Source organism: Tyto alba, unplaced genomic scaffold (genome assembly GCF_018691265.1).
Source record: "Tyto alba isolate M040663 unplaced genomic scaffold, T.alba_DEE_v4.0 Super-Scaffold_8, whole genome shotgun sequence".
In the NCBI taxonomy this organism is placed as follows: Eukaryota; Metazoa; Chordata; class Aves; order Strigiformes; family Tytonidae; genus Tyto; species Tyto alba.
Genome location: NW_024881329.1, coordinates 2,229,749 through 2,373,927, shown reverse-complemented (window position 1 = coordinate 2,373,927; position 144,179 = coordinate 2,229,749). Strand labels below are relative to the sequence as shown.

The following is a 144,179-nucleotide window of genomic DNA, read 5'->3' as shown; positions in this document are numbered from 1 at the left end:
AGTAAGTGTATGGCGTGGGTGACAGGGGTCTTACATCATATAAGGGTAACAGCCATGCATGAAATGAGATGGAAAGGGCACTGCACTCTCAGGACCACTTTCACTTGCAGCATAGTTTTGATCAACCTTGAACTTCCCTATTTACACCAAAGATGGACAAGTCCCAACCAGGGCAGGGTCTTTGCCCAAGAAGCAAATTTTAGCATCTGTTTCACTTTAGGCTTAAGTTCCACTGACTTCACACAAAGGCTCATTCAAATGAGGACCAAAAAAGTGTCATTTTAGGTTTTCTTTTCTCCATTTATATTGTATTTCAGTGACTCTGCTCTTTTTGCTCTGGTTTTCCTTTGAAAAGAATGCTGCAGACCAATAGCAAGTATGGTTATCAGCTATGCTGATGCTGTTCTTGGCAGTGAACACAGGGAGACTGGAAAATGATTTTATTGATGGAATTTCCTCAATACCTTTGGCATTAGACACAATGGAGTGAACATGACTTTGACGTAACCAATTCATTGGGGTATTTGTTTAAGACCAACCCTCCATGACTCTTGAACTTACCTCAGTCAAGAGAGGATGGGCTAGAAGCTCATTAATTAACTTTTTAAGGAAAAATGTGCCTTTTTTTTTTTTTTTTTTCAGAAATATACACAACTTTAGGGTCTAAAAAGGCAATAGGTTGACAAACTAAGGATTTTTCATTTTCAGGACAGACATGGTCCAACACTCAATACTTCTGATATGGTATCAACAAAAATGTAATTAACTTCCTAGTACTGTGTGCATTTTGAAGTCACAGAACTGCATGCTGTGACCCTTTAAGAAACAGTGAAATACCTCTATAAATATAACAGGATTGATTTTTAATTTTTTTTTTTTTTTTTGCCTTAAAACTGTCTCTACCTCCTACTACTACCTCCTGTTTATTGCACTAAGCAGCAGAGGAGTGGCATCTAAAATTTTGGTTTCAAAAGAAACCGGCATAAAGAGCTATTGATTAGCAACTGGTCCAAGATGGGACTAAACAGTGGCTAAAATTTAAGGGTAACCAGTTTTCACTTAGTTTTCTGAAAATGGCTTGAGTTTGGAGCAGTGGAGTTTTCCCAAAGCAGAATAAAAATCATGAGGTGTGTGTGAGAGCTCTTATAATACTGAATGTCTGAGGATAGCGAGAGGGACAAGAGGAACTAAATTTTGGCCATGCAGAAGCTTCTTTCTGACTACAAATGCGACTAAGGTCAAATAAAATTTATTCGGAGGACAGTGAGTCAATGATTAAGAGATCAGCTGCAAATAAAAAAATCCTGTACATGCTGCAGTGGAGAGGCACAACCTTTGGTTCCCCAGGATGCCGGACTTTGATGACCCCCCCAGCAGGACTGGCCAGACTTGTCCAGGGCCACACAAGGCCCACAGTGTCCCACTACACGTGTGCCTTCTTAAACTGGAGCCGCGACTCTGCCTCTCCACTCTTCCTACTCCTCCCTCCTCACCTGTACCTGACCCACACCTCCTTAGAGAAGAGGACACCAGTTTAGAAAGGATCATTTTCCCCAATTTCCCAGTGGCCAGGAGTCCCACAAGATGTGAGCCTGAGTACAGGCAGCATGTCCACAGCTGTGGCTTCACCTGTTCCACAGCAATTTCTATCTGCGGATGCCGAGTCGGGGATATACAAAGTACACCAAAAAAAAAAAGTGGGGTAGAGGTGGGGATTCTCTGTGCAGGTGCATGCTGTGAAGTTGGTGGGCAGATGTAATTTGGTGAGGGGTAAAGACAGCCTACAGGACTGCCAGAAGGTCAGGATGCCAGGTGGTGTTTACTCCTGGAGCTGCCAGAAATTAACCCATGGCCTGGAAGAAAGTCCTTGGATAATCCTGAACAGTTTGCAGCTTCCACTCCCTTCCCTCCCTCTCCCACCCTACCAAACACTCCTACCACATGCAAACAAAGCCGCTGAGATGCAGGACTTATTCTCAGAGAGTGCTCCCAGCTGGTGAGGGAAAGGAGATCGGACAATCCATGCAGGCTTTTGCAATACCATTCAGGATGCACTCCCTCCCCCGCCACACACACCCCCCCCCCTCCCCTGCCATGTAGCTTTTTGTTCTATTTAAAGAGGAAATGTGTTGACAAGTCTTAGCAAAGTCTGACTGGGATTGCTGTAAATCCAGAGCACCCATTGGGCTGGAGATCCGGCAGAGCAGATGGTGATGCCGGGGGTGGTGATGAAAAAGGAGCACTGGAGCTCTTTCACTCCTTCTGGGAGAGAGGCTGTGCCAAGAACATGTAATTGAGGGACAAAGGGAAAAGCTGGCAGTAAAATCCCCATCTACCTGGGGAAGCTTAGAGCCAAATGGGCCCAGTGTAGGGCCCAAATGCCTCTGGTTGGAGACCATCTAGTTCTGTGATAGATGCACTCATTCAGAACACTGGGCTGCTTTTTTTTGCATCAAGTTTAAAAAAAAATAATCACAGGCAGCAGAGTGGAAAAAAAAGTGGCAACACCGGCTTTAAAAAGCTGCAGAACATGGAATAGAGAGGCTTTTCCCCTCAGATCACATGCGCTAGGAGTGTTATGCAACCTTGTTTTGTAAGTGCACCGATCTCCTGGCATTGAAAAAATAGATGTTGACCGCAAAAATGGGAGAGCCAGGAATGTATTATACAGGAACGGGTCTTGCCAAAGTAAGCGAAGTCCAAACATCCCACACTTCCCAAATTATCTTTCTTTCCTGCTTAATGCACTGTAAATGAAATTCAGTTGGACTTTGACATTATCATGGACTGGATTTAATCCCATTTATATTGTGCATATATAGGAACTGATGACAAAATGATATTATTTGAAGAAATAGCTCACTTCCTTTGCAATAATTCTTGCATTTGTTAACATATTAATAATTATAATCATGTGTTGCATTTATAAAAGAGCCTTTCTTCACCAAGAATCATAATGCTCTTATGAAATAAAGTGATTGTACTGTGTATGTGCTATCTTAACTGAAAACATATCCGACATTACAGCTCTGCGTGTAAATCATGCTTTAAAATATAAGGAGATTAACTTTCCTACCAACCCATTGCATTTTCAATGCCTTTTTTATTGTTAAATATGCCTCTACTCATTCCTCCACAGAGCTTAGAAAATGCTTTCCACCAAAATAAATGTGTAAGAAATCTGCAGCATTAGGCAATCTGTCTAGGGGGACTCTTAATTTATTTTCAGTGCTGCAGCCATTCTGGTTAATTTTGATTTCTCTTGATTTCTGGAAAAACAAGACAAAAATCAGTGGCTGAGAAAAGACTCCTTACTGAACAATATTAGTATTTCAATGGTTCCATTCAGCCATTACTGTTGAGACTCTGGTGGTGCAGAAAACATGAGGTAAGCCCTCATTGCCCAGTCTTGAGTGAAGCAGGAAGGTGCATGCTGTTTTTACTCAAGAATGGTATTGAGGTCAACCATGGGAAAAATGCTCTTAAAAGTATCTCATACTGCTTGATGTCATTACACTATACATCCTGGTAATTTAGGCTAGGTATCTCAATTAAACAGACAATCCGTACATCTTTATGTAGATGAACTGACAAATGTCCTCTTAATTCTTGATTCAGTAAACACAGAGAGTCTTGCAGGGCTCATATAGTTTTGATCAGGTCCACGGGAGTGATTGCATCAAAAACTAAAACAGAGAAGTGTTTAAGGGAACTGGTATTTCATTAAGTCCAAAAGTAAAAACTTGTCAATACAAGCTTAAAATGAATGATTCCTCTTTCTCTTACTGCCCAAAGGTCAAACATGGATTATTTGGAGGAATTTGTTAGGCACTGGACAGTGAAATGCTTTCCACCATGTACGGCACATAGCCATTGTAAATAGTGTGTCCCATCATTGCCTTCACTGCTGGAACATCTCTGATAAATGGGGATAAGAGCACAGAATCTGTGCTACTCTGAAAATGCTGGGGAACTATGAAATCTTTTTTATCTCTTGGGATCTGTGAGCATATTATTATTATCATTAGCCAATGTAGATAGCAGAAGAACTCAGTATTGTCACTTCTCACAAGCCCAGTATCAAGATATAATCAATCTCTTTTCTTCTTGGTGTAGATTTTTATTTGTAATCTTAGAGTTAGTATGCTAATTGTACCTATTGGCCCTTTTAAGCGTATCTAAAGATCAGAAAATAGGGAAAAGAGAAAGAATAGCAATTACTCATGATGAAAAAAAATGTCAGAAGAAGAAGTCAAATGCATTTCTGAAAAACAAAGTCTGGAAACTACTTTTCCTGTAAAAACAAAACAAAACCCCACATATCTTGTTGGCTAAGCATGGAAAAATACCTATTCCTTAGGTAAATGTTTGAATAGTTAGAAGAATGAGGGAAAGATGTTAGCTAAAATGTTTTGTGCATCGGTGATATAACGAACTTTCTTTACCAGACAAGATGTAATAACAGTGCAAGCTGTAGGAATGCCCTGCCCTGTGAGTCAACAGACTGACAATATGGATATTATTTACCAGTTTAGAAGAAGCAGCAGCAAATGGTTTGGCTACAGGAGCTGAAACTACAGGGCTAACATGGGTAATCAAAATGGAAGCATGCATGCTGGAATATATTCAAGATGCCAGGTTGTTAACGCTTCTACCTCTATGAAAAATACTATAAATACTATATTGCCCATGAATAAGGAAGAATTGTAAATGTTGTCCAAGATTCCAAATTACTCACAGAAGACATATGAAGACTTAACAGCAGTAACCACATGTCTTTCGTTTAACTGTTATCAGCTCTTGCGGGTTATGGAAAAAGTGACAGGTTTGTGCTTGATGCCTTACAGGGCCAGTAGCACAGCCCTTGTCTTCTAACCTTTCCTGCCTCTTTTGAGCATCTCACACTAAGACTTACACTCACTCCCTGTGTGTCCCTGTTATCCCAATACTTTGTAGGTGAAGACAAATCAGCAAAAAGATGCTTTCTGAAACTGGAAAGAGTATTTTATTCTGAATTGGTTTTGTGCACAGATCACTCTTAATTCCCAGATAAGAGCAATCACCCAGGAAGCCAATCAATGACAAGCATCGCAGTTTAAATTCATATACACACCCTTAATCCAAATCCACTTCCGTAAAGAGATAAGGTTTCAGTAAGCTTACTAATCAACCAGTATAAGTGGAAAGAACGGGAGGTGTGGTTTCACTACTTAATTTATTTTCCAGGATTTACATTTAATTTAAGTCAAAGGTAAAATGAGAGAAGTGCTCCCATACTAGTTTCCATCAGAAATGTTTCCTTTTTAACAAGCCAGTATTTGCTGATAAACTCAGCCAAAAAAAAAAAAATTAAACTGAGAATCAAGACATAAAATGGTTGCAAACCTGTAGACAACCGTGGAAAAGGACAAGCTGAATATAAAGGAAAGTAAAAAAAAAAAAAAAAAGTGAGGAACCTCGCTAGGCAGTAGCTTTTCCAAAGCCAGTTGTGTCACTGGGAGTGGTTTTATTCTATACTTGAACCATTCAGGACATTAGGTGATGTGCAATATATCTGACAAGCTTGGAGGCAAACCCTCCAGCAGCTATCCTAACATTTGGCTCTGCAGACTCACCCTTGGTGGGTCATCAAAAGAAACTGAATTCTTCTAAAAAGATAAGGGATCTTTAGTAACATCACTAAGAGATAACACAAACACCTCTAGTTTTAGCCCATTTCTTAGGAAGTTTGTTGCACAGGAACATTTTGAGATTGTGAACCTGAGTTACACTTTAAAAGGGAGGAGATGGGTCCATCGTCTTTGCAGCTAAATTGCTTTTTTAAGCCTAGGTAATTTTTACAAGGAAACATGGGTCCTTGTCTAGCAGACCTGGGTTTGTTTCATTACTGCCTTATTAGCATCTCAAATCACTTTAAAAGCCTTTTGCATCAATACCTTTTTGCAGCGTTGGACCTTGTCATCTTCCACTGTACGTGTTTTGAGTAACAGACCACAGGACTTGTCCAGATGCCATGTAGATCATCTGCTGCTCCCCAGGTAGCTCCTGTCACTTACGCTGACATTGCAAATTTACTGAACTCCTAAATTCATTCACCTTTGACGTGGAGCTCACTGGTATGTGGAGAAAAAGACTCGGAGCTGGACATGGATAGGAAGGACTAAGTCCGTAGTGCCTTAAAAGCCATCCAAAAGCACTTACTCAGCTACAGAACATAAAAGTTTTGTCTGGTAGTGCTTTGTCCTGTTTTCAGGAATGCAATGACTTTAAATTGTAACTGCTTCCTTGTAATTAACTAAGTACAAAAGCTGAACCCATAGAAATTGTACAGTAAACACTACTGCTTACTGGTATACGGCAAAGAACAATGAGGGCACAGACTCCTATGCTAAAACCTAAGAGCAACACAATAGACTGTATTTTGGGGTGATTCCATTGTGCTAGCATTTGATTTAGGGAGAAATAGTTGCTTTTGCCAACACAGAAACAAATTTTCTCCTGCCATTATGTTTGGGCCCCTTTTCACCTCTCCTGTATACAGTGTTTGCTGAAGTCTGCCTGGCCAGTTAAGCAGGAGGTTAGCTGTGCTGCAGCAGACATGTGGAAAGCAATTAAATGATTTATTACCTCTATTGAACACAGGTTTTGAAAAGCAAACATTGGCCAGTGCAAGAACACCACTGGTGACACTCAGGAATTTTCTTCACTGAACTTTTCCTTTGGGACCTCCCAAAGCATGGCAGAATACCACTGCAGTAACACCTGGTCCCATGGGATGTGCTCTTCTGAAAAGAAAGTATGGCTGAGCTAGGATGAAGGAGGTACAGTCACCTTTTCTGCAGTACAAATACCCAAGAGTGTCTGAATTTGTGACAGTGAATTTCAAACAACCCATGAATGATGAAACGGAGAGAATCTTGCAAGACTCCACGTCTACCTGTCAGGCACAGCATTAAAAGCCAGGTCACTTGGTTTAACATCAGGCTTTGAGAGCAGCACATTCATGGTGAAGAAAGGGTCACAGATAAGTTAAGGTGACATTCAGTGACATTTCCACAATTGTAATAGAAATTACAAAGCTAGTGCTAAAAATCCAGTGTGGGAGCTGGGTAAGGAATGCTAGCTTAAGACATAAACTACGTTTAATGCTTAGTCTGGCAAAGGTCCTGGACCTGCCGTTGAAGCCATGATTTATGTCAGATCAGGTACTGAAAGCACGAGGATGAAGTTTAACTTGGCTCTCTGGACAGAAATACACCAGTGGTCAGGAACATGCTGTTCAAATAGGCAATATGGACTTTAATGTGCACTGAAAGCATCGACGTGGCCCTCCTGACTTGTGCCACTAAAATTCATATCCCTGATCTACCTGTGAAATTTATTAAGAACATCAAAGTGAAAGAGAGGTCTCAGGTCACCAGATTCCCTTCTTGGAGCTAGCAGGAATCATATCAGGTAATCTCTCATAAACATATTGATCTCTAACTTAAGCCTAATAGTTTTTTTTCCTTTGCCATTCCCTGAGAAAAAGTGTTACAGGGCCTTTCATGTTTGATGGCTTACAAACTCTGTCTGATTTCAGATTAAGGAAGAAAAAGCAAATACCTCTGTAAAACCTGTTGATTATTCCACCCTTCTTGTATTGACTTTCTGGGTGCAGATGGTGTGTGCACAAAAATATGCAAATTGACTATTTATCCTTCACCTGAAAAAGCTCTGTCGGCATCAGATCTTTCTGCTTCTCAACAAACACTCATATTTGCAGACAGAAGGATTATGGTTGTAAGTAGGAATTAGGAGGACAGGATATACAAAATAGCAGGATTGGTATACAATCAAATGGATGCAGCACTAATAAATCTAATGCTTTACTGTAAACAAAAGAATAACTCTCTCTTCACACCATTTCTATATTGCCTCACTAAATTTCTGTTGACTTCAGTGAGTTCTTTCCTGGTTTATATTGGGATAAGCAAAAGCAGTAACACCTGCAATAGCAACATAGGATTGTTTCAACTGGATTTAAAGGGTAACACAATCAGCAGTATTGAATGTTTTCTCTATATATGCATATGTTATACTAAAGCCATCCATAATAAGATGTTCCATAACAGATGATGTAAATGTATTGAGAGAATGTCATTAGTAATATGCCTGCACTAGGCTCTGATGCAAGCAGAGGAAAATAAAAGGCTATCAAAATACACATTAGAAAATCATAAATTGTATCTACAAAAATGAAAGACTATTTAAGGATAATTAAGTATAGCCATAAGGATCATAAATAAAATCTTCACCATGTTAAATATACTAACATTTAATGAAACAAATGGCCATCAAGTAATATATCTCCAGAGCCCATTTAAATATAATTTTTCTCCATGTTTCCCTTAAATCCAAAAATAATTTCCAGTAAATCAAGAAAAAGCTTATATAGGATTGATACATGGTCAAACCGTGACTTTTTTTTTGCCTAAAATTTCACCTTTGTGGATGCAGATTGGTCTAATCCTCTGTTCAAATATGAGAACCCATCTTGGTACCTTTAGGTGTAACATAGGCTTTTGGCTTTCAATTTGTTCTGTTAATAGCTTAATTGTATTAATTGTGCTCTCTAGATGCTGTAAAGGAAAGATCAAGGCCTGCCAGAGTGAATGAACTGGCACTTTTAAAAGTTTCATTTCTGGAATACCTACAATACCCCTGATATAATTTAAAAACCAGGGCACAAATAGCATTATGAATATGGTACTATAGTAATCTAACTTAAGTCAAACAGTTTTAAAAAAATTCAGTTCTGGATTTTTTTCACATTGGCAATTTGTCACATTTAAAAATACTGCAAAAGATTCAGACCAAGGTTATTTTCTGACACAGTATTGCAAATCTTTGTTCAAAGAAAAGCAGAATTTATGTAAAATAAATGTCATGCTGAGTGTTTGTAGTGAGCCCAGGAGTAACAATGTCACTAAAGGGGAAAGACAGATTTGCAAGAGATTTCTGTTCCAGTGATGCCATTATGCATGAAATTTTTAAATAGCAGAAATTACGACAACTTGTGGTTGCTTTGTTTTTATGAAACAAAAGCCTGGGGTATGACTATGCAAAAAACCTGATACCAGCTGCAAGTTAAACAACTACCCAGTCATTGTGCTCTGGCAGGTTACAGACAGAGGCCCAGAGAGCAAGCAAGGAGGGATTTTTGGTGGTGGTGGGAAGTACTGAAGTGATTTACTTTGCCTAAGAGGGATGCAGAGCACCACCATGCTTTTTCACTGCTCTTTGTGTTTATTGAAAATAAAGGCCTCCAAATTAACCACTACTTATTTCCACTTCAGTGAAAGTAACTGCTGTTTGTTGCACATTCTGTTAAAGACTGTTTCTCTGTAGAGAATACTTAGGATCATAGATTCATAGAGTGATATGGGCTGGAAGGAACCTTCAAAACTCATCTAGTCCCAACCCCCCTGCAAGGGCATCTTTCACAACATCAGGTTGTTCAAAGTGCTATCCAACCTGACTTTGAACACTGCCAATGATGGGACATCCACATCTTCCCTGGACAACCTGCTCCAGTGTCCCCCTATATCATAAAAAAATTATTCCTTATATCCAATTTAAACCTACCCTCTTTCAGTTTAAAACTGTTGTCCCTTGTCATGTTACTACAGGCCCTGGTAAAAAGTCTTCATATAATTTTCTTATAAGCCCGTTTTATATATTGGAAGGCTGCCATAATGTCTCCCCGGAGCCTTCTCTTCTCCAGGCTGAACCCCCCCAACTCTCTCAGCCCGGCCCCCCAGGGGAGCTGCTCCAGCCCCCCCAGCATCTCCGTGGCCTCCTCTGGCCCCGCTCGAGCAGCTCCGTGTCCTTCTGCTGTTGGGGGCCCCCGAGCTGGCCCCAGCACTGCAGGGGGGTCTCCCCAGAGCGGAGCAGAGGGGGACAATCCCCTCCCTGGCCCTGCCGGCTGTGCTTCTTTTGGTGCAGGCCACGACATGACTGGATTTCTGGGCTGCAAGCACACATTGCCAGTTCGTGTCTAATTTCACATCCACTGGTGTCCTCAAGTCCTTCTCTGCAGGGTTACTCCCAATCAATCCATGACCCAGTCTACACTGATACTGGGGATTGCCCAGTACTTGCTGCAACCTGAAGCAGAACCTCTCAAGGAAGGGGAGACGGCTCCTTTACTGAGAGTATCTGCACGGCCTTATCTGGGAGAAGGTTTGGGAGGACAAATGGATCTAGACAGGGTGTGAAAGATATGGGATGAGCCTGCAATAGGAGTGCAGATAGGGAGAGAAGGAGAAGGGGCTTTCTGCAGCCAAGAGCAGACCCAAAGCCAAACTTGAGAGGTGAGGGAGAGAAGGAAACTTGCCAGGGACGCTGAAGAGATCTGGCAACCCCAGTGGTGCTGGCAGGGGCTGGACGGGGGGAAAGGACCCACTTTTCATGAACACAGCTGACAGGGGACCTATTTAATCAAACCTTTTAAAAACAGATTCGACCAACCGCTCTGTAGTTCCTCTGCTGAGAGTTATCCTGTTGCAGATTATTATTTTGTACTCTAGTAAAATCCAGTTGTAGGTACTGGAAGTATCTGGTATTTTTTTTTTTTTGGCATGGGAAAGCCATTTTTATTTTAAAAACATTCCACTTCAGTGAACTGGCTGGCGAGGGATCCTGTCACACCACGTTTCTGTCACATCATAACATTGCTTTGAATGTCAGCTTTTATTGAATGACAGGTTGGGTTATTTCAGAGAGAGCAAGGGCTTTCCTCACTTTCAGATTCTGCTGGTGCAAGCATATATTTCACTCTAAAGGATAGTACTGACCCGTCTCATTTCTCCAGCTTTAGTGCAGACTGAACACATAACTAATTTATATTTCCTTCAAAGCAAGCTGTGCAGATGAAACACGACCTGCCAGTCCAGTCAGAATCCATTAGCAACAAAGATTACATATTTCAATGTTTGCTCTGTTGTTTTGACTATGGGAACAAGGAGAAACAGTTCTTAATTAATAATAAACCTTTGCATGCATTACTAACAGACTATTTTGTTCAAAGAGTTGGAGCTTACAGTGTTTTACAAGCTCCATGTACAAAGTATTAATCTTTGCTGATGCTAATGAAAAACTTAGTTATTGTTTTGTTAGGAGAATCTTTCTCAGGCACGGCAGCCCACCTTATGAGGGAAAGAAAAACTAAAAATGCAGTTCCATTTTAAAGCTGAATAAAAAGCTGTGATTAAAAAAAAAAAAAAAAAGAAAGAAAAAAAAGAAGGTGATTATTTCTGAATTATCCCACATTTAGAAACTAGAAGAGAATGAGGCCCAAAGCTATTAGAAGCCAGGGAATTAAAAGTGATTCAGTACCAGTACCGGTACCAGTAACTATATTATGGAATCCCCCAGTATCTACAAGCAAGGGTGATATTACACTGTGATGTAGAACTGTCCATCAAATAAAATGACAACTAATTTCTTTAGGATTTTTACAGAACAGACAATTTTGTTATTAGAAGTGTCATGCTATCCCAGGACAAGTATCAGTCAGGTAGACCTAAGACACAGTGGTAACACTCATGTCCAGGATGCAAAGAAACTCCTTTCACTCAGTCTTACTGCAGTGAAAAAACAACATCAAAAGCAAGCAGCTTAATTCATTAGTTATTAATAAAAACATGTCAGAGAAGTCAAGCACACTCTCAAGCATTGCTCTGAAAGCAAAATATGAGACCGCTGGGAAAACTTTGATTGTTTTTTCAACTTTTTTTTTTCCTCAGATGTTTTTCAAGTCATTGAGCTTGAGGGAAAGCTGAATTAATAGGCACAGCTTCTGTTTCTGCCAGAAATCTTTGCATGACCAGGAATCGAATACCTGAATTATCCAATTATGAAAGTGTGGATGTCAGGTGAGAATGTGCTTGAGATCGCTTTTCCTTTTACAAAGTCTATAGGGATCATTACTATAATCTAGTCTGAGCAGCACAACATAGGGTACAAAAATGTCATCTAATCAACTACGTGCTGCTGGAAAGATGTCCAGTCCAATTTATTTTGTGATGGAGAAGAACAAACATCTACACTGGTGCCACACTGCTGTTCTGGTTTTCAGTAAACAGCCTCCAGACAGGCACTTCTCCATACAGAGCAAGCATTTCAGGCTCTAAAAATTCTTTGAAGGATTTCCCAAACTATTTATTTAGGAAGGGTGTGATGAATTGTAGCGGTTCCTGATAATTTTCCTGGGGTACCAGTAAAGAAAGACAGATTTGTAGCATATATCACATACCCAGGAAATCTTTTCCATGCCTAACCCGAAATGGCTACATCTGAAGAGGCCAGAGAACATCATCAAGAACAAATAGAAAGTGTAATTGGGAAAGCTAGAAGTAAATTGTGGTGCTGATACATGTGAAGGTATCTTCTGTGGTCCCTGAGAGAACTAGCCCTGGGGGAAAAGCAAATTCCAGGCCATAAAGTAGCAGCTGGTATAGCTACCTTGTACTTTGGTAGCCTTTTGTTTATAGAACAATGCTTACTGAGGATCAGATTAAACTCTGGTTTTAAGCCAGGTTTTTATGGCATTACGGGAAATGGATCAGTCAATATAGAAAAATGTCTGGATACATAAAGAAGTGAAGGCAAGATGCTGTAAAGGAGTGGCCATGTACTTGCCTCATGACCGTCTTTGAACAGCAGTGTAGAGAGAGGTGGTGACAGAAAAAAAAAAAAAAACATTTTGGAGCTGGAACACAAAAGAGTTTATGAACTTATTCAGTGGCCTTCAGAAATCCAAACTGAATCTAATTTACATATAAAACACATAGGAATGGCAGAAAACTCACGCCTGATAAATTAGACCAGTTTTAATTTGATTTGCTGGATTCAAGCTGAAGGACACTGCTGTAGGTCAAACTATGACTCTGTGTCAGGGTTGAGAATGAGATCAGTTACTAAAGGACTACATTTAAAAAAACAAAAGGGAGTAAAGGGAAAATTCACAAGACCACTACAAATGTTAAAAGCAAATGAGATGAAACCCTTACCAAAGAACCTATCAAAAATAATGAAACCATTGTCAGCATCATTCTTATTAGAAATTAGAGTGAAAGGATCTTTCAATGGAAGTCCTGAGGATGGTTGAGATATTCAAGGCAGGACATAAGTTTGGCAGAATTTGCAGTAAATATGTGGTGCTTCCTGTTACAAATATATAAAATTGGCATTTGGGATCAAATTCATAAATTGCTTTTAAAGGATTTAGATGAGATAGGGCTGTACTTACCTTAGACTGCCTATGAAGTCAAAAAAGGGAGAGGTGGGGGCATTTCCAGAAGACAGTTGAGCTTTCAGGTAAGAGGCATAGCAATTTTCAGTAACTACAGAGAAAGATTACAGTGCCACAAGTCCTAATTTATACATAGGGATTTTTAGGTAGGTGGGATGAACCAGAACCTACTCACCCAGTCCTCCTTGATTTCTTCACTCATGTCAATAGGAGACCTCACAGGACTGGATCCTCTGGAGGATCAGCAGTTAAATCACTTTCTTTACAATGAGGAGGATATTTTAAAAACGGGTCTTCACATAAAGCAAACGTTAACAAAACGGGGATATCTATAAACAGAGGCATCAACCTACAGTTACAGGAAGCCACTGGACAGATTCCTTTGAATTAAAAAAATCATTAAATTAAAGCCAGCGAGTATTTATCAAAATACTCTAGAGATTACTGATAAAAACCGGGTCTTCACACCTAGAGAGAAGGACAGCGCGTAAGATATTACAACCACTCTGTGGCTTCATGATCCAACCCTGGCCTACTTTTGACACAAAGCCAACTGCCTGGGCACACCGCCGATGGGGTTGCTTTCCTGAGAGAGGGATTATGGTTGTTAAAGAATTAAATGGATCTGAGAATGGCCTTGTACAAGGTAAACTGAGACTCCATTGTTGCCTAAAGATGCTAAATAATCAGATCCTTTGAAGTGTAAAAACCAGAAAGATTTTCACAACTGATACCTTTGTCTTGGTGTCTTTGAAAAATTGTCACAGTTCTTTCTCCTAAAGGATGTTTGGGATGCCTGACAAAAGCAAGTGTAGCTGCTTCAGGTTTGCAAATAGCATGTTATACACTACTGCAAAAAGGCTTTATGAATTTAAGTGTTACAATCACATAAAAAACCCAAAGGCCTACCCTTATCCTTATCTTAGATCAGAAAGGAAATATAAACAAGGCCAAGAACATGTATTTGAGCACAGGAATCTGTAGAAGAGTCAGGTACAGCTCTCAGACCACCCAACGTTTGGTGTCCCCCTTACCTGAAGGACAATCCATCGAATTTGTCAGATTATTTTCTTTTCTGGTTCATTACTAATCAAGATAACTTTCCTGACTGATATTTAGACAAATTTTTTCATGTTCACATTGCAACTTTTTAATTGTTAAGCTGGTACACTGAAACAAAATAGGTGCAGCATTCTTTTAAACAATCCCCTCTGTATTAGAGAGCATTTACAGTTCACAGTGTTTGTTTTCAGCTCAAGATTCTAGATACCAGAATAGATTGATATCAATACAGCACACCGTAGATAACACTGGAGGTCCAATTCCGCAGCCAGGGGATCCGCTCAGTGGAAAAGTTTGTAAAAGAACAGTGCTTCTCCCCAAATAAAAATCCAGAGCACACCTTTAATTTTCTTTTCCTCCTTGCAAACACCAATAATTGGTAACAAAAGCCAAACAAAAATTTAGCTAAACTAAGTCAAAGCAGTGTTGGGAATTGACCTTTCCAAGACACAAGCCAACAGTCAAGTCAGAGTTCATCTCAAACTGGCAACCCAGACCCAGAGCACACCAGTGAAATGATGAAGTGCCTTAGGACTTGTTCACCTGACATGAGGCTGTATCTCCAGCAAATATTTATTTTAGCGGTATGAGACAGTACTTCCTGGTGTGTTACCTCAGAACTGTGCAGTGAGTGGGAGTACCATCCTCGCATGATAAGAAAAGAATGGCTACAGGCTGAAACCAGCTGAGCCCTGGCCCAACTGGCTCAGCTGAAGGCTGGTTCTCCGGGGGTTACCCTATTGAAGTGGATGCTGGTGTAAAGAATTCACGCAAAAGGAAGAAACAGTACTTGGAGCATTGCCACTGATTTCTCTTGAGTTATGCCAGGGAAATGTTTGACTTGCAGAGATGAGTCACTAACTGGAAGAGATGTCCTGGGGCTATGGATGAGGGCTTGACTGTGCACACGTGAGAAACAGCCACACAACAGGGCCTGCAGGATCACGGTCAAGTGAAGCATTTACGGGGAGGCTTTTCATGGAAGAGCTTCCTGTGTTTAACTTTCCAGTTCTGTGGGGGGCTGTGACAACAGCCTAAAGAAGGACACACAGACTTTAGCTGCAGTCCAGCTTGCTCTCTGCAAGCGGCAACGCTGCTGCATGCAGAGGTAGAGCCACTCAGTAAGAAGGGCCAGCTTGCAAGTGAGTCATGATATCTATTTACTTCCAGTGCAACTCTTTACCAAGATCAAGCAGTTTTCAGGCTGATTTTTGTTGCTCTGTATTTGTGTGCGTGGGGACATGTTTGACCGTGAGGAAGCTAAAAGTTCTCATTAGAGAAACTTTGACTTGCTTGCTACATCTCAGCTAAACAGGACTCCACACCTGTGAACAGAGGACCAATGAGTTCACTTTAATACCTGGCCATCAGAACTGTAAATAGTATTGCAGAGGCCAGTTAGATGCTGAACTGAGTGAGTAAATGAAGTGCCAGATGTAACTGGGAATGGAGAAGGAGTATGTGAGGTTTCATATGATCCTCTGTTCAAAAGCAGTCTGGAGATGGGAATATGCCTTTACTTACAGCATTTCACTTGACTGAAAAGCAAAATGCATGCCACAAATGAACAGGAAAATATACCTTTAAGTCAATGCCATTCTTAGTTTCTGTATAAAGTTCGTCAGTATTCATTCTGTATCAAGTTCCTTTAGTCACTAAAACACACATGAGAACAGAAATCTAAGTACACCTGGTAAAATTAGATTGTGTTTTATGCCCTTCTCCCACCTGAAGGTAATGCAGAGATGGGAAACATTTCTGATTGTGTTCTTACTAAGACACACTGCTGAGAATGATTGATTTGCAGGGTTTACATGAGCGTGTATCTGACTACTTACAGAGTCTGTTGACTATTCTGATGACAAAAGCATTCAAGAATGATTTTTTCCCCTTCAGGGAAAGGCAAGGAGGAAAGAAAGGAATGTCCTTTTTTTGCTCCTGTTCTTTGGATTGTAAAAGCCTGTGTGCATTTGATTTGTATCAGTAAGAACTGTTTTCTGGGCTAATGTGAAATTTATACATGAGCCTCACTGTCAAGCAATCACAACACATGCCTTCTGAGGGAGTTGCATTGCACTGATAGTTAACTGAGATTTCTATCATTTATAATGAAGAAAACTGGTCCACTGACTAGTTCAGAGTCTGGGAACGGGAGATTTAGGTTCAATCTGATGATCCTAATATGTCCCTTCCAATTTCAGGTATTCTGTGATTCTATATAATTCATTACTACAGCACAAACACCTTGTTGGATTTTGTTGTCCATGTTTCCCACAGATACCTCCAGTGCACCTCTTTCCACTGTGAGAGTTAGGTACACCCAGCATCTCTTTTATTGTTTAAAAGGAAACAGAATAAAAACAAAGCATGAAATTCACCTCCTCTGACTTCAGCTGTCTAAGCTGGCTACCCTGTCTCTCAAAATGCCCAGTGCTGAGAAACTGGTAGCTTCCCAAGGGCTCCTATACCAGTTAGGCTGAGGCAAATCGTTCCAGAAAGGGGCTGGAGAACATTGTAGTTAAAACAGTCTGAGCTGAATCCTGCAGAGGTATAACACAGACTGCACTATCGTATCACTGTGATGACTCAATAAACATGGGACTCTCAGGTGAGAGTGGAGAAAAACACGTACCATTCAACTCCTATGCCTATTCAAAGTCAAGGATGCCCATGATCTTAAATCTTAAGATCAGTAATACCATAATAAAACAATATACATGAAAGTAACTTGATACAAGCTGAAATTATTTATCAGTAATAACATAATAAAACAGTATACATAAAAGTAACCTGATACAAGCTGAAATTATTTATTATGAAGAATAATTAAATTAAGGATTACTTGGGGCTCAATAGCTGCAGCATTTTAAAATGGAAATCGAAAAGTTAATGCACTTCATATCTACTTGGTTAGTTCAAAAGCATTCCCTTCAAAACGATTTCCAAAAGCCCACACACAGCAGGCTGCAGGACGCTACACTCTAAGAAAGTCGCAGTTCCCAGTTCTCTTTCAGGTCACCAAAGACCAGATTCCTCAAGCAGCTGAAGCATCTGCCTTCCTTGAGTACTCTGAAGGTAGTGTTGAACCATTTAGATCCCTGTCCACATAAGATACTGTCACCAGTACCATTGGACATGCTGGTTGGGAGTTTATAATGCAAATCATAGCCATGTAACCAGTAGTGAGACTGAACACCAGTCTCTCACTTGACACCCAGCTCAGAGTTTGATGTTGGCAAATAACAAAATCACCAGTGAGATAAGGACTTACATTATATATAGTATTATATAGTAATATAGCAAATAAAGTAATTTTCTACTGTATGTGTAAAACATATTTTTACACTCCTGATGTAGTGCTCACTGTGCAGAAGGAAAAAAGCAACTTGCTTTCCTCCAGTGACCCAGAGTCGCAGACAAAGTAGGTTCAGGACTGCTGGGGAGAAGATCGTAAATGTACCCCTGAGCTGAGTCCTGCCTCTCCGACAGAGCCGCAGCTGTGGAAGTGATTGCTGTTTGCCTTCTCAGGGAAATGAAGTGATGCATGTGGTTACGGTTTTACAGTGTGCACTTTCCTCCGGCAGGACTTTTGAAAGGCATCAGCTGTCTCTAGAGTGTTTTGTAATAACCTTGGTTTATAGACCACTATGGGATTAAAGACACTAGCCACCTTGCCCCGTTAGCAGCATCAGTGAAACAGGAGAACAAGTCCTCTTTGAAATGCAGTTTATTCTACAAACATTTAGAGTAAAATATTTAGTTAATTTCCATAATTGCATAGAATACCAAAAGGAAAAAGCACAAGAGAGAAGTATGGTCATTTGAAGGTTACCCACAGCTATTTTCTAAACTACTCACTTGCCAGGGAAGCATTAAATGGGAGCTGAAGTGTTTCCCTTAGTTTATGTTTGTGTTCTCCTCTTTGAGCATTTTGTTTCCACACATGCACATTCATCTACATGCACATATGTGAATTGGACTGTCTTATGCTTAGAGCAAACCAGTTCCACCTTCACTTCGTGACTCCTTTTTTCATGGCAGCAAATGCATTTGTGTTCCATTTCACTGGCCTCAAAGGAATACCTATAGAAATGAGATTTGCACATCAGTCTGCTGCCCGTTGTCTTCCCAAATTTATCCATATTTGCTGCTCCTATTTCTAAGGAGCAGGCGAAAAAAAAGTTCCTATCTATTTTTCTGCTTATTCTTAACAGTGTTTCCTCAGAACACTACTAGCCATCCAGGGCCAGATCCTCTGACACCAGTGGGGAAAATCTCAGCAACTTCAGTGAATTTTGGATTAGGCCCACCCTAGCAAGACCGAAAGGAGCAATTCAGTCAAAGATCAAAGAGCAGGAAAAAACTCCGCTAAACACTGTTCAAAACCCACATAAGGACAAGTTTAAGAACAGGTAGTGAATAAATTTAGCTGATGTCTTTTCAAAGGGACCTATTTTCCTAACTAAGATAAGGCACTCCTGTCACGCTAAAGACATTTAGTCACGTTGCTAATGACTGCTGTTCTGCATGCCCAATTTCCCAACCAGGTCCTTTAATACAGCGTGAAGGGGACAAACAGCTGCAGCCCATTGATGACAAGAACCCAGGAAGACCAGGCATGGGGGAGGACAGAGGAAGGTTTCCTACTTACACAGAATAGGTACTGCACGTTCCTTCACAGAAGGGCACTGGGACTGGAGCAGCTGACTTACAGTTGTTATGGACAATAAACTGCTCTTTCACACTGCGTTTGCATTTATGCGGCAGGTCGATACCTGTGTAGGAGAACATTTCTTCAGAAGATTTCTTCAGACTGGGGAGTCGATATTTTGAAAGGTATCTGATAGGAAACCAAGAGCAGATCATCCTACTAAAACTTTTCACAGTTCAAATGCATAACCAAAAAAGAAATGAGAGTACAAAGAGGCACTAATTCAGCAAAATTATTTCCTGATGGTCATGGCATCAAGGCACTTTCATTTGCAGATGAGCTTAAATGAAGACTTATATATAAATTCATGTAAAGATAGTGTTGAAGCAAGAACTAAAGGAGACATGAAGGATTTGGTTTTTTTTTTAATTGGTACAAATGACATTTGTGACTTCATAACAACCTATGATTTCTGGGTGGATGCTACAGAAAAAAGACCCTTTTTTCCATGCAGTTTCCAGATGGAAGAGTAGTGACCATGTTTATACAAATTTTCTTATCAGGAGTATAGTTCAAACTAACAGTATTTCAATTATTTAAAAACACAGAAAAGGAGATCAAAGAATTTCAGTGTCCCAGTTGGAAGAATGAGGCAGATTTTTAGCCTCAGCTGTTAGTGGACTTTTAGTCTCAGCTGTGAAGTACAAAATAGCTCTGCTACTAAGAACAGTCTTCCAGTCTGTGGAAACTAAAGACTCTCAGTGCATGCAGAAACAGAACTAAAAGCAGGAGAGAAGGTAACAGTACTGGAATAGGGACTTGGTGATTTAATGCACTCACATGTCTTACAACAGCCATCTGAAGTCACATCAGCTGTCCCCTGTATTGAAAGCACACATAACCAGAACAGTTCAGATGCACATATTGCTAAGCAGCTAGTAGCAATGATGAAAGTTCAGGTATATTCCCTCATCTCTAACCAACACAGATTCCTCATCAGACCCATTTCCACACCAATTATATTAAAAACTTCTTTAAAAAAGAAAAAAAGTTTAGCAAGGAAGGGAGTGAATTTTCTTAAAACTATATAACCTCTCACAAGCCAGGTAAGATGTCCTGTAACACATGCCTGACCTTATGTAGGTGCTATTGAAGCTGGCACAAAGCTCCCAGCCCCAGGGAATGACAGCTGCTCCTGGAATTGAACAGCCTGACCTGCACAGGACCTACCCCACAGCTAATTCAAATCCATGGCTGCTTTGGTTTCCCATCTGCTGCAAAGCCCCACAGGGCTTCTGGAAGTCACTGGAAACCGATAATTACTGAAAGCCAGGGCATGAAGGATACCCCTTGCTCATTCACGTACCACTTCTTTGCTTAATAATGCATCACATACCAGAAGACACCGTGTACATCAGCTCCCACAGAGGTCCACAGTGAGTTACCATTAGCTCAACTGCATTTTGTAACAGTGGTGTTTCTCAAGTAATACGGAATCCCACCTTGCTATTGCCACAATACTTTTCTCTTTCTAATTCTAGTGCTTACCCCACAATAGGTAAAATGTGTGGGTTGTTTGCAAATCATTTTGGTTTACTTCCATGGGGTACTCCATTCAGGGCTGAAAAAGCAGATTTCCTTTGAAAAAGGATGATCAGCTCAGAAAGATCAAGAAATACTAAAGTATCTCATTCAAAACAGTAGAGAAAGCTCCCAGACCAGCAGCAAGGCTCATTCTAGAAGTTTTCTGGCTCTGAAATACTTACTGGGACACAGTTTGATTCTTCAAATGGTAGGCAGACCTTTACTGTACTAGTCAAGGAAAATTGGCCTGCTGATTCAGTGCACGTGTACTGAGTACAGTTATCATATGGAACTTTATAACTCTGTCCAACCTGAGTAAAAACAGGGGAAAAAAACAAATAACACAATATAGTATAGCAATAAAAATAGAATAATACAACAGTAATACAGTCAATGAACTGGCAGAGGGACTGGATTGTTCCTATAACTGAAGGTGCTGACATGTCCGGAACTCACATCTGCAAATTACGTACCAAGCTCACTCATTGGCCTACGCAAAATCCCTTCTGTGGCCACCTAATTGGAAAGAATCAAAAGCTGGTAGCACAGTGAACAGAAATGCCAGAAGGTAGGTGTGTTAATGTAGGTAGAATAAAAATATACACAAAAGAAAACCAATTCTTCTAAAGGATTTCAACAGCTTTTTAATAGATGGAAATAAAACAAGAAGTGTGAAAGAGGAGAAAAGTCTTCATAATAGAGGTTAATGGATAAATGCAAAGGAGGAGGTAGCTTGCACAGTAAAAAGGAATAAAAGGATGAAATAGAAAAGATGCAGAACACAAGAGCTACCAGAGAATCAACAGCATGTAAGACAGTAGTCACTGGTTGAGAGAGGAGTAACAGGCTGTAATAAAGTCAAAGAGCTACCCTGAGGCTCAGCCCATGTCTACACAACGCTATGCTCAGAAGACATGATGTATTACCTAGGTGTGCTACAAAGCCACACTACACTACAGCAGCTATGCCACTTCTGATTTCTGCCTCAGCAAGCTCAGCACTGGTAGTAGTATGGCTGTATCAGCTCACTCAGACTACTTAGCCCTGTACCTCCAGGGCAAGATAAGGACGCTGTTTCCAGATCGGAGCAGTATGATGTAAAGACAGCTCACATATCTCTGCAAGAGCAGTATTACATGATGTCACCATTTCCTCCAAATTCTTTCTCTTTGTTGCATGTCAGGAGGAGGTGGGGGGTAACATGATTTTCATTCCTGCCAGAGATGAGTAGATTTTAACACAGTGGTGCCTGTGAGACACACACAACAGAGAGGAGCTGTATAAACACCTACATTTACTCTGGAAATACAGATATTTTTGAATCTCCTAGAGGTCTTCCCAGCCTGAAAACATATGACACCGTTTCAAAAAATGCTGAGGTCTTTTTGGTAATTCAGCCTTCTGAGCAGAGCAAGGGGGTGCTTACCTCAATGGTCACATTGCCAAATGGAAAATTTGCCACACATGCCACTTGCTGGCACTGGCTGCAGCATTGACCTTTCTCTTCCACATAGCGGAAACCCTGTGGGAATAAGGTTTCCATTTAGCCACGTTACCTGATGTCTTGATCATGAAGAACCTCCAGATCAAAACTGCACTGGAGATGGCAGAGAAAATGAGCCAACCTTCTAGTTTCATTTCTGTTGTTTTTAGAAACCTCTTGGAACTACTTTAAGCCTGACAATTTCTTTCCCTTATTGAATAGTAACTTCTGGGCCCTTCAGTTACCATGAAGACATTGTCACTATCTGTTCTTCTTAGGGCTGACACACAAGTCAGGCCAAATAAATTCATTCAGCAAATGATTACTTGCACAATCTACCACCAATGCTTGGTTTGATATGATTAGCCACAAGAATTGCTGCTGTCAGACATGTGAAGATCATGCATCAGTTACTTCCTCCCTTGTGTTTCAGATATCCATTCATCTTTTGGTGCGTGTGGGTGTGGCTGGCTTCAGGATAAAGGTTAATGGTTTTACCCATTTTTAGGGTTGGTGGTGGGTCTGGTCTTATCTGGGCAAGAATGGAAAAGAAACCACTCTTTGCTTACATCCAGTAATAGATTGAACAGTTTGTGTGTAGACTTTCAGCTCATGACTACTGAGAAGTGTCTGGAAACATATGAACCACTGCGCAGTTTCGCTGCAATCTTAATTTTTGAGCTGACAACAGGCAACACCAACAGAAAGGCACAAACATTGTCTTTCAGCATTTGGACATCCCTTTAACAGTTTGCAATCATTCTTCCTCAGGGTATCTTTCCAAGGGTGACCTCTTAAATTTGCTAGAGCAAAAATAACCAACACCCTAAAACGGACTTCACAAAAAATCTGATAGAAGAGTATATCCTGCTATCTTTCTGTGAGGAAGCAGTTATACTCTCCCAGTTTGACAATAAAACCCCTGAAGAGCTCTTGTTGGTGGTTGGGGAGGTTAGCTATGCAGCGCTGACCTGCTGGCAGGTGGTTTGGCATTTCACTGGAACACACTGGATGCGGTTGGTCCGTGTCAGGACATCCTGCTCATCTGTGCACACACAGTCCTCACAAGAGCTTTTAGGCACCATTGCCCCAGGCTGGAAATACAGAGGAGAGAGGAGACAGGCCATGGCAAGAATTCTATGAGTTCTAGAATAAACACACATCTCCCTGGACTATCAAAAGTGAATACTTATGTTTGAGATTTATTTTTGGAAGAACTTCCTGAAACTAATACCTCCAGATCTCTAAAAACCTCACACTGTTGGTATCACAAAACAATTACCAGGTTGATGGTCCCAAGTGCATCAATCACATTAATTGAGTTATTACATTATCTCATACATTCCATACATCAACTTTTGCTCAATTTGACTTAGCAATTAATCTTAAAACATCCAGTGAGATTTAAAATTTTTATTCAACCACGATTCTGATTTATTGACTCTAAAATACAGGTAAGATCTCATTTAGTAAGCGAACTATTGGTCTCTAGCATTATTTATTCAGTAACGTTTCCAGCAGTATGTGAGACTACTGGCAGTGAAAAATTATGGACCATTGTAATCCTGCTTTTTTTGTGAGTGCTGACAATAACAATGTCTGAAAATTCTGTCTCAGGCAGCATTAACCTGTGGAAAGAAGTGTCTGGAAGAAAACCTACCTTAAATTCAACTCCTTCAGAAACACATACACCTTTTGGTACTGTAAGAAAAAATAAAATTAAAAGGATGTGCTAGGACTGATGTAAACAGTTACTGAATGCAGCAACTCTGAATTGTGAGTGATTTAGAGGAGATAAAGAGTAGAACTAGGCTTACTCACTAGCCTTAATAGCCCACACAAAAGCGGGCAAAAGAGTAAATAATACATGGTCCTAATTGTTACTTGGAAGTCCACATGTAACATCTGCTCAGAGAGCAGCCCTACAGAGAAGAACTTGGGGGGGTTGGTGGGGGGAAAACTGCCCGTGAGGCAGCCCCGTGCGCTGGCAGCCCAGAACCCACCCGTGCCCTGGGCTGCAGCCAGAGCAGGGGGGGCAGCAGGGCCAGGGAGGGGATTCTCCCCCTCTGCTCCTCTCTGGGGAGACCCCCCTGCAGTGCTGGGGCCAGCTCGGGGGCCCCCAACAGCAGAAGGACCCGGAGCTGCTCGAGCGGGGCCAGAGGAGGCCACGGAGATGCTGGGGGGGCTGGAGCAGCTCCCCTGGGAGGCCGGGCTGAGAGAGTTGGGGGGGTTCAGCCTGGAGAAGAGAAGGCTCCTGGGAGACCTTCGAGTGGCCTCCCAGGGCTGAAAGGGGGGACAGGGACTCTGGATCGGGGGGGTGGGTATAGGATGAGGGGTGATGGTTTTAAGCTGAGAGTAGATTTAGATGAGATCTAAGGCAGAAATTGTTCCCTGTGGGGGGGGTGAGGCGCTGGCCCAGGGTACCCAGAGCAGCTGTGGCTGCCCCCTCCCTGGAAGGGTTCAAGGCCAGGTTGGACGGGGCTGGGAGCACCCTGGGCTGGGGGAAGGGGGCCCTGCCCAGGGCAGGGGGGTTGGGACTAGGTGATCTTTAGGGTCCCTTTCAACCCAAACCATTCTATGATTCTATGTTATGTGTGAAGTGGAGGATAATTCTATATCCTGTATTTTTTATACTGAAAAATCTATTTACCTCATATTTTTTTACCGATACTTGAAATTAGTTCAGATTTCTTGATTGTTAACCACCTTGTTGGTAACAGAGCCAAGGGGAAGCTGGGTCAGGTATGTCAATCTAGAAATATAATTTGGCAGCAGAGCTTCTGGATGGGTTTGATGCAACCAACATTCAGTATCAGATCAATAACTTACACTTACTGAATACTAGCTACAGAGAACCTGCACCAATAACTCCATCTCCACAGAAAAAAAAAAACCAAAACAAAACAAAACACAAACCACCAAATGTAAAGGCTGAAAGGGAAGGGGAGAAGCTACTTCTTATGATTTTGACTCATTTAGAAAAAAAACAAATAGCTCAAAGAATAAATTTAACACCTTAAGGAAACACAGCACTTACTACAGGAGAAGATAGGACAACAGCCATCCTCAGATATAGCAACCACTGGTTGGAAGCCTATATCACAAGTTGTTTTGTTGATAATGCAGGTTTTTATATCACATTCTGCAATAGACAACAGAGATAAAGTAAGCCAAGCATCCCATCCAGCAGTGTTACTGCAGACAAAGCTTGAACATCCAAGAAATCGGGTAGAAATAGGTGATTCTTGAACCACATATTTTTGGAGTCTGGGATGTGTTCAGGTGAAATATCTCTATGCTTGCTCTACTGTAAAGCTCTTCCCTGGACATATACTTCCAGGCCTTTTTCCTGTGTTGCCTCCCCACTGGTTGTCATCTCTAAAATACCTAAACACCCTCATCTCAGAGAAGTGAGAGAAACAAGTTGGGTTAAAGATAAATGACACAGAGAGTGAAAAAAATGAAGAGGTAGTGGATGAGAGCCAAAGGTATAGAGGTTGGGACATGCAAGGCAAAGCACCATGACAGTGCCCACTGCTCCCTCAAGGCATCCAAGGAGCCTAATGGATCTCTGCCTGGCAGCATGAAGGGATGAGAAACAGAAAAACATCCCACCATCACTGCCAGGATCCCCTGTCCCGCATCTTCCTATAGGTGCTGGGAATGGCCAGGGTTAGGAGCAGGTTGATGAGGAGGTCCTGTGCTGTCATGGGCATTTGGGACTGTGAGGATGCAAACGGAAAGGTAAGGGCAAACATATATCAAGAACCTCCACAGGAGGTCTTGGGGGAGCCTGGAAGAAGAGCACTTCCTCCCTCACTGGCTGGATCTCTGTGTAAGGATCACCCTCTTCTCTCAGAAGGGACAAGATCCTATGAAGCACCTGGTAGTCCCAACGACCCATGGGGGATTTTCCAATGTGAATATCTGGTTGGTTGCGGCACTAGTTTAGAATACAGGCTGGACCAGAAGAGGTCTATTCTGATAACAATAGCTCCTGATGTGTAGATGGAAGAAATGACCACTCTGGTGTGTTTAGTTGAATCTGGTTCCTGTGGGATACCAGATCTCACTTGAGGATTGCTGCTAAAGGCAAACGATGCCACATTATGACGTTTGAATTATCTACTCACCACAGACCATTTCTGTGCAGCATGGGTCATCCAGACGTGGTTTTATTTTGCGTACAAAGCCCTCTTTAGTGCAGTTGATAGGTGAAGATTTAGCACAAGGGCGGGGGAAGCAAGAGATATTCAAGGTTGTTTCATCGCAAGCACAGTATTGACAGTTGTGCTCCCAAGCCTCTCTAGGCTGTGAAAACAATAGAGATTGTTCAGAGAGCAAAAACTAGCAGCATTATATTAATGGATGCCTGCTGAAAGACAGTGTAGGGCTGGGTTGCCCTAATTTATTATGTAGGAACATCAGAGTTCAAATCCCAGAAGGAGAAGGGAACAGTAAGAAAAAAGTGCTATTATCTGCCACCTTCCTTTGCACGTGTACGTGTTGCCAGAAGGGAAGCCTGGTAGTTCTAGCAGGAAACAGTGATTCCCACAGACAGCTGTTACTGCTTCCATACCTCAGAAAGTTCTGGAGTTAATAAAATCTGCTGTTTTCTTCCCCACTGTCATTGCAGTTCACGGGTATTTAAGCTTAGAATTAAAAGAAGAAACTCATGCAGTCATTTTCACAGGAGGTCACATCACCCAGCTATAGTATAAAAGCAGTATTTTCCTTTTTCTTACCTGTTTCAGGGACCCATCTTGTGCAGTGCAACCTATAAAACAAATTACAGATTCCTTTAATGGTAGCTGAACTGGGGAAAAAAAAACAGAAGCAGGAGAACAGGAATAGAAGGAAGGTCTTGAAATCTGAGAAACAGACACAAAGGGAAAGAGATATCCAGAGTGCAAAGTCACAGGTTGTGTACCCAAAACATGTTAAAGATCCTGCTCTTTGCATCTTTTGAAAGATGCACTTTATGCATAATAGCAGGCAGAAACTGCTAATTGGAAACATTCCCAACCCGACTGGGTCTGGTATCAAGTTCTTCTCCATTTTGTCCATACCCAGAACATCTCTTAATGTGCACTTCTAGTCAAGATCTTATCCCCCCTTCCCATCCCACCATTTGCATGATTTCTTACCACAGACAGAAACACAAATGCCATCATGGTCATTCAGCAGAATTTTTCTATCAGGACAGTAGCATCCCTCAACAAACACTGGTGTGTTATTTTGGGAGGGGAGGATGTCCATAACGACTTCTCTGCACAATTAGAATATAAACAGCAACAGATGAGAGGCAGAAATGTACCCCAGGGCAATCAGACACCAGAATCCCAAGCGAATGTGAACTTCCAGCCTTCTTCAGCAATTTTTGAGTTATGGGCTTGAAAAGCACATTAGGAAATGACCCACCTGCTGAAGCAGGTGTTCCTTTTTGCTTCCCCGCACGGCTTGTAGACCTGATCCTGAGCACAGCTGGCCTCTGTGGAGCATTGCAACACACAAGTTAGAAAGCCCAGACCCACACATACCCCCCTTCAATGCGCAAGGGACGAACTGCGGACGCTGGTGTAGCTCACCCCACGGGCCCTCACAGACCAAGCTCCTGCCCAGCGAGGGGGGCCCTGCAACTCCAGCAAGAGGGGTCCCTGGGTTCAGCAAGGAGCTTGTGACTGGCAGTGTTTACCCCTGAATCACTGGGTGCCCCTGAGCAGGGCAAAGCCTGCAGAGAGAAGCTGTGTGTTGCCATCTAGTGATGAAGCTCTAGGTAACACACAGTAGGTAACTCCGCCAAGCTGCTCAGGAGAGGCTATGGGCCCATTTCCCATTTGTTTTGCACCAGTTCTGGACTGGAACAACCTCCCACTGATTTGTTCCTGCTTTTTCTCAGGTCCAGGACAGCTCAGGAAAAAATGAAGCCTGATGATGTGGAGGAACACAAATAGGCGTGAGGGTGAGGAAGGAACGGACCGGAGTTGCTTCCCCACCAGCAGGTCTTTCCCTGGCTTACCACACTGCCCATTTGCCTGCCTCCTCCAGTCCACGCAGACCCCGTGGAGCCCACACAAGGCTGCGTACATCTGCATGCTCTGGCACTCGGTGCTGGGGTGCTGCTCCGAGCACCCGCTGGCCACACACGCCTCGTAGTAGGGCTGTGGGGGGATGACGCCGTGGCACTCGGTCAGGTTCCTTTGCAAAGCAAGGAGACAGACATTTCATCTCCTTGGGCTACTCCCAAGGAAGAACTCAACTCAACCAAACCTATCCCCACCCAGAGAAAGCCTCAAGGTAAAGATACAGCTACAAACTGCTCTGATGGGCAATACACCCACAGAGCTTAATTAACAATGAGCTTTACCTTCTAATCTTTACAATGCTTTGAAAGAAAGCAATTTTATGTTGGACTAATACCTGCAAAGAAAAGTTTCCTGCACAGCTCACAGCTATAATTCTATATGCCGACGTTTTTATGTCAGCATGTTTGACAATCCTGTTTTAAACCGCAAAATCATTTTAAAAACAGACACACCTTTGCTTACTATATTCTGAGTGTGTTCCTTTTCATCCACAGCTTTCAGATACTGAATTATAGATAGTTCCTGGTTGGCTTCTCCAGAACTGACAGTCAGAGGGACTGCCAAGCAGCAGAAATTACTAAGGGAGAGCTGATTTTGATGATGCAGCTGAAAAATATCTGCCAAACTCAGGAACATTCACACATCAGTTCACTGCTCAGTTTTTCAGGGTATGCTAGACTTCATATTTTCATCATGTCCTATAAGCAGTTCACCCAAGTCATGTAGTGAAGCACAAAATTATCTTGGGGACTTATTTTTCTGGCACTTTTGGGAGCTGTCTTACCAGATGATTTTACACAGATTGGAAGGCTCACAGTGTTGATGATATTCGATCTCAGCTGGCTCCAAGACACCTGGATTACAGTATCTGTTGGTAGGATCTGGGACTTTCCAATCTAGTGCCATGTCTTTGAAGGACTCTATAACCTCACCATTCTTCTTCATAGCATCATCAGACTTCTGGTTGGTGCAGGTACCTGGTGGCAATATAAAAGCAAAGTGACAGTGTGAGGGCAGGTGATGCTGATGAAGCCACTTTTAGAGAAAACCTGGAGGGAAGTTCTCCGCCTTGGGGCAAGGTAACAACAACACAGAGGGTCCTGGGTGAGTTCACAAGAACTTTCTAGAGGAAGAGAAGGCTAGAAGAAATAGTTTGCCAGTTACTCACGAAAAACAGAGTTGACGTGTTGGTTGATGCATTTCTGCTGGTGACTAAAGCAACTGAGATGGCTCTGTCTAGCACAGGACTCTCCAGATTTCATACGTTTCCATATTGAGTAGATATGACCCAGAGGAAGGGCTTAGAAAGAGACTATCTCCATACACCAACAGTGAACAGAATGAAAGGAATTGACTTAAAACTTTGTCTCCTGACAGTCTTTCCACTAAACAGAGGTAAATTTATCAAAATTTTTGAAAAATAGAAATCAGCGTAGTTGCAAGAATTTAGAGATGTTTACAAGAGGACAAGATAAAGAAGGAGGAAAATTTAGTGCATTAATTACTGTCAGCTGATGAGGACACTCACCACACAATCCCATGGTACTGTTATAAAACTTTCCAAAAGGGAGTTTTATGTAAAATGCAAGTCGACTGTAGGAGACATAAACTTCTAATTCAGGTATTTCAACCATGACGTAAAGGCCGGAACTGGTTATCCTGATGCCATTCTTGGAGATGTCTGGAACAACTTTCTTATCATTAAACAAAATCTAAAAAGAAGAAGAGCAAAAGATCTCTGTGGAAATCCTTCTGTTGAGTAAGGTAGAGAGTTTGTGCAACCGGAAAGCAGAGCAGCACAGGCCTTAGGTGCACCAAATTAATTCTGTCAAATGCAGCCGTTTAAGCAGTTCTCCATGATTCCTTTCTAATATGTTTAAATTTATATTTGAATACTCATGTCAGGAAGAAAACCACAACTTTCAATTATGTGATAATTTCCCAAGTTTTTATAATATACAAGTTTTTGTTGACACAAAGGAAAAAAGAGATAGAGCAATGTAATTGCTTTTCCTTACACATTCAATTTTTTACAAGCTTCATCCTTTGTTGTGACAGGACATTCAGCAGTACAGTAATATAGCTACAGCAAAATAATATCGAGAACTCATTTTAACATGATACTTTACCAGGTTTGTTTCTTTTCCATGTTCCATTGCTTGTGTCAGAATAACAACAGAGTTGGCATGAAAAATTAGAAGAGACATTGAACAAATTGCTCCATCAATGGCACCGCAGTAGTAGTTGTCTATGTGAATCCAGAAGTGGTGAGAGTCAGGATGAATTGACTTCACAAGGACATAGGTGCAGTTTTCTTTAAAATGATAGTATGTTCCATCAAAAGTCACATAATGTTCATTTCCCCATCCACTACAAACACCTGGAAGACAGAGTAACAGACTTCAAGTTTAGCTTCTGAGCTACAATCTGGTTTTAACTGTTTTACTCTCTTTCAGTGAAAGGTGAAATAACCAGTTTGATAATGAAACATTAACTTAGCAAGTGCACTCTTACCCGCTTTTACCAGACAAAATTTTAGATGGGACTTCTGTTCCATTACACCCTACAGAATTAATATTAACATAACACAGTTGTTGACTACATAAACTTATGTTTCTTGAGGCCCAGATGAACATAACACAAATTTCAGGAATTCTCCTGCTGTGGTACTTACACTGGCACTCAAAGACTTCACAGCAGCCAGTTTCATCATAGTGTTTTGTGAATGGGAAACCATTGATGCAAAGTTTCAGTTGCTGAGGAGGGCAAGTCATGCTGGACAGTTTAATATTGTTTCCTTCTCCCAGGCAAGTGGCAATCTGGCAGTTTCCAAAGTTCCATGTTTCATTATACTATTGATGGATTGAAAAAGAAGAAAATCTGCAAAACCACACACAGCAACTATGCTCCATTCAGTTATTTGTCTAGCATAGTGTTATTTGCTATCTACTCTTTCTCTGTAAACCCGGCAATTTGAAACATATAGCAACCAGCAGAGCCTTGATACATAATTCTGTTCTACATTTTGTATAGGACTCAATATTAAGGTCCTGACCACTTTTGATGATGGAGCACTGCCAGATGTGGTTTCCTAGCCTTTGTTCAACTTAGGTAGCTCTGCCCACATACAATCATGTAGCTATTTCAGGTGAAGAGGATAATCTTTAACTTATTCCCTTAATTATCTAGGGGCTTCTGGTATGCTTCTAAATCATCTAATTCAACCACACCTACAGTGCAGCTGTAGTGGTGATTACCAGCATCAGAGAAGAACCCCAAATCTTGACTGCAGGCAATGCTGTAGTTGAAGAAACATATCTTCCTTCAAGTATCTCACCTTTCTGGGAGGAATGAGCCCAAGACAATCGCTCACGGGAGTCCCCGTGGAAGCAGGAACTTGGCTTGTTGCACTGGGAGCTGACATTGGTGGACAGGCTTTGGAGTCTGGATCACAAATCTTGAGGGCCTCAGCATGACCAGTTTTGCACTCTGCCCAAATTAACTCAATCTGACACGATGCATTGCAAATGGAGTAAGCACAGTGACCTGATATATTCACTGGCAAAGAAACGTTTTCTCCTGCAAGGCCAAAACCTGACTGTTAGTGCTGGACTGTGCATGAAACTGGTAACTCTCCAGGCCTATGCATCACAGATTGGCCACATACTCAGCCCTGCGCTTAACTAGCTGGGTCTGCCTGTACCCGATGGCCACGTTCAGGTGTGACTGTCTGCCTGCAACTCCTTGAATTCAGTGACTGAACCAGAGCTCTATTCATTCAAATGGGAAAGGCTGAGGGAGGGCCACAGGCGGATCATCTGAAATTCTGCTCATAAGAACATTAATGGGGATTGAAAAAAGGAGAGAATCGTGAATGCGTCACTGAATGCATCTGATCTTCACAAAGACCAGGAGACAGGTGGTTCAGGAGCTACTAAGAGATGAAGAAGAGTCTTCCTTCCTCTGTTTTGGGAATATGACTGTGGATTACAAGCCCGTGTTCAGCAGTTTGGGATTCAGGGTTTGTGCTGGAGTCCACTGAATGTAGCATCTGACATGAGCTTCCTTACACAGGGGATATCCAAACCAGGACAAAGCTATAGGGTATGGGAGAGTTGTAGTTCTGAAAGTGTTAGTTACAGTTCAAAGATGTAACCACTTGGGGTAATGTGTAACTGCAGCAGGCTGAATGAGCACTTGCTGAAACATTTTTATCTAACAGTACATCTTCCCACATCAGTGGTGCAGAAAAACATTTGCTTGATTTCTCACCCATTTGTATCAATTGTCCATTGTCATTGCAGAAGCAGGGAGTGGCTACCATTGATGACGGAGATGCAGATGTTACAGGTTGCATATGTAGTTCTACAGGAAATGGAATAAATTAATATTCAAATCCTATGCTACTCTACTTTGAAACACTATGTCATCTATTACATCCTATACAATCACAAAAAGAGGAAAAAATAATAATTTTTATTACCCCACCACATTCTGTACATGTACACACTAAACCCATCCTCTCTGTACTTATATACACTCTCTTTATTACACTATATGCTATTAGAATAATACACACACACTCCCCCTTGTAGTTAGGTTTTTTCTATACAGAATACAATAAAGTGCCCTTCTACTGTCACTTATTCATTCCAATTTAAGGTTTCTCTGAACTTTCTAATCCTGCAGGACTTCACCTGACTTTGGAGATGTGATTTCCAGTGGCACTCCATTTTGCCTTTTAATGCCTTGTTGCAAAGAAGCTGTTGGTTTAAATACAGACAGATCATTTAGACATTTTACTATCCCACCTACACTCTTCTTTCAATAGTCCTTCCTTTCCTAGCTATTACTCCATTGTACTTCTTATTCCACTTGTTAACACATTTAATAAATACCACAGGAGCTCACCATCAAGTCTTTAGCTCTTCCACTACTCATCTGAGTAGAGAAACTAACTTTTATAATTTGCTACCAGGATAATGCACAATTTTTTAGCTACTTATTTTTCTTTGCTATAATCATGTGACAAAATCCCATCTTTTCTTTATTTCTTTTTACAACATCCCCTTCACCCTGCAAACTTCTCTTTTGGAAAGGGAGTAAACCACCAGGCAGTTTTATTTTCTTGCTCCAGTGACCCATTTGAGACTGAGTTATCCAAATTCAGAAAACACTATAATAAGAACCATAGTGTGACGTAGGTGACAAGTAGGAGAAAAATAAGGTTTAGAAGTATAAAATATTGGGACTAACAACACCAGTGCCAACTGTGGTATGCCCAAAGTTATTGTAAAAGCTGTACTGAAAAATGGCCAAATCTCTCTATTCTATCTTTACCCCACTGACAGTAAGAATCTATACCAATTACACTTTTGGTCCCCAGCATGAGACCCACAAACACTGAACCCTCATTCCTGAACCTTCAATTTCCTTAAATTCTGTGCTTATCCTAGACATGCAGTAGGAGTCTTTTTCCAAGAGGGAGGAATTTTATTACCATTACAGACTTTCATAACATCACCACCAAACCTCTTATAAATCTAGTACCTTGTGCTGGTGTGGATGGTGTTCTGCAAGGGATGAGTATTTTAATGATCTGTCCATTAGGGCCACAGAAAGCATCACCACACTCGGTCCCATATACTTGGCTGTAGATGGTTTCATTTAAGGTGTAGGTCTTTCCATTGTAGCAGCAAAGGCAATCTGAGGCACCAAAAGAGCAAATGCCATAGTAACAGGGAACACTTGTAATATAAATACAAATTAAAAGAAACCAAACTCTGGATTTACCCATCTGCAAATCATCAACAAACATGAAGTACCTGGCTGAAAAACTTTCTCAATTTCTACTTGAGAAGTTGAACTGGGAGTCTACCTCATTTATTTAAAGTGGGTTGGATTTTTGTTGTTTCTGCTGTTTCTTGGAGTTTGTTTGCATAGAGGAATTATTGGCTGGTGAAAGCATTAGAACTGGCACTGTCCTCACCCAGCATAGAACACAGGTGCGTTCTCTCTTGGCAGGGAACGTGACTGGGATTACTGACTTGCTGAGTGATAAAACACTGGCTCAGAAGGTGTTGCACAGCCATTTCCATCCACTAATGAGGAGCACGCAGTGATAAACAATTTTATTTAAATATATTAGAAGCTTTCCACATTTTGGAGAATGTATGTTCAGGAACCCAAGAGAGTATATCTATTACTGCAATCAGATCAGCAAAACTGAAGATGCGTTGTCTGCTGGGTCGCCCTGCATTTTGGCATGTGGTTTCTCCCAGATATGGGAATGAACTGATACCATACCTTAAGGAGGTGTGTCCTTTAGGCACACAAAGACGTCTCATAAGCTAGCTGTCTAGGCTTCTTATGAAATTAGTAGACAGGGAATAGCACCTGTACAAGATTTGCCCTGTTCTAAAAGTCCTCATTAAAACGGGTACCACGAATGGCCTGCTTCAGACTACTTTCTGTCTGTCTTCCCTGACTACCAGGCTAGTGTAAATGTAGAGAAGTGGCATTTACCTGGGTGAGTGAATGGAAATGCGAATGAATCCCACATTTCAAGCTTCTCTCCTTCCTCCCTGTGATTGTCCTTTAGACAGTTCTTCAGGTCAAAGGCTGCGTTTTGCTTACCAAAGTATATCCTCACTGCTGTACACCCACCTATTGAACTAGCTAGCTGGAGTCCTATTACCAATATGCCTGAAGTAATATGTGTTGTTGGGTTGTTTCAGTCCTATCATCACTCAATGAAAGGTGAGGGTGGTGAAAGTTACCTCTGGAGTCTTCAGTACACAGTTTCTCTTCGGGATTGCTGAAGATAAAGAGAAAAGGAGAAGACTTGTTTTATTGACTTGAATCAGTATGTAGAATAACAAAGTCTGCAATGATATCTATTTTTATATAAAAGCCTGCTCCTGGAGGATTTGATTATAATTGCCATTGCCTATCAAGATAAACCAAACTTTGCCTAGCTTGTCCTTTCCAGTTCTGTTCTATCTCTCTCACCACCAACTGACCTACCATGAAGTGCAGTTGGGGAGGGAGACACACTCCCTGCTGTCTTCATCAAAGTATGGCTTGTCAGGGCTACACTCAGGGTAACAGCCTAGAAAGTTAAAGTAAACAAAGGATTCTTAGTCCGCTTTATATAGATCCAGGGAAAACACATAAATACCTCTATCAGATGCAGATTTGATCCCCAAGTGAATGTGATCCTTGTATGAATGTTCTTTACACCACCAATTATTTTTCCACATCCTCTTTTTCCCTCTGTCACAAAAGTTTTAATTAACTCTGTTTGTCAACAGATAATTATGCTTTGTAAATTTAGACTAAATGACCTTTTATGTCTCCCCAGATTTAAAGGCAAGTTACGTTATGAAAGGCACCATCACATGGGGAATTAGTCCAGGTGAGGAATAGTCATTGAGTTTCTGAGGCAAGTGTCCTAGCCTTTCAGCAACCTCAATGCTTAAGACATTTATGACCAAATTAATAGCTTCAACTCCCATAAACTGCATAAAAGACAAGCAAGAATTACCTTCTAAACTGTACAGCAAGTTCCCACACTTCCCATGTGGGTTCCTGCAGGTCTTTAGGCAAGGGGCTCCACAGGGTTTGTAGAACCACTCATGTTTGTCAGGTGGATTGTAATAATCACAGAACACAGCTGAAACAGAAGAATAAAAAGTCACCACTAAGTCTCAGACACTGGGCAAGGGTTATTTTCTAAATCTTGTAAACAAGAGCTTGTTAAGTCACTCATGCACTGTGATGTCAAACTCTGCTTTTCTTTATCTCCCATGTGCCTGAGCACACAGAGCACTGATTTTCTGGGTGCATTTTCTGTGCAACACTTACGGCAAATGGCAGGTGTTCTCCAGTCAATACAGACACCAGCTCTGCTACAGCTTCTTGAATAAGCAGCAACTGAAGTACAAAAGCACTCACAGTCTCCCACACTGTCACAGCCACAGAAGTCAGAAATACAAGATTCATAATATGGTATTGGGTTCACCTGTGAAAATACCAAGAGATCTATTACCACAGGTGTACCCGATGAGCTGTGTTTTAACAAGAAAGGGCTCTGAATTTCTGCCATCTCGTGGCAGCATCTTTGGCAGAAACCTGAGTCTGTGACAGACTGGGGTTGCCATGAAGGAACTATCATATTTTATAACGGGTAGTTTTCTATTTTCACCTGCTTGGTGGAATTAGACTCTAAATCTCCTCAGTCTCATGTGTCTAATACTGGCGTTTACACTTAAAGTGTCTTTCCAATGTGATTTCTGCAGGACTGAACTACCTTGGTTTGGGTTAGCACAACTACATAGTGTGTGCACTCTCTGACTGAGCGACAGTGATTAAGTGAGCATAAGAGGAAATCCTATTTCCACTGAACTTCATGTCTCTTGTGTTTCAACCTCTGCCACCATGAACTAACCAAGGAAATTAAGCCAAGTTTGCTTTTAAAATGGCTTATTAAACTGCACTGAAGCTTTGTATAGACATTCTTATTAAGAATCAGTAACCTTGTTTCTGTTTAGATTAACTCAATTTGTGTCTAAAATAAAGCAAATAATTAATCTCTTTAGGTAATTTGAATAAACTTTCCCAAGGATCCCCATACAAACAGTCCTGTGCTAACTTATCTCTAGATTTTAGAAACTGATGCCTAACTTTTTACTTCTGGTGGTCAATTATTATACTCTCTGTCTTCCGTTGCTCAAAACAGGCACTGCTGTTTCCTCAGTACTGTGCAACAGGATTCAACTGGTAGAGCTGTAGATTGACGTTTTGAGAGAGGTTGCCATTGTACTTGAGGATGTTACGTAATAGCTTTTTAATAATAAAAATTCATGTACAAATGTGCTGCATAATAGAAACAAATACCTAGTGTGAAACTACTGAGTATGAGAGAACAGGATTACCTTGCTGTGACAGGCTTCAAAGATGTTACTTTTAATGATGCTGCAGTGCTTCTGTCCCAGGGCAGACTTGAAAGGCTGATCAGCACACAGGTCCGTCATGTTTATATTTGAGCAGGTGCTTGTTATTTTCCAGCTATTTCCAAACTCCTGGATGCTCATCTCCATGGACTGCCCTCTGGTTGTGAAATCATTCCTTGAGCGGCCATCAAAGTCCCCACAAAGTCCACAAACTTTTCCCTGGGTAATTTGTGTAGGCATAGTAAATGGCTTGGTTATTTTGAGTGCAGCCCACTGTTTGACAGAAATAAACTACAGAACAGGCCAAGGCAAAATAGCTGCAAATTTCTGAACATCCATCAAAATACAGGTTAGAAAGGTCTGGACTTCAAGTTATAAGATCACTCCGTTAGTCCTTCAATACTTCAAAGTGTCTGGCTTTACTTCTAGCTCCAAATATTCTAGACTATTTCATGCTGACTAAACAATGAAATAAAACACAAGATATGGCCTGCTTACTTCCTCTTGACCACTGAACTGAACACTTTTCCAAGCCCTGCTTTTCAAACTGGGCCTCCAGTTTCGGATGCATAAGCTTGAGTTTAAAATCATAACTCTCAGTACATCCCATACCTACCTGGAAAGATGGTGCCACATGAACAACAACAGTAGTTTTCTGGTCCCACATGAAGTTCATCCCTTGATTCGTTTCAATCACAATATAACCTCCTCTGAGATCCACTTTGTAATTCTTCTCAGCTCCTGGATCAGTGGCTATCTCTTGAATTCTTCCTTCCAAGAGCCTGATTTCACTGCTCTACAAGGAACAGATACGTGGCATGGAAGGAAGTTGAATAGAAAACTTTGTGTAACAGCACTGGTATTCTGCCTCTTGTCCTTCATCTTATTTTTTCTGTAGTCTTTACACTACTTATTCTACCACCAAACATGTGAGCCACAGACAAGACCCACTGAGTTCAATGGGAAATGTCTGCCCTTGCATGACAGGTCTTACCTTGCAACCACAGAAATTGTCTGCATTCTAGATGAAATCTGTTCTGCTGGCACAGCAGCTCCTGAGAGCACGGGCAATTGGGCTTGCTAGAACACTCCTTGTCACACTGCTTTGTTTCACCATCCTCTCATCCCCATTATGGGAGAAATCGTTTTTGTGCACAGTTTGGGGAAAGGCTAAGTCTGACCTGGAGGGAAGAAACTCTTTCTCCTGTAATTACATCTGCCCTGTGCTCAAACCATGGTACAGAAACACGCTCCTCTAAAAACTTTACCATCATTCCTACATCACTAACGTCACAGATTCAAACACACACACACACATGCACATACATAGACTGCTGTTGACTCCCTGCATCTATCCCCTCACCTGCAGAAGTGTCCAGCCCTGTTAACACCAAATACCTAAACCTTTCCCAACTTGTTTGCCTCTGCTTTTGGGCTATTTGCCTTCCATAAGTACTATCTAGCAGCAACTGAGTTGGAATATAAGGGGATACTATACTAACTGCTACAAAATCAAGACTACAACTCCTCAGTTACAACCAATTCTAGACAAACCTCAAAAATCAGTGTGATCTTTAGGGAGCAGATGGAGAGTGACTTTCCACAGGCGTTGTTCTGAATTACGATTCGGAAGGTGCCAGCATTCATGTTATTTGGGCAAAAATCCTTAGAAAATTAGATAACATTACATTAGATCTTTTCAGACAACTAGATCAACATTAAACATTTCAGGATCTCTAAATAAATGATGCTCCAATCTGACTTCTGCTATCCTGTCACATCTTTTTTCATCAAAACTCTGGGCATTTTAGTGGCAGCCGACCTGATACAAGGTTCACACTTGACCAGAAATTTCAGAGAAAAGCTAAGGAAAAAACCTGAGCTTTTAATAACACCAGTCCTTAGCAACCAAAAAGGTGAAAATATTTTTTTTTTTCTTAAAATTAGCAAAATCAACTGTAATTTGGGGATGTCAGAATGTCTCACTGAGTACTGTCTTATTACATGCAATTATTATACATGATGCTCTTACATTACCCTTTGCATACTCCTGTCACAACAAAAATACTGTCAATCTTGGACGGCTGAGAGAACCACTTAGCTTTTCAACACCACACCAATTCCTTTCCCTTGCAGATGCTGGAATTACATCAGGAAAGGGCTGTCTAGTGCAGGAGTTAATAGTTTAGGATTACACAGTGCCCTCTTGTGTCACTTCTGAGGGTTAATTGCTTTTCTTTTATATGGAAAATCTTACTGTATCTGCTCTAAATACAAGTGGAGGGGAGTAGACTCTGCTCACCAGTGTTGACTATTTTGCATAGGATAGCCCTTTAATTACTCAGACTGAACCCTGTAGTGTAAGCTATGAAAAGCATATGGATAGGAAAGTGAAGAAAATTGATACCTGAGCTAGGATATAGTCACAGTCTCCCAGGAAATCAAACTTCTCCCCATCAAAGCTCATGTAATGCCCGTTTCCATACACAGTGCAGGTTCCCTTGCAGGGATTGTCTGTGCAGTTCCACTGCCTTTTGTTACAGGTGCTGGGAGTGGAAATGCAAAGAATCACAATCTTTGTATGAAGTGTGTTTTTTCCTTAACTCCAAACAGGACCAGAATACTTTAAAAGTTTGTCCTTTGCAGTACTTCAAAGAAAGCAATCACGTCTCAATCTTCCGAGCTTACCCTCTCAACTGTTCTGAGACCATGCCATGAGATGTCTTACTAATCAGAAAGTTCATGTTTACTACCAAGACACATTTGAATTGTGCCTATTTTTAATCCATTTTTTCCTTCAAATATCTTTTACATCAAGTCCTGGCAGCAGACAGTGGGGATTTAGGAGGTGAATTTGAGGTGAAGAACTGAATATTTCAGCCATCTCTGAATATTAATCTGTGAGGTACCATGTGGTCAGTTCTGCTCCTGACTACAGTGGTGTGAACCAATATTATCCCCGTCTTCCTTTGTGGATTGGGTCTGGCTGAGACGGAGTTAATTTTTCCCACAGCAGCCCTCATAGTGCCGTGCGCTGTGGTGGTGGCTGGAAGGGTGTTGATAACCCACCAGCGTGCTGGCTGCTGCTGAGCAGTGCTGGCACAGCATCAAGGCGCGCTCCCCAACATGCCCCCCGCACCAGTGGGCTGGGGGTGGGCAAGGTCCTGGGAGGAGACACAGCCAGGACGGCTGACCCAAAGGGATATTCCATACCGTATGATGTCTGCTCAGAAATAAAAGCTAAGAGAAAGGATGGTGGACGGGGGCATTCGTTATTACGACGTTTGTTTTCCAGAGCAACCGTTATGTGTACTGAAGTAGCTGGACATCACCTGCTGGTGGGAAGTAGAAGATAAATCTTTTGTTTTCCTTTGCTTCTGTGCATGGCCTTTGCTTTCATATGTGGTCTCTGCTTTTGTTTTATTAAGCTGACTTTATCTTGACCCACAAGTTTTTTCCATCTTATTTTCTGCCCCATCCCTGTCCTGCTGAGGATGGGAGAGATAGAGCAGCTTGGTGGGCACCTAGCACCCAGCCAAGGTCAGCCCACAATACCTTGACAAACTACCTCAAATTCAGGGGGACCACAGACAGAAAATTTTAGTTGATGTACCCCTGACACAGAGATTGCATTTTTTTTCCAACGCGTGTCCTGTTCTCATAGGAAAACAAAGCCCTCACTGCAATAAAACGTCTTAATGGCCTCTGTGATATCAACAACTGCTTATCAGGATTTGGCTTCACATGTTAAACTGGATTGTTGGACCAGTGGTGATCTGCCTTTTAGTTTCTGTGGATCCTCTTGACAGGACTATACAATCTCTTCCTCACTAAATAACGGGTAAGGGTTCAAAGCATTTTACCCACCATGATGAGTAATAACAGTAAAGTCTCCAGCAGAGTTATACCAGCAGTTGGAGTAACTAGAGTGTTCATTTATCTTACTCAAGAACTACATACTCAGAAGTACTGCAAGTCACTGGAAAATTGTTGTGATTCCTCCCTCCTCAAAATTCAATCTCTTTCTGGGGTTCAGCTGTGTCCAACACAGACTCAATTCCCTCCTGCAGAATGACCAACTACAGACTGGCCTGGATGAGGCTAGTATTTCCAAAGCTGGTGTGGAAGCAGTTTGCAAAAAAGTTTGGAAAACATTTGACGGAAGATCTCGGTACTTGTTCTCCCCAAGTGCAGGCTTGTGCAGTGTGTTGCAAAGAGGACTTGTTTCCCTATTTATTTTTACTATAAGCCTGATGACTCTAACGATGAAGAGGAAAGCTTCAAAATACATCCTGTTCCATGGGTGCACTAAGCACTGTCAATGTTAACAGCCTTTGTTATAAAACAAGGCTTCCTGGAATAACATACCATGTGTTGCAGTCCACTTTGATGGTTTCCCCAGGTTTATAAAAGTGTCCACCATGGACACATGGGCATTGATCTTTGGGAATACATCCTCCGCTGCCATCCAATACCAGCCCGTCGGGACACATGCAGCCAGAAACACATTCAGTGACATACTGTGTACATAAAGACACAACACAAAGCAACTTGTTAATGCACAGAAAGTGTAGGGAACCAGCAGAGATGTTAGCTCTGGATGCCAAACTTTTGGATTTTTTTTAAAAATCCCAGAACTGTAAGTTAATGACAATCAAACTGTCACAGCCACATGGGTAGCTATAGCTGCTGTGTAATCAGTAAAGTAGTTGGTCTGTGAACAGTGTAACATGTTACTGTCAGCATTTGTTAAGAACAGTCATACATGTACAATCATGTTGTCCCATGTTCCTGCTAGGAGGTGAAGTCCTTACACAGTGCATGTCCTGCGTCTTACAACTTTTCTGACACTCTGATCCAATCGCACCGAGGCCCGCAGAGCTGCAGTTGAAATAATACATAGGAGCGGGGCAGTCTGTAGGAGGGAGAAAACATTTTAGGAAGGTAATTTAGTGAAAGCAATAAGGATGCCATCAGCAATTGTAAACCAGAGTGGAGCATTTCAGAGAGCAGCATGTGTCTCTCATTTACAGTTTCTATTAACTTTTGCTTCCACCCATCAACAGTGCGGGCAGAAGGAAGCAGACACTTTCTAAGCCTTGGGAAATATCTTAATAATTTAAAGAATTCAACAACTCTGGTGACAGTTTTACAAAGACAACTATTATCAATAGCCAGCATAATTCAGGGAAAAGGCAAAAATGTGCAGAATACTAAAGTTTTACAGAAAGTGAGAGATAACACAGAAAGACATTATAAATACTGGCTGACACCACAATGCCATTATTTAACAAAACCTTACCTTTTACCAGTACAGTTTCTCCAATGCAGTCTAATCTTCCTTGAATGCATTTGCTAAAGAGATTCCATAAAATGAAACACATCAGCTCTTTGCACATTTCTCTCTCACTAGAGAGAAAGGCTCTGCAAAGCTTCACTAGTCACACAAATAACAAATTCTTATCAAAATTAATATTTGTTACAGCTATCAGGTTCACAGGCATGAGCTACCATCCCCAGAGGGAAGATTAAGACACCCTGCTCTTAAATAGTCTTCCTTCATTTGCCACTGGTTTACTGTGTGTTTTCCCTAAATTAAGATTTTCCTAAGCATCTGTTTTCCACTCCATGAGATGAAACTAATACTTTCTTAAATAAGAGACCTCTTAAATTACTAAATGAATCTGTGTTTACAACATAGTCTAGAATCCTCAGAAAAAAATATGGGATTTGGAAGAGAGAGAGAGAATATGTAGTCATCTAAAGATACAAATAAATTGTTTAAGTAAATCAGCCTTCCGCTGGTGTTTGTTTGCACTGCTGCCCTGAACTTGTTGAAAATGAGAAAATGGCAATTGTTTTTCACTGCAGATGAAAATGAATTATGTTATTTTTAGTATTTTCCCAAAAATTTCTCTCTCTTTTTTAAAAAACTCCATTTAAAAACTGAGATTTTGTTGCTTGTTTTTTTTTTTTTTTGTTTTGTTTTTTTTTTTTTGTTTTGTTTTGTTTTGTTTTGTTTCTTTTTGTTTTTTTTTCCCTAGACCATTTTTGTTTTTTAAGTAGTCTGTAAGTTGGTGTGTTGGAGGGTGTTTTTTGCTTTGCTTTTTCATTTTAAAGCCAGATACTCCCAAAATCCCTCTGTTTTCTAGAAGAGTTGCTCCCACTTTGTAAGGACATGTTTTACACAACAATGAACTCTGAGTAGAGATAGGTTGCAAACATTACTCTACTTAACATGTTTTCAGGTTCTTGTTTGCTACCAGGAACATAGGACCCTAACCTTTGCTGCGGCCACACTTTGTGCCAGCGGAATATTTGCTTTGGTACAATCTAGGAGAAATTTGTCATTATTCCTTTACGGTAAAATGACACCATTCAGGGATTAGAGCAGGGAATTCCCCAGCAAGCCCTGACGTCCCCCAAGCATGCAGCCTTTGCATCATCAGAGCAGCTTACCACATCAGTTTGTCCTCTTGGAAGGAGTTGCCCGGCTGAACAATCTTGCCTTTGTAGTAGCAGGGACAGTCATCTGGAGTTACACATTCCTCCTCGTCATTGAGGTAGGTCCCTTCAGGGCAACCACAGCCCTCCATAGGAGTGATCTGAACTTTACACAGGGGATCAGGTTCATCCAGCGAGTGGCAAGACTGGTTACAGTACTTCACACTATAGTTATAAACCATAGTCTCAGGACACTCCTCAGAGGGATCTTTGCAAGAGAAATAAAATGGATGTATGGTCTTCTCTGCTCAGTCACCGCTCATGCTGTTAATGCAGCTTTCTGCACGTTGATAGCCATAAGTGTGCTTTTTTCAAACTCATAGACCTTGTCTCCCAGCGGTCTGGGGGAGGCCTGTTCACATAGCCTAAACTGCGTGACACTGAATACTGAAATACTCAGCAGGGTATATCTTGACTGAATAAGGGAAGCAGTATAATTTTTTAATTTGTACAATTTACATTTCTATCTTATGCCAAGAACTAAAACCAGTAACTTCTGACTTGTCCTTATAGTTCAAAATTAATTTTCTGTCCTTTACTAATAATTTATTTGGTTGTGAATAATTAAATCAATTAGCATATTTTGTAAAGGGTAAATTCTGACGTTAAATGGGCAGTGCCAAGGAACTCTGCTGATCATTTGATGTTACCAAAGAAGGTGTGTTTGAATTCTCATAGCTGTCTTAAGGAAAACTCTTGTTGTCATCCTCCAGAGAAATGAGAAACAACAGTTTCTAAGACCTCTGGGTGGACCAAAGAGTTAAATATCAAAATCTAAAGACCTCTGGGTGGACCAAAGAGTTAAATACCAAAATCTAAAGAGCGCAACTGACCTTGTAAGACAGTAAAAAGCTGGTTAATTTTCACAGAATACCAAGAAACAACACCTTCAAAACTCTGCCATAAAATCTACAGTAGGATGACATCAAATATTGTCAGGAAATACCACCCACATTAAGGCTGTGGTTTTCAAGAAGGCCTGGCATCCAGATTCCTCTTAAATTCAACATGAGCTAGAGATCTAGTCATCTTGGACCCCTTTCTAACTCACACCCACAGATTCAACCCTGCAGCTGTTTTTCAGATACACACAGATGTACTAGAAGGACGAGATGTACCATGGGCTATACTGTTCCTTTTGGATTATTTCGGCACATGTTAGTTAAATTGCTCTTACTGCAATCTTAAATGCCTCCAACAAAGTACCATACTGGTTACATTGTTTATCTCTATTAAATATCCCAGCTAGCCTCTAAGTCAGGCAATTAAATACATCATAACTGCATCAAAGCTGCATTAAACTAATTGTTGTTATGTTTCCTATTCTGATGTTATTAGTCAAGAAACCCATATATCTGTTTTCATGTTGATATAAGTAAATGTCACTTGAACTATCTGATCATCAATGGAAAACCGGAAATTTTGACGTGAAATTCAGAAGCTGGGACTTGTGAGTTTTATTCTCAGCTCTGATACCATCTCACAATAAATTCTGTCAGTGTCAAAGAAAATTATATACGTATGTGGACTCTGAACCCAGGATTTAGTGACAATGTGTTTGTCCAAGAAAGCTTTATTAATTTTTTAGATAATCCTGAGCTGAAAATTACTTTAAACACTTCCACATTCCCAGGTATCACCAATATATATTTATTAAAAACCATTACCATTTTACTGTAACTTGGAAAAATGTGGTTAATAAAAATGATACCATTTGTGTTGGCAATATCTGAGACAAGAGAGCAGAGATAAAGTGCAAAAAAGGCATCAGAATTAAAATACATGGGGAGGCCCATGTGTTCAAAACTAACCTCCTTGTTGTGATGTGATTAATATACTTTATACTCTTTTGTTTCTCTGAGTACCGAAGTCACCTAGTATTTTACACAAGCAACATGTATCATAAGAGCATGAAATGGACATGAACAGGCAGAAGTTTTTTAGAGAATACAGGCTTATTCTATTTTTCAAAGACCCACTAACTTGATGACTAATCACAGAAATAACTGACTGCCACAGACTGGGCTGTCCTGAAGCCATTCCCCCATGTCCCTACCCAAGGTATTTTTGGAGGCATACCACAGATGCCGTGCCTCCAGCCCTTCAAGGACACGCCTGCTGCAGCACAGTCTCTGGAGTAAGTAGAGAGCACACTACACAGTGCAACTTCACTCTTCTCAGCATTGCAGGTGTCATACATACATTTCTAGGGATCAGAAAAGGACATGGGTATTATTATGCCCAGCTCATAGAAGAAACAGGGAAATATATCGAAATTTTAAAAATAGTCAACCAATATATATTTTTAAAAGTATTATTAACACTGAAACTTAATTTGCAATGTCTTTAAGAGAAAATGTATGCTAATGAAATACTATGCAAACCTGGGAAATAGGAAATCAATTACAGTCATGTAACTGCAATGACGTTACATCTAACACTCATGAATAGATGAATAGTAAGAATGATAAGGGCACTTACAGTTCATTAAAGCACCAAGAAATATCTATACCAGCTTCCCATGAGGATGTACAATCTAAGACATGTCAATATAGGTCATCTGAAAATATTGCACAGCAATGGCTGTCACTTGTGTACCTATCTATTGTGTAGATAAGATACACCCAAACAAATGACAAGTGCATAACAGAAGATGGTTTGATAGGGAATAGTATGTAATGACATCTAAAGAATTAGTTAGTTAAGAATAAAGGAATAAAGGGAATTTAAAGTTCAAGTTCTTTTAATTGAGTGTCTGGACAGAAGAACCCAGGTACAGCCAGTCACTCAAGTGAAGTAGGGTCATACTGCATGGATGGTGACTTATCCTGCCAGTACTGATGTCATGGAAAATGCTTCCATGGATCATGGTTTAAAATCTGATGAGATCATCAGGAGTAAGAGACATATCCATAAGAAACGGATTCTTACTTTTCCTTAATTGAAAATTGCAAGTTCCTATTTTATTTATAGTTAACATCAATTCTCAAGCAGACATATTTTCTGAGGGGAACTTGGGAGAGGTAATAAACTATAGTTTTAAAGGCATCTAAGTTTTAGGCAAAATTTCAAGCTCAGGTATTTTCTCAGGAAGTTGTATCACACACATCCCCTACATGAATTTTCTGCATTTTTGCAGAAACTTCTTTATTATTCACATAAGTGAAGCCAACTTCCTCAACAGCGTTATAGAGCTGTACACCAAGAGTACTTATCAACAGCTTTTTGCATTCTTAATATGAGGAGACTAACATGATTTCACAGTAATAAATGGGGTGCAAGCAGTGTAAATATAGTATAGATTCTCCCCCTAGATGTGACTTTTAAACCAAGTCAGAGGGAATCCATGGGGCTGAAAAAACTCCCAGTTCAATTCCACACAGAAACACTGATTGGGCTTTTGAAAAAGTGAACAGTTTTCAAGAGCAGTAAAACCATTTTTCCCTATTTTGCTTCTGGATCATGCAACAGAAATGTCAGTGATGGCAGTCACCTAACATTATGAGGGCTGCAACCTAAAAGACCCAACGTATCTTTCATGACCTCTCATTTTGTTGTTTTTCTCATCAGCATCAGTGAATTTCTTTGCAAACAGACATTACTGTAACCTATTTCACTCCCCTAGGCCAGCCTTGGCAGATCAGTCTCAAACTAGATTAAACGACCCATTTAGACCAGTGCCTTACCTTGATGTACACAGAAGTGTCTACAACAGAATGGCAGGCAGCAAACACACTGCTTGTATTAGACAGAAGAGCACACCAGTGTTGGGCAAATTTTTCTGAAATGGGAAAAAATATCATTGTCCATAGTCACTTAAACCACATTACTATCTGAATCAATATTCTTATAAGGTATCACACAGAACTAGAACGTCTTGAAATGTTCAGATAATGCCAGAAGGAAATACAGGACATTAACATATCGAGGTGATAAGCATAGCTGGATGAGTGACCAGCCATCTCCATAAAAGAAAGGTTTCACCTTCCAAGTACTAACATTATTACTGTGACTAGATTTGCAGAACTTCTGCAAAAATTCTCTATTTTCATAATTTTCCTCATTCTTTACAGTCAAGCAATAACATCAAGCATGTAATAATCAGTGAGCTGTGTAGCTCTGAGCTGCAGCTTTAATTACCTGTGTTTGAATCTTATATATATCCCAACCCAGTGTAAGTGAGAAACCAGACAGGGCACTTAGTACAGTACAATGCTTGCTGAAGTCAGTACTGTTGATAACTTATTCCTTTTGACTTTAGCACAGCTGCAACAACCTAGATTGGATGAAGATCTTGCCCAAATATTGACAACCAAATGTGCTGTCTCAAACCTAAATTGTTCTCATTGATGCTGTGTGTGCTTTTCAAGTCACCAGTGAAGAAGGTGTTGGCTCTTTCTCCAGCAGTGCAATATTTTTATTTTAAAAACAAAGCTGTCGCCTTAAAAACTTGCAAAACCCAATGTGTCCTCTTTAGTAATAGCCTCAAATGCAGTGACTTTGATGTTTATGAGATTTCTAAATCTTTTTTATTTATTCATCGTGTGAAAATTACTTAGCACTTATAATCCAGGGAAGAAAAGCCTGCTACCTTTATCCACACTGTTTGAACAAGGATCTTCAAAGCTGTCTTCAACATCAAAACAGCTGGCTCTAGTTTTCCATGAGTTACCAAAAGCAGAAGCTGAATCTTCCACAGCTCCAGTGACTGTTCTGAAGTCATCAGTTTGGATATTATTGAAATTGCCACAAAGACCTTGTGTAGGTGGCAGGGAAAAAAAAAAAAAAAAGCAAAATAAAAGAAGAAATCGCTTCATGAGTGGAAAAAAGAATGGCTTCTAGATGAACACTCTTAACACTATAATGGACCTTGCCTAAGAGAAGCTCATTTGCTGTCAGACTTCCTGATGTTCCCACAAATCAGACAGAACCCTGTCTTTAGAGTGTAATTATTATTCTTTTTGCATTACTGTAGCACTTAGTGATAGCACAGAGATTGGAAGCTGCTTAAATGTGCTTCAGTAAACACTAGCAGACAGAGAAGTACCTTCCCCAAAGGCTTATAAGCAAATGAAATTGCAAAAGCAAAACAAAATGTGTTGGAGAGACGGAATGTAATCCCATTACACAGATAGGAAACAGAAGTGCAAAAAGTTTAAATTATGTAAACAGGAGATTGGTGGCAAAATAAAGAACATATTTTACATCTTGCAAGTCTCTGATGAAGGCCTCTGTTTACGGATAGAGTCTAAAAGACCTGGATACACTAAACACCACAGGGATTATCTAATTTTCTTCAGCAAATTGAAGGCTTTGGCCAACCCTTTGTTTCAGGAAGGCTATAGATTTAACCAGGCATTCTAACATACCAGAGTCAATATAAAATCAAATAATTTGTTCGCTTAAAGTCATAGACAAACAGCTATAGCTCAGTTTAAGAGCAAACCGAAAGAGCATAACGTGTCCTACCAGATGTGCGATTCTGATAAGAATGATCAACTGTTATAGAAAGCTGCATTACAGGTTTCATTTGTATTTGAATCTGTACCCCAGTTGAGCTCAAGATTTTGATGAAAAATGTAGAGGGTCTGAAGATGGTGATGCCATCTAAAGAGGAAAAAAGAAGAAAAAGAAATGTATGCACCTGCAAATCTTTTTGAAGCTGAGTAAACAGCAACTTCTGTTTACCAGTGCCTCCAGTGTAACACAGGAATTCCCAAGGAGACCAAGACCCAGTACCCTCCTAAATCAGATGATCTAACAATGAGCAGGATTATGTCCTTTTCAGAGAGAGGAGCAGGAATCCCTCTGTAAATGGATGTAGGCTAGTCTGGGGAAGATGTGAAGAAGAACATTTACCTTTGCTTACCGGCAGCTTCACAATGAAATTGTTCATGTAGATATTTCCACAGGAACATACTTTTATAGTCTGCAAGGAAAAAGAAAATAGAAAAAGCCCACAGTATTGAATGCATATAACATGTGACAGACAATAGCAACTTGACAAGCTTCACTGAGCATTAAGAAGTAGTGTCTTCAAAACATGATCACGTCTGGGGTCGATGTAACTCAGTGTCTGGATGCCATACAGTAATGTGGAGCAAATCTCTAGGGCATGTTCATGGCCATTTTAATTTCATTTTTGTTGAAAATTAAAAACCCTCTCCGTAAGCAAAAGCTTTTATTGACTGCTCTCACATACCTAAGAGGTTTGTCATCTTTTTGAGAACAACATGTGAGATGTTACATGTAGGTTTGGAGCCATCTCATTGGAAATATACCCAAAAGGAGAGCTAACTCAAACTCCCTCAGTAGCCAATGGAAGGAGGCAGGCCCCTCTAGGAGAACACCTCATACCTTAGGTGGGCTCGCTTGTCCTTTGGAGATCCCCATCTTCCTTTACTGATTATAGAAGGAGGATAGGATGTTGGATCTCCTAACACTGTTAGGACTGCACCAGTTAAATACCAGGTGGTCAGAATGAATCCGTATAACTTTCGTAGTGCATGAATACCAGTCCTGACTTGTCTTCCACTGAATTCAGTTTGAATCATGGCATAATCTTTAGTAAGAGAAGCCTCTGGCCTTCATTTGAAAAATTCTGCTACTTCATTCATTTCATTAGGAAAAACCTCAGGACACAGAACTGTTGCGAAAGGAAGGGGATCTTTTTTTTTCAGAAGTACCAATCTTTCAAAAAGAAACAGGCAAAAAAGTTTGAAGTCATGAAAAAGAGGGGGAAAGCCAACAAAGATAATTTTTAGCCATCTACCTCTAAAGAAGATGGAAAAGCTGGAAAAACCAGAATCCAACAGAACTGGAAAGGAAATAACTTGTAGAGAAAACCAATAAACACATGCAATGCATCATATGCTGGTATTAATCTTTCAGTCTCAGAACTACAACAGATCGAAATGAGTCCACAGTGTTAGAGAAATCCCACCTTTGAACCTAAACAAAAGTGACATATTATGTGTCACTAATTAAACCAAGTTACTTACAGTTCTTCCTAGTGTGACTAATACATTCTTTAAGCAAGTCATTGTCTTTGATGTCCCACACTGGATGATCTCTCCAATCACCACAAATGTGTCATCAGTATTCTGAAAAGGTGTGAGAAAAGGGATGTGCAGACATTGTTAGCATGTTACAGGAAGGGAGCTAGAAGAAAAAAAACGTGTCTCTGAAAAGCTAAAATGTAATAATGAAAGAACTGGGGCATTTAATCTCTGACTGCAAACTGCTTTATTTCAATGCCAAAATCAGTAATGTTTGCTGCTTTTCCTCTGCACTCTGTTTCCTTGCTATCAACCTGTGTGGATTATGTATTTGCAGTCAGTCAAGTGGAATTCAAACTTTTTGCAGAAATTTTTGCTCATCCGCTTCCTTTGACAGTCATACATGAAGAAAGCATCAGGAGAAATGCTTAAATCTACACTAATGCATCCACTAAGAAAATTAATTCATTTAAGAAAAAAAGATATAAACCTATGTTGAAGCTGCAAAACTTTGATGCTAAGCATCAAGCAATTGGCTTGCAACCCATTGCAAACGGGAAAATTTATGGGGTTTAAGAGTGAGCGTGTGTTGAAGTGCTTTGCTGGATTGGTGCCATTTAATTAAATTAAGTCATATAAAATTCTAACACAGTTTAATGCCTCATGTTGCTCAAGAGATTTAGGAGTGAAATGGGAGATTGTTCATACCTTAGCTAAGACATAATGGCAGTTGCCATGAAAATTGAATCTCTTATTATCGAATGTTGTTATATGGAATCCTCCATCTATATTGCAACTTCCAGAACAGGGCAGAGAGATACAGCTCCAGTGGCCTCCTTCACAAGTACTGTACAAAGTCCAAAAAGGAGCAGTTAGAAGAAACATTTAAAGGAGCAAAGATGAGATAACACCTGTATCTGAATCTGCACAGATGACACCCTCTTTGTCTTTTTAGCTTGTTATTTGGTTGCTTATTAAATCCCTGTGGGAGGAAGACTTTAAATTGGGCCCTTAAAATGTGAAGGTTGAATGCCTCACAGGAGAGAATTAACTGCACGGGGCTTTGAACTAGCTAGAGGGGTTGTCTGCAGGAGGATGGATCTTAGAGTAGGCATCTGCTACCAACCTCTAAACCAAGATGATAAGGCCAATAAAGCAATATTTGGGTCACTTAAGCAAGCTATGGGTCAACAGGCCTGGTTCTTCTGGGTGAATTCAACTACCCAGACATTTATTGGAAGCAGCTCATACATCATCCTTCAGGTTCCTGGAATGCGTAGAGGACTGCTTCATCATATAAGTGTTAGCTGTGCCAACCAGGAATGAGGCACTGCTGGACTTGCTACACACAAACCAAGAAAACCTGCTTTGTAATATCTCAGTTAGTGATAGCCTTGGCTGCAGTGATCACAATATTGTGGAGTTTGGGATCCTACTGAGCACGCTGCAGGTTAGTGCCAAGGTTTTAGATTTTAGAAGAGCAAACTTCAGTTCACTCAGAGTTCAGTTGAGGGGTATTCCATGGGAAGTTCCCATGGAGGATAAAAGAGCTAGTGAGTGCTGGGAGTTTTTCAAAAACAGTTTATCCTCTTTAAATGTAAGGGAAGTAAGTCAGCAAGAGACCCCCTTGGCTTAACTACAAGGGCATTGCCAGGGCATGCAGAGATGTAGTTAGAAAAGCAGAAGTTCAGATCCAATTGAAACTGGCCAGAGATGTCAAAATCTACAAGAAAGGGTTCTTCAGGTATGTAAACAACAAGCAGAAACAGAAGGGAAATATTGGCCTGGTGTTAAACAGGAGAGGGGAACTAGTCACCAACAACATTGAAAAGGCAAAGGTTCTCAACACTTTCTTCACCTCTGTCTTTACCAGCACTGTTGGGCCCCAGGCTTGGGAGCAAAAATCCAGGGTGATGCAAACCCACCATCAGCAAAGGAAGAGTTGGTATATGAACTATTACAGGAGCTTGACCCCTACAAATCAATGGGCCCTGATGTTATCCACCCGAGGGTGTTAAGGGAGCTGGCTGTGGTCATTGTGAGACTGCGCAAATTAAGCACATGATAGGGAAAAGAAAGCATCGAATCATCAAGGGCAAATTGTACTTGGCAAGACTGATCATCATCTATGACAAAGTAACCTGCTCCACTGATGTGGGGTGACCAGTGGACATTTTCCACTGGAATTTCTCCAAGGCTTTTGGTACCGTTCCCCACCGCCTCCTTCTAGAGACAGTGGTGAGTTATGGTCTGGACAAGTGGTCTGTGTGGGGGGTAGGGAACTGGCTGCACCCAAGGAATGGTGGGAAATAGCTTCTTTTCAAACTGGCAACCTGTCACAAATGGGGTCCCCCAGGGATCAATATTAGGCCCAGTGCTGTTCAGTACCTTCATAAGTGATCTGGATGATGGGATCAAGTGTTCCCTGATGAATTTTGCTGATGATACCAAACCAAGTGGGGAAATGGACACTTTGGAAGGGAGAGACACCCTGCAAGAAGACCTGGATAGGCTAGAAGAGTGGACTAACAAGAACTTTATGAAGTTCAGCAAGGGCAAGTGGGAGGTCTTGCACCTGGGAAAACATAATCCGGGAGTGCAGCACAGGCTGGGATCTACCTGGGTGGAGAGCAGCTCTGTGGAAAGGGGCCTGGGGGTCCTGCTGGACAACTAGCTCAACATGAGTGAACAGTGAGCTGCTGCAGCAAAGCCAACAGGATGCTGGGTTACATCAACGAGGTCATAACCAGCAGAGGTAAAGAAGTCATTATCCCACTCTACTCAGCACTCGTCAGGCCACACCTGGAATACTGTGTTCAGTTTTGGTCCCCGCTATACAAAAAAGATATGGACATGCTGGAAAGGGTCCAGAGAGGGGCCACAAAGATGATCAAGGGACTGGGAAGCCTGTCATGAGAAAATGCTGAGAGAATTGGATTTTTTCAGCCTTGAGAAGAGAAGGCTTAGGGGAGACCTTACCACCATGATCCAATATTTAAAGGGTGGCTATGAAGAAGATGGAGACTCCATTTATACAAGGAGTCACATGGAAAAGATGAGGGGTAATGAGTACAAGTTACTCCTGGGGAGATTCTGATTGGACACAAGAGGAAAATTTTTCACACTGAGAACAATCAGCCACTAGAATAATCTCCCCAGGAAGTGGTAGATTCCCTAGCATAGGACATTTTTAAGATTCAGCTGGACAGGGCACTGGGCCATCTTGTCTAGATCACAATTTTGACAGAAAGGTTGGACCAGATGATCCTTGAGGTCCCTTCTAACCTTGTATTCCATGATTCTATTACTCAAACTAGCTCTTTCAGAGACACACTGAGTTGGTTAAGCAAGAAATATTTTTCAGGGCCTAAACTGTTTATTTGACTTTAAAAAGAAAGAAAGAACTTCTTCAAGCAGGGTCTTGCAACATTTTACTCTACCAATGTAACTGTTCAACAAGTTGCTGATGTAACCTTTCAGCAACTAATTGTGGAGGACCTAAGACAATGAGCAGTTACAATTCTTAGAGCAGTGCACACAAGAGGAGGACAGCCCAGCCACATTAGCTCAGGTTCTGTGAGGAGTAAGTAAGGGTGTGGCTAGATGGGAACCACCCAGAGCCCATCAAGTTCATTTCCTCAGAATTGCATGAAGGAAACATTCAGTCCAAAGGGATTTTCAGAACACCTGGCCTACCCCACCATGCACCACAGTATATTTAATTTCTCCCTATAGTAAAGGTTAGACCTACAGTCAAGAATGATGCTGTGTCACAGGAGCTAAAATAACACATATGACTGTTCTTTCACTAGATGGATATCATAGTAAGAAATAGAATTGTTTTGAGAATAATATACCTGAGGTCTTATCACCTTTTACTAGAGCAGAATGGAGATGTGTTCAAGCTACAGGGTTTTTTCTACATCAAATAATTCTCAAGGATCAGGACTTTTGAGATCTTGGCTTTGAAAGAGCCTTTTGTAGATCTAGAGGCGGTTGGAAATGTAACTCATTAAGTTGGTATGGATTCTTGACTCCCTTTAGTGGCCAATGCCTCTGAATTAACCAGTGGAGTCTCATTTTTCTGTATTCTGGCAATTCCAAGTGAGGGTGGTAATTATGTGAGGCTGAGGACTCCTCTAAGTTTTCATGCTGAAATTCAGACGCAGGTTTTGCATTATTTAAGACAAATGTTAGGAATGGGGAAAAAAAAAAAAAAAAAAAAAAAAAAAGGAGAAAAGAACAGAAGGCAACTCATCAACACTTCGAAATAAATGCCTCTGTCTTGTTAGTGCAATCAAGTTTACAACAGTACCAGTTTTGGCAGGGAGTGGAATAAGTCCCTCCAGATGAGTAGACTTTGCCTTGAAACATACATGGGCAGCTGTCTCTGGGGACGCATTTTTTGCCATCAAGGTCATCAAGGATAGTTCCTGTTCAGACACATTGGTTAGTTAATATTTCTTTGGTGAGTCTGGAAAACACCATGAAGGAAAACTATAGTAAGGAAAAAACTCTGGAGTATTCAGCATTTTTGTAAATGAAAAGGATATATTTTAAGGAAAACACCACACCAAGTCCTTTCAGGTGTTAATGAATGGAAAACATTTCTTACTAGAGCTCAAATGAAAGCAGTGCAAAACCCAAAGGATACCTCTGCATGTTACTGGAATTAGATACTGTAAGCTGGTTTCCATCCTTTTCTAATAGTGAATCTAACAGAAATCAGACCCTCATCTTAGCCTCTATTCATGTACCAACTTACACATGCACATATCTGGCAATGCATTTATATTACATGTGACTTAAGCTACAGCAAGGTCTAGCCTCGTAACAGGGAGGCACCTCACCAGACATTTTCACCTGCATTTTTTCTGTCTTTCTCTCCACTTTCCACATCTGTACCATTTTTTTCTCTCTAGTCCTTAGAAACCTCTCCCTTCCCTCCTTCAGTGTCAGGACCTTGAATCTTTACAGATCTGGTTCTTCCAATAATAAAGTTGTTTCATTTTGCTAGAAGAAGCAGTTTATCCATTGGTTTTAGTGCAGAATGTTAAAGGAAAAAAAAAAATGCCACTAACTGAAAGGGAACAACTTCCTTCTTTGTCCCTTGACATGTGTGACCCTTTGGAAGAAGTGTGTTGCCTTACCAGGTGGACAGAAACAGCCATCTGTACATGGGGCTTTACAAATCTTGCTCCTTTCTGGGTCAGCACATGTGTCAGCACAGGAGTTTCCACATTCCATGTACTCCATGTTGTTTGGACATTCCTGATCTGCAGGACCAAATGAAAATGGGGTACGTTAATGATGTGTTTATAAGATCTCTCAAATCATCGTATCACTACCCAAATCCTACTCCCATATCTTTTTTGCAAAACTTTCTATCCAGATGCGTCATGTTTGTTTAACCTCTAAAAGAACTCTTTATGGTCATTTTTGCTTCATTTTTGGAGAACACAGTGTTGCTGGGAAATATGTTATTTCACATTACTTTATGAGCTCAAGGTTGGCTGAAGTCATGAGACAAGCAAAGAACACTGGAACCATTTATGGAGTCATAATAGTTTATTTTTGCCTGAAGCATCAGTCATTCTGGCATTAATTTTCTATCCCAATCCACACCACCAGTTTGGGAGAACTACCTGTAGCCTTCCCTCTGGGTTTACAGTGATTTCCTGATCAGTAGCAGCAGCTACTGAGTATGAAAGCACAAGATAAGCTAAGGACAAACACATTAGACTTCTCAGGGACTTCTGACTAGATGTCAACACTTAAAACAAGGCTATTTATGAATTAATGGCATGGTAAAATTCAAAAAAGAACTGGAGAAAACTTAGCCATAAGGAGGAGGGGGATGATATTAGGATATAGTTCTAATTTAAGGAGCAAAATCAAGTTAAATTTGTAGAAGCTTTTTCATTAACAGTGTTTCTGTCAAAGTACTTCGACAGATTGATTCACAGCGGTTAACATTGCTCCTGGCTTTGTTCTGCTGGGATCAGAATACATGCATATATGTTTAATCTGAAAGAAATCTCCAGAGCAGTAGTTACTTACAACAAAGTTCTTTGGTTCTCCATTCCCCAGGGTCTCCCTTCCTGAGGACACAGTCTCGAGAGTACTGGTTTAAAGTGCTGCATATGCAGCTGGAAACCAAATCAGAGTGAGAAGAATTAACTACACAGTGGCACATGTCTTCAGTGCATGTCTCTACATAGTCATCAAATGCAACCACTTTGGGGCAGTTGCCAAAACGAGACATAAGTTTCTTGCACCTATTTTTCTGTAAAAAAATAAAAAAAGGAAAAGAAAAGCAGTATTTGACATTTTATCAACTCTCAGGTTTAAGGATGTGCATCCCAACTTTTGATGGCACAATTCCAGGGTTACAGGATAATTCAGGTTGGAAGGGACCTTGGGAGATTATCCAATCTAACTCCTGTCATGAGGTCCTTTTTCTTCGACTGAAAGCTGTCATTCGATTGCTCATTTTCCCACCATTTTCCTTTAACACTATAATAGGATATTCTTTCAGCTATAAGAGCAGCATTTTGCACAGATTCATCGGTACACTCCTGAAAAATTCTCTTCAGTGCATGCTCTGTAACTAACAATTGTTTCAACCCAGTCTCTCCAGGGCTGTCATTCAGGAGTGTTTATACTTCTTGGCCACACATACTTACGTATTTACTGCATCTATTGTCTTCCCTCCTAGGATGTCTTCCAGTATGGTCATCTGGACTCACATCAGCACACTTTTCTGATGGATCCTGTACTTTGTGGAAGTTCCCAAACTGCCTCGGATGCATTTTATACCCTGCAAAATCACCAGATGCATCTGAGTAACTGCCTGTAATTCTTTAGGTCAGTTAATGGGCTATAAAGATGCACTTAATCTTTGGGCTCTAATGCAGTATTCTCTTCACCAAATGTCCAAATTTAACCACAGCGTCTATATTGTAGGGCAGGAGAGCCTGATATAACTTCTGTTGAGCTACAGCCAGGAATCTGGCACACTCATATCAAGACCTGCAGTCAACCTGAGCATTTATAACCACATGAGACTCTTGACCTTTCTATTGCACCTCATCACTTCAAAAGACTTCTGCTTGTTATGGGTATATCTAACCTTACAGAGATTTGTGTTTGCATGTGTAGTGGTCATACATTTCAGTTTGCCTTCTATGAACACAACCTAAAGTACAGCCTTAGGTGCATATGTTTGTAATGTTACTTTTTACAGGCTAGAGAAGATGGGAAGAAGGAGCAAGACGAAGACAGGCTCACAATACATGTATGTAACGATTACACTAGATAGAGGAATGCATTTTCCCAAAGCATTGCCAGAAACTTGATCCTGGATGTGAGGAAACTTTCTGACAAAGTTTGAAATTTAGATATTTTTATGGAGATAAATTGTCATTCTCTGATTTTTATTAAAAATAAATAAATAATAAATAAATAAATAAATAAAAAGTTTAATAGACAGATTTCTGACTAGGTCTATCTTCCTATGCTATCTCAGTCCCTTAACTGAGTGCAGGCCTGAGGCAATTACTTCCACAAAGGTGTTGTTTTCAGGTGCTTTACCGCTAACTTTTCTGGAGACAGAAGTCCTTCTAAAGCCCTGAGCTCTTGGATCCATGTGATTTGCCAAGGACCTCGATTGACATTAAATAATATGAAGAATAAAGTTTCAAGAAGAGCTACTCCATGAATAAATGCGATTTTTCCTCCTGATAATTTTTTCCCTCGAGAGAAAAGAAGGTGAAAGCGAGAAGAAACGTTGGGCCTTTATGTGCAGTAGATCTTAGCCTGGGCAGGCAGGCAGACTGCTGCCTGCTCAGCCAAGGGAGGAGGAGGTGTTCAGAGCAGAAGCAGGCAAAGTGAGAGGCCACTTGGTCCCCGGGTATGGGAACCTGTTACCTGTGGAACCAGATGCATAAAAGAAGAGCCTGTTTTCCCTAGAGCATTACTTCTCAGTAGCCAACGGTTTCTTCAAAAAATTTTGAGCCAGTTTTAGTTTTTACCTATTGCACTTGAGAAGTAAAGGGCAGAAACATGACTAAGATGCATCCAAAAAGATTAATATGAAATACGAAAATGAACCCCAAATCTATCACTACAAGTGGTATTTTTCATCAAATCTCAGGATTCTTTCTGAATGGGTGAGATAGATGACAATATTTTTCTGGGTGCTAAAGCAGACCAGGTATTATATGAAGGGAAGATGTTATAACTTTGGCTTCAGTCCTGCAGCTAATATCCCAGGATGCAGGTTTCATTTCAGTTCGTACAACCTGCTGCAGGATTGTAGCCTCAGCTGTTTGCTGTGTTGGCCTCTTTCCAGTTCAGTGTAGTATCTGAAGGTGTCAGTGGATGGCACCATGGTTTCCGCAAAAATGGTCAGTGAAATCTCTCTGGCTCAGTGATGACAATTTAATTTCATTACATAGGCAAAAATTATCACACTTGATAACCAACTGTAAAATAATGAAAATGGAAGGACAGAAAATGTGCTCGTGCCTCATTTGAGACTACAAGTTCCTTAAAGTTTGATACTATCAGTGGGAAACCTGGTGAAGTTGCTGCATGATAGCCAGGCAATTAATTTTGGTTAGAGGTTTGAAACTCTTGCAAGTTTGCAAACAACGGAAGAATCCAAATCATCCCAGAATCTCTTAAAATATCTATGTCTCCTGTATATGCAAATGTTCATATATTTCTGACTGTCAGGAAATCTGAAACCCTGCTTAGAGGAAACAGATACCAAGTTTTGTGTCGTGTATTAACAGTTCTGTTCTATGTGAAATATCATGTATTCATAGCCTACCATCCAAAATCAAATCATTCTTCTCACTACCATCATAGTTCCCACATAGACCACATATTTTCTCTTTATATGTTTCTTCCAGGTCCAGCTACAAAACAAAAGGAAAGAGGAAACCCAGAGTTTAAAGGCTTTTCCCCACATCAGCAGCACGTTACAAAGCAGAAATGCTCATTACCAATTTGTAGCAGTCTCCTTTTCTGTTACAATCCTGCCATAAAACTTACCTGTGGACAGGGTGAATTAAATGAGAAGATAATCCTCTAGCATTTGTCATTCCTACCTGCTAAAGAGCTAACTGAAGCATGCTGAATACTGGACTAATTCTTGGACCGGTATCTCCCAATATAAAGACACTGTTATATAGACATGTGATTCTTGCAGGGTACAACAGCTCTACTCTGAGCAGGTTAGATAACTGTGCTCTGATGCTGGATGTGGCAAAGAAGCCACTTCTGATCAGTTGCTAGCCACATCTAAGGCTTTTTCTAGTCCATAGGCTAAATGAAAAACTTCATAACATTTCTAGGGGTGGGTCTGTTCTGAGTGACTTGTTCTGCCCATCCTCGGGGGCAATAAAGACCCAGGTTAGCACATTATTGCCTTGCTAGATAAAACTATTGCATTTAATCATTCCTACATACTTGAAGGGTAGTAGTGGCATCACTCAGGTCCACCAAAAAAAGACTGTGCTTTTCCTACAAGTGTGTCACCCTAAAATTGTGCCCAGTCTACGGGTGGTGCCTGTAATACTTCAGGTATTAAATAGTACAGGGGCAGGGGAGAAACCAGTACTTCATTAAATCAGAATTTGAATAGCACTTGGTTGCTTCCTGATTTTTTTTCCTCTCTATTCACCTTCTACACCCAAAAGTGTAAATACACTGGTGCAGAAGAGGATATTTGGGGGGTTGGGGCCATGAGGGGGGAGTGTACAGAGGGGAATTTCCAAATAGCAAGGTTTTGGAATGAGAGGGCAAGGTCTGAACTGGCCATAACAGATTAGTTTCCCACACAGGATGTGTATTGAGACAGAGGGTTAACTAACAAGTCAGAGCTGGAGGGACTAGCTGTGCTGCTGCCAGTGCCCCACGGAGGAAGCAGGTAACTACAGAGGTGCTATCTCCAGGGTTAACAGTGACAGCTTTTGTCACATCAAATTAGCTGGGAATGCTTGGGGGTTGTGACTTCATGCCCTTGCACGATGAAACAATTACCTAGTTTGGTATGTCCCTACCAGCTTACAGATACTGTGAAACCCACCCCCCCAATCTCATATCAACACGGTGCCTGCATCCAGCTCCGCTTTTCATCACCGATGAGGTTCACCAAGAGAAAAACAACTAACTGGCTGTTCATACTAGGAGAGTGTCAGCCCAGTTCCACTTGAGTGTCAGGCCCAGCTTGGAAGTGACTTGGAAGTAAGTACAGGTGTCCTCAATCAGGATGCTCTTCAAGCTGAAGGGCATGGGGATCCTGGAAATTGGAAGGAACAAAACATTGCATTGAAAAAAAGACTGATGAAATCCTTTCAGAGATATAGGAAGAAAAACTAGAGTCAAAAGGAGTTAAATAAGCTATGTGGACATTCATTTCAAGGTCAGCCTTCATCCACTCAATGCATTTAATTTAAGTATGATGGCATTGTCCACTGTGACCATTAAACAACCTTAATGCACAACACAACATATTTTGGTCATGAGTGTGTCAATACTACATTAGCCACTTGACTGATACCAATGCAGCTCTGCTTGTTTACATATCCCTAAAGGCTCTAAGTACCAAGATCACGATACTGGGAAAGTAGCCCTCCACATGAGGATACTGCAGCTTCTCATCATCCCTCCAGGCTTTCCTTGACATTCAGGTTTCAGAGGTGTGAAAAGAGCTCTGTTCTGTTACACGCGTACTGATGTGACTCAGACCTACATTACTTTTTCATCTCACTAAGACAATTACCATTTGTTTTCCCAGAGCCTGAAAAACATAGAAAATCAGAAAATGGCTAAAAGGTAGGATATTTCTTGCACCTTTGATCTAGAAGATGCATCTGGGTTTTACTACTACAATTACAACTAAGTGATGCTATTCTATATTTGGCTGTTTCTAGAAGGCTGTCAAAAGAAGACAGACCATATGCTTACAATTTTCTCTCCAACAATACTGTGAGGGTTTTTCCAAGAGTCAAAGCTCGCCTTGGCCCTTCATATCTATCTATATGCTGGGAGCAGGTCACTGCACTTCTCATGAGGGCTGCCCTTAAAATTGTGCCCAACTTTCTGCTACTGTTGCCCATGACTTTGTACTTGTGGAGTATTTTTACCCTTCTGTTTGCGGTTTGCTTTCTGGTTCATTTCAGATTGGAATTAAAGGTGGGGGGGTTGAACTCTGAAACGTCTGTCTTTTGTGTAAGAAGATCCCAAGGCAAGCTCTGATTGGCAAAGCAGTCCAATTTTCTAGACTAATTTATCTGGAAACAGAAAATATTTTCTAAAAAGACCATCTCTTCCTGAACAGTAACATACAACAGTAGGGTTAATACCACAGAAATAATGTTTTAAGAAAAAAATACAAAGTTTCTACAAATAAAGTATTGATTTCATCTCCTTCCCTCTGCCCCTCCCTCATAAATCAAAGCAACATTAAAGCATCCTACACCTTCAGTTTTTATAACATACACATAGCCTTTTGCTTAACATGATGATGTTGATCCCTGGGAGATGTAGTCTACATGCTTCTTGCTTCCTCCACTGCTATGCGGTGGACTCTTTGCAATACCCTGTTCAAAGCACTATGGATATGTCATACACGAACATTTGCAGCTCTGCAGAACAGGACCACTTTCTAGACAGACCATCGGTTGTTAATACATAACAATAAAACTACTACACAAGAAAACAACTCACTTGTTCCCATTCACTGTGATGCCTGTCTCCTTCACCTCCAAGACCACTCCATCAATGATGACAGTGAAGTAGATCAGGAAGCTATTCTTGTCACTGCGCCTGATTTGGATGTTAAAGTCCTGGTAGCTGTCATTGCAGTGTGAAGCGAAGACATATGTGCAGATTCCAGGGAAAGTGAACTTAACATGGTCAAATGTATGAAAGTGAAAATTGCCCCAGGTGGCACATTCACTCCTACTGACAGTAGAGACCTGGACTAAAGAAAGAGTCATAAGAGGGGAGCTTAGAAATTCACTGCACGAGGTGCTTTGCTTTTTTTCATTGAAAAACATTAAAGGAGAAATTTTCAAAGGCAAAAATGTTAACCCCTGGAAGATACTAGATTGTAGGAAAAAGTTTCATCTCCTTGAACTTTTGAAATCCATGCCAGAGATACCTCCAACGGCAGCTGATGAGCCCAGGACCCTTTGAAGTTAACAGCGAGAAGTAGAAGAGGATCAGCTTCCCTGCCTTACATATCTACCTAGGAAGAAGGTCCTTCAAGACTGTATATTTCTCTCCATTATCTATAAAGGTTGCTGCCTCAGCACTTACACTGTAGATACATTTACACTGTAAATATCTAAAGTGAAGTGAAGGGAATCCCATCCTGGCTGCCTAAATCTCATTTCTACTTTTGAAATCCTGTTTCTTAACATAGGCAAGACTTTGGTCCAAAGTCTTGAATAGTCCCTTCCAGGAGATGTCACAGGTAGCATGGCTCTTCAGCAAAATGGCAGCGGCTGATCTCAGCCATTGAGGCTGCCACTAGCTTCAGCAGTTGGCTCAGAGCTACTTGTTTTTCGTCTCAACCAAGATGCATGTCTTGGATCTCTGAGTTGTACCTCTGTCAAAAGTATTGATACGTACTTTAAGTGCATATAAGACTTCACTTCAGAAAGCAGTTTTCATACCACTGAGCTGCACAAAGCCAGTATGAATCACCTTGAATTAAGTAAGATATGCTTGCTACGAAATGCTTTTAGCATTTTTTCTAGGCCCATCTGAAAGAACGACAAATGAAAACAGGCAAAATTCTTTGTGTTGTTTACAAAGATGTAGCACATTTAGGAAATTCAACACAGATCAAACCCAGTCATCAATGTACTCAGTGAACCCTAAAATATTATTAAATATTCCTACCTAAGAACCAACAGGGGAACACTGAAAATTTCAGATCCTGATGCTAGAAATGTGCAACGCAAATTCAAGTGCCAAGAAGTCCTTACAGAAAGAGATTTTTAAAGGGACTGTAATTTGCCATAGGTGTTTGCAGCACTATAGTGGAATAGGGTAATTTAGCACTTTTCTACACAACAGTGAGGGGAAATGAGAAAGTTTGGCTACTCTTGGAAGTGGAGTTGCTGGAATTACTAAGACAGCAATAACTGTCACATCAACTATTTGTGTATTAAGCAACTGGGAAAAGTATAAGACATTCAAAACCAAACCAGGAGGTAACAGTGCAGCAGACCACAAATAATGTGATTACTCCTAATGCAGTATTTCATACTGGCCAATCAAGCCTAGCAGGCATTATGTTAAAATACTTCTTCTATAAAGAATACATGTGAATTGTGTTGAAAAGGGTGTCACCATTTTTTTACAATGCAAACTTCTTCCAGAGAGTCTCCTCTTTAAGATTAGTCACTTAGGGCATAAAACTAGGTAGTGGAAGAAAAAAAGTAAAATACTTAACGTCAAACAGCATCTGACATGCCTACAGGTCTTACATGAATACATTACATATTTTCATTTGACTTTATTTGTCACCTATGGAGAGCAATATGTGAGCAAATAATCTGAGAATTAGATTTTTTTTCTTACCTATCTGAACTGGTTCTTTGCCCTTGCAACAACTCCAAATTAGGCAGAAGATCCAAAATGACCTCCCCTTTTTTATTTCCATCTTGCCATGAAGCAGTAACTTGAAAATCCTTCCAGGGAAGTGTTTTTTTCCTTGGCTTCCAGGCAGATTTTTATAGTCCAGGAATTTGGCGTGAGAACAAAACATTGACGGCAGGGTCCCTGAAAGGTGGAGCTTCATTTAGTGGTTCATGATTAGCACCCAGCAACCTCCTGTCTTTCAGACAAGACAGGTATCCAGTTCTCTCGTGCTTTAAGTTGAGACAGAGAGCTGTCCTTTTCTTATTTCCCTTCTCTAATACAGGTCTCCCCACACCTACAGTGTTGCTTTTTCTTTGGCAATAATAGTTTTTCTTTTTCATAGCATCTGATTAGTAACAAGAAATCATTGCCTTCTTTCAGAGTTTTCTCTGGCTTGCACATCAGCACAGTCTCCCCACTCAAGAAAAAGTGTTGCCTCTACTAGCTTGATGGTAACTTCTAAATGTTAGAGCAAAAAATATTGTAAGGTCAGGCATAATGTATGGTTTATTTAGAGCAAAAACTTTTGGCAGGAGGGTAATGTCCTTTAAAGAAGTGTATCCAAAATACCTTACAAAAAAGGCCAGAGATTTGTTGCTTCAATAGACCAGGAATTACATTAGTGCACAAAATGCAAACTTCTCACCTTTACTGCACAAATGGGATTCAATTGCACCAGTCAGACATGGGAGGTTAATTTAATCCTTATGCACGCAGAGGTTGTTGTTCCTCGAAAAAGCATAAGGGAGCAGTGCCCCTCTCACTAAAACGTAGATCACAATTTATTCCTCCACCTCCTAAATTATGCTCCAAAAGGGGTTCCTTGTTGCTATCAGAGTGCTTTAATGCCCTATCACATACCCATAAAAAATCCAGCGGGCTCAGTCATGAGCTGATCTGCATTCCACAGTAGGACAATTCTTAGATATCCTGACACAGATGTTTGATGTCAGTAATTTCAGCGTCTCTTTTAGAGATTTACTTGCTCTGCTGGCACAAGCTGACCTAGCATTTCTTCACCTTATCCATGTTGTGGGGGAAATGCTCCTGACACAGAGGAAGCCTCTCACTTACTCCCTGCAGATCAAACACGGGTAACAATCCTGCCCATGCTTTCAACTGTTCCATACCTCTTTGGGAATACACTAATGCCAGAATGATTGCCAGTAGTAAGTGGGCACAAATACAGTTTAAAGTGGACTTAGGTTTCACCCTTGTTGCAAGGCCTCAGGTCGAGTCTGTCCTTGCACTCACTGGGGAATACTCATGCCCTTTTATCTGGCTGGCAGTCAGTAAGCTTGTCCTTGAGGACTGCATCTTGCTCACTGTTTTTACCAAGCTTTCTGGCGTTTACAAAGTGAAGTGTCCTAAAGCTGGCCCACTGCTTCTTTCAGCTGTTCCCCCTACACAGCTATGAGCTGCTTACCAAGTGGTTTACACAATTGTAGGTGCAAACATCTGCCAGATGAAGATTTGCTGCTGCTGTTGCTCTTAAGAAAACCCTGCACTAGCGGGCAAGAGCATTGTGCAGTACATGAAACATGAGTTCATGTTACCCCTTTCCCACTGTCCGTGCCCCATTAATTCCATTGTCAGTCGCACTTGAGGCAGGGCACTACTGGAGGGTAAACTCTGTTCTTGAAGGCCTGCCAATTTGGCTGAAATACAGAACCAACAGACTTTACGGCACCAGTGATCCAAGGTGTAGGTTTTTGCTGGTTTTCCTTTTAATCATAACACGTTTTCCCTGCTGATCACCATCCAGATAGTTACAAAGTAAACCAGCAGAATATCTGGTAGATACACCAAACCAGGAGAAACTACATTGTAGATATGAGGATGATCTGAAAGCGAATAGGGTGCAATAATAACACTCAAATTCAACAGAATCACATCTAACTTTCAAATTGAGTTCTTGATTGGCCTGCAGAACAGCGTTAATGGCAGGTGTGGGGAAGGGTTGTGAAGCCCAGGAAAAAAAGTACATAGGTCAATAGACCATAGACACTGCTGAAGAGAGCTTAGTTGAGGATAAAGGTGGAAAGCTGAAACCTATTAATTTTCCCAAATCAAATTTAGTGTCAAAATCCAAATGCAGAACTCAGCTGAGATAGAATCCATTTTTTTTTTTTTAACCATGGCCCTCTTCCTTTCCTTTTCCCATCCAGGAAATCAAGGTACCTATTTCATTTATATTGGTATGAGAGCAGAAAGAAGAACAGGACTCTAGGAATATGATTCCTGACCCTAGAAAAAAATCCCTTTATTCCCAGCAGGCAGTACAAAAGCAGAGGGAACCACATATGAACTACTTGCCAAAGATACCCTGCAGGTTAGAGTAGTCTTTAGATGACAAAGACATGCTGAGGTTGACCACTGCAACTCCCAGCCCCTTGTCTTCTACATGTGGGGTGGTTCAGAGGAATGCCAGGGTGGGAAGGAGGGATGAGCTAAGATACGGTTTGCCCCTGCCAGCTCTGCATAGCACTTAGGGGCCTGGGAAGGACATGAACAGCACATGCTAAAGCTGTGTCCAAGGAACAGACAGAATAAAACAAATAATTCATTGAACCACCATCCACTTATGCTCCACTCAGCAGAGAAAGCAATATCAGTCATCTGGGATCATCTCCTGAGAAAAGCAAGAGCACATCTCTTGCTACTCAGAAAAACAGGAAACTCAGCCCTCTTGCTCTCTACCTAGCCATTTTCTTACCTCTGCTTGTCTGCTCTGTCATTTTTGCCATTCCTTTGCCATTTCTTGGTGAGCAGAGTTCCTGTCAGTGGCTACCAGAGCTGCTATTTCTGGCTTCTCCACAAAGAGTTCTGGCTACACTCCTTAGAAATCACAGGATGCTTCAATCACCTTGCAATGATTTCAGGGCTACTGACAGGGGAAGGATATTTGCATTTAAATGAAGTTTTTATATTCAAGTGTGACAACACTGAGGTTTTCAGAAGAAATACACGGTAGCTTTTCAGAAGGAAATTCAGACTGACAGGGAATTTGTGAATATGTTGATTGCTTACTACTGAATCATTGCTATTGCAGGCACGCAAGTTATAACTATTCCCCCTGCAGTGACATACTGGGATTAATAACTCTTCCCTTTATTGGACCCTGAGGCATAAGAGGCCTTCAGTCTGCTGCAGCTGTACTAGCAAAAAGAACAATTCCTCTTGGCCCCTTTACAGCCCATTTCATGGATCATTTGCCATTAAAGGGTATGTGATTTTAGTAAATACAATAGGTAAATATTAACTCAGCTTCTTTATCGCCACTGACTCACTGGAGATAAACCGTCATGAAGCTCATGTAATACACCAGTGACTCACGTCTCATATTTTTTGATACAGAATTGGTAAAGAGGCACTCAGACTGGGGGCATCTGGTGTATTAATACCATTCATGGCCAGTCCCCGTACTGAAGCCTGGCAGTTGCATCTGCAATATACCCTTCTGTCAAAAGGTGATTCCATATGTACTGTGAAGTGTTAAGGCTGTCAAGACTTTTCTAACACACTATCTTGGGGCAGTCCAAGCACTGGTTCTGTTCAGTTTGGAAATTCTCTAATATTCTAGTTCATTTCAGCCAAAGCTGGTACTGCTTCTTAAAATGCCAATCCACTATAAAATGGCATTTTACAAGCACTGTCTAGATAAAATAATAACTCTAATAATAATAACTCTAGAGAAATGCTGTGTCCTTCCTTAACAAGGTAATGTTGGCTATGGAAACAATAATCTGGATTTGGTGTCAAACCCTCTTGTGCTGATAATCCACATGATAAAAAAGTCTGAAGTGAATTTAGCAAAATATTTTACATAATTTATGGTTACAACACTAATTTTCACATTCTCAAATGCCAGAGGAATTCAAGAACAACATGAATCATATTTTTGCCTGTGGTGTAATCCCATAGAATTAAGTAAATTCACATCAAAGATTTATTTGATCCATCAGGTTTACATCCACCACACAATTTGAAGCAGCTGGCACTAGATATAAGATGATATGTAAGAGTCAGAGGAAAAGCAGGGAATGGATCTCTGTCATTAATTGTTGATTAAAATACATGAAGACTGTCTTCAGTATTTTAATTTTGGCAGGATACGGTTGGGTGTTTTCTTACATTTTGCCTTACAATGGACACAAAGCTCCTTAACTTCTCATCTTGTCATAGGGTTCCTTGACTTCTCCTGAACTAATCAAGGTCATTAGTTACTCCTGTTTGCAAGGAATCAGTTCAGCTGCTCTTTTCTGGGTTTTGGTTTGGGGTGGTTTTTTTTTTGTTTGTTTGTGGTTTGTTTTTTTTTTTTCTTTTGTAAGATGTAGATCTTTCAAAATCCGCATACATGGGGTAATGACATGGCTGATTGGTGTTTGTGCACACAGGTCTCATTGACCTATTGGCACTTCCTCACATAGGAAAGACTCCCTGCATAGAAAGCCATCTCATCAGGAGGTTGGGCCCTTGAGCTTTTTCTACTTGAAAGATTTTTCTTTAAACAACCTTCCTGGTAAAAAATACGGAGTAGCAGAACAAAGGGAACCCAGGGCCCCATGTAGGGAAGGATATGAACATTCTGCTTGAAGAATTTGAGCTTTATGTGTTTCAGGCTAGAGCAGATTCCACCCTTTTCTTTAAAAGCAATTTCTCATTTCATGGATGCCAAGACAATTCAGAAGAGACCACTGCATACTTAATACTGAAGTCTGTATAACCCTGAAATTACATGAAATTTCATACCCAGTAACCATGTCTACCATGACTGAAAGTTATGACAAGGTAGAGAGGTGGGACAGAGAACAGGTTGAGGTGAGAAGCTAAGCAATCTTACTCTGTTTTTTCTCCTAAATTTGACTTACACTGTGTCCCTCTTCAGGACCTGATCTAAAATTCTCTCAGAGCATTTCTACTGGACCCATGAGACTGTGATCCTTCCAACATGACCTGTGGCATTAGCAATAAGCAGCTAACCTTTTTATGTCATCCAAGTTTCAGAGCTTGCCTTGCCTTGAACACTGTAGTCACTAATACAAAAGCAGTTTTGTAGATGGCTGAATACTAATTTTCTTTTATATTCAAATGACTACCCATAGACAGGAAAACCAAGAGAAATGGGGCCACAGTCTTTCCACAGGCCTCTGCTCAGCAGGTTGCAGAAGTTAGAATTAGCCACCCGGTAACTAACTGCCCTTAACGTTCTGTGTTTAGCTGAGGCTCCCTGTGTTTTTAAGAAGAATGAGTGTACAGCTCCCATAGGTGCAGCAGAATGCAAGAAGTGCTCAACTACACTACTCCGAAGGGACAGGCTATTGAAATTTCAGTGTTGTGTCAGGTCACAGGCACTTTGTAAAGCCATGTTCCTTGATCACAGTTCTTGTTGCCTTTTGTTGCTGCTTAAAACAGAGCTGCATGAAGCAAAGGTTCTCCTTTTTAACTCCAGCTCTGCCATACTTTCTCTTCATTCTACCTGAGTTCTGACAAATGGGGTAGTTGTATGTATGTTGCTTCACTTAGTATCTGAGGTTTCTTTTCCACCTTGCTCCCCACATATATGCCAATCTTTGCATGATTTGAAAATCTGATGTTTCTCTTATCATTAGGTCAGACTGAGATTAATGACCCAGTATGGCCAGGCAGTAACTTCTTCTATGTGCAAAGATTAGCATTTGTGTGACTGACTGAATTAGGCTCTCACAACTAGTCCTTCTGTTTAGCCTTCAAAGCAAATGAGAAGCTTTTCACCAGTCAAATATACCATGTAATATGACCAGTAACAAAATTCCAGAATGATTCTTAGAAGCTACTCTTTGTAAGAGTAATTGCTTATCACTGGAAGAGCCATGATTTCCTGGAACTAAGGAAGCTTACTGGCAGTGAGGAGAACCCATTTCTTTGTCAGATGTGGAGAGAAGGCTAGCCAAAAGCATAGCAAAAGGTAACATAAAGTGTTTTCTGTCTTTAACCCAAGCTGCAACAGAAAGACATTCGGATATGGAAGTTGTTGCACTGAAGCAATATCAAAAATACATTATGAGTTCTACTATGTTTGGTGAGTTTTCTCAAAGTCTTGGAATAAGGAAAAAATTACAGTGCTGCTTTTCACTGTTCTAGAGACAAATTTGTGAAAGGAATTCAAGGATTTGAAATATGAATGCTGAAAAACTGAAACATTAAAGAAAGTCCAGCTTGAACATATCAGATGTTAAAAGGGTGGTGTTGAAAAATAATTTAGAGGATTTTCTACTTTAATGGTGGGAATATGATTTACGTATCCAGCTTGGAAGTTAGTCTGGGAGGTTGTCAGTTAAGAACACAGTTTTTTGTGGTAGCCTGAAAAGATTGAGCTAATTTAGGAAATTTGGCCTAGGAAGAGAGCTGCTTAACTTGAAGAACTTGTTCTGCCTTAAAGTACTCCTACCCTTCAAAGCTTCTGCTAGGAGATGAAATTTCAGAAATCATATATCAGTGTTACAGTCATTTAAATATATTTCACTTTTTGTGGAACCTAAAGTTCACAAGAATTTTCTTTCCTATGATCGTAGAGTTTGTAAGTCTATTTCTGCCTATTTTCCCAGTATCTGAGTTTGCTTTGCTACACATGTTCAAATAGCAAGCACAGTAACTACATGATTATTTACTTAAGGCTTTGCCTTTTCTGGTGCTTTCATTGGAGCTTACATACAGTTGTATGTGCTTAGTTCAGTCGAAGTGTGGTTTAGCAAAGTACAGTCCAACAGTAAACATACTGAAATTTTTATCTTACCCTTCCTCTCCTACAGCACAAAATGATATGTTATAATACACAGTTACATCACTAAACAGGGTAGTTATTAGATCAGAAATCCTTACCTTGTAATATTTTGAGAAGGCTTTTTCTTCATTTGCATGTGGCTTTTTCCCTTCGGAAGCCCATCTACCTCACCTCAGATAACAGCAGTGATTTTTCTGTATTGCTAACAAGGATTTTTCTCTCTGCCCCTGGTGTTCTCAAAACACTTGTCCAGTAACGGTTCATAAAACAACTGTGCTCGCTTTATCAGCAAATCTTCTGAGAACTCCTTTATAACTCCAGATGAAAGTTCTCACTGTATTACTGTAGAGTCATATGATTAACACTGAGTTTCCAGTGCATCTCCGGGTAACCAGGAAGAAATTGTCTGAGCTTCAATCTACCTTGGAGAAGACTACAACTGGGAATGAAACCCATGTGCTTCCACAGATGAAGTGCATGCCACAATCTCTTTGCTTCCAGGGAAGCATGTAACCTACCATAAGGAAGACTTAGGGTACATCTAAGGGAATACTTGTGTGTATCCCTCCTCCACCTCCACAAGGACCTACAATGCAATAGGACAACGAGCTTTTTCTTTTTTACTCATTAGAGTGGCCAAGTGTGCCAAGAGCTGCACTGGAGGCCCTCAGCTGCAGTGCTCATTACTGGTGTGGCAACAGCACCCTCCCTGAGCTGCAGCCAACTCACTCCAGCTGGCTCCAGTGTTTGGCCATGGTCTCCTAGAGCTAGCTCTATGCTGTGAGGAGCTTCCTCTAAGACTGCAGTTTCCTGGGAAGGATTTGAGCTTCCAGATACTTTAGAGTAGCCTGCGCCTGAGGCAAGGACTCAAAATCACAACCTCTGGCAACCAAGGCAATAATCATGCTACAGGTAAATCCCAGATCCAGCCTGTACTTGGGGATTTCAGCCAGCCTGTGTCTGCCCTTCCTTTCCTTAGGGAAAGCAGCAATAAGTCCATCATTTTGTTTTGTTTTATTGTTTTGTGTGTTTTTTGTTCACCAGAATGTCCAAGCAGGTTCAAGGGCTTCTTTGAGGGGCTCAGGGACATGTTCATATCCCATGTTTAGAGGAACTCTGCTCATATGTTTTTTAGGAACAATGTGACAAAGTGAGGCCAAACCAAGCAGCTCTTGGAGAACAAGACCTAGGACCCTGGCTTTTGGTGCCTTCAAAGGCTGTTTGGCTAGAAGTCCCACTTGCCTCCCAAGAAGGCTTACCTCCTTTTCCAAGACAAAACTAGAGCTGTTGAGTAACTGAAGATGAAGGAAAAGAAAAAAAAAAAAAAAAAAAATGAAAAGAAACCCTTTTCTACCAATGAAAGCTAGAGAGAAAGTCTAAGAGGAGATGAACACAGGCCTTTGGCATGGAGACATGACAGTGTATTAGCTATTCTGCCATCCAGGTGAACTCTGCTGGGGCTCTTGCTACTGCTCCCTTCTTGATAGACCCGAAAAGACAAGGAAATTCCTGGAGAATGGAGTCATTCTTGGAGGACAGAGGGAGTCAGTCCCATTCCCTTCCACCACCAATGTTTTTTATGAAGTTTCCAGTGCACTTTGCAGTAGGTCCTGCCTGGGAGACAATGGGATCAAAAGGTTCTACCATCTCCTTTGAGATAACACAACCTTGTGAGACAATTCTTCAGTTGGTCCCCTGGGTTTTCTCGATGACCTGCAGACCCAACAGCTCTTGTTTAAGAAATAAAATGTTCCATGAGATCAGGCAGGACAGATCTCCATTTACTTCCAAGATGGTTGTGGGAAGGAGCAAAAGTGCTGCTCGCTGTCACTGTTACTGTCTTTGTAGGGATACACAGTTAAAGCTTCTACCCTTCCTTTCTCTCCAAAAGACTATTTGTGGATTTCTCTGCTGGAAAAAGTCTAATCTGTTCAATTTTGTCATCCAGTTTCAATGGAAATACAGGTGAGAATTCAACTGCAAAGTTCTAAACTGACTGAAAGTGCAGAAAAGGGTGGAGGCTTGACATGTACAGTTTGACCTGGAACTGCCAAGTACCTGTAAGAATTCTCTGACAGCACCTGCTTTGGAGCTTGCTTATGGGCAGCACTGACCCAGCACCAAAACTGGAGGGGCTGCTACAATCCAGACCATGTAAGCAACACCATCCTTTGCATACATGTAAATTCTTGTCAGAATAATCCTTTTTTTTCCAGTGCTTACTAAGAGCATACAAGTGTCTGTGGGGAAATCCCAAATTCTTCTCAGAGGTAAAACCTTCTACTTGATGAAGTACAAACGCCCTTTTTGAGGCAATTTTCTTTTTTTTTGCATCCGAAGTGATTTTACATTTTTAGCCATAGACTGCCCTGCAGTGGTGAAGCCAAAATCTGCAGCCTTACTGACTTACACAGGATGCTTTAACTTCCTTATTTAGAAGTAGTTTGTCCATCACTAGAAGGGGTAGAAAGATCCCATGCAAACTACAGAACAAACGAAAACAATGAAGCAAAGGAGATTTTAGTCCTCAGTGTAAATATAGTGTGCAGCAAAATGTCACTACTAACTTGGAATATTTTCTCTCTTTTTCATATGGAACAAGATGGATTTGATCAGTCCTTGTATCTCTTTGTTTCCAGGAGCTATTTGCTGACTTCAGCCAAATTTAACTGCAAAAATTAAGATCACAAAGACAGCTAAATGTCAACAGATTTTGAGAAAAGTGGTTTTTGCAAACGACTCAAGGAAAAATATGGCTGTAGTGTCAGCACAGAATTTGTTAGACAAGAAAGAATCCACTGAAGAGAGTGATCTTGTAAATGTCCCAGGAGAAAATTCTCAGTCACATCTCCCAATGAACCTAGAGATAGGCATCTTTAGAAACCCATACTGAAGCAGAAACCAGGCTTCATTAGTTCTGGAGCTTGCTTTTAAATTCACAAAACTTCCTTATTCTTAGATCAGCTATCTCTCCCCCTCCACACAAATTAGCTCTCTAATCATAATACTCTAAAGATGCAAGACTTCTGGAGTTTCATTTTCTGTGCATTTCTACCAGTGTCTGCATTATAAACTGCAACACATTTGGTAGGGCTAGTAGTAGCACAAAATGGTGCCACCAATCCTTTAGGTAGCAAAGATGCTTGTATTCAGGTTGGCTGTGGCTCAAGAAATTACTTTAAATTCTGAGAAGGATAAAGCACAGTTAGAGTTCATTCACAGAGACAAAATAATACCAAAAGCATTTTTCATACAGAAGGTATGGATTACCCTCACTGTACTTCAGATGATTCAAGAGAGATGCCCATCTCTCAGCTAATCCCCTTCATTTCCCTTTACAGTAACATCAGATAAACAGGCACTTTAGAATGCGATTCAGCTAACCTCCTTTGGATATGTCCTTTCTTGTGAGACAAATGAATGTCAAAAATTACTATTTCTCTCCATTTCCTCCAGAGAAAGCCTAGGATTACTAGGCCAGAGACAGGCATTTGTTTCGCAGATGTTGGAATTTGGAGACCTCCTACTGTAGTACTAACTATACAGCCCTCAAACACTGTGAATGAACTTCATATTCTCACAGTTGAGGGCCTACTTTCTTAGTGAAAATACATAATTGTGATGAACTGAGACAGTTCTAACACACATAGCCCTGCTAAAATGAGATCTGGTGCTGAACTAGAAGCTTCTCTGAGTCATCCAAATACATTCATGATTCATTTTTGGCTTTGTTCTGGCACATAGCATCAACTTCTGCTCTACCTTGCAGTTGGGTTCTCCAGACACTACCTTCTGATATTTCAGTTTTTAAGGATCCAGAAATAGATATCTCAAAAATTTAGTAAATATGTCAGTTGACTTCCTATAACTTGAAAAAGAACTTTTCTTCTTTTTTAAAACTCAGACTCATCAAGACAGCATGTGAATAAGTACAAAGCCCATGTTTTTTGAAACGTGCTTTTAATCATTCAGAGAAAATAAGCTGATTATAAAAGGACCCAAAAGGCTGTGCACTTAGAAGAATACAAATATGTATTCTTATTTTGTACACAAATAAATAGAGCACTGTTAAAAACAATCAGAGAACAAACAGGATACAGGAACTGGGAAAAGCAAAGTTCAAAAGCAGTCAAGGATGATGGGAATGGTGCATAGTCCTTTTAGTTGAATGTTGATAGGTTTTTCCTCTTCATTTTGATGTTAAACTGATGGCCCTCTTGATACGGTTCAGAGAGCTCAAGTGGTCATTTTCTTCTGTGCTCTGCAACTCACTGGATCCTGATCTGCTGCAACTCGTGTCTTGGCAGCTGCAGCTTTCCACGTAGATGTACTTATGGGAGATTGAATGCCCAGAGGGACATTTCAGTTTCACTTTCCTCACAGTAGTCCTTGATTCCCTGCAGCAGGAACAGCTGTGGTCCATTGAATTGGCCTCAGCGGAGTATCTGTTAACATTGAAAATGGCAACGTTACTCAGTGCCAGAAGCCAGCACACAGGGCGGGTGAGACTAGACACAGAACTCCTCTGAGAAGCTTGGAATAATATGCAGCAGAGCCACAGCTGTGGCTAATGAAAGTGCTAAGCTCATCTGACACATCAGTGGTTCTAACAATATGCTTTTAAAATCCATTGCATTTGCTGAGATATTTTTTTCTGGTAAAACAATTAGTATTGAAGTCCTAGTAAAAAGATCCGGTGAGTTCTAGGAGCCCATCTACCCTAAATTCCTCTCATCATCCCAGTGCTGATGGATGTTAAATATACCAGATCAACAATTAGGGACAAATCCCTGATCTGAATAAGAAAACTGCACAGACAAGTGGCTACAATGCCATCTCCAATAGCATCACATCAGTCAGTTGCCTACCAGGGCTACAACTGCATCATATGAATCAAAGTGCATATCCCAAACTGGGCAGTGTTAACTGGAAGGTGAAACATCATCTCTTTCTGTTTCTATCTCACAGCAAAGTATTTTTTTGCAGATTGTGCTCATCAACCGCCCAAGCACCAGTCTTAACTTGCAGAATCTGCAATATCAGGCTATAAACTGTGTCAAGAGCCATCTTTTTCTTGTATTTGTGTGCAGAGGCCACCCCAGCAAGACTCTTAAGATGATAAGGTATTTCAAAATACTAATAAACCCCCTGGCTAACTGGGGTTCAGTCAGAGACTAAAGATCAGTTTTCTCCCATGTTAGGTGCCCTGTGTCGTATTAAGTGATAGGCATCAAATGACAGTTTCATTGGGGAGTTAAAATTATGTTTTTCCAATGTTTTAATAGCTCGGTACGAGGTGTCCTACTAGCCACTTTCTTATAGCCACTTTCTTGTAGATTCATTTCAGAGGAAAATGTACAGTGAAACTACTCTACTATCGCTACCCCTAAAGAATTTGTTTTCTAATTTCTTTGCTATATAAAAATCATGCGTGTCTGAATCTTTCACAGATGTATGTGTACTTAATTTTAGGTGTTCATTATCAAGAAGCAGCTTTTCAGGTCTGGCCACTCTCTGGGCTCATTCCCATTTCAGGAAATAATTCATGTTCTTTTGTGATGATTTCTAGCCAAGGTGATCTGACACAAATGACAGACAAGCCAGCTCTTAATGGGAGAATAGACCTTATCATAGCTGTCTGAATCCAAAGGCAATTGAATACACTTTTCTGCTCTGTATTAGGATGAATCAACTGTTCAGTCACAGATTTTATGATTTTGTCACCATGATTTAGAGAGCTGATAGTCTCAGGTCTTCTACCATTCTGTAGTCTACCTATTTATTGTTCCTTTTATGTAAACAAGCTCAGTGCCAGCAGAATTCAAATCTCATTGTCCGATCAGTTTACTTACAGTGAGAAGGTTCCACATGTTCCTTCACATTCAGTCATGACAACTCTGTCCACAGAACGGCAGCCCTTATGGACAATAAAGTCTTTTCTCTGACGAACAGTGCATGGTGTGTTACTATCCAGAGGTGCACCTATAGGGAAAGATCAGAAAATACTTTCAGTGAAATAGCACCAGAATTTCCTTGCAGTTCAGCACTCTCTGGGCTTCGATAGTGCACTCAAAGAGTTGTCTTAATTGGTCTTTCCGCTTCAGTTTATACTTTCCCAAAGAGATTGGACAGTGAATGCTTGGAATAACAAACATAAGTATAAAAGCATCTATTTAAATACAAATATATCAGCCTCAATGGCTGGAAAATAGGTTGATCTAAGAAGAAAATTAATTCTCTGTGTTGTTGATTCAGGTACACTAGCATACTTACAGGTTTTGCAACAACCGTTCGGTAAGAATGTAATAGTTCCCTAAAAGAACAAAGAAATAGGAAAAATATTATTTTCTTTCCTGGTATTAAAGAGACTGTTAGGCCAATAACTGAGGAAAGCAATTTCTTGATGGCTGGAAATAATCAGCAAAAACTGTAACATTGACCTGAATAAACAGAGATAATTGTCTCTTCCAGACTTGAAATGTATCAATTTACAAGGGATTGTGGAAATAAAGATAATGCTTTGAAGGAAGTCACAGTTAACATCATGCAGTTCTCCCTCAGAAACAATTACAAAAAGTGCTTTCTCAGAGGCTTCAGTATTTGCACGGGGAGTATGCATGGTGTTACAGGCAGCCTACTGACTGAGGAGCTTGTGTTTCTGTCTCATACAAAAAAACATGGTTCTTGTTCAGACAGGACCCCACACAAAGCCATCAGTGAGGACTTTATATCTCCAAGGTGACCAGTGTCGTGGCTACTGAGAGACAGCTGCCAATTATAAGCCTTGAACTCTCACCCAGGTATCTTATTTTATATACTCCATAGGTCTGTGCATGGATGCAGCAGAAACTTTTGCCCTTGGGACTGAGAAACATTGGTGAAAGGTCACCAGAGCTTAATTTTACTTTTGTGTCTCGTTAGGTAGCTGAACTAAACTGAAGTAATCTATGCATTGAGTAGCGGGTACATTTTCCATATTTACTTACAGGTTTGCAGCTTTCCTCATTGAATGCTGGGCAGGTAATCTCAGATGTGGAAGAAATAAGCTGGTTGTGGATATTTGCACAGCTATAAATGGTGCAGTTGTTGTAAGGATCATTTTTAAACTCTCCAGGCTGCAAGTGAAATACAAAATGTAGTAAGGAAAGCTGAAGGGAGCTCAAACAGAAATTCTCCTGTCCTCTGACAATGATTTTCCTCTTGTTTCCCAGTCAATTATTTTTAGGTTAACAGCTGTTTTGGATACAGATTATTACATGTATTGCAGTATGTTATACATGGAAAGAATCTTCAGTTTCACATGGGATTTCCATGGGAAAAGAAAAATCCCTCTAAAGTATTTAGAATGCATTAGAGTCATTAAGAAAATGATCCATGCCAATGAATTTTGCCTAGGGAAAGCTAAACTGTTACATGGTAATTAAGAACAATCCTAACCTTTCACCCTACAGGGACAATAATAGTGTGTCATATGCAGGTTTTACTAGTGTTTTTCAGTACACAGAAGTCAAATAATATAGAAAAGCCCAAGCTTGCAGCCACTGCAAGAGAAACTCTTCCAACTGTACCGGATTTGCCATTCCAAGAAGACCCTTCCAGAAAATTTCATTTAATGAGTCCTTCCTTCAGGCCAAAAAATTGTATATAGGCTTTGTTTTAGGTGAGCCTCTGACCTTTCAGGTGCAAACTTACACTAAACCTTATCTCTGACAAGGAAATGTTCCCCCACTGAAAGGGAGAACTTCACAATTTAGTAGAGACATAAGTTGTAGAGCATACTTACACTCAAGATGAGGTGAGAATTGTTTTCTGTATGTATAATACACTTAGTCTGCACACATCTTCCACAACATTCACCTTTCACTGGTCGATGCTCATATCCCTGGATATTAAAATTAATTAAAAATTAAAGCACTATGATATATGTATTTTGAGAAATAAATGAAAACATACTAACCCATTAATTGATTATGCTTCAAAGTGCACTCTAGATTGGTGCCTTTCTGTGCCTTTTTGTGTTCCAACCCAACAGAAGGTTTGTAATAAAAGCAGGCTATGGATGGAATAAATTAAAGCACTACAACAAATATTCCCAATAATTAAAAATCACTCCATTAAGTGCTTTACAGAAATTTCCCACTTAATCTTTTCAGTGTGAACTGAATGCTGAAGTTACACAGTCAAGCTTCACGCAATAGATTTGCTCAAAGGCAGTTGGTATCCACACTGGAGTTGGACTCTGAATTTCTGCTCCTGCCCTTTGCTTATACCGCTCTGATCAAACTGCTTTTCACGTACGTGGGTATTCTAGGCTGGGGGGGGGTTGTTTGTTTTAAGTTTGTCACTTACTGGTTCACAATATGTGTTGCACGGAATATGTTCACATGAGATGATATTCAGTTGAGTGCTGATGTTAACTTCATTAGTGCAGAAACAATTGTGACATTTATCAACAAAGACTGAGGAATTAGGCTATAGATTTTAAGAAAAAAAAATCGTATATTAATGAGATATGACATATGTGACACATTTCTTAGTTTCCAAAAAATCTGTAAAGCAAACAATAGAAAAGGAAACAATCATAAAGACTATTGGATAGCTATTTGGCTAGCTATTTATGAAGACAACATTTAAAATATTGAATTTAATTCAACGCATCTTTATTGAAGTCCTATATAACAATGATAAACTCAGATATTAAAAAGATAGATGTCATACAAATATCTGCAATAAAACAATTACTAGACCCAACAGAATTTATCAGGAATCTAAGTCCGTCTAGAATAATACTTACTGACAAATCTTTTCATTTTTGAAAGCAGAGTCTTAAAACTGCAATAACATGCTGACAAGATATGTGGATTGACTTTTTAAAATGCATGCACACTGAACTCTAAACCCAAATCTCTCTCTGATACTGACATACAAACACCTCTTCAGTCTCTTTCATAGACAGCAAATTTTCAGAAAAGATTTAGGCTTTGTGAAACTGATAGGAATTTGAAAATTTCTAAAATATTGATTGCACTAGATAAATCTCCTCATAGCACTTCTGATAAAGTATACTAACTGGTTTTTAAAGCATTTTCAGGAGGCTATTGAAATAGGAACTTACCAAGAACTCAGCATTCTGATGTACACAAACCCTCTTGGGAACTGTTAACAAGCAAGGAGTTAGGTGGTTACATAGGGGAAAAAGAAAAAAAAAAGTTTTCACCCCACTCTACCCCACTCTAGTCAAACTCATTTCGTCCACAATGAATCACAACGCATATCGTCAAATATATTGGTTATTCCCCATTTCTGGTAGCAGACATAACGTATACAAAGTATAAGAACAAATACTGCATGTGTAAAAAGGGAGGAAGATTTGGCCCAATTTATGCAGTCCAGTTCACAGCCAGGAATCTCCCTTTCACAGGTACAATTAGTTCCTTGTTTCAATTGCCAAGAACAAAGCAGACATTGTAAAGCTGTCTTCTGATGGAGATGCTTACAGGGATATTTTTCTAGATTAAGCTGAGACCACAGTCCCAGTTAATTCTGTAGCTGTTCTTACATGTACTTACAACCAGAAAATTGAACTTGAGCCACCTGGGCTATATTTGATTTTGTAGTCATCAGTCATAACCATACCAGTAGTAACTAATGTTAATAGTAACCAATCTGCAGAATGTAACTGTGTTTAATACCTCTTTCAATAGTCTGTTGCATACAGTCTTACTAGATATGATGCTAAATTATGTAATATATAATGTTAATAACTGTAATGTATTTACAAGGGACTTACCACACTCGTACACAGGACAACACTGGCCACTGGGAATATGAGAATGAACTTCAAATCCCAGTGTACACTTAGGGGCTTTTGTTGTGCACAAGCTTGTATTGCATCCTGGAAAAAAAAAAAAAAATATCCAGAAAGTGTGCTAAATCACAGCTACTATAAATAAGCATCTATCAAAGCATTTAGCATAGACTTTACATTGCTAGGAAACAGTCCAGATCCTCTCCAAAGGAACAAATTGCAGAATGAGAACACATTTTTCCTAGTGAATCCAGGCACTGGATTGGGGGACTGCACTAGTTTATGAAAGTTTTTCTACTATGTAATTATCAAGCATTAAAAATATCACAATCCTTTACAGAAAAGTAGTGGACAACTTACTCTCTCCAAGGTTGTAGGCAACTGCCACGAAGTAAAAACCCATGTAGAATTCCAGAAGCTATCTGCATTTTACTTGAATAAAATGTGGTCCTGAACTCAAGAACTATAGATTCAGTTATGCTGGGTTGCGTAATTGCGAATTCAGTTATGCTGAGTCACTGCAATATTAAAATGTATTTTCTTTAACATTGGGCAAGCAGATTTTAAAAAGCATGAGGAAAGATACTATTTTGTGACTCCGTGCTGCAGGTCTCTGGTGCTAAACTAGTTCAGTTCTCTTTTGCTTTGTATTCCTTAAAGGTATAGAAATATTAGAAATAAAAATATAAACTTACTGCAGGTGACAATGGGGCAGCAGAAGTCTTCAGAATTGACTTCATTAACCTCATAGAAGCCTTCTTCATCACAGGTGGTCTTATTTTGTTTGGCACATTCATGAGGCTCACATACAATGCCATTTCCACCTTCTCCACCTTCCAGGCAAATACAGTCCTGACAATCTATTGTAAACTTTTCTCCAAACTGTCATTAAAGAAAATAAAGTCAGTGATTGCATGGTTGCCACTTAAAACAAACAAATAAACAAACAAAAAAAAACAGGAATGAAAAGTTGGGAGAACACAAAACAAGACTGCACCAGTGGAGACCACTGTCCTCACCCCCAGCCTCTACTTGAAATACAAAAGCGTATGGCAGCATACCTCTCTTGGTATCTTATCCACTCCAACACAGCCTGTGAAAATATAAAAATAAATTTCCATTACCACTCATACAACAGTAGACATCACTGCTATATGTAGTGTAAGTCCTGCATGCAGTCAGATCCATGCTGCATACATGAGAAGAAAGCAACAAAAAGGAAACAAATATGCATCCAAGTGAAGCAGTAAAACTCACCGCAGGTTTTCACACAGACATCCACACCAGAGTCATACAGCATTGTTCCATTAGGACAGAAACAGCCTTCCACTTGTTTAGTTGAAGTTTCGTTTTGTTGACTGTATGAGACAGAATGTTCAGAGGAACACCATTACTGTCATAGGCATGCAGAGGAGGATTATGCCAAATAACCTTTCACTGAAGATACAGGGGCAAATGATTTGCACATTTGCCATTTCGGGATTGTCAGTGTTTGTGTTTGGCATAAACAACATAAACAGTACAGGCATACAGATTTATGATGAAGAAAACAGTGGTACCAAATCTGACCATCAATTTTAAGGCATGACAGGAGGTTGATTTCTCTCTTCCACCTGTGCATTAGATATGACTGAGCAGTTGTATGAGCTATAACAGGGAAGGAATTATTTACCTTGATTTGCAGGTTACCTCTTTAAGAGGACCACATGCTCTGTATTCTTTATCTGAGGGGCATTTATAAGCTGGAATGGGAGAATAAAAAGAAGGAAGAGATCAGTAACATTACCCTATAAAAACCCCATGACAAAAACAGGTATCAGACTCATGTCTCAATGAAACGATCTTATACAATTTAGCCATAGAGATAGAGCACCATATACTGTGTTAAGATAAAGCCAAGAATCTACATCTTGATTACATTTTTTTTTTTCATAATTTCAGTCTCTTTTGCACAAGTTCTCAAAGGGGAGTGTATTCCTACCCTCTGTCTTCTTCTTACTACAGCTGAAAATGAATGCATAGGTCACTAAATACAAAGTGATCTGCTGTTGTCTGCAAAACACAAAACTGCCTGTGTACAAAAAAGTATCTACTGATACAGATATTTCTGGCAGAGTCAATAGATGTATATTTTTGTAGACTCATTTATAATTTCCTTTGTTAAAAAAATGTTACCTGTAAAATTACTTAAGGAAAAGAGCCGTTGTGATTTATTGATGTCTTCATTGCTCGGAAAGCAATATGACTTACTGTTAGGACATTGCTGCCAAAACACTTACATATAAGCTTCCCTAATGGTTCAAGATAAATGGCAAAATACTTACAGCAAACACCATTGGTATGACTTCTCCAGTCAATGCACACACTTTGATCAGCACAGGTGGCAGCATAGATCTGCAGACTTGAGCATTCCAGGTCTAAATTGGGAAGTACACAGCTATCAAAAACACAGGCTGCATAGTACTTCTCAGGCTGGACAAAGGCATGGCATGGCTCGAACACACTACAAACAGAAACATTTATCATTATTAGTTACTGAATAATCCAGAAATTCTTCAATGTACTTAACATGTTCTAATGTGGCCATAGTGGTGCTTAAGGAGATGTGAACAAGGAGTATTAGTGAGAGATTTTTACTAAGAGCACTTATCTAGATTGTAACCCTTCAACATATCTTAAAGCATTCTCCCTCACCTGCAAAACACTCAGGCACCATTATTTTCTGTCCAGGAGCTACATGAATATTATCAACTGTAAATATGAACAACTTTTCTAGAGAGATTGTGTGTTGATTTTTTTTTTTTTTAAATTCTGACACAGCATTTTAAAAATTAATATCTCTGCAGTTAGACTGTTTTCTGCTAAGTTAGTGTGGGAAAAGCCAGGAGCATAGGACAGTGGAGGGCAGAGAGTGGAGAAAAACATGAGAACATCAGAAAAGGTTCCAGAGGGTTGGAAGAAAACTGTCAGCAAAGAAGGACATCTAGAACCAGTAAAAGGAACGGAAGCAACCCACAAAGCTGCAGGAAAAGGAGCAATAGTTAGAAACACTTCTTATTAAGAAATGAACCTTAAAATTGTCACTTAATTTGACGATCAAAGGCTTATAAGCCACAGAGGAATGTCTACCTTCCCAAAAGAAGCTCGCAGATTAAAGATTCTTTGCAAGGCTGCACTGGGGTTGTGGTAGGTGTTTTTGTAGGAATTAGGCCTGGAGAGCACTGTGGTTTGGAGGGATCAACAACTTGCCAATGATCTGCCATGGTTTCACAGTTTTGTGCAATGTTTCCATTTGGCAACATGCAGTCATCTGCAGTGTTGTTATTGCAAGTACCTAAAAGTGGTAAGGGGAGAAAGAACTTACAGTTTTGTTACCAAATTCCATTCATCTTTGTGCCAGGTCTGTCATTTACCTGGTTGTGGTTTTCTGAGAGTACAAAAATGGTAAGTCTTACCACACTGTCCTTGAGTATTGTTGCCAAACAGGCTGTAGGGCATTCTGATAGAAAAGGACAAGCCATTGTAGGTCACATTCATTTTCAGTTCAGGAATTTCCACTACACGATTTATGCCTGACTCATAGATGCTCAAGCCAAATTTTTTATAAGGCAGAGCCACTGTCTGTCTGTTTACTGTCACCTAATAAATAAAAGAAAACAGAAAAGAGACATATATTTAGTTTGCCTTTAGAAAACAACTGACAGTTCATTACTTTGCATTGGAGACAGAATGTAAAGGCAAATAATGTGGGTTTAGTTTGTAATAAGTATTCCTCTGGATTCTTTTATGTTACTGGAAAGTCAAACTTTTCTGAGTCATAGATTAGGCCTACAAGCCACTGATAAACTAGGATAAAATTCAGAGTTTAAGCCAACTAAATTCCAACACTCAACAGATGTATTAGAGTGACTATGGCATTGAGGAGACACCATGAAAATTCAATATAAAATTCTAAATTTCTAGTGCACACTGTTTTAACTTTATTGACACAAAGGGAACATGCTTATAGGAGAATTAAATGAAAGAAATAAGCCAAAATCTGTATTATTTATTTAAATACAGTAGCCATGATATACCTATGGAATTAAGACTACCATTTTTACTCCACAGTGGTAGATTTCCTTGCTTTAGAGATAAAAAAAGAGATCTAAATGTTGCAAATTTTCATAAATATGCTGAAACTTAACTTGTAATATTCCCACACAGTAATGTACAAAAATAAACATAACAAACCCCCCAAAAAGCCTAAAAACAAACACTTCTCACCCAATTTTGAAGCCCCAAAGCTAGGCCATCATGTTTATCAATGAAATAAACACATAAGTGTCCCTGAACAATTATAAAGATGACACCAATCAACTCTAGTAATGGTACATTTTAAAAATGCTTAAGCCCAGTACTTTATTGTTATATTTAGTTTACATTTTAGCCTCCCATTCAACATCTATTATCTTACATTAATATTAATTATAAATGAATTTATTTTGGATCCTTAACTCTTAGTAATTTGTCCATGTCTGTGTATTTAGGAGAGATAAGGAACTGCAAATATTTGAGATAAAGAAGGGAAGATGTTGTAGAAATTTTTCCCCATATTCAGAGTCAAAAAAGCAGTCCTATTTTATAATCCAAACTCATATTAATTCTAAAAGGTAGATTTCTTTTTAGTTTTGTTTTGTTTTGTTTTTTTTCCCCCTAAAATTCAAGAAATCAAAAATCCTCCAATACCTCTACTTGTAGACTATTTGGTTTGACTGTTGCTATGCGCACTTCCTGAGTCTCGTGTCTCACAATGAGCGTTCGAGGACAGGACACTACATCCCGTGTATCACAATGGTAGTTATCAATGTAGACACCAAAGTTGTCAACCTTCTTATCAATCTCCTCCACAAGGACGTATGTACAATTCCCTTGATAGCTGTAGTACAGTCCATCAAAAGTCATGTAATGTGGGTCTCCCCAGCCAGTGCAGTAGCCTACAAATAAATGCAGTTAAGTTAGTTTCTTATGGCAACATACAGAAACAGATCAGAATACAAATCGAATCTCATCTAAATTTAAGCATTTACATTTTTAAAGTGTATATGTCAATGCATGAGCTCATTATCCAGAGCTCATTAATAATAAAGAAGAACAGGCACCTTCAGGGCACAGTTCATCTGACATTTCTGATAGACATCTAAGAATAGGATTAACTGAACCCTAGATATACCTCTACCAATAATCTGAACAAATAATTTACATGTAGGCTTCTAGCCTGTAGATGTCTGCACCTGGACATTTAAATCTGGCCTTGGGAGGTCAATTTATTCTACTAATACAATAATTATGTAGAAATAATGGCAATTTAAATAAAAGCCCCTGATTAGCAAGAAAGAATCAATTAAACATGCCAAACAGAGCAACGCTAGAAGTCTGAGGGTCATAGTCTTGTGTGATACTTGTCCCCTGATAAATATTGTTGCTCTTGACAGTAGTACTGTTCTCACCAGAGATAAAATATTCAGCAAAATATATACTTACAATCACACTCCCAGTGCCAACAGCATCCATCTTCATCAATGACTTGCACAGGAGAAAGCCCATTGGAACAAATAGGTTTAGGAGGTGGATTACAGATTATGGGAACCACCTGGATTATATTGTCTTCTATACATATTGCTTTATAACAGTCACAGAGCCACCATGACTCGCCAGGCTGTGGTTGGAAAGAGAGGAGGAGGGGCAAGAGAGAGAGACCTTATGAAGCAATCAGACTGACAACAGTTATGCCTAAATAACTTTTGCAGAGTTTTAAAATGTCATATGTTTATTGATAATTTTTTCCCCACCAAAATTCTGAAAATGGGAAGGAAATGCAGCAGTCAGCACCATCAAGGCCTGCAAGATGAGCTAGCACTACAGAGAGCTGCTAAGTGAAAAGCACTACTTATAAAAGTCAAGACAGTAACCTGAAGTAGGAATTGCCATTTTTAGTTTCAGCTATCTAAAAGTTAGATGTCTGATCTAATCTCATCACCTAGACTCCGTCTCTAATCAACAGTGAAAGGCACTGATCATTATCAGTGATCAATATATGGTCAATCCCTTTCCATGAATGCCTAGAACAGATTATCAGGTAAAACTACGCAGATTAACAGATAAAGCTATTTGGGGAGTAATGTCTAAGGTGATTATGTGCATGCATTGTGATTTTAGGCATTTTTTCTGCCTTCCCCCAGTTTTTCATCCATGTATAATTTTTATCCCTGCAAATCTACTGAGCAAGTTGGTTGACATCTAAGTGGTAAGGAGGCTTTAGAAATGTACAAGACATTAGCTTGTCTGTGTCAGAAGTGGAGGGTTCCAAAAAACTCAGAACTCTGGGTCAAATTTCACAATCAGCTGAATATGGTGATCTGTTTCCCAGTCCTCTCCTGAAACCAGACTATGACCAAGTATGACTCATTCCAGACTCAGACTACTTCAGCCCAGTGGTTTCTTGTTGGGCTGCACTGTAAACACATAAACAACTTTTTCCCACTCTAGACCTATTCAAAAACAGAAACAGAAAAGATAGTTTAGCACCACTTAGCCCTTGGTTACCTCTTCATCAAAGCTGTCCTACAGTAAAGACAAACACTGAGCTGTGATATCATGTCTTGAAGAAAGCCTTAATTAAAAATATCCTTGAAGAACTAAAAGCAATATATAAGCTATCAAACTGAATATCACTGTAAGTCATGCTGATACCCAAGAAAACAGAAAGAAACAGAATGGACTGATACATTATTTTCTATCCGTATTAATATCTACTCTGTATGTTAATAACATTGAAATCATAAAACTAGTCTCCATACAGAGCAGAATATTAAAAAAAACTCATGAAATCTACTCACTGCATAAGACTCATTAGGTAAAATAGAACAATTTTTTCCAGGAGTGCTGGCAGTTGAACTGAGTGGAGTAACTGTACTGTACGTAGAACTTCCAACAACAGTGACTGCACTTGATGTTGCAGTTGGACCAGAAGTGCTAGTTGAGCCAGGGGGAACAATTTCAGAGGTGCTGGTGGTGCTGGTTGCAGTGATTGTGGTAAAACTAACAGAGGTTGTTCCTGAAGTGGTGGTAAAAGATTCTGTTGGAGTTGTACCAGAGGTGGTGTGTGACTGGGGGGTAGTTGATACTGATGGCAGAGATACAGGAGTGCTAGCAGTAGACTCTAGGGAGGATGGTCCTGAAGTAGTGGTGATGACAGCAGTTGAAGTCGCTGGAGTACTGTGAGTTGCAGTGGTTTCTGTTACTCCTGTGGTGCTGTGGGGAGTGGGTCGTGTGGGCGTAGGTGCTGAGGGAGTGGTTTTGATGGTCGATCCTGTTTCAGTGACTCTGGAGGTGGTGGCTGTCACTGGGGTCGTTGATACCACTGGTGGTGATGCAGGAGTGCTGGCTGTAGACATTGGGGGAGACGGTGGTGAGGTTGTGGTGCTGACGGTGGCGGTAGGCGATCCCGTAGGAGGGCTCCCAGTCCCGGTGGTAGTGGTCTCATGGCTCGTCGTTTCTGTTACTCCTGTGGTGCTGTGGGGAGTGGGTCGTGTGGGTGTAGGTGCTGAGGGGGTGGTTTTGATGGTCGATCCTGTTTCAGTGACTCCAGAGGTGGTGGCTGTCACTGGGGTTGTTGATACCACTGGTGGTGATGCAGGAGTGCTGGCTGTAGACATTGGGGGAGACGGTGGTGAGGTTGTGGTGCTGACGGTGGCGGTAGGCGATCCCGTAGGAGGGCTCCCAGTCCCGGTGGTAGTGGTCCCATGGCTCGTCGTTTCTGTTACTCTTGTGGTGCTGTGGGGAGTGGGTCGTGTGGGTGTAGGTACTGAGGGGGTGGTTTTGATGGTCGATCCTGTTTCAGTGACTCCAGAGGTGGTGGCTGTCACTGGGGTCGTTGATACCACTGGTGGTGATGCAGGAGTGCTGGCTGTAGACATTGGGGGAGACGGTGGTGAGGTTGTGGTGCTGACGGTGGCGGTAGGCGATCCCGTAGGAGGGCTCCCAGTCCCGGTGGTAGTGGTCTCATGGCTCGTCGTTTCTGTTACTCTTGTGGTGCTGTGGGGAGTGGGTCGTGTGGGTGTAGGTGCTGAGGGGGTGGTTTTGATGGTCGATCCTGTTTCAGTGACTCCAGAGGTGGTGGCTGTCACTGGGGTCGTTGATACCACTGGTGGTGATGCAGGAGTGCTGGCTGTAGACATTGGGGAAGACGGTGGTGAGGTTGTGGTGCTGACGGTGGCGGTAGGCGATCCCGTAGGAGGGCTCCCAGTCCCGGTGGTAGTGGTCTCATGGCTCGTCGTTTCTGTTACTCTTGTGGTGCTGTGGGGAGTGGGTCGTGTGGGTGTAGGTGCTGAGGGGGTGGTTTTGATGGTCGATCCTGTTTCAGTGACTCCGGAGGTGGTGGCTGTCACTGGGGTCGTTGATACCACTGGTGGTGATGCAGGAGTGCTGGCTGTAGACATTGGGGAAGACGGTGGTGAGGTTGTGGTGCTGACGGTGGCGGTAGGCGATCCCGTAGGAGGGCTCCCAGTCCCGGTGGTAGTGGTCCCATGGCTCGTCGTTTCTGTTACTCTTGTGGTGCTGTGGGGAGTGGGTCGTGTGGGTGTAGGTACTGAGGGGGTGGTTTTGATGGTCGATCCTGTTTCAGTGACTCCAGAGGTGGTGGCTGTCACTGGGGTCGTTGATACCACTGGTGGTGATGCAGGAGTGCTGGCTGTAGACATTGGGGAAGACGGTGGTGAGGTTGTGGTGCTGACGGTGGCGGTAGGCGATCCCGTAGGAGGGCTCCCAGTCCCGGTGGTAGTGGTCTCATGGCTCGTCGTTTCTGTTACACTTGTGGTGCTGTGGGGAGTGGGTCGTGTGGGTGTAGGTGCTGAGGGGGTGGTTTTGATGGTCGATCCTGTTTCAGTGACTCCAGAAGTGGTGGCTGTCACTGGGGTTGTTGATACCACTGGTGGTGACGCAGGAGTGCTGGCTGTAGACATTGGGGAAGACGGTGGTGAGGTTGTGGTGCTGACGGTGGCGGTAGGCGATCCCGTAGGAGGGCTCCCAGTCCCGGTGGTAGTGGTCTCATGGCTCGTCGTTTCTGTTACTCTTGTGGTGCTGTGGGGAGTGGGTCGTGTGGGTGTAGGTGCTGAGGGGGTGGTTTTGATGGTCGATCCTGTTTCAGTGACTCCAGAGGTGGTGGCTGTCACTGGGGTTGTTGATATCACTGGTGGTGATGCAGGAGTGCTGGCTGTAGACATTGGGGAAGACGGTGGTGAGGTTGTGGTGCTGACGGTGGCGGTAGGCGATCCCGTAGGAGGGCTCCCAGTCCCGGTGGTAGTGGTCTCATGGCTCGTCGTTTCTGTTACTCTTGTGGTGCTGTGGGGAGTGGGTCGTGTGGGTGTAGGTGCTGAGGGGGTGGGTTTGATGGTCGATCCTGTTTCAGTGACTCCGGAGGTGGTGGCTGTCACTGGGGTCGTTGATACCACTGGTGGTGATGCAGGAGTACTGGCTGTAGACATTGGGGAAGACGGTGGTGAGGTTGTGGTGCTGACGGTGGCGGTAGGCGATCCCGTAGGAGGGCTCCCAGTCCCGGTGGTAGTGGTCTCATGGCTCGTCGTTTCTGTTACACTTGTGGTGCTGTGGGGAGTGGGTCGTGTGGGTGTAGGTACTGAGGGGGTGGTTTTGATGGTCGATCCTGTTTCAGTGACTCCGGAGGTGGTGGCTGTCACTGGGGTCGTTGATACCACTGGTAGTGATGCAGGAGTGCTGGCTGTAGACATTGGGGAAGACGGTGGTGAGGTTGTGGTGCTGACGGTGGCGGTAGGCGATCCCGTAGGAGGGCTCCCAGTCCCGGTGGTAGTGGTCTCATGGCTCGTCGTTTCTGTTACTCTTGTGGTGCTGTGGGGAGTGGGTCGTGTGGGTGTAGGTGCTGAGGGGGTGGTTTTGATGGTCGATCCTGTTTCAGTGACTCCAGAGGTGGTGGCTGTCACTGGGGTTGTTGATATCACTGGTGGTGATGCAGGAGTGCTGGCTGTAGACATTGGGGAAGACGGTGGTGAGGTTGTGGTGCTGACGGTGGCGGTAGGCGATCCCGTAGGAGGGCTCCCAGTCCCGGTGGTAGTGGTCTCATGGCTCGTCGTTTCTGTTACTCTTGTGGTGCTGTGGGGAGTGGGTCGTGTGGGTGTAGGTGCTGAGGGGGTGGTTTTGATGGTCGATCCTGTTTCAGTGACTCCAGAAGTGGTGGCTGTCACTGGGGTCGTTGATACCACTGGTGGTGATGCAGGAGTGCTGGCTGTAGACATTGGGGGAGACGGTGGTGAGGTTGTGGTGCTGACGGTGGCGGTAGGCGATCCCGTAGGAGGGCTCCCAGTCCCGGTGGTAGTGGTCTCATGGCTCGTCGTTTCTGTTACTCCTGTGGTGCTGTGGGGAGTGGGTCGTGTGGGTGTAGGTACTGAGGGGGTGGTTTTGATGGTCGATCCTGTTTCAGTGACTCCGGAGGTGGTGGCTGTCACTGGGGTCGTTGATACCACTGGTAGTGATGCAGGAGTGCTGGCTGTAGACATTGGGGAAGACGGTGGTGAGGTTGTGGTGCTGACGGTGGCGGTAGGCGATCCCGTAGGAGGGCTCCCAGTCCCGGTGGTAGTGGTCTCATGGCTCGTCGTTTCTGTTACTCTTGTGGTGCTGTGGGGAGTGGGTCGTGTGGGTGTAGGTGCTGAGGGGGTGGTTTTGATGGTCGATCCTGTTTCAGTGACTCCAGAAGTGGTGGCTGTCACTGGGGTCGTTGATACCACTGGTGGTGATGCAGGAGTGCTGGCTGTAGACATTGGGGAAGACGGTGGTGAGGTTGTGGTGCTGACGGTGGCGGTAGGCGATCCCGTAGGAGGGCTCCCAGTCCCGGTGGTAGTGGTCTCATGGCTCGTCGTTTCTGTTACTCTTGTGGTGCTGTGGGGAGTGGGTCGTGTGGGTGTAGGTGCTGAGGGGGTGGTTTTGATGGTCGATCCTGTTTCAGTGACTCCAGAAGTGGTGGCTGTCACTGGGGTCGTTGATACCACTGGTGGTGATGCAGGAGTGCTGGCTGTAGACATTGGGGGAGACGGTGGTGAGGTTGTGGTGCTGACGGTGGCGGTAGGCGATCCCGTAGGAGGGCTCCCAGTCCCGGTGGTAGTGGTCTCATGGCTCGTCGTTTCTGTTACTCCTGTGGTGCTGTGGGGAGTGGGTCGTGTGGGTGTAGGTGCTGAGGGGGTGGTTTTGATGGTCGATCCTGTTTCAGTGACTCCGGAGGTGGTGGCTGTCACTGGGGTCGTTGATACCCAGGGTGTTGTTTGTTGAATAGTAGTGCCTATGGTAGACACTGTACTTTCTATTTCTGTCGTTCTAGTTGTTGGCAGTGGAGTAGCTGAAGGTGTAACAGTAGCAGTCGTCTTTGTCGGTGTTTCTGGTTGAGTTGTTGTTTCCTCTTTAAGACAGGAAAAAAACATAATATTTTATTTTACATTGGTAAATTACATTTTTTATTAACTTCGTGTCATTTTCTTATAACTGATATTCAGCAAAACTTCAGCATAACTTATTCATAGAGGAATGAAGCAGGAGCTCTTTTACTAATGGCTTTTGCATAACAGAGGCCTTATTTTAAACATCTATGTCTTGCATGGGAGATATTGATGTAAACACTTTAGTAATGATTAATGTTGGATACAACAGCTATCTGTAGTGTTAAAACTTTATACTGCATAGAGTATTTCAGCAAACCTAAATCCATGGGAATTCATTGACTTGATCAGCGAACTCTTTGGTTAATTCTGTATTGCTGTCATGTTATATTCTATGGATAGGCCACTGTTCCCTACATCACTGTTCTTGTGGCATCATCATCCCAGCATTTACTATGCTCAGAGTCATTTGATTCTATTCAAACTCAGCAGTTTCTGGATCAATCTGTGTTCCATACCTAACTGCCTGGCCTTTAAGACTACTCACCCACAAACTGTTTTGGCATGCTAGGAAACCTAAAATCCCTTTTCTGCTTTTTCTTTCTCACATGACCAAGCCAGTTTTCATTATGAGCCCTAATGTGGGCTCCTTTAAAACAGGTTTTGATTAGTATTTTATAAATTGTTCACGTTACTCAGAGGACAGCCTCAGAGCCATCTTTTTGTGGTTTTACAGCATGATGTAAGAGACACATGGTAGATAGACAAGCACTGCATACATAACAAGAATGCAGTATTAATCCTGGAGGATAGGAGAAAGTAAGATACGCTGCCTCTGCCCACACAGTCCACAAGGACAGTCCTTCAACTAAAATTAATTCACAGTTAGGTGAGGACTGACAAACTCCCTCATGTTCAGAAGGAAAAAAGGGAACAGATGGTGTACTGTTGTGGAAGCAGATTCACTGGGATGCTAAGCGGTCTCACACTGTTGCCAAAATGTCAGCTTGCTTCCCAACAGCGCATGGATGGCTGGAGAATACGTGGTTATGCTGGGAGAATCTGGCTGCTCAGAACCTGGGTGTGTAGCAAGGGGAAACCCAGAGTCTGAAACCTTCCCTCAACCCTGCCGGGGAAAACCTTCAGAGCTTCCTGCAGCCAGAACTGCAGGTGAGTGGCAGCAATGGCCACAGAGGTGATGCCAGGGATGAAAGGGAGGACAACAAGTACAGCTGTGCCCAAACAGTGCCTGAAGTGGCAGTGTCACAAAGCCAGGCCCCGCTCCCATTGCAACACCATGGCGCCCACCGAGTACACTCTCTCCAGCTGAAGGACGAGGTTCAACAGAAGCAAAAGCAAGATTTCCCATCAGATCAATATCTGTCTAAGCTGGGCAGAGGATGGAAAAGGTAAAAGGAAGGAAAAAATCCTAATGTTTCAAATAACCAAAGGAATGGAACCCAGAACCAGAAAGATGGGCACTTTCTAAAAGGAGAGCTCAGTGGAGGACCTACTCTATTCCACTCTCATAAGACCCCACCTGGAGTACTGCATCCAGGTGTGGGGTCCCCAGTAGTAGGAAAGACATGAAACTGTTTGAGAGGGTCCAGAGGAAGGCCACAAAAATGATCAGAGGGATAGAACACGTCCCTTATGAAGACAGTCCCAGAGAGTTGGGGTTATTCAACTGGGAGAAGAGGCTTCAGGAAGACCTTATTGCAGCCTTTCAATATATAAGGGAGGCTTAAAAGAAAGACAGAGAGACTTTTTACCAAGGCCCATAGTTACAGGATAAGGGTCAATGGTTTTAAACTAGAGAGTAGGTTTAGAGTGAACATAAGGAAAATAATTGTTATGATGAGTTTGAAAAGACACTGGGACAGGTTTCCCAGAGAAGTTGCGGTTGTCCAAGTATTGGAAGCATTTAAGGACAGGATGAATGGGGCTGTGAACAAATTGATATAAAGAAGGATGTCCCTGCCCATAGCAGTGCAGTTGGACTAAAAGATCTTTAAAGAGGTCCCTTCCAACCCAAATTATTCTCCAATTCTATCATTTTTTTTGAAACCTACATCAATTACACTCCCTCAGAATACAAAAATTAAGACACACAGTAAGCTGCCAATAACCCTAGACTTCTCCCAAGCAAGGCAACAAATGACAACACAGCCAGAAAATTACTTAATGCTTCTGAAGTCGGAGGCAGCGGTGTTTTGGTGATTATAACTGGTGTTGGGAATGTGCTTGCAGTAGTTGAGGTGGGAACTGGCGTGCCCGTAATGGTCATCGTTGTCTCCGGGGTAATACTGGTGCTGCTGGGGGGCATCGTGGTGATACTGGTGCTGCTGGGGGGCATCGTGGTGATACTGGTGGTGCTGCTGGGAATCTCCGGTGGTGTTGGCGTGGGAGCGGTTGTCGATATGGGCGGAGAGGACACTGTACTCATTGTGGGCGACGGTGGGGCTGTCGTGGTGCCTGTGGTGGTGCTTGTAAAACACTCTGGTATGTCGGGGACGCAGCAGAGACTGATCTCGTAATTGAGGCAGACCGGCATTGGTATGATACCTCCTATGACCTGATCACTGTTGTTACAGATGAGCCCTGTGTTAACACTGCATTCCACATTCTGCCCTAAGTCTTCAATGGGAACATGAGGGAATCGCTCCGCTCTGCATGAAATATTCTCAGCTTTCGCACAGACCCAGGAGGAGTTGTACTTCAGAATATTCTCAAAGGTTTCGTAGTCACCACTGTTTCTGTCAGAACTATTTGGGTAACTCACATCAATCCAGTCTGTCCAGATGCATTCACAGTCTAAAGGAGAGCAACAAAAGGAACAGTTAGAAACAGCCAGAACAGAAACAACTAGCCAGGGCACCAGCACACTCGCAGGTGGTGCTCTGGGTGTCCCTGGGGCAGTGCCACACCAGCCAGCCAACCCCGGCCACAGTAAAGCTCCCTTGTGCGGGCAGACTGCCCCTTCTTGGCCCTACAAAGCATACTGGGGCCAAATCAGGACGCAGGCACTGCCGAGACATGTGTGTGTCTCCCTCACAGCTAGGGCACGTTGCTGTACTGGGCTTCTTGGGTGGAAAAGCTCTCAAATAAGGACAATGCATGAGGTGCAACAGGACTAAGCAGGGACTATCACCATTCCCTCACCTTCTTGCGGCACTGACACCACCTCACTATCTCAGGGAGGAACCAAACACTGGGAAGGGTCATGACCACAAAGAAAGCAGGCTCAGGACACACACTGCTGCCAAAACATCAGCTTGCTTCCCAACAGCATGTGCGTGGATGGAGAAAACCACTCGTGGTTATGCTGGGAGAACCTGGCTGCTCAGAACCTGGGTGTGTAGCAAGGGGAAACCCAGAGTCTGAAACTTTCCCTCAACCCTGCCGGGGAAAACCTTCAGAGCTTCCTGCAGCCAGAACTGCAGGTGAGTGGCAGCAATGGCCACAGAGGTGATGCCAGGGAAGAAAGGGAGGACAGCAAGTACAGCTGTGCCCAAACAGTGCCTGAAGTGGCAGTGCCACAAAGCCAGGCCCCGCTCCCATTGCAACACCATGGCGCCCACCGAGTACACTCTCTCCAGCTGAAGGACGAGGTTCAACAGCAGCAAAAGCAAGATTTCCCATCAGATCAATATCTGTCTAAGCTGGGCAGCAGCAGAAGGTGAACAACCCCTGGGAGTCTCATTGAGTCAGGGAACACAAGACCTTCTACCCAGGGACCCTGCACCCTCCTCACTTCAGAAAGATCCAGCCCAAGGTCTAGCTTTGGGCACATGGCCTTACAGGGAATGCATAACAATTACTCCCACCCCTGATCCCATACAGAAGGTACAAACTGAGGTGCTCAGGGACCTTCATTTCTCCTACAGCAAGGAAACACATGAGACCACAGACCACACAAGTACCTATAGGTCGTTGGGTGGTGGTGTATGTTGGCGTGGGCATGGATGTGCTCACAGTAGTTGGGGTGGGTGCTGGTGTGCCAGGAACAGTCGTCGTTGTCTCTGGGATGCTGCTGGTGCTGGTGCTGCTCGGAGGCATCGTGGTGGTTCTGGTGGTGCTGCTGGGAATCTCCGGTGGTGTTGGCGTGGGAGCGGTTGTCGATATGGGCGGAGAGGACACTGTACTCATTGTGGGCGACGGTGGGACTGTCGTGGTGCCTGTGGTGGTGCTTGTAAAACACTCTGGTATGTCGGGGACGCAGCAGAGACTGATCTCGTAATTGAGGCAGACCGGCATTGGTACGATACCTCCTATGACCTGATCACTGTTGTTACAGATGAGCCCTGTGTTAACACTGCATTCCACATTCTGCCCTAAGTCTTCAATGGGAACATGAGGGAATCGCTCCGCTCTGCATGAAATATTCTCAGCTTTCGCACAGACCCAGGAGGAGTTGTACTTCAGAATATTCTCAAAGGTTTCGTAGTCACCACTGTTTCTGTCAGAACTATCTGGGTAACTCACATCAATCCAGTCTGTCCAGACGCATTCACAGTCTAAGGGAGAGCAACAAGAGGAACAGTCAGAAACAGCCAGAACAGAAACAACTAGCCAGGGCACCAGCACACTCGCAGGTGGTGCTCTGGGTGTCCCTGGGGCAGTGCCACACCAGCCAGCCAACCCCGGCCACAGTAAAGCTCCCTTGTGCGGGCAGACTGCCCCTTCTTGGCCCTACAAAGCATACTGGGGCCAAATCAGGACGCAGGCACTGCCGAGACGTGTGTGTGTCTCCCTCACAGCTAGGGCACGTTGCTGTACTGGGCTTCTTGGGTGGAAAAGCTCTCAAATAAGGACAATGCATGAGGTAGAGCAGGACAAGTACAACTTCAGGTGTTCACGGGCCTTAATTTTTCCCACAGCAGGGCAACACATGAGACCACAGACCAGACAAGTACCTATAGGTCGTTGGGTGGTGGTGTATGTTGGCGTGGGCACAGATGTGCTCACAGTAGTTGGGGTGGGTGCTGGTGTGCCAGTAACGGTTGTCGTTGTCTCCAGGATGCTGCTGGTGCTGCTGCTGGGCGGCATCACAGTGCTGGTGGGCAGCACGGTGGTGGTGGTGCTGGGGGGCAGCGCGGAGGTGGTGGTGCTGGGGGGCAGCGCGGAGGTGGTGGTGCTGGGGGGCAGCGCGGTGGTGGTGGTGCTGGGGGGCAGCGCGGAGGTGGTGGTGCTGGGGGGCAGCGCGGAGGTGGTGGTGCTGGGGGGCAGCGCGGAGGTGGTGGTGCTGGGGGGCAGCGCGGAGGTGGTGGTGCTGGGGGGCAGCGCGGAGGTGGTGGTGCTGGGGGGCAGCGCGGAGGTGGTGGTGGTGCTGGGGGGCAGCTCTGATGATGTTGGCGTGGGAGAAGTTGTTGATATGGGTGGAGACGACACTGTGCTCATTGTGGACGATGGTGGGGCTGTTAGAAACAACAGGGACAGAGAAAACAGACAAAGTTGCAAGATTCATCAGTGGGACAAAATATACACTGAATAGAATTTACATGTTAGGTAGCTGCCAGAAATCTATAGCAGACAGACCACTCTTACCACAGTAAAGGCCTGCATCACTAGGCCTTCTTTTCTGTCCCTGGAAAGCAGACTAATTCCAAATAAGTGCACAGACAGGGTCATGACAATTCTTTCCTCGCAGGGAGACTAGCAATGTTTCTGCAACATACTTCTCACTAAATCAAAAATACCTACCAGTTGTGAAGACATGAGGAGAAGTAAGGCTCTCTGAGGCTTTCTATCTCTTCCGTATTACTTAGAACACCTTGCTGACTTCTGCAGTAACAACTGAGAGGGGAAGCTATTGTCTGGGAAGGAAGTATGCACGGGAATACATTCCTGCCTGAATGTCACGTCATTTCTCCATGGCCTGATGAAGAGGTTAACAGAGTACAAGTGGGCCTCAGCAGCCAAAGACCACAGTTCACAGCAAGTGGCAGCCTACAGAGTGAAAGTCTTCCTGAAAACCTGCCAGGGGAATCCTTTCTTCCTAGATCCATAACCACAGGAAACATTAGCAATGACAAAGGGAAAGCAGGAGAAGAAAGAGATGGAATTCTGCACAGCCCCACCCAGACAATGCCTAAAATGATGGGACTCTGTATCAATGCCTGTTCTAATCTCATACAACAGGTTGTTCTGGGAATCTCCTCTCCAGAAGAAGGATAGAGCTCCAAACCAGCATAAGTAAGACTCCGTGCCAGCTCAATATCTGCTATGGAGATGACATGCCTTTAGCAGCCAACAGCCCTTTATTTACCCTATGGCAAAACAAGAGCAGAGATTATTGGTCTGCTAAATACCTGGAGAGGTTGAAGTTCCTGGGGTGGTGACTGATGGTGTGAATTCACTTGTGATGGTTGGGGTAGGTATGGGTGTGGTGGTACTTGCTGTTGGCCGCCTGGTTGTAGTAGTGATGGGTACTGTTGTGCTGACGGTTGTTGAAGTTGGTGTTGGACTCACTGTACTTGGAGTCTCACAAGAAATTTCATGCCACTCACAACAATTTACCCTGATTTCATAATTATAGCAAAGTTGCCACATAGTTGGATCTTGTTCCTCATTCTTACAGATTAGTCCATATGTAACATTACACTCTACTTTCTGGCCAAGTTCCTCTAAGCTCATATCAGGCTCATCTGTAGCCCTGCATTCGATATTTTCAGGGGTTTCACATATTTTGTCTCCATATTCATTTCTTATTGCATCATAGGTTTCGTAGTCACCGCCATCTTCCTCAGGGTTACTAACATCAAACCACTCAGTCCAATTACAGATTAATGCAAAGCATGGAGCTGCAAGAAAAGACAGAGATTCAGCATCTGAGCTTAAAGAGAACATGCTGAGAAGATTAATTTCGTCTTCTATTTCATTAAGGACTAGAGCAATGCATTGTAACTTGTCATTTTTCCAAAAGAAGAGTTCTAAAATTGGTTTTCTATTATGAGGTTTTTCAACAGGAAGCATCACATCAAAACAAAATCACCAAGCTGAAGCCTTTAAAGGTCTTTCTTCTCTCTACACTTATCACATTTTCACAATTAAAAAAAAATATTTATCTTTGTTTTAAATAAATTTTTCTGTAGTGGCCATCTTTAATTTACTCTTCCTTTAAATGTTGCTTTGATGTTCTTTAACAACTTAGTTTTCTATTTAAAACTTACTTGTAGTTACTGGAGGTCTTGTAGTGGTAACTGAAATAGAAAAAAAAAAAAAAAGAAATTACTCCATCATCTGCAATCTTTAAAAAAATATATCATAATAGTTTTAAATACCCTAATGATATTTTTTTGCTGAGACTACTGAGGCAATTTATACTATCCCAGCAGGATACTGAGGTGCTAACATGTTTTTCAGAATCAGGAAGGCATCCTGTATTTCTATAGCTGATTTACTTCTCATAGAAGAAATTACAACTCGAAGTGTTAATCTTTCTTAGTGTACTGTGATAAAACTATTCATAAATATCACTCTAACTGCATCAACTACAAGCCCATATAATTCTATCTTTAAAATATTTTCCTTAAAGAAAATATCTCTGTTGAAGATTTACCTGTGGTGGTAAGAGTACTGGTAGGAAAGGTAGTTGAAATGGTTGTAGGTGAAGTAGATGTTGGACAAGGATAAGTACTTCCAACAACTATAGAACCATTTTCTGCACAAATGTATGTTATACATATGTCACCATCCTGTATTTGTGCCACAATTTCACCCACTTCATAACTTGTTCCATTGATGACACAAGGACAGCCTGCAAAAAAAGAGCTTTACTGTGAAATTTTTCTAACTGGTAAGAGGCAAAGGCAAAGTATTTATGGACAAGTAAGCATTTACATGCATCACAGCTTTTAGAGCTATACCTGAAGCTTAGATCTAATACATTGCACTAATTCATCTTTACATTTAGAGGTACATTAAAACATATTTAATAAAGCCCTTCATAAAACACTTGGAAGAACAGACTTACAAACCAGGTTTTAAAATGTTCTGAGAGAAATAACAACTGAAATTTACTATCTGAGACTTCTCTACAGGTTCTGGGAGTACAAACTCTTGTAGTGAAATCCATTAGTTTGGGTATGGGGCATGCAGAGGAAGAATAAAGGGACATGAGAAAAAGGTTGAACAAGAAGTACTAACAGCAAGGTTCAACAAAAGTGATGCCCAAATTTCTTTGGCCACAACTTCAACTAGCACTGGAAAAAATTATTCCAAATCAGTACTGAGTCTTTTGTAGAGACAGACGTAGCAGTTCCATACATTTTTTTTGTAGAAAACCGCAAATGTTATTTACCTGGGATTGGTGTACACTGTATGGATCCTGAGGGGCCACAGATACTAAAAGAAAATTTTAAAAAATTAAAATGTTGCAGATGTTTTATGGCACCTTTTAGCACAGTCAAGAGCACAGAAATGTAGAAATCTGTCACTTGATCTTCAATCATACTACTGGATATTTTTCTGGGTGTAATATTTTCCAATATTGCCTATCATTATTTCATTCAAACTAAGTCATTGCTTTCCTTCTTTAAGTACATCTTAAAACTATCATGAACCACTTTGTGTTCCAAGTTACCATAATGCAATAATAACAACTGTTTTTCAGAGCAGTGAACTTATAGCTAGATCAGGAGTTTTTTGTCTCTGGTCACCATGTGGAGTCATAGATGTCAGTGCTATCATTAGTAAGGCTCTAGAAATGAGCAATTAGGACTCATCTATCAGTTTCAGGGTTAATACAGATCATTTCAGGTTACAGTGATTTTGAAATCCCAGTTTTAAATGAGAATGCGAGACACGGTAGACCCTCTCTTCCCAAAGAGCCATGAGAATCAAAAGGTTGTTCTAGAGACACACCCAGGTTTCATGCCATTGTATTATTTAATACACTTTGAAGACCATATTTAATGAATTTGCTAATACACTTCTAACAACACTATCAACCTGAAATCTGGATTATTATGGGTTTGGAAAATTATGAATGAAAAGTTTAGAATCTATACGTATTGTACATGCAGCATTTTCTGAGTTTAAATCTCAACTGGAATAAACAGCATTGTTCCTCTGATTTGTATAGATAAATGCTAGAATATACCAGCTCTTCAGCTGAAGTTGCTTCTCTATTTTCTTGAGACTAAATAAAGTAAATGAAGGGCTCAGCATACATAAATTCTTTCCTGAATTACTGCAGATGATTTTACAGTTTTATATACCATTTTGTGCAGTTGTCTTCTGTGGGTATTTCACTCCCAGGGGGAACATGGATTCCATTGACATAACACCAACACTGATCTGCAGGCACACATTCCTTTGTCGCTTCATTATAAAAAGGTTTCTCTGGAGGACATCTGGGGTAGCAACCTGTTGATGAGAAATAGAACAATATACAGGGTAAAGAAAAAAAGCATAGAGAGTTAAATCAATGATAGGATAGCTTCTGAAGGTAAATGATTCTCACTGAATCAAGCATAGTGAAAGAAATTGAAAATGTCCAATGCAAATTAATCCTTGGACAATTAGTCTTTCCAAAAGACTTAAAATTACACAATTCTCATTGATAGGTCTAGGGTGAGGAGGATCAAATAAGAGTTTAGTCATGGAAACTAGGGAAGTTGTTTTCTCCAATTCAAGATCTTGGAGAAAGCCCTAATTTATATTAATTTCTGTGAGCAGCTAGTAATCTTAAGACAAAGAAACATCCTGATTTTTCTATAGATATTGAAATGTGATCACTGTATCAGTAATACTTTTGTGAAGAATATGGAAGTAGATTCATTAACAAACAGGTTTTTCACTACATAAAATCCTCTTTATACTATAATGGAGTTCTAAATAACCTATAAACTGAATGACCATGTAAATAACTGGTACTTAAAAGTCACTTCATACTGCCCAACTGTACTAAAGATGTCCTAACAAAAGTAAGCGTGCTCTATATTTCCACTGAATATAAAAACCAAAAGTAATTTAGAAAGATAATAAGAAAACTAGATATGTAATAATCTGGTTTCTGACACTTTCTAAATCTTTCTAATAATCTAAGACAATCTATTTTAAAACATAGAGTTGACTTTTTTTTTTTTTTTGGTAACATTTTGGTTAGGTTTGGTGGGTTTGGGGTTTTTTGTTTGTTTGTTTGTTTGGGCTTTTCTGTTTTGTTTTGTTACTAGCATTCAAGGATTAAAATAGCAAAGTCAGACTCTCAGCATTTCTTTCCAATGCTTAAACTGGAGATAATTGCTTCCAGTCCAGACCAAAAGGACTGTCTGGCCAAAATCATGACTGTTTTCTCCAACTTTATCATGTGGTAAAACAAAAGATGTTTGTAAAGTCATTCATATTCTTCGATCATTGCAGTCATGCAATGCAGTTATGACATGAAATTCTCTTTTGGTTATCAAGCACAAGGACTTTCACCTACTAATATCATATCTACAAATGAAATACACTACAAACGGAGGTAGCTCTCAATAGCCCTCTGAAAACATTTAGTGGTGTCTGCTAAAAATCCAACATACAGCAGCGTCATTGTGTCTGACATTAAAGATATTTTCCATTGTAAAGACAGGAGGATGCTGCACATTAATCTAATAAAGTCAAGATGGATCTGATGCATAAAGAATGATAAGGTTAAAAACCTTCAACTATCAGTAAATTTATTCTTTGTCATGTAAAAGCTTTTCCTTCTCTTGAAATGCCCTTAAGATGACATACAAAATAATAATGTAATCATCTTGCATGTTTCAGGATATTATCCAAGCAGAGACCTAGTTTTATAACTGTCAATAATGTAACCATCACCTACCAATGCTAATAAATAATAAATTACATTATAGGAAACATACACGTAAGGCTGGAAACAAATTCAACGTAACAGATTTAGGAACATCTATGGATTATTCCATATTTATTAAATGATATCTGTACAAAGTTATATGCATAAAATACAAAATTGCAAAAGAATTTATCACCTTCCAGGTATGGTACTGTAAAGTTGGTGCTGACATTGTTAATCATCCTGCAGGTCGTGACATTACTGCCACAAGGCTCATAGTGCCAGTCACACTCATTACGAGGGTTGTAGTAGTCACAAAATATCGCTGATGAGAAAAAATAAAAGAGAAGGTGATTAATCATGAGTATAGGACCTGGACTTTCTTCTACTATACTTAAACACAGGGTATATCAAAATCTGGGGTCAAAACGCTGCAGCCCAAGATTTTCATATTAAGCACTCAAGCTGCAGTGCGAAAATGTTTGACTCAAATTGCAAAAAAAAAAAAAAAAAATAAAGAATTAATGTTGATTTCTAAACATTAAGGGTAAATTTCTGAGTGTATTTTTCTTCTCTAGCTACAAGCAAACTCCTAAATACTCTTGCGGTATATTCAAATTAGTTCTTGTCTTGGTATATCACTTGGGCTGAGAGTCATTTCCTGCAGGCTAAGAGCAAGAATATGAGACATTATGGATACAAGTTAAAACAGAATTCAGCTGGATGACTATGGACAGTAGAAGGATCTTTTAAAAACTTATATATCAGAGCTGACCGAAACTTGTAAATTCTATTTCACTGACTTCTTAAATTAAAAACTACAACTAGCCTTAATTCTGAATCAGAATGAATTTTCAAAACTAAAAAAATTTTACATTTCTGCCACTTAGAATCTCAAAATTTTCATTTGAACACTTTTGGGGGGAATATTAATTTAAATATTATTTTACATTATCTCATACCACTACGCCATGAACACTAACACTGCTAATGGACACTGTTTAATGTGCTCAACACTGATTAGGTTCATCTACACAGGTGTACTTCTATATATTTTTGCTAAATCAAATTCTGATTAATTTGAAAAAATGATAGTGGAGAAAGATAATTAGTCAACTGCAACTCCTGTTATCAAGCAAAATGGAAGGGTGACTTGAAACCTAGCCTTAATACAAAAAGAAAAAAAGAAGAAAAAAAAAAAAAAAGAAAAAGAGAAAAAAAGAGAAAAAAAAAGAAAGAAAAAATAAGAAGAAATTTAAAAAGAAGAAGAAAGAAAACCAGGCTGAATAAAAGATAATTGAAATACACAAATTTACTGGTTCTGTTTGTTCCCTGATATGTTGCAAAAATAAATTACATTGGATAGCCAGCACAACCTTGCAGTGATAGTATTAATGATTTCTTTGACAGGCTTTCTGACAGCAGCCAGAAAGATGCCATTGTGTTTAACTTTTACTCACGGCATATATCAGGAGTTCTCCAGAAAACACAGGCCTGAGCCTTGGTACATTCTTGGGCATATGCAGCAACTGCAGAACAGAAGCACTCGCAGTCTCCACCGCTGTCACAAGAGCAGGCATCATGAACACAAGCTTCATAGAAAGGATGGTGGTCTACCTGTTGGGGAAAGAAATGATGCCCCGGGTCAACTCCAAATTAGCTTTCAAACTAGTACGCTTGAGAGATCTCCTGACATATGGGATTTGAGCTGGGCAGGAATGAGACTGTTTCTAGGAATTACCAAATCACAGACAAACATTATAGATTTGAAGCTGCTGAATATATTTTGGATAATAATAGACTTAAAGTAATATAGTACCTTCATAATTTGCTATGACTGAAAAAATAAAATAAGAGTCTTTGGCAGTGTCCACATTTTCTAACAGAGCTCCGTTTTACTGCTCTCAAAAATCAAGTTGGATCGATGCCAATAAAGTCTTATCTTCCAGCAAGCTTTGCCAAACAAGTGGTGAGTAATATCAGAAAAGCTGCACTTCACAGCAAATACAAAGCAGATAATTTTGTGCTTCTTAGTTTTTGGAGTTTATCCAATGACACATCAGCAAAAAAATTCCATTATTTTGCTTGGGTCTGCAAGAGGGGAAACTTAGACTGGATTTTAGCTGGTGAAGGAATCAACATAGAAACACATACTAAGTCAATTAAATTAGTAATTCTTTGTGACTTTTCCACTGTGAGTTAAGAACAGTTATATCCTATTATAAATAATATAACAGAAATATAACCTGATAATTGTTATATTACCATGTTTCAGGAAAGAGACAAGAAGTAGAGAGGTGTGTTTTCTGTTCACTGTGGTCTGGACGCTGGGGGCCTGACCTAGTGTATACTGTGGCCGTTTGGAGGCTCAGTACTAGCAGCTAAGCCTCTCTAAACTGCACAATGTCGGTGATTTCTAAGAAGATCCCTTCTGCGAGCTGAATATTACAAGGAGCAGCGGTGTCTTTGATAGTCACCTTTCAAGTGCAGTATGCATTTCTGTCAGAAGTCGGGTCTGTTGGTTGCCAGGCCTTTTAGAACTTAAAGTACTGACAGTCTCAACAAGACATGGTGCAACGTAGACCTGTTTAGCACACACAGAACTATTCAGACTACATTTATGAAGCTAGCTTGCGTGGCAGTAGCAGTGAGACGGTGGTGATGAATATGGGCTTGTACAGCTGTGGCTGGCACCACTCCTGACACAGTCCCGTAGCCACAGATACCCAAACTACTTTGACTAAGACTAGCTGAAAAGTGCTGACACCTGTAGCTGTTCTGAAGACTTATTTAAAAATCACTCTAACCATTTCTTCATCCATTTCTGATGGTCTCTGCTTCTGCAGTAGCAGAAATGCATTGTGCTGTCCCATCTACAAACCTTAGAGTGACAGATTTTAAAGACTCCACTCCGGATGATGTTGCATTCTTTCTCTGCCCAGGACTTCCGATGTGGTTTCATATCGCAGGGTTTAATCTCTTCTGTGACATCTGGGCACATGGAAGACTGTTTCCAGGAATTCCCAAACTTCAGAGCGCTAGTCTCCTGCACCCCACTCCTTGTTGTAAAGTCATTGTTAGACTTGTCATCAAAGTTGCCACACAGACCACACACTTTGCCCTAGAAAAGAAAATTAACAGCTTTTAAATCCACAGCTCTTAAATATACCATGGAAGTGAGAAACAGACTCTACTTGAGTAAGAGCAAAACACTGACATTTGAAAAGGACAACTGACTCCATGTGTAAATGACGTACTTTCATCTTTACTTCCAAATCATTTGTACAGAAATTAAACCTTTATTTGTCTGTGTACTCAGTGAACTATTCAGCTGCCATGACTTCGCTCCGTGAAACCAATTATGTCTAGTGTGTTTCCATGTCTCTGTGGTGGCCCTTCATCCAACTTATAACACTAAAGAGTGCATCAGCTTTTTTCAGCTGAGAATTAATTTATTTTCCATTCTTCTCATAACTCAGCTATTAATGTAAGCCTGGGGGAATTTCATTCTGCTCAAAACTGTTTTTATTAAAAGCTTCTAACATAATGAGCACCATTTCTTCATCCATGGAAAAAAAATTACAGGGACTCATTTTTCTCAAAAGAAAGAATTTAACAACTTACCCACAATAATGAAATTACGATAGTGCTATTTAAAGTCCATCAACCCCCTCAAGCAACAGTATGTCCCTGTTTAGACAACCCTGCACCTCCTCATTCAGCCCAAAGAATTCAGTACTCTATAGTTCAGCATGATGATTTTCAGAAATCATTATCATCTCCATACATTGCACAGGGAATTCAGCTTTAACTCAGAGCTGAGATTCCATGCAGGTTTCCAAGTGCATCTACAGTCAGTTCTCATCCCTTAAAATACTTTGGATGCTTGGCTCTTAATATTTACAAGCTCAGAATGCCTTAGACATTTAGCTTTTTTGCAATCATATGCTATGCATCCTCTGCAATGCATTATGATGGACTGTAAGGAACTCCAGTAGCACCTTTGCAAGCCATAATAGTAATAATGCAAGCTGATGATCAATGTGCAGAGGATATAGGAATTAAGTGCAGAGTCATCATAAAAGAACATTTACATTTCCTTATTTCATTTATCTATTCATACTACTACTACAAAAAAAAGACAGACAGGTCCTAACTTTGTAATCAGGGGTCAGCTTGATGAAAACAGTAGTCTTCTTATCCCAAATAAGCATCACACCATTGCTAGCCTCAATAACGAGGTAGAGGCCTACAGTCCTGTTCCAATAACGCACATCATCACCAACATCTCGCTGAACTTCTTCATAATCTTTGTTCTCCAATTTCAGTTCAGTTTTCTGAAAGATAAGAAGTGAAATATTATAACACTAACTTTTGTGAGATAAAATATTAGGCACTCGTAACACTACAGTTCATTCTGAAACCAGTAGCTCAAAGTCTGGGATGATTTTCCAAGATGACAATAAGTGGCATAGCACCTTTGTTTGAGTGAGGTTTCAGTACCTGAGAATCTATACCTTTATAGATTAATTTGATAGGGCCTCTAAACTTAATTCGTTATAGCTGCTTTTATGGATGTGCCTTTGGAACATTACATTTTTTGCAATACTTGAATACTGAGATATACTCACTGAGCATCATTACTTACCCCTAGAAACATTTTAATAGCCTTAGAGCAGGTGACTCCTGTAGTTCCACAAGGGACATTCTCTGTGATGATACTGAACAAGCCACTGGAATTTCTGTCACCACAATAATCCTATTGAAAAAGGAAAAAATAAGCATAAGATAATTAGGTAGAATATTTAATTTTTAGTTTAATCTCATCATAATTACAATAATATGAATCTCCACATTTTACAAATGCTTCATATGTGAAATCTTACATACATATATTTTTACAGATGCATGAACTTATACACATATATCCCTACATACATATAAACGGTTAAGACAGTCTCATGTGTGGCAAAACCTGGGAAACAAGTGGGATAACAAAACAAAATGAGGAATATATCTTTAAATATAAATATCTTTGTCCTGTATGCTTAGAATTTTCATTTATTTCACAACTGATAATTAGTTGTTAGCTCTCACTATAAAGTAGTCCTGCTGCATACAATTTACGACCGCTGAATCAGAAAAAAAAAAAAAAAAACAACATTCACACAGCTTGCCTGCATTGAAACTACAGAATTTATCTTGGCAGGAACAGTGGTCACAGGCGATAAGGAATGACAAAACCGAAGAGGAATGTAGATCTTTAGTCAATCAGATGCCATTTCAGCCCTCCCAATGAGCATTACCTGAGTAGCCACATATTCACACCTCCCATCAAAGTCATAGAATTTTCCATCGAAGGTGATATAATGGCCACTTCCATATATCGTACAAGTCCCATAGCACACATCTTCCGTGCAGCTCCAAGCCCCTTTTTGGCAGGTACTAGAAGAGAGCAGAAGAGTTGAATTTTCAGATCCCACCAAGACCGTGCTCTTTGGGAAACTGAAGAACAAACCAAGAAGCTACATGATACAACGCAATAATGTGCACAGTACCCATTTCAGTGTTACAGAGTGTCTTAAGTTTCAACTTCAATAGTTTAGCCTGGTTTTAAGCCTATAACATGATTTTTAAGTCTGGCCAGATAAAGTTTTTAGATCTGGTAGTATTTATATTTTAAAAATGAGCGCACTCTCCCGATAAGAACTGTCTACTGAAAACAGAGGTAGCTATTGCCTCAATATTTTCAGCAGAATCTGTATTTCCTCGGATAACAAAAATTATGCCTGAAAATAAAGGTTTATAATTGCAGCTATGACAGGCACTGTAGTACTTAAGCCTAGACTTGGTTATTAGTTTACTGCAGAGAATACACTCTAGAAGAGAATACAAAATTATAACTTACCAGGTGTTGCAGTCCACTGTTATCTTCTGTCCAGAAGAGTACCACTGGTTGTTGTGAATGCAAGGGCAGTCCTTCTGCTCAACACAGCCCCCTTTACCATCATCAAAGAGACCTTCAGGACATACACAGCCCGAGACACACTCTGCCTGGAACTAAGGAATATAAGGAGAAATTGTCATTTTATGAAGAAGCACTGCATTTTAATTCCACTTCTTCATAAGCATTCTGGTAAAAACTGCATTTATAACCAAACAACCTAATATTTATTAGTTTTATAAGATTTTCTTCCTAGATTTCTATTTTTTTCCTTCTAGTTTTTAATTGTCTAAGAACCCAAATCATATTTCGCCTGGGAGATATTACTCTACTGAAGACATAGTAAAAAGAAAAAGGAGAGGGAAACCATAAAGGGAATGGAATCATCATGAAATTGTCAGAGTAATATCATTGGGGAGAAAAGAAAAGAAGCTTAAACCAAAGAGAAATAGACTGTTACAACTTCATTTTCTGTGCTGCACTGTGTCACATTTAAAGCATACAGAATGAATAAAGGAAACACAACATGGGGAGAAATTGGACACATACATGATCAGTTTGAGGAGTATGACAGCTGAGTTGTACAGGTGTTTGTGAAGTCCACTTTGGGGATGTGTTGCAGTCAAAGTACATCTTGTCAGGAGAACATTCTGTTGCATCTGAAAGATACATTGCTCATTTAGATTTATCAAGAAAAGGCAAAAGAAGTGTGTGTGAAAGATTATTGTTGCCAAGACAGAAATCTCAGGGTATGTATATCCTTATGAAAAAAAGAGGCTCGGTGAAGACAGAAGAAAGTGAAAATGCATAACTGTTTCACATAAAGGAAAAACAAAACAAACAAACAAACAAAAAACCAACAACAACAACAACAAAAAACAACAAAAACAAACAAACAAACAAAAACACCAAAAAACCCCGTGCAAAACACAAAACAAGTAAGTGGAGAATTCAAATTGAAAGTGTAGGTTTGGGTCTGAAGGTTCAGTTATGGTATTTATTTTATTTTATTTTATAGACTGCCACTTACGTTTCATTCCTAATGTCACTGAAGTACACTGGACCTTTGCATTTCGGCAAACACTAGAAAAGAAGTGAAGTAGTAAAAATTTAAAAAAAAAAAGTCATCTCAGTGTCTTCAGTGTAATCTAAGGACTGATTTATATAGATTTGAGAGTATTTATCACAGAGGTTCTACATAATTTCTACAGATATTTCAAGGTACACTCTACTGAAGTACACTCATGAATTTTCACTTGGAGAAAAGGTTATGTTTTAAGGAATGACAGCTATTCTATTAATACTTAGTACTATGCTTTTTGATGACTCAGGAAACAGATAATAATGATATTCTAAATCAAAGCCTTCATTTAGATACACAAGTATATTTTCATGCCTATCCAACTCATACACAGCAAATTTGTTGGCCTGTATGCTTCATCTGCCAGATGAGAGAAGGAAGGATTTCACAGTTTACACTGATGATTCACACAGCAAACAGTTGTCAGAGTTCATGATAAAAAATACCAGACCTGTGAAAGTTACTTTCAAATGCCTATGCTACAGTAAATACGTATCAGGGGGACCTTCCTACAGTGGAAAACACAAGCAACCCACCTCTAACAGAAAAGGAAATAGCAACATAACATTATAGCTGGCCTTTTATCTTCCTTTTACCCCTCTGCCCTATTAACAGTGCAGTTTCAGAAGAACATTTACCTGTGAAGGCCAGTACTCACACCTCCAAACAAAGCTGCGCTCCTCAATTATTAATAAATTACATTTCTACAGGATGATGATTGCTCAGCATGAAGATGTTGTGAAACATATCACAGATGTTCATTAAAGCACAAAAATATGCTAAGCCGTTTACACCTAATAAGCTAATTTTAAAAGGGCTTTTATCTCATGAGCAAGAATCCGTAATAAAACATACCAACGTTCTCCATCTTTTGTGACATATTCCCCTGGTTCCAGGTATGATCCCTTGTAATAACACGGGCACTTGGAGATGGGTACACAGGTACCCTGGTTATCCAGGTATGTATTATACGGGCAGCCACAGCCATCCACAGGAGCAAAGCCTTGCAAGCAATGTTTTTCACCATCAGCAAGGGAACGACAGGTTTGCTGGCACATTGTAAGATTGTAAAGGAAGATTTGATTTCCTGGGCAGGCAGACACTTCCTTAGCTGGAGGGAAAATAAACAAACTGATAAATAAGGGATGCAGGATGGACAATTTAACCTTCACGTTTCCATTTTAGTTTCTCTGGCTGTGCAGCATCTAATGGTAAAAACACTCCCTTAAATTTTATTAAAGTACAAAAATATTGTAAGTCACAAGTAATGCTAGCCTAACTTTATTTACCAGATGAAGACTTCTTTTTAACTTCTGCGAACAGTTTCTATTTTCATAGCTGTATTTGTTTCACATAATCAGAGCGAGAGCACTATATAATAAAATCCTAGTCTCAACAATACTGTACTGTTGTTGAAAAGGAAGCACAATGATAAACAAAGACACTGATAAGCAAAGACAATGTTAAAACTATTATAGCTGGGATTCCATTAGTCAAAGATAAAACCAGCATTATTATTTAAACTGTGGAAAGAAGGTGAAAGTGAAAAATATTGTTTTCTACTTTTAAATCTTTCATGAAGAAACGACAGCTAAAGAATATAACATAAGTTAGTAAACATTATCAGCATTGCCTCCTTTAGGTCCATTAAAAGTTTCTGAAATACTCTAAATCCCTTAACACTTAGATCGTTAACAAACAAATTCAGAGGGAACCCATTTATTTCTCGTGGCTAATTAATTCCATGGGAATTATAGTTCCATTGCTTACTGCAGACACTTTTTCTCCAGCCTCCCAGTATGATCCCTTTGAAAGCACAAGCTCTTGAGTAAGAAGACAGGGCAGCACACAAGCATTCTTCATTGTCTTCGCAGAGGCAGGTGTCATATTTACATTTCTGAAAAAAGAATAAAAGGCTCGGTAAGCCCACAGGAAACCAATGGGCAATTGTAAGTCAGTTGCTATGAAGTACCCTGTGTCCTTTTTCTGATCCTGTTTTTATTAATTCCCACAATCAGAATAAAAAGGAAGGAATGGACAAAGGCCAGAGACTGAAAGTGCTGCTTCATTTCATACACAATGAAAAAGTTTGGATGTTTATCCTGATCTAGGCCAAGTCTTTTGAAGCTTTAAAAAGTAGTCAGCCTCCTAACAGCACCTTTCTTAAAGGATTTTGATACCATTCTTTCTCAGTTACAACTTAGAAATGCAGAGATCCATAAAAATTAAAAATCATAATGGTAAAGTATTAACCAGATCTTCAGAGACCTTCACAAAATTTGAACTCAGACTGAGTTACAGGTATGAAATAAATTTAATAATTTCTTCTTTTTTGCTCAGGTTAACCTCACTTACTGTTCAACAGTGAAAAGAGGCAGGGGGAAAAGAAACCACAGAGATTCTGGCATGAAAGTTATTTGGTGTTTCATTCCAACCAATACAGGAAACTTAATAAATATTTACTTTTTTTTTTTTCTCCCCGACTTAATAGCAATTAATGTGTAAGAGTAACCTTAAGGTTTCTGTGCACACCTGCATCTCTTGAATCATCTTTCCAGTTCAAATATTCAACCCAATAAAAACGTACATTCAATACAAAAAATAACAAACCCAAAGAACTAATTTACCTTTTTCTTCAGCAGCACCTCATAAGAATCTCATCATAGGAGATACTTTGGATGCATGTTATGCTGCCTCAGTTAATCACTGCAAAAACTTCACCAGCTCTTATGGGCAAGCTACTCAGTAATGTCTCAAATATTTGAAGAATGATAAATGTCTACAGTCATCCATCTGAAATAAAGCAGTATTGAAAAGGATACAAGATTACAATACCTTATAGTATTCTGAAGGATCAATGATTAAGTGACATCTTGCAAAAGGACCCTCTGGGTTTTTCAGCAAAGAACACCAATGCTCAGCATAATTTGCTGAAAAGAAAAAAAAAAAAAAAAAAAAAAAAAAAATAAAAGGAGAATGATGAAATTATATCATTACATTCATTATATTCACTTTTCTTCTTTGTGCCATGTCTAGTTATGTTGTCACATAATTGCAATGCAACAATACAAATGAGAACTGTGTGCACTTTGGGAAGTGGAGAAATTACACGCAATCACTGTACATATATTTTTATTCTCTGATCCAGTTATCTAGCAGTAGACATACAATCATAAAATCAAAAATCATATCTTACTGCTTCAGCTTGTCTACATGGAATGTGACAGCCCTTTCTGTCTGGGAACCATAAATTTAAGTTAAACATAGGGATAAATAATACTAGGAAATACAATCTGCCTTTGCAGATAATATAAATTACTGACCTTGCTTCTGAACCTTCCAGCTCAGGATTCCTCTACAATCACCTCCTAAACTTTCATTTCAATTTGATGGGAAATCAGTGCTCATACATATACATAGTTGCAGAAATTATTCATTTGACAGTCCTCTAAAAAACTTCAGTGCTACGCTACAGCTCTTACACACCTGTGGCAGTAATATACAGCAATTGCTGCTCATTCTGGCAGAAGCCAACCATCTGACTTAGTGTGCTTACCGCTTTCAATGCTGAGACTGCAGGGGTCTTCCAGATTCTCTGTCTGGTCTGTACAGGTGGACTGAGCTTTCCATGTGTTAGCAAAGGCAGACCCTGTGGCTTCTACCAGCCCACAGGCTGTTTTAAAGTCATCACCTTCCATTCCATTAAAGTTTCCACAAAGACCTATTGAAAAAGAAGGTAAAAATTTTACCTACTTATTACTCGTTCTCATTTTAAAAGGTCAAAGGGAAAGGGACAACTGATGACAAACATTAGAAACTGAAGTTCATACAGCTGATTATTCCACCTCGATATTAATGCACGCTATGAGTACTGAAGATTTAGGAGCCTTGTTTTAAATCTTTAACCTCTTGAAAATAATAATCTTTATGAAGATATTTCTGCCTCAGGAGATCACTGCCCTAACCTGTATTTTTTATGTTTTCTGATGATATTAAAACCACAAAATGCACCAAAAACCTGGTTTTGTGGATAGTTAAAAATTAAAAGTGAACACAGAAGTAAGGAATATTGTAAGAAACATTCATGTACTGGCACTGGAGTGATAGGTCACTTCAATATGAAATAATAAAAATGTATTTCTAGTTTGTTTGAGTCAATTTTCTTCCAATGTTTTGGTTTCTGCTTTTAGTTTCCTCATTTTGGGTCAATAAATAGCACGAATTATCCCTTATGCAAAGAATACATGACTCTTCAGCTGTGCAACAGCATGGCTTTGCTTCCCGTTTGAATAGACACTTGCCTTGAAGTTTTCCTTGAACTGATTGATCCACAGTCACAAACAGCTGCATGACTGGAAACAACTGGATCTGCAGCTGAAGCCCAAAAGAAGTTTGTACAACGAGGTAGTGGGAAGATGGCTTGAAAACTGAGAAGCTAGCTGAAAAACAGAACATGACCTGTGCAGTAAACACACACCATAGGCTGCTGAAAGAAACATTTCTTATTAGATTCCAAGGTAACACCTGCCATGAAAACTCTGAGATCAAGACCAAATTAATAATTTTTTTCCTCTAAAAATCACTGGTCATCTAGATACAATGCTGGTCCTCACTAACTTAACAAGTTGGTTACCTATAATGACCCATCCCTGGGATCAGAAGCAAATTCATATTTTCTGCAATACAGCTTCAATGCTAACTCATTAATGCTGAGCAATCTGAAGAGCAAGAGGTATTCTGAGAAAGTATTATCCCAGTACTGTTGCATAAAATAAGTAATAGGCTTGTCTCTACAAGCTAATACATAGCTAAGTACTACTAATAATAAAATGTTAGACTCTTATACATGAGTTAATCAATCCATCATAGAAAAATCAGCAGAACTGACATACAAAGCCAGTATAGTGGAGGAACAAGGCTTCCTAATTAGAATCACAGAATATCTCAAGTTGGAAGGGACCCATAAGGATCACTGAGTCCAACTCCCTGCTCCTCACAGGACTATTTAAAACTAAACCATAGGACTAAGAGCACCATCCAGACGCTCTTTGAACTCGAACACATTCAGTCCCATGACTGCTTCCCTAGGGATCCTGTGCCAGTATCTAACCACCCTCTCAGTGAAGAACCTTTGCCTCATGTCCAACCTGCACTTCCCCTGGTGCAGCTTCATTCCATTTCCTCATGTCCCTGGAGAGACCAGACCAGCCCCTCCTCCTTCTGCTGCCCCCCTTGAGGAAGTTGTGGACTGCGATGAGGGAACTCTGCAGCCTTCTCCTCTCTAAACTGAAGAAATCAAGTGACCTCAACTGCTCCTCACAAGTCTTGCCCTTGAGCTCTTTCACAATCTCGGCCGCCTTCCTCTGGACACACTCCAATGGTTCAATGACTTTCTTCTATGTAGGTGCCCAAAACTGCACCCAGTACCCGAGGCGGGGCCGCCCCAGTGCCACGCAGAGTGGGACAGTCACCTCCCTCGACTGGCTGGTGATGCTGGGCCTGACGCAGCCCAGGACACGGTTGGCCCTTTTGGCTGCCAGGGCTCACTGTTGACTCCTATTCAACTCACCAACAACCCACACCCCCAGATCTCATTCCGCGGGGCTGTTCTGCAGCCTCTTGTCCCCCAGTTTGGATGTTTAACCAGGATTACCCCGTCCTGGGTGAAGAATCTGGCACTTGCTCTTGTTAAAGTTCATACAGTGGGTGATTGCCAGCTCCCCAGTCTATTCACATCCCTCTGCAAGGCCTCTGCCCCCAAGGGAGTCCACAGCTCCTCCCAGTTTAGCATCAGCAGCAAACTTACTTAATGTACGTTTGACTCCTGCACCCAGACCATTTATAAAAACATCAAAGAGTGCTGGCCCTAAGACTGAGCCCTGGGGAGCCCCACTGGTGACTGGCTGCCAGCCTGATGTAGCCTCCTTTCCTGTAACTCTCTGAGCCTGGCCCATCAGCCAATTGTTCACCCAACATATCATGGACTTGTCTAGCTGTATGCTGGGCATTTTGTCCGGAAGGATGCTCTGAGAGACAGTATCAAAATCTTTGCTAAAGTCTAATAAAACAATATCTACTGGCTAACCAATTTCTTACAACAAATCTCTAAACCTCCAGCTACACACTGTAATTGCTTTTGTGCAAGCATTCATGAGTGCATCATCCCACAAATGATAATCTTTCAGATGAAGAATTACTTTCTTGCAAGTAATTTGCCATCTGCAAATAGGCCAGTAAATAAGAAGCAACACATTGTGTCAGTGTGATGACTGAATATATCTAAAATTGAGTGATAAAGAGAAGTTCTACATTCCTTTCAAAAGTTATTCCTAGAGCTCGCAGCTGCTGTCTGATAGTGACCTTCCACCATAATTTAGGCTCCTAAATTAAGTGATCTGAGTCAGCCTCTGAAAGTGTCTGTCTAAATCTACTGATTATATAAAAAGATACTGATGTCTGAAATGAGCTGGGAGATGAAATGATGCTACACAGTACATCCTTCTTTCCTGCCCCAGTTGACCAGAAAATACAGCAGTTGCCTTCTGCTAGGCTTTTTTCCCACAGGAGAAAAAAACATATGGGGAAGAAGTAGACATGCCTGAGCCTCACCATGCCTGAGAGCCAGGACATGCCCACATCATGTAGCCAGACTTGGAAAGCACTAAACAACCTGACTATAAAGATGGGTAAGTTATCTGCTTTGAATTTAAGCTATGACAATTTCTCTTTTGTAAGATACTTGCTGAAGAACATTCAAGATGTATGAAAAAACTGAAGGGACATTTTTTTCAGTCATCCACTGTATACAGAGTCAGTCTGCCCATGAAATTCTCAGTGGCAACCATTGAATTCCATTCATCCCCAAGGTGTTCCAAAATCTGAACAAATTTCATATACCTCTCTTCCACTTTTGCCTTGAAAAAGTGCATCCCCACACAAGGTCAGGTGTGTGACACGACACACAAGGCTATGTCCCTTACCTGACACATGAGGCACGCTCACTGTCATCTCATTCAGTAACACACTGCCATCTGATCTGAAAACCACCACCTGCATAATAGCAAATAGAATCAATGAGGTTCCAGGCACTGAGAGGAAAAGGAACTAACAAAAAGAAAAAAAATAAGAGGGGAGACATTTTGCACATTTAGACTGTGACTAGAACTTAAAATCCTTGAACGGAAGAATCTGTCTGAAAATCGAATGTGGCAGCAGGCCTGTAGGATATAAGTAAGGATTCATCTTGCTACTCAGTGTTTCACTTACACCTGCCTACAACAATTTATAGCAGTAATGAAATGCAAAGCTCTTTTATATTAGGCACTTTGGTTTCAGCAAGTAAAATAAAATATTGGGCCTTAAGGCTCTATAGAAAGTTCCTATTCCCTGTAAAAGCATGTGCCGCACCTTCAATTTAATGATTTAGTATGATTCTGGCAAGCTTCCTCATAAAATACTCATCTATACATACAGAAACATAAAATGATGGGTTTCTGATTTGGTTTGGTTTTGTTCTACTTATGCTGGCAGGGACATAGAAGACCAGAAACACGAGAGGAAATTAAGTGTACATGTATGTGAAATCATGTATAAATATAGTCTAGATATTCCAATAACCAAACAGAATACTCAAGGGAATGAAAATATAAGTATTTAAGAACTTTGGATTGTACCAACATTCAATAATGGGATCTCTTCTGAAAAAGACTCAATTAGATCTCTGAAATTATATGTGAATAAAGTAAAATATGGTGAGGGGAGGAAGAATGGTACTCTTATTTCCAGCCAGCCTGGAATACAGTGGGAATAATCATATAGCACAGAGCAGAGAAGGGAAGAGGGGAAAATGTTAGCTTATTTGAATCTCATGATCATTTTCAACATATCTAGAAGAACCCACAGAACACTTACATTTTTTTTGTGATCTACTAACAGCACAACAGTCTTCAAACACGTCTGCCTGTCTGTGGAGCCACAGGGAGCCAGCTCGGCCAGGAGAGCATGACTGTCATTTACAGTACCCTACAATCACAGGGAAATACATGTCCATTAGTCAAATCAAAAATCCCAAAAGATAATTTCCAAAAGAAAGGCTAGAGTCATCAGTTACAATAACAATTACTATAGAATTTAGCTATTAAGACCACCATTTCAGCACTGGCTCTGGAAGCTGAAAGACCTTTCAAATAAACTCAGTGGTATATTTTCTAGTTCAACAAGATCTTTGTCATTCTCTAGAAGAACAAGCACCAGTTATTTTAGGGAGATGTGAATGAAATAGCTGCCTAGTTCCTTTCCCTAGCTGACTCTGACAGACACAGAAACAGCTATTACAGATCCAGCTGAGAGCTGCTTATCCCGAGAACTAATGATTTTTGCAGTCTACTTATCCATGCAGCCAGAGGGATCCTTTGATTTCTTATACATGAAGGACTCCATTGGATAATGACTGAATACATAGCCTACTATGACTAAGTTAACTACCCATTGCAGTAAGTGGTCGAATTCCACCTTGGGTTATTACACCCTGAATTTTCCAGTACAGCTTTTAGCATTTTTGCTTCCCTCATCCCATGAAAATGGAAAACAGTAACAATTCACAGCTGTTACATGTCAGCACACAGACACTTGTATTTACTCTACAAGAGAAAATCCCACAGTACCTTGGCCAACACATAGTAACAGTCTCCATGGAAGGTGTATTTCTTCCCATCAAAGGTGGTGATATGGGAACCTCCTTCCACTGAACATGTGCCTGGACAGGGTAAATCTTTGCACGTCCATCTGCCTGAATCACAGGTGCTATAAACAGACAAATAATTTAAAAATGCTTGTAGATATTACAGGACCTGAGACCACCGAAAACATCTGTACACCTAGCAAACAGCAAGATATCCCCAGATGTTTTAAAACTGTTTCTTTGACCGTTTCCTTAAGATTTCTCTTCTGCCACAGGTACAAGAAGACTTTTCAGAAAATTGTTTAAGAAGACTTTTCAGAAAATTGTTTGTATAGACATGTAACATAAAAGTCAAATTCAGAATGTTTTCAGAAAGTATCCTATGACTAAGTGGAAGTTTGAAAAACTCAGACCCATTTACAATTACTCAAAGAAAGGTGTATGAACAGCTGTAATCCTTACCATTCTTCACATTCATTGGTAATGCTTTCTCCGGGTGAATACTGCTTTCCATGGAGTTTGCAGTGGCACTGGCTAGCAGGTATGCAGCCTTTTCCAGCAACATCATCATACACAGTTCCTGTAAAGCACAACAGTAAACTATTCCAGCTCTTTCTGAAATAAGCAATTTCCACAGAGGAGATGTTCTCAGAGGAGGCATGCTCTCAATGTGACATAGAAAGCATAGGCTGAGATTATCAAAACTGTGAAGAATAGTGTTTCTATTGTTTGTAGTATAAGACACATGGAAAACACCTTTATCCAGCTTTTAAAACCTAAGCTTATCCATTTGTATAACTAACCACAGATGAAAAGTGTAATATAAGTATACAAGAACAATCCTAGAATTTTCTATGTTTAGATTTTCAGTCCTCCCGGCATACTCTCTAGACTATCACTGTAATGTTTTTTCCTAAGGTTGACAGTAAGTCTGAGAATTTCACTCACTGTCCCTCATTACCATTCTCTGAGCAAATTATGTCCGTTGTCTCAGAATTATTCTTCTTAAAAAACATGATTTTCTATATTTTAGCAGAATTCCATTTGTTGAGAAGTAAAAAGCAAATTTATTACCTGTTATTGTGTTGATATGTTTTAACCATAAAATCATTGATTGATTAATCAATTATGATCTCCTTTTTAAAAACCTTTATAATTATGTTCCCCTAGGAACTTAATTATTATTCGTCCCTCTAGGGGGAAAATTAATAAGTAACAATACCAATTTTTAAGATATAATTTGACTACTTTTGATATTTTAGTCATGACCTCCTTTGCCAGAGCTCTTGATCTTGTTCCATATACAATAGCTAGAATAACACGTGCCTTCAGGGCAGAAACAACCATCCATGTAGTGCTCCTCACAAAGGCTGCTGATCTCTAAGTGTGAGCAAGTATCCATGCAGGGTGAGCTGCTTTCTCTATAGATCATGGTCTTAGGACAGGTCTTGGCTGAAAGAATGAGAAAAACACCACCGGTTATCTGAGTGTAAAGTCCATCATTCCTGAGAAACCACAGATCATATCCCCTACTCCCCTCAAGTCAGTGCTGTCCCAAGCCAGACTCCATCTGGCAAAGCACGTTTGTCTGTTTCTGAACTGCTTTCCCTCCTTTTTATATTTTCTTCTTTTTGTTTCAAATAGACCAAATTATCCCAGTCATATGCAGAATCAGACCTCAAAGTTTTTAATGGGAACAGAATTTCTACTTGCTGAAAGAGATTTCTTAATAATGAAGGTCAGAGAAAAAGAAAACAGGAAGAAGATTGTATGCAGTTTATTGAACTACTGGTATGAAGTTTATAATATATTCCTATAGTTTTGCAAAGAAGGAATTCATTTAAATATTTCACAGTGCTACTTGTTTCTTTGTAAAATTTATATAGCTGCTTACGGCAAAAGTACTGTGTCCTCCATTCACCCGGCCGGCCACCTGCATGTGAACACTGGCGAGAATACTCAGAGATGGTGCTGCAGAGGCAGAAGGAGTCCTCATTTCCAGTACATGCACACTTGTCCTGCATGCAGGCTTGGATATATATTTCCAAATTAAGGCGTAACCGACAATCAGCAAATGCAGAGGAAGTCAGCAACCTCTCACACTCATCACGCTAAGGAAGAAGAACAATAATATTTTGAGAGATTCGTAAGCACCTGAGCTTCTAGACACTTCCTGTCTTCTCATAAAAACTGTTGTCTTCTGAACAGCAACAATTATTCAAGAAAAGGAGAAGAAACCTGGAGGGGACAGTCTTCCCAGCTCCTCACACACTGACTCTCTGTAGCATAAGGGTGTCTCCAAGTGCCTTTGCAAGTGAAGTTCACCACTAGGAATACTCACATGCCCATTACAGCTTGGAAGAGCCTGAGTTTCGTCAGGATCTTCACATCTGACATTAGGTTTGCTGATCTTCTGTAAATTCCCATATGTAATTGCATTGTAGCTTGTAACTATGAGAAAAAATTACAAAGAGGAATTGCTGAGCCCCAAAAATTGACAGCAAGGAGCATCTGATTCCTGTAACTCTACTAATCAAAGAAAACAGTTGTTATAACATCAAATATGCCTGTCAGTCCCAGGTGTCTGCTCCGAATTAAGTCTATTATGTCTAAGTGAGCTCAAAAATTTAAAGTGGTAATGGGAAAAGAAGACCAGTAGAGAAAAGAACAAGATGATTCATATCTGGAATAAAATAACCTTAGGCCAGGACTGCAGCACTGGAACATAATGTTTATTCTGGTGCAATCACAGTAATGTCCCAGGTGAAATTTGCTCTCCTGCGATACTCCTATGCATAATGCTTATCAGCCTATCTTCTGTGATAACTGTTGGTATGGTGGGATGACTAACCTCCATTGATAAACTCATTGTAGATTGGAACTCCATTGTAATCCCCACAGAGACCACATGTATGGTTATTAAATCTGCTGTCCAGCTCCACCTAGGTAATAGAAAAAAAAAAAAAAAAAAAATCAGAAAATAATTATCTAGAGTATGAAGACATTCCGAAGAAAATATATTTCCTCGAAAATGAAGTCACTAAATGACAGAAATGATGGTGAACGCAAAACTCTTAGGGAAGTAGCTACTGCAAATGGATTTGTAACATAGTTAATAAGCACACAGATGCAAAAAGTAACACAGAAAACTGAAGAAAGTGACTGAAGCTCCTGTACTTCAATGATGGCAGTAATCACCATGGTAATAAAGATGGAAAGGAAAGTATTTTTGAAATCAGAGGACTATTTTTTTTTTTTTTTTTGAAATGCCAATAAAAAAGACTTGGATCATACATACCATCAGTGCATCTTCCTGATTCCATATCAGACTCAGGCCTAATTTGGCATAAACCTTAGTGTAAATGTCATCGCTCTCAATGAGCACACCAGAGCTGTAGTAAGGTGTTTTCACACTAGGAAGAAAACCAGAGACTTTGCATTAGTACAGAAACACAAGAGGTGACATGAATGTCTGTAATAAGCCAAATACCCTATTGAATAGAGAAGCCAGTCTCTGTCTACCTGATTCTCCCTGTACAGGATACCTTGTTTTAATGAGGCACAAAATCCTCTCTGACACTTCACATATTAACTCCTTGCCTTTAAAAAGCAAACGAATTTCAAAGGCAAAACCTCCCCAAGGGTATAAGTTCTTTAAGAAACAAGCCAAAACGTCAGATTTCTTCAACTTAATCAAAGGAAAATCCATCACCATTATGGTATTAACAGAGGATACTCAAACACTCACTAAAAATTTACTTCCAAGAAAGAAGTAGCAATATAAATAGAAGCTCTTCTTTAACAAATGATCTGACAGCCATTTCAGAGAGAATGAATATTCCTTTGCAAGGATCTTCCTCATCAAGAGAGAGTTCGAAAAGCACAGGCAGATACAGGGACTGCCAACAAAAGTTTGAAAAGAAAGGAGCATGGTAAGAGGAATTCAGTAGTTTGCTTCAGTAGTTCATTGCTTTAAGCTTGGCAGGACCAAGTTTGTTAATGGTGACAGCAAGGCATATCAGTGTGATAGAAGATATTCTGCAGAAGGCTGAGCATAAAAGGTTTTGCCTGATAAGGAATCAATTCTCCAGATCTCCCTCCTGCTCTTGTATGTCTGTCTTACAGCGTGCTATGTAACAAACCACACTGCTGGATTTCATTCAGCAATAAAGGGATTGTGGCAAGCAGCCTAATCCTATAAAATCTAAATAACTAGAGTCTGTTCAAACAGAAGTAGTGTAAACTGGAATCCAGTCGAAATAACCAGTTCATTTTCTACAGATTTGTCAATATAAATGTTTCCTATCAGGATTCATATATGTTTAGGCACATCTCCTCTTAACTAGTCTCTTGACTGGAAGAATGTTATCTCCTGATTTCCTGTCACTAGGATTTTTCCAACTGTTTATCTCGGGCGTTTTTAACATGGCCAAATCACTTACTTATCTAAATACTAGGCAGGAACTCAGAAGCCATTATTTCTACTTTTGGCTGCATTGTTCATCCTCTGGACAATGAGGCCTTAAGAGATCATGTTTTTAGAGAGGGATTATAAAACATTGAGCAGCTTTTCACCTTTCAACTATCACAGCATGTAATATTTTTTTTTTTTTCTTAATACTGGGACATTCAATCAATCTGTGGCTCAGGTACCAAAGGACAAATTCATACATTTTTCTACTTTACAGTTTTCACTTCAGCAGTGTAAAATGCTATTTTACATAACAATGGATCATATTTCATTTAAAGAGCAATATTGGAAATTAAGTTCTACAAAAGGCTAAATCCCTCATGCAGCAAAAGCATGTTAAGAAGGGATCTATTGTTTTATGAACAAGACCTAACACAAAAAAAAAAAAAAGGCTTGGTTTAAGAAAAACAATTTTAAAAGGATTTTTGAACTTGTTTTTCATTGAGTTCTTTTTCAGACCTGAGTACATAGTAAAGGGATTTTTCAATTTGGGGCAAGAATACATTTTTTATAACTTCATATAATTTTGTAATGATTTCTGGTATGATCCTTGGAAAACTGAATGTTATTTTTTGCCTTTGAACAGATTTTCATCACAGTGTCTTCCAAACTTCAGAGGAAAAGCTGAATTCTGGGCAAAACCCAGTACTACGATGACAATAGAATAGATTTTTTTTTTTTTTTAATTATGCTAAAACAGACTAACAGCCAGTTTCTTCCATCTTCAGAACTACGTCTTAACCTATGAGTTGCTTCACTTGCTTCAGTGCGTATACATGCACATAGTGAAAGGATAGGCTAACAATAGGAAAGGCTGGGTTAAGACACTACTTGGTACCAGTACCAGTTCCTTGTGCAACCATGTTACAGGAGGAGAAAAATACTGCAGCTCACTGTGAAAAGGTACACATTGCCATGTACAAATTAGTGTAAATTTTGACCTGCATTATATCTGTTACAATCCCTTGAGGAATGGCCATCAGACCTTAAAGAATTATTTATGAAGCTCAGAAAAAAGCACCTCTCTTCTGCCACAACGTAAGAGAAAAAGACTCTGCAGAAGTGCATCTTCATTTTTGAGGATTTGTTAGATCATCTGCTAAAGTAAACTCAGGGCGACGCCATAAAACAAATGAAGCTATGTCATTTTATGCCAGTGAAAGATCTGGCTCATGAGCTGCGCTGTTTCCTGAACAGCCAGAAGAACAACAAGTCACTCAAGCATCTTCCTGACTGGCATTTAAATCATCCCTTATACCACTGTAGAAATAACAATTAATACTAAAGCCCCTCCTCAAATAAATTTTTATGCTGGATTTCAAAGGATTGAGATTTTTCACTTGTGGAAATGCTTGTAGCTGTTATCTTAACAGTATACAGACAGCTGTGTAAAGAATCAATCCTGCTTTCATCTTCCCAGCATGTTTCTCTGAAATACTATTATACTAAAGGTACTTACATCTGCCCATCCACCACAGCCAGTTTTGGCTTGAGGTACACTGTAAAGTCCTTGATTGTTATCAGAATATACTGAATCTCCGGGTGGTTATTGCTGTTCAGAGTACGCTGAATGTGGACAGAGAACTCCCTATAAGATTCTCGGCAATCAGAAGCAAAATTATACTCGCAAATGCCAGGAAATTGATAGACGTCTCCATCAAAAGTTTTGAAATGATTGTTTCCCCAAGTGCTGCAGACATAGTGGCCATGGTTTCTTGTCCTTCCTGTTAAGTGAAGAAAAAGAAAAAGGCATGAAAAAAAGTGAAATGAATGAACTAGCATTAAGAAAAGGTAAGTGTTGCATTTTACAGTAGAAACTACTTGCAAATATGTGCACAGTGGTTCCGCAGATCTCAAGCCTGATCAAGTATCTGCCTATTAAGCAGAAGAGATGTGAATCTCTAATGGAAAATAAGACATCAACAAATACTGCTGAGACCTGGTCATGTCTTATAATCCTCACTGAGGTGAAGGAACTTGTCTGCATGAGGTTGGGAAACTTAACCCTCTGACCACTAACAAGCTGATGCATCAGTGCAATGGAGCTGCTCTGCCAAACATATAAATTTATTCTGAATTGCAGTATTATTTTTATCAATATTAAATATTTCTAAGAGCTATTTTCTTCCCCGATGCAACATGCACTAGAAAGGAAACAGAGTTAGGAAACCAAGGAAGTACGACTCCTATTCTGCAAGGAAAATAGCTTAAATGTTATGAAAAGGACAACAGAGGTTTTTAAATAATTCCTTCTTTTCCTAATAGAAATAGTGATTTCTATTACTACAGAATAGAAATTCTTCAGAAGATAAGTCAGAAAATAACAATGGTAGGAGAAGAAAAAAAAAATTTAAAAAAGATAATTTTTTTGCAATAGCAAAAGATGAAGATGATGATATTTGTTCCCTTCCCAGCCATTTATATCAACAAATAATACAAATTAACACAGTATCTGATAAATCTCAAGATGCTGTAGATTAGGGGTGAATATAAAAACTAGGCATACTTGGAAAGCTTGCCACAGTATCAAAAGCACACATGCTACTCATCTTCACAAGGTTTTCTTGCAGTGTTTAATTTGAGAACGCAAAACTATCAAGTGGACCTGTAAGTTGTCGTGCTTTGATGCTATCAGTCATACCAGATGCATCCAAGCCAATCTGGTATGCTCCTCTCCCCAGAAGGAAGGCTACATTGAGATTGTCCCAGAGCTCACATCTGGGATACCAAATGCAAGTTAATTCTTTCCTCCTGTTTCTGAATTCAAGATGCAGCAGACCAAGACCAATACACCAAACGTGGTCACTACACAAAGTTCATCATCTAGTCCTCCAAAAATAGTTTTCAGTATGAGAGCTCCATTTCAACACTTCAGAGAAAGTTGATCACAAATAGAGTAAATTAAAGCTTTTACAGAAGGATTATTAATGTCCTGAATGACAAAATGAGCTTTGTCCAATGTCACTACATTCACTTCTGAAGAAAGTATTTATGCATTCCGAAGTGACAGAAGGCACAATCATCCGCTTTCTTCATTGCTGTAACAATGAACCTCCCAAACTCCTATAGCTGCTTTCTGCCAAGTAGTTGCCATAGCTAGAAAAGTCTCAACACATGGAAAGAAAAGTAGCACAGAAAATACATTCCAAGCACAACAAACTAGAGCTTAATGAAGTAGATATAGGTACTAATCTCGCCAAAGAGCAGTATCTGCATATGTTGGCTGATCCACATAGACTTAGTATTTGAAAGTTTAAGAAATTCAAGGCACCTTAAAACTCCGGTGCGATATTTAAATGTACTGCCTCCTCCTACCTATGCAGTGGTATTTTAATTCTCTCCCTCTTTTCCAGGGGGCAATCTGCTACCGTTTAATTTCTAGAGCTTACCTTTTCTTATTTCATTTGCATAGGAAAGAGCCAGCCAGAGCATAAAAAGGCTGGCAACTCTTAGCCCCATGGTGGCTAAGGTGGGTGAACTGGGAACTCCACTGAAAACTTTTCTTTATATAATATCCACTGAGGCAATTGATTCTATCACAGGGGAGGAGATACAAAGGGAGGAAGAAAGAGGAGGGGTAAAAAAAATAGGCGTGATATTTGCAGAAGATAAGAAGTAAACAGACAGGTATTTTCATCATAAATGAAGGAATTCAGTATACAGGAAATGGTATAATATTGATTCAGTAATCACGCAATTTTTTTATTGCTCTATTCCATCTACAGGATACTATGCTTTTAAATCCTTCACATGCTCACGCCAAGTTTAACCTTCAGTAACTCCTATAACAAATAGTGAATTTTGGAGTGCCTGAACAAAGAAATCCCTTGAAGGATGTTTAGGATGAGATACCCTCAAACAGTGGCTTCAAAGCCAAAGGATTTTTCATTTTTCACCATCACATGGAATGATTTCTGTAAAAATTAAATGATGCTTGTGAAGCTTTGTAGACAACAGTAACCCCTACAAATAAAAATTATATACCATACATTATAAAATTATTTTACAGGCAACTGTTAGATTCCTTTCATTTGTAAAGCTCTGGGGAGCTTCTAAAACAAGGAATAGCCCAGACTGCATATTGTGCCCAAAAGATAATTGAGATGGGGTGACAAGGTAAGTTCAAGGAATTCACAGCAAAAGAGATGCTCTATCAGACATTGTCACAGTGCAACAGAAAGTCCATCAAAAAGGTTGTAGGGACTCTCACAACATACTAAGCTTTAGGAAAAAAAAAAAAAAAAAAAAAAAGGGGGAAAACATTACTGTCCATACTGAATAACATTTTTTTTCAGTGAGTATCCCCCTAAACGGCTCGTTCTTTCTTACCTTCTGTGTGAACAATAAATTTGCAGCCTACTGTCCCAAGCCAGATCCTGCAAAAGCTATATGGCCAGCTTTGCTTTGTGCAGAGAAAAACGAAGAGGGTCCTTAGAAGGAGAAAGCAGAAACCAGAACCAGGAACCAGTTCAGAATGCTGCTTCAGAAATACAAGATTTCCGCACACACTGTATTTTACGCTGAAAAATTCCTTTGAGAAGGTGTTTCTGCATGTCTCTTCAGAAAACAAAACACAGACTCCTTGAGGTAAAATACACTTCTTTCAACAGATCTTTTAACATGGCTGCTTAATATCACTAACAGGGTTTACTTCTTAAAGTTCCCAGGCCAAGCTCTATATTTTCTCACAAAAAGTTTCAGTGCAGTGTCTAGAAATCTCTAATCCTCTTAATTGTTCAGAGTGTTCCTTACTTTCATTGCTCAAATTACAAGCATGACTTTTATATTTTGTAAAACACCAGGGAAACTCTTCACTTAGCCCTTCTGGCTGCCCTAGCCAACTAGAAACACCTTTTTGTAATAAAGGCATGGTCTTTAGCTGTTGTTTTATTTGCTATTTTTATCTCAAGTACAGCCTACCCTCAACCTGAACATCTTCCTGTTTTCCATCAATACATCTCAAAAGGTTTTAGACTTTTTGCTTTTCCTATTTGAGGATACAGATTTGCACTTCTCACACTTACATAAATGAGAGAACTCATAACACTCAGCATTCATGACTGAAATTTAGTAGTCACCATTTTCTCCTTTGGAATTCTATCACTAGAATAATATAGAATTGATTTTCCTTCTTGGAAAATAAAAATAAAACCAGTAATAACCAGTAACCAGTTAGGAAAAAACATTTAGAGAAAAAAGAATAAACTCTGTCTACAGAGACCTTTCCTTGACAGTTACTTTATCAGGTCTAACTTCTTATGACACCTCAGAGACATCTCCCATCTTGGAATTTTCTGTATTTTATGTCACTAAAGGTCCTAGCTCAGAAATGTTTTCTAAAAGGTTTATGAGATCCCTGAAGGACCTAATTTTGAGCTTTTTTTTTTTTTTCTTCCTGTGTTTTTCCAGATAGTCTCCTGTCTGAAACTACTATTGCCCAAGAAAAAAAGAGTCTCCATGACTTAATTCATACACAATCTTTGCAAACTGTAACAATAACTCCATGTACAGAGCAGACCTGACCCCATTTTAGATTAAATTGGATGTTTATGCTCACAGGTGTAAATTGAAAATTTGCATATTTTCCATTCAAGTTTCCCTGCCACAGAACCTCTAGATCTGGACTCAGCCTCAGCTGGGACTGTGAAAGGTAACCATCCTTCACCTAAAGATGCACCATCCCTCAGTTCAATATGCTGATGTTTTTCTCCTATGCAGGTGAGAGATGTAGCTTTCTTTAGGTGATATGGATAGGTGTAACCCCTTGAAGAGCTGCTCTTAGCCAAGCATCACTAACTTTTAGTGACTGATTTTCTCTGCTCCAGCATGCCTGTACAGGGAACATGATTCCTTCTTGGGCTATAAAACAGGACTATTTTCCTTCTTCAGCCTTTTCTTCTCAGACTGACCAACAGCTCCTCACTGTCCCTTCCTCTGACATAGAGGAAGATGTGGCTTGCTGTGACATCCCAAACTGGAGAATAAGGGAAAGGAACGTGCCTTTGAGCACTGAGACCACTCTTACAGAATTTGCACTCAAGCTTACATGGCTGTGCTGATTTGAGGACAACTGAGTACAGATCCTTATCTTCACAATTCGTAACTATTTGTACTTTTCCTAGCATTAGAAACTGTCCTAAACCATATCATCTCTGTTTCCTTATTGCCAGAATGGTAATGATCCTGCCTACCAGCTGCTTTATATGCCTTTCAGGAATAATCAATTGTTGAGGTAGACATCATAGCATGTTTCATTTCATGCTCAGCTACCTTACATCTTATTGGATTATGCATTTTAAACCAGAAGAATCCTACTGTTAATGCACAGATAACTCTGCATCCATATGTATGCATTAATTATTTACTATAAATTGTTTGACAACCTAAAGTAATCAACCCATTTTGGAACAAATAATTCTGCTTTAGCGTTATCATCTTTGCTTTAAGCTTACATCAATTCTCTACATCTGAGTTGACCTGTGTGGAACTTCATGCCATCCCTTGCTTCCGGTCATCTTAATCAGAAGTAATTTTCCTCCTTCCAATACTAGGTGTTCATTTGCCTTTAAAATCAATGATATTTCTTAATTCTGCATGCACTTCAATCCTCTCCCAGTAGGGAGACTACAACTGAAAATGTATAGAATCCTAACTGGGTAAAAGCTATATCACTGTGCAAGTGGCATCACCAGAACAAGAGATGAGGACTGTTTTCATATTTAGGTCCTATTGCTGAGTCTTAACAGAGATAGTTTTTTAAAAGTTCCTGAAATCGATGAGCAGAAATACAAGTTCCCATAATCTTCCACTATATGCCTGACCTATGAGCCCCAAAACCAATGCTACAACAGCCCATGCTAAAATTCAAAGTTAAAAAAAAAAAGTTGATTGCATAGCAAGTGTGTTTGTTATAGCAGCAGATGCAGAAGGAGAGATAAAAAATGTGTTTTGAGTCATAGTTGTGTCAATGTATTGAATGTTTTCCTGCCCTTAAACTTTTATGAGACTATTTCTAATCATTCCATCAGCATAGCTAACTTTTAATGTTCGTATTAATTACAGTGTAAATTTATTTTGCAGTATACTTTCTGTTAAAGAGAACCTATACAGAGATTATCTTTATTCTGACTCACACTGCAGAAGAAAATGGCCTATATGGAAAGTTTATATTACTTTAAGATAAAATTAAGCAGAGATCTGGCTAGGCTTATTGTTTTAGGAAGAACAAATAATTTTTCAAGAGTTGGGGTCTATCTCTATCTGTTAACATACCAAGAGGAAATCTCTTTGCAGTCTTGTCACAGCAATCCCAGAATGGCCACTGTACAAATACCTCAGAAAGTGCAATTTTACCTGGTGACTGAAATTTTTTCTGTATCTGCTTTTGTATTCCTGACTTGCTGCTAATCAGGGACTGTCAAGCCAAGAAATAATGTTCTATCAGTGATGTTGCTCCGCAGAAGTAGCCATGGGATTTTATTCTGCTACTCTTCCACCTGCCAGCATTTCACCAGAGAACACAAAGCTTTCCACATGACCATCCAGCTGCATGATATACACATCACTCCCTTTATCTCAAGCATAGAGATGGGTTGTCTGAACTCCCTGGCAGCCATTATAAAACAGCTCTGGCAAAACATAAGCAGATTGTGAATTAAGAGATATCTGACACCAATCATGATACTTCCTTGACTGAGACACCAGTAAGCACTCCATAACACACCTTGACAAAAACTTAAGAAAGCACAGAGACAAGCAGCAGAAGGCTGAACAGTTCATGAAAGAGAATTTTAAAGCAATGACGCAGAAGTAATGGGGATGCATTTCCTTTTGGTATGTATGCTGTCAAGAGATTAACCTAAAATTATCAACACAAAGGAACCATTATTTATATGGATGTACTGAAATTATTAATTTATGGGGTTCATGTTATCGAATAGTCAGAAACAAATGGCAAAACCTCCATGGCTATAACCAATTTATTGCTCTCAGACTTTCTAATGGGGAGTCACTGGTTACTATTTTTACAAAAAAAACCTTTACAAAAAGAATACCCAGCATGTCCACTTACATGTATTCAACAGTCAAACTTTTATTTAAGGAAATGTTACAAAAACCCACATACTTTTGATTGATCCTAGGTCCCTTCTTGAAATGGGCTAATATCATGTAATTCATTATCCTATCAATTTACCCTAAGGTATTGGATTTCTGACTGAACTCATCTCAGCACTACCACTAATTTAATCGCTGTGACCTTGAGCAAGTCTATTCTTTATGGGCATTCCTTTTATTCCAACAAATACGGTAGTGTAAGGTATCTGCTGATGCTAGCTGGAGTACAACATTCTCGCATGCCCTTCCTTAAACGGTTTGGCATAGAAAGTTTAAGATTAGCATCCATTTTCCACTCATAATACTTCCTTCTTTTGTCAGTAACTCATACTCTGAGACTAAGGTTGCAAAACATTTCTTTCTCTTACAGTTAAGTACAAACGGGGATAAACATGTGACACATTTACTGGAGGTTAGGAATGGATGTAGTAAGTAATAACTTCAACTAGTAATCTTTCCTACTAACTCTTATCTTCTAGAAAAGGTATGTCTGTGAAAAGCCTCAGTATGACAGCGTCTATATGAGTACACATGTAAAAATATTTGATGATTTAAAAAAAAAAAAGATTGGTACAGTTCTCCTTTGCTTAAGCATCTATGAGATTTACTACAGAGCAATGGACAAAGCCAAGAAAAGATGACAGAGAAAAGATATCAAGGGAATTACACTCCACATTCCTTTCTCTCTGGCAATTTTACCCCAGTGGAGTGGGATTTCCCGAATTTATTTTCCCTCTAGAAAACACTGGAAAGAAAAATATGCATTTTTTTTTTCCTCTGTCCTCTGAAGAATTTTTTTTTTTTTCTTCTGAAAATACAGCTCCCTAAGAACATGGGAAAAGTTCTAGGCAAAATTCATGCACCTAAACCTGTGTTCACTCAATGAAGTTCACATATCAAGGACATGTTAGAGAGAGTATGAACAAGAAGAAAAGTGAGCATACTTGTTTTAATTGCAATTTTTTTCTACTAATATTTTATATCATCTCCTTGTCCCAGAATTCCTACTGACACTGGAAATGAAGTAAATTTTCATTTACTTACTATTTTCAAGTGTCATATGGGAAATCAGACTCACCTTACTGCCACAAACAAAACGAGAGAGCAAACCCATCGCTTTTCCCTTCCTTTTTGCAGCAGTATATGGATATGTCCTCCAAGTTAACACTTGTTAAGAGTTATTTTTTAGCTTTCAAGACAAGAATTTTTGAATGACCCTCCAAATATTACACTGAATGCCTGCTCGGTACAGTATATTCTCCCATTTTACAAAATGTCCAGTCTAGTCACTTGCCTGATAGATTAAACTTTTTCCCATTTTGTTCAACTCTTGATGGAATGGATTTCTTAATGGCATGTAGTCAATATTTCCACTAACCTGACAGAATTTCATAAATTTGAGATTTAATATCAAATAGCTGAGATAAACATTCTGAGCCATGGTGTGACTATGGTGATAGTTCCACAGGACAATATGGAAACCTAGGTTCATTTGCATGATCATTTAGCTAAGAATCTTTAGTCTTCCTCCTCCTACCATCAAATATTATGGTTCTGATGGTACAATTTACTACACTTGTCATAGTTATGGTAAAGTTTAACTTTTTTCTGTATGTTAAATAAGCAGTCATGTAATTACTAGTGCCTTCTGATGTGTGTGAGGGAAAAACTACATCAAATGCATGAATACATAACCAAGGCTTCCAGCTGCCGTGCACATTTTCTAAGAACATTACTTTATAATTAAATTTTGAATCATCAAAAAGACAACCTTGTCAATACAGAGTTCTGTTTTGTGAACATAACAGTGTATAATGAAGAATGCTTTGAGAACTGCTGCGTCCCACACATCAAAGGAGAGGGAAGGATGAATTAGACAACCTGAGAAGTATTTTCTTTCACACACTTCCATGATATTTTGCACTGTTTGTGTTTATTTTCCAGGCATTTTTCAAAATTTGAATTTGATCACTCATTAAGGTACCTTTTGAAATGGGGAAAAAGAGAACAAAACTGCCAAAAAACCCCATAAAATAGGTTTGAGCGTCCCTTAATGCTTCTTTTCAGTTACTGCTTTTTTAGATGTCAATTCTCAGAAGCAGATCATCTGCACTGCAAAATAACAGCAGTGATACTGACAGTCCATGTCATCCAGTGATGTATTGCATCTACTAAGACTACCTGCATTCAAATTTTGGAAGGGCTGGATAAAAACAATTTGGCAAAAAAAATTCTGATTATAACTTCAAATTATAAGTAATTTGTGTCTGGAATAACTGCTTCCCAGAGTATCAGGATACCTCACAGTTTTGATCTATGTTTCTCCACAAAGCTCCTATCCCAATATTTACAACCTCAGAATTAAACACACAGACAAAGATACAGAACCATGAAAGTACTTGGGCAATATGCAGCAAGGGCTCAAAATGAGATGTACACATCCATCATTCTGAGCAAGGGGCTACCTGGGAAATCTCAAAAAAAAGTATTATATCTAAATTTTAACTCTTTTCTGTGGATCATGACTAATACCTTCATAGACACAATTCTCTTCATGAACACAGGTGCTTCATGCCTTTCAAAAAACAGCCTTTTCTCAAAATTATGCCAGAGGAGGACTATTTTCATTCCACAGTTCAGTGAGGTCTGACTTACCTAGAATTGTCTTGGGGACTCACATTCACATCTCCTGTGAGAATATAGTTAGACTAGATGACTGTTGTAAGTCTCTTCCAACTGAACAATTCTACTCTGATACCCAAATCCCTAGGCTCTAAGGTTACTTTCTCCTTTTGAAATTCTTCAACTTTGTACAGAATACTTAAGAGTTTCACTGTTCCAAAGCCAAGGAAAGCAGGAGTAAGCATGACTCTACAATGTAGAAATTAGAGGGATTTGCTGATGAGAAGAGGGAGGAGGGGCATGGTGACAGTTAATCCAAACGTTTGATATAAAATATAGCTCATATCCAGGGAATAGAAACTTCGGTGTGGATATAAGCCCAAATTGTTTAAGGTCTTTTACAAAGATGTTTTTCAGTTTACTCAAAGAGAAAGATTTTTTAAAAAGAAAAGTTAAATTCTTATCTTGACTTGTACAGTAAGACTTAGTTGAACATACCATAGCAGAATGTGTAAGAGCACGGAAAAGGTGGATAACAGGGTAAAATCATCTTTCTCTGCCAAGTCTGAAGAACAGTTATTTTTCCAGCAAAGCTTCCGTATGTTAGAAACATTACAGAGAAACAGTATTTCATAACAACTCTGTAAGAGATGTTTGCTGTAAGCAAATAGCTTAATAAAAAAGCTAAGTTGAAAGCAGGTCCAGGAGATAAGTGATAGTATCTTCTCTGTACTTTCCCGAGACAGAAACCAGAGTAAGATTTCCAGTTCAGAACAGTACCTCATCAATATTGCGTTAAGTGTTCCTCTAGTCAGGCAATCCTGTAATTAGAAAAAAAGAAGATTATTTTTCCTGCTGTGGTGGGTTAACCTTGGCTGGCTGTGGACGTTCCTTCCTCCCTCCTCTCTCTCACCACTACATGCCATTTTACCCTTTCTTAAATGTATTTACATGGAGCTGGTACCAGCTTGGCTGATGGGTTTGGCTGTGGTGGCTCTGCCGGAGCTGGCTGTGACGGGCTGTGGCTGGCACAGGGCAGCCTCAGCCTCTTCCTGCAGAGTTCCCCCTGCAGCTCCCCTGCTACCAAAATCTTGTCACATAAACCCAATACGCCTGTACATCAACAATTAAAGAAACATCTCTACCATTTCAGAGCACTGCATGTTTCAAAAAGGATTTTTTCCTAGTATTTTAGGCCAGACTGAACATGCTTGTCTATAAACTAACAATGCAATTAGACATTTACTCTACAGTAAATGTTCTTCTGTAAAGCATCCATCATTCAAAAAAGGTGTTTAAAACAACAAAAATGATAAAAAATGGTCATATATAATGCAGATTTATTACAAAGTACTCAAGGTAACTTAAGATATTACAGAAATGGAGAGACTGAGACAGGGACATGAGCTCTTGAAGATGACTATTATAATAAAACAAAATGTAAATCATACTTCTAGCCATCACCTGAAATATTATTATTTTCCATTAATATTAAATGCATTTGGGGTTAAACTTTTCCCTTTATTTGCAAGAAATTTATGGGAATACAGATATGCCAAAGAAAAACTCAATTTTCAAATCTTTCTCCTCTTGTCATAAACTCTTTGTTTTCACTTTGTCATCACAGAAATCTTTTCAGATTGGGTCATTCAAATCAAAGCAAAAAATCCCCCTGAATCAACTGAGTATGTATGAGATTTTAATTTTCTACTAACTATACAAGGAACGATATTGACTATATACAAAACTATATCAAACACACAAAATACAAACTGATTAAACATACAGATTACAAAACATATATTATCTGAGTGTTAAGAGGAGTTACTTTGTAGCTGTTGTAGGAAAAACTTCCTCTTCTGATGAAACCACCATTTTCATGTTGTGACCCTGAACTCTCCCAGTCTCTCTCATGCAAGCTAGTACGTGGAACATAGCCAAAATAAACTACAAACAGAAAAAATAAATTTTTACTGAGGGGAATTCAGTGAACTTGGAAAGAATAATTCACATCATGCTAAACTGGGATACACAGATGAGATTTTCATGAAGGGTGGAGGCAGTAATTTTGAACTAACAGAATTTTGGTTTATGAAGCTAAACAGTATTTGTGTAATCCTGTATGTTATCTTGACTCCTGTTATATAAACAATGTTAAAATAAGCCCGTAAACAAAACACACCTGAATGAACTTGGAAGTGATTGATGCTTAACTTACAGCATTTACCTTCATAATAAGCTCTCTAATTGGCTAAGAAGGTGTATCCTCTTTGTGTGATTGCTGAGAAACTACCTTACAACCTGGTAACTCCCATTTCTCAAAGTAAATTTTAAAAATATAGGAGGAGTCTGATGTGAACAGCAGATTAGTGTATACTACTGAGTCACTGAGCGTAAGTTAGGTGAGAGCATATGCACAGTCTACATGAGTCTTGGGAAAAATCTTTCTTATTTGAATAGAGACAAGGATACATAGGGAAAATTAAAACAATAGATTTCAGTTTCTAACTTTCTACACAACCCATAAACAGATATTTGCATTCAATCCAAGAAAGATATGTCAGAATAATAATTGCCTAAATATTGTCATTTGGATAGAAAAATGCACTGGATTTTAGTTCCTTCATATTATTCATTGCCACCATTCATCTTCTCATTTCCTATTACCCCATGTAGTAATCAAATACATCTCCTCACATGCCTGGAACTGCTTCAATACAAAAATCACCAAACAAATATAATTCAAAAGTTGCAAAGATAAAAAAAAAAAACAAAACAAAAACAAAAACAAAACAAAACAAAAAACCACCACCAACAACAACAACACAAAAACACAAAAAAAACCCAAACAAGATTAATTGGGGAAAAAACAAAAAATAAAGAGAGGAAAAAAAAAAGTCTGGTCAGTACTGCAAAATACCATGAATCACACAGCACTCAAGTTGTATTTCTGTTGTGGTTTAACCCTGACCGGCAACTCAGCCCCGCACAGCCGCTCGCTCAGTCCCCTCACGGTGGGGTGGGGGAGAGAATGGGAAGGATAACAGTGAGAGAAGCCGTGGGTTGGGATTAAGCCAGCTCGACAGGTAAAGCAAAAGCCGTGCACGCAAGCAAAGCAGCAGAAGGGATCCCTTCCCCTCTCGCCGTGGCAGGCAGGCTCAGCCCTCCCCAGCCCAGCCCGGCTCCAGCACGCCTAACGGTGACTGGGGCAGACAAACGCCGTCGCTGCGAACGTCCCCCCCTTCCTCCTTCCTCCCCCAGCCCTGGACCCTGAGCACGGCACCGTACGGCCTGGGGTGTCCCCGCCGTGCCCCCCCAGCTCCTCGTGCCCCCCAAACACTCGCTGCTGGGGTGGGGTGAGGAGCAGGAAAGGCCTCGGCGCTGCGTGAGCCGGCTCGGCAGCAACGACACCATCCCGGTGTTCCGGCACAAATCCCAACCACAGCCCCAGTGCCAGCTGCGGTGGAGAAAATTAACTCCATCCAAGCCAAAGCCAAAACAATTTCCCAGGAAAATTTTTCTTGACTCTGAGGAAAACCTAACGAAAGTATGCAAATGATCCTGAGCATTGTTAGTTGCAAACATATTTCCACGAGACACTCCCTGATCTCTCTATACCTCCCCAGTTCTATAACTAGTTAGTTTGTATACCTCCTCTGTAACATAAATCACAGAGACACAGTATTAGTATTAGAAAAGACAGTTAGGTCTAGAGCACCTACAGGCCTAATACCTCTATCCATATGCAACATACCTACTTCAGAAAAATGACACAGCAGCCTTTTTCTGTTGCAGGTTTATGGGTTACCCTTGTGCCATGTGGCTTGTTCAGCTACTAAAACAGCAGGAGTTTTGAGTCAAGGAGCCATTTTTGCCTACATTACCAGCATGTCTTTTTAGAGGTGACTTTTTTTACTGAGTATATTCAAAAATTCTACTCTTGACACATAATGTTCATTTGTTTTTCTTTAAATGTTAGGGGGCAGGGTTATTTGGGGGGATTTTTGTTTGTTTTTCTTGCACATGGACATTAGCTAAGAGCAAGATTTTCAATAAGGCAGAGGTACAGTCTTGGGAATCTGATTATCATGCATAGAGAGAATTGGGTTTGCAATGTGTTTATGTGGGGACTTGTCCGCTATAGGTAGGAATGGAGATATGAGATGCTATAATAATGCTTTAATGTACATAATTCGACACTTATAGGAGTAATAAAGCCATTAGTAGCAGATTAATATTTAACTTTTAAAATAGGAAATGCCCATGAACAAGTGAAACAGTCAAAATAAGGAGTGTCCCTGTCACTGTTTAAAGGCACAGTATTTCAAGCTCAGAACAGGTGAATATCACCAATCAAAACAGACTTAAAAGAACTAGAAATGAGAACAAAAGCCAGCATGGCCAAACAACACAGTGATAGAGGCAAAATAACTTCTTAGTACAAACAAAAGGAAATGAGACCTAAATAATAACAAAAAGTATAAACTTCAACATAAGACAGCCTTACAAAGGCTTTAAAGAACAGTTAGTTCCTTGAATCATTAGAAAAAAATTACATACTATTCAATTCTATTGGAAGCAGGAAAACTGCTATTTCATGAAGTGGGAGATGACCAAAACAGTGTTCAAGGGAGAAACTATGACAGCTGAAGAGTTAAATTATGTTTTTCTACCACTGTTCACTACAGAGGTGATAACTCACTATGGGAGATACTCCTACATAACAGCCACATTTTATGGAGTATGAGTCAGAGATATTCTTGCAATTCAAGGTATGAAAACAGGAGATTTTAGAATAAATTGATAAAATGAACAGTAAGCAAATTGCCAAGGCTGGATGACATTTTTTAAGTGTTCTAAAGCAGCTCAAGTATAAAACTGCCAAAGTTTTGCAAAAGCTCTTAAATGGACAAGCTCTCATGGGTGGTCACCTCTTGGATTAGCAACTTTCTTAGAGATTTAAACAAACTGTAGGAAAGTCAGTTGTCACAATAGACAGAAATAACTGATGAGCTCCATCAAGGTTTAAGAGCAGTGAACTGTGAAGTTACATGGTTTGTCAAGATCCTAAATTATCCAGGAGAGCCAAAACTAAACTGAAAGAGAACTGCAGAATTAGCCTGCAATGCTGAGAGGGAATAAAATGATAGATGAAAGTCAGTGACTACCAGTGAATGCAAGAAAAGAATTCCAGTGTGCCCACATCGTCTTCCTATCTCACACACATGCACACAATCTTAGTCATCAGCTCTCAGGAAAAATATATTGGAACCAATGTAACAAGTATCAGAATAATACCATCCAAGTGATCAGTGACAGACAAAACATTAATATAGTGTTAGCAAAGGCATAGAGAACAAAACACAAAGTAACACTGTAATGCTTTACATGCATTCATGGAGGGACGACATTTAAGAGAAAATCACCTGCTATTCTGGTCAGTCCATCGCAAGAAGCATGTTTTAAAACTAGAAAAAAAAAAAAGAAAAAAAAACAAAAACCAAAACTAGAAAAGATACAGAGAAGGAAAACAAGAGTCAAGAGAGGATACATTCCCAAAAGTGTCAAAGAGTTCACCTGTAAGGTTCTGGTGATGATCTGTTAACCACTTACGAGGACCTTGGATGTTTTCAGATGCATCTGATGGACAGAATATGGAAAGCTATGGACACGGATGTATATGGCTGTCTGTCTTCTACACCATTTTTTCCCTTGCTAAGTGTATATATTCATATGTAAGTGCTATAGATTGTGGGTTACACCATTAAAAGGCAATGATTTCCAGAACTAGATAATGGTGAGATCCACTAATATTCTGATAGTCTATTCTAAAACCACAGGTTTGGTCTTTAAAGACTTATTTTCTTAAATAAATTTAAAATTATGTACGTTCACTTTAGCATAGGACACAGAAAACTAGTGGGCAGAGGCACAACATCCCTTGTCATGCATCTGAAGTAAAATTACTAATTCATCAAGTAATGCCACCGGAACAAGAGATGCATACTAAACAACATATTTTAAATGGGGAAATGAGAAGCATTAAGCTTTGGAAAATCATATTATGTGTTTGGCTTGCTCACCATGAAACAGAATATCTCTTACTGAGTACTCCAAGATGCTTAAAAGATGTTTCTATCCTGAAAGATAACATAAAAGCATTAGCAGATACCTCAGACTTGCTCCTGCATTTGTGACGCTGTATTTCTTCAGACAGCTTTTTGCTTCTGCTGGCCATGGATGGCCAACATTAACAAAACTGTACATGAGACAGATGAACTCTACAGCCTGACCAAACCAGAAAAGTCCATTCAGTCACAATTAGTTATGACTCTGCAAAAAAATCTGTTCAAGATGACAGATGAAAGAGAAGATCCAGTTCAGCCTATTAAAACATTTTCAGAATTAACGACACATGATTTGGGACTGGTATGAACGTGAATGTAATACAAATAGATATGTGTATGTGTTTAAGCACTGGAAGAAGCAGAAGAACAAAGTTTGAAAGAACAGCACACAACTATAATGAAGAACACAGCTCCCAGGGATAAAGTGGAAGAATGTTGTTTACATCCAGAAAAAAAGGCCCGCACTCTGTGAAGACCACAGTATGGATGACTTGACAGGGAAAGACCCTGCATCTTGGTATCAGGAGGATGGCAATGAAGCAGCAGAATGTTACATAGACCATTCCTTTTCCCATTAGTTCACCATGAAAACAGGCTAAAGACATATCATTTGGATGGAGAAAAACAAACAATGAGCAGTTATTAGATCTAAGATTTCAGAAAGCTTAAATAATCCATATTCTGTGGCAAAGGACCACATCTTAACAGCCAATGACTACAAAAGATTATACAGATCTGTCCAAAGTAGCTTGTCACCACCAACAAGAAGAAATAAAAAAATGAAACGGGGAATTTACAGTAGTGTCTCTCATCTTCTGACCAACAACAGTCCTGGCCAAAGCTGGCAAAACTTGGTATCCCAAGACTGATCTTCTAACTAGATGGGTGTACAAGGGCAAATGAGTGAAATTCAGGAGAGAAGGAATGTAAGAGGATAAAATAAACTCACTTAGAGATTTTGTAAATAACTATCTCTTCTATCCCATAAGATCCCACAATTTTATTACGTAAGTTTTCTTACAGAGTGATGTGCTGCTGACTACAAACTGATTGGGGGCAGCAAGCACAAGTTAAGATGACCATTTTCATACCTGTAATTCAGACTCAGAATGAGAAGCACAATTGTGCACATCCTTCATACCCTTTATTCACTCCCTGAAGCTAAACTACACCTTCAGATTCAGTTTTGAGTTTCTTATGCTTACTGTGTTTTTCTCAAACTTAGAATATGTTTCCTAGAATAAACATTGAAATTCCTGACCTCTGGTGCTAAGGAAGAGACCAAATAAGACACCACCAAAGAGGACATGATTGTAGTTCCCTTTAGGCCTGATTTAAAATCTGGAGAAATTAATAATGTCTTTCACTTCTGATTAAGATATTATAGATTTAACTTGCTGGTGGCTCTGAGTTACAGAAGAAACAAACACACTGTTAATGGCAGACTATCAGGAGGAGGAGGAGAAAATCAAGCAGTTTCATGCCTGGCAAATCTAGTTGACCATATGTTACTAATCATCCACTGAAAGTACAGCCAGCAACATATGCATGGTAAAATTTATTTTTTATTACAAATGATTTATACATTCTTGCCTGTATTACGTATTGCCTGCCTCGTGCCCTGGCCATGGTGCTGAAAATAAAAATTAGCTCAGGCATGTTTTCTCCGTGGTTTCGTTACTGCCAGGGTGGAGGATAACTTCCTCACCTGGGGTCATGTGGGGCCAAAAGTCTCAGATGAAGAAAAATGGCAAAGTTCATTGGACCTAAACCATTCCACAACATGCTGTATTCAAAGACCTTAAGAGCATACTACTCGTCTGTAGTCAGTATTCTTCTGAAGGAAGATTTCAGAGTGATGTACAGTCACTGGCACATAAAGAATAATACATTTCAAGAATAAAGGTAATTGAAAACACTCCAAGTACCTTATCTTGGCCATTTCTATTTAATGCAACCCCCGCAGCCTTTCAGTAAAGCTGGTGATGAATACGAACACCCTAACAGGTTAACATAATATTTGGACACTCATATAACAATGGGATTTTTGGACATTATTCCTTTCAAGTCTTCTATTCAGCAATCCAGAATACAGTGCTGTAGCATTTGCAGTACAGCCCCATAGTTAGTCTGACTGGCTTGAGAATTCACAGAGTAGATGAACATTCTCCAGAAAGTGTGTTTAGTAGTAATTAATTTTTTCAAATGACTTGAAAAGGTTTTTGGTTATTGGGGGGGTTGGGGGGTGGGGTGGGGTGTCCACACATATGGTTTCAAGATCCATTTCACCATATCTACAAAAAAAAAAAAAAAAAAAAAAAAAAAAAAAAAGGATAAAATGTATGAGAAAAAACAGTGCTAGTCCTTTTGAACATAAGTGTACTGTGTGTGTACACTATTAAACACATACTCTGTTCTCTCAGTCTTACCTGTATTCTCTCATTCTTCAGACTCCTTCCTCCACTTCTGCTTCTTCCTATATTATATGTATAGTCAAAAGTGCATTAACATAGTCCTAACACATAACCAGAATTTTCCCTAAAGTAGGATAGGATTATGTGTCTACAGCTAGTACTGTGATTTCTGTTAGCACAGTGATTTCTGCTCAGTCTTAAACACTGTTCAGTGCAGAAAAAGTCTGGAATTCTTCTTTGGCATTATCAGGAAAATGCATTATGTGGGAAGGGAAAAATACAACAATATTCAGCACTTTCTGCCAAGATTGGACTTGTAAAATAAAAGCCCCAATTTGTCCCACAATTAGAATCACTAACTCATCCTCTGACTCTGAGGGCTGGACTGCTTATTACTGTCTCCTATCAGTTTTGCAGTAAGATGTTATGTAATACGTTGTTACTTGTTAGACTTCTTTCACAGGGTTCATTTCTTAGACAAGACTTGCCTTTTCACCTCTATTTACCTACTTTATTTAAATGTATCCTTTTTACAAACTAAACTGCTTACGTACACAATAGTTTTATAGACACTAGTTCTAGTTCCTTCTTACATCATAAAAGTTATTTCAAGGTATTGCAAAAAAAGAGTGACAAATAAAAACCACATTAAGAGTGTATATAAAACTATATTTGATCAATCATGCACATATTGGTTTTTCCTGTCAAAGAATACAGACAAATGTGATTCAAAGATATTGCCTAATTTACTTGAATGCAGAGACACACACTTTTTATTGTCTCTGCTCTTTGCAGACATGCTTGCTTCTGGAGTATGCTTTTTATTTTCTTAAATCTAGCTGGGAATTATTCAAATTATGACATTTCCAAGAGCTCCCACTGTATAATTTCCTTCTCTTATTTTTGAATTCCAGAAATAATTTACATACCACTTCTTGACATCTATAGGCTTTGAGTAAATGGGAGCAAGTGTTAAATTTCCCTTGGTAGCTATCTACAGTTCTAATTTTTCCTTATTCATGAGTTAATCATGCTGGTACACTGAACAGTTATGCCCTTCTTAAATATATGGCCATCTTTAGTGTATAATAAGCATACACTTTTTGACAGTAGCAAAATCAACATACATTGTTAATACCTGCATTGCAATAGATTGTTGGAAACAATGTAATATTCTTCATCAAAAAGAGAAGGAAATACATTGATGTGGGAAACAGAGTTTAAGGGGTAATAAATAAGAGCATGTCATTACAACTTAGTCTTTTCCTTTTATATGCCATCTTAAAGTCACAGTGAAGTCACTGCACACCCAGTTTGAAAAGAAACCTTCAGAAGTATGGCAACTTTTCTAGTGTTCACACATAAAAGCAAGCATGATTGAAAAAAAAAAAAAAAAAAAGTTCAAAAAGTAAATACCAAGAAAGGTTTCACATAGAAAGTAAAAGCATGAAGACTGAAACAGGTATCATGGTTTGCACAGTACTGTACACTCCAGACCATTACTCTTCTTAATAATTGGTAATGAGATTTAGAGACTTTTATAAGTTGGTCAGAAATTGAAAACAAACTTAGATAATGGTACCGAGGTTAAATCACTATAGCTTTAGTAGTACACATGTGAATGTGCTCTTTTCTTTATAGTTTCTGT

General features: G+C 40.2%; 2 protein-coding genes across 2 annotated transcripts; both read right to left on the bottom strand.

Moving 5' to 3' along the window:
- Window positions 1-18,070: 18,070 nt before the first annotated feature.
- On the bottom strand, window positions 18,071-64,323 carry LOC104360465 (mucin-5B). Its single transcript, XM_032994166.2, has 47 exons — window positions 64,225-64,323; window positions 62,359-62,614; window positions 60,814-60,928; window positions 59,456-59,543; window positions 57,306-57,439; window positions 56,680-56,905; window positions 55,770-55,895; window positions 54,935-55,052; window positions 51,328-51,466; window positions 50,623-50,724; window positions 49,481-49,550; window positions 49,091-49,228; window positions 48,213-48,377; window positions 47,308-47,402; window positions 45,701-45,827; window positions 43,577-43,829; window positions 42,420-42,472; window positions 41,932-42,032; window positions 41,486-41,637; window positions 39,525-39,663; window positions 38,672-38,782; window positions 37,734-37,913; window positions 37,100-37,336; window positions 36,030-36,186; window positions 35,710-35,838; window positions 35,190-35,274; window positions 34,943-34,980; window positions 33,714-33,869; window positions 32,436-32,528; window positions 31,501-31,742; window positions 30,838-31,015; window positions 30,293-30,543; window positions 29,692-29,875; window positions 28,948-29,140; window positions 28,097-28,275; window positions 27,499-27,568; window positions 27,225-27,346; window positions 26,823-26,854; window positions 26,211-26,388; window positions 25,115-25,219; window positions 23,738-23,778; window positions 23,049-23,171; window positions 22,021-22,116; window positions 20,777-20,905; window positions 19,851-19,890; window positions 19,011-19,134; window positions 18,071-18,442 (listed from the first exon to the last, which is right to left on the bottom strand). Exons 1-47 carry the CDS (start codon window positions 64,304-64,306, stop codon window positions 18,262-18,264), a joined length of 6,333 nt encoding a protein of 2,110 aa, XP_032850057.2. The 5' UTR covers window positions 64,307-64,323; the 3' UTR covers window positions 18,071-18,261.
- A 10,685-nt stretch (window positions 64,324-75,008) lies between these two features.
- Window positions 75,009-126,711, bottom strand: MUC2 (mucin 2, oligomeric mucus/gel-forming). Its single transcript, XM_042784873.1, has 53 exons — window positions 126,642-126,711; window positions 124,712-124,976; window positions 122,080-122,194; window positions 121,633-121,723; window positions 121,123-121,232; window positions 120,676-120,892; window positions 120,108-120,233; window positions 119,244-119,361; window positions 118,765-118,903; window positions 118,013-118,123; window positions 117,082-117,151; window positions 114,403-114,540; window positions 113,658-113,822; window positions 112,937-113,031; window positions 111,872-111,998; window positions 110,957-111,212; window positions 110,051-110,103; window positions 109,570-109,679; window positions 108,985-109,136; window positions 108,383-108,521; window positions 107,725-107,835; window positions 107,234-107,413; window positions 105,958-106,197; window positions 104,537-104,693; window positions 103,273-103,401; window positions 101,515-101,662; window positions 100,596-100,639; window positions 99,855-100,052; window positions 99,466-99,495; window positions 98,605-99,096; window positions 97,635-97,710; window positions 97,210-97,376; window positions 96,217-96,810; window positions 94,781-95,107; window positions 87,734-92,055; window positions 86,379-86,553; window positions 85,584-85,831; window positions 84,311-84,494; window positions 83,985-84,189; window positions 83,180-83,358; window positions 82,924-82,926; window positions 82,528-82,597; window positions 82,113-82,213; window positions 81,917-81,948; window positions 81,551-81,737; window positions 80,838-80,942; window positions 80,163-80,203; window positions 79,397-79,519; window positions 78,831-78,929; window positions 78,034-78,162; window positions 77,321-77,360; window positions 76,900-77,029; window positions 75,009-75,492 (listed from the first exon to the last, which is right to left on the bottom strand). Exons 1-53 carry the CDS (start codon window positions 126,709-126,711, stop codon window positions 75,237-75,239), a joined length of 12,189 nt encoding a protein of 4,062 aa, XP_042640807.1. The 3' UTR covers window positions 75,009-75,236.
- Window positions 126,712-144,179: the final 17,468 nt, after the last annotated feature.

Bases quoted from the DNA above. Each gene is read 5' to 3' on its own strand.
- MUC2 (XM_042784873.1), bottom strand. From the start codon at position 126,711: ATGGGGCTAAGAGTTGCCAGCCTTTTTATGCTCTGGCTGGCTCTTTCC. The intron at 97,377-97,634 runs GCTGCCCCCCAG...GCTGCCCCCCAG, and splicing joins CCCACGCCAACATCATCAGA to CACCACCACCACCGTGCTGC. The intron at 84,190-84,310 runs GTAAGACTTACC...TACCACTTTTAG, and splicing joins CAATACTCAAGGACAGTGTG to GTACTTGCAATAACAACACT.
- LOC104360465 (XM_032994166.2), bottom strand. From the start codon at position 64,306: ATGGAAATAAAAAAGGGGAGGTCATTTTGGATCTTCTGCCTAATTTGG. The intron at 59,544-60,813 runs GTATGAACAGCC...TTTGTTTTGTAG, and splicing joins ACTGGGCTGACACTCTCCTA to CTGGACCTGGAAGAAACATA. The intron at 55,053-55,769 runs GTAAGGCAACAC...GTGTCTGAACAG, and splicing joins TGGCTGTTTCTGTCCACCTG to GAACTATCCTTGATGACCTT.